At 31.5% G+C, this 144,179-nt stretch overlaps 13 protein-coding genes and 5 long non-coding RNA genes across 28 annotated transcripts in view; 7 read left to right on the top strand and 11 right to left on the bottom strand.

The window, feature by feature from the left end:
* LOC109335147 (caffeoylshikimate esterase-like) overlaps positions 1–159 on the bottom strand; it is a 3,352-nt gene extending 3,193 nt beyond the window's left edge. The window contains exon 1 of the mRNA XM_019571234.1: positions 1–159. This exon is cut by the window's left edge and continues 295 nt beyond it. The gene's annotated coding sequence lies outside the window, so the exon portion shown is untranslated.
* LOC109335368 (adenylate isopentenyltransferase-like) lies at positions 8,986–11,072 on the top strand. Its single transcript, XM_019571509.1, has one exon. The coding sequence runs from the start codon at positions 9,315–9,317 to the stop codon at positions 10,548–10,550; it is 1,236 nt and encodes a 411-aa protein (XP_019427054.1). The 5' UTR covers positions 8,986–9,314; the 3' UTR covers positions 10,551–11,072.
* Positions 25,917–36,040, bottom strand: LOC109336041 (glutamine--tRNA ligase). 2 transcript variants are annotated; one of them, XM_019572388.1, is made up of 23 exons: positions 36,022–36,040; positions 33,866–33,916; positions 33,382–33,453; positions 33,113–33,212; positions 32,781–32,876; positions 32,436–32,497; positions 32,232–32,330; positions 32,048–32,140; positions 31,572–31,724; positions 31,413–31,468; positions 30,246–30,336; positions 30,075–30,161; positions 29,614–29,811; positions 29,388–29,486; positions 28,442–28,573; positions 28,206–28,342; positions 27,477–27,576; positions 27,293–27,388; positions 27,015–27,115; positions 26,835–26,940; positions 26,651–26,740; positions 26,426–26,555; positions 25,917–26,289 (listed from the first exon to the last, which is right to left on the bottom strand). In XM_019572388.1, the coding sequence occupies exons 10-23, from the start codon at positions 31,463–31,465 to the stop codon at positions 26,195–26,197; spliced, it is 1,515 nt and encodes a 504-aa protein (XP_019427933.1). In that variant the 5' UTR covers positions 31,466–31,468; positions 31,572–31,724; positions 32,048–32,140; positions 32,232–32,330; positions 32,436–32,497; positions 32,781–32,876; positions 33,113–33,212; positions 33,382–33,453; positions 33,866–33,916; positions 36,022–36,040; the 3' UTR covers positions 25,917–26,194. The 2 variants fall into 2 exon arrangements, with proteins under 2 accessions (XP_019427933.1, XP_019427932.1); XM_019572387.1 differs by lacking the exon at positions 36,022–36,040 and adding an exon at positions 34,050–34,384.
* On the bottom strand, positions 37,254–58,795 carry LOC109336042. Its single transcript, XR_002106293.1, has 3 exons — positions 56,897–58,795; positions 54,888–56,786; positions 37,254–37,471 (listed from the first exon to the last, which is right to left on the bottom strand). It is a non-coding gene; the product is annotated as an uncharacterized LOC109336042 (long non-coding RNA).
* Positions 37,578–41,003, bottom strand: LOC109336044. Its single transcript, XR_002106295.1, has 3 exons — positions 40,809–41,003; positions 39,348–40,076; positions 37,578–37,588 (listed from the first exon to the last, which is right to left on the bottom strand). It is a non-coding gene; the product is annotated as an uncharacterized LOC109336044 (long non-coding RNA).
* Positions 41,020–55,043, top strand: LOC109336045. Its single transcript, XR_002106296.1, has 2 exons — positions 41,020–41,049; positions 54,768–55,043. It is a non-coding gene; the product is annotated as an uncharacterized LOC109336045 (long non-coding RNA).
* Positions 44,734–46,041, bottom strand: LOC109336043. The gene is made up of 3 exons (XR_002106294.1): positions 45,840–46,041; positions 45,009–45,135; positions 44,734–44,923 (listed from the first exon to the last, which is right to left on the bottom strand). It is a non-coding gene; the product is annotated as an uncharacterized LOC109336043 (long non-coding RNA).
* On the top strand, positions 61,456–63,349 carry LOC109335698 (BI1-like protein). Its single transcript, XM_019571853.1, has 4 exons — positions 61,456–61,874; positions 62,008–62,121; positions 62,647–62,804; positions 62,929–63,349. The coding sequence occupies exons 1-4, from the start codon at positions 61,616–61,618 to the stop codon at positions 63,130–63,132; spliced, it is 735 nt and encodes a 244-aa protein (XP_019427398.1). The 5' UTR covers positions 61,456–61,615; the 3' UTR covers positions 63,133–63,349.
* On the bottom strand, positions 66,711–68,513 carry LOC109335132. 2 transcript variants are annotated; one of them, XM_019571213.1, is made up of 4 exons: positions 67,709–68,513; positions 67,549–67,678; positions 67,336–67,413; positions 66,711–67,076 (listed from the first exon to the last, which is right to left on the bottom strand). In XM_019571213.1, the coding sequence occupies exons 1-4, from the start codon at positions 68,269–68,271 to the stop codon at positions 67,071–67,073; spliced, it is 777 nt and encodes a 258-aa protein (XP_019426758.1). In that variant the 5' UTR covers positions 68,272–68,513; the 3' UTR covers positions 66,711–67,070. The 2 variants fall into 2 exon arrangements, with proteins under 2 accessions (XP_019426758.1, XP_019426757.1); XM_019571212.1 differs by having other exon boundaries at positions 67,549–68,513.
* Positions 74,268–81,031, top strand: LOC109336444 (cysteine--tRNA ligase 2, cytoplasmic-like). Its single transcript, XM_019573047.1, has 10 exons — positions 74,268–74,556; positions 75,631–75,694; positions 77,503–77,664; positions 78,508–78,678; positions 78,757–79,038; positions 79,136–79,261; positions 79,662–79,883; positions 79,993–80,109; positions 80,213–80,296; positions 80,402–81,031. The coding sequence occupies exons 1-10, from the start codon at positions 74,384–74,386 to the stop codon at positions 80,726–80,728; spliced, it is 1,728 nt and encodes a 575-aa protein (XP_019428592.1). The 5' UTR covers positions 74,268–74,383; the 3' UTR covers positions 80,729–81,031.
* Positions 85,564–97,717, top strand: LOC109336587. Its single transcript, XR_002106366.1, has 3 exons — positions 85,564–85,575; positions 91,899–91,904; positions 97,631–97,717. It is a non-coding gene; the product is annotated as an uncharacterized LOC109336587 (long non-coding RNA).
* On the bottom strand, positions 85,574–86,545 carry LOC109336586 (zinc finger protein 6-like). Its single transcript, XM_019573273.1, has one exon. The coding sequence runs from the start codon at positions 86,394–86,396 to the stop codon at positions 85,623–85,625; it is 774 nt and encodes a 257-aa protein (XP_019428818.1). The 5' UTR covers positions 86,397–86,545; the 3' UTR covers positions 85,574–85,622.
* On the bottom strand, positions 93,499–99,118 carry LOC109336585 (chaperone protein dnaJ 15-like). 2 transcript variants are annotated; one of them, XM_019573272.1, is made up of 12 exons: positions 99,076–99,118; positions 98,685–98,848; positions 97,725–97,848; positions 97,052–97,134; positions 96,863–96,974; positions 96,672–96,776; positions 96,506–96,556; positions 95,726–95,815; positions 95,532–95,640; positions 95,277–95,425; positions 95,145–95,198; positions 93,499–94,003 (listed from the first exon to the last, which is right to left on the bottom strand). In XM_019573272.1, exons 2-12 carry the CDS (start codon positions 98,807–98,809, stop codon positions 93,782–93,784), a joined length of 1,224 nt encoding a protein of 407 aa, XP_019428817.1. In that variant the 5' UTR covers positions 98,810–98,848; positions 99,076–99,118; the 3' UTR covers positions 93,499–93,781. The 2 variants fall into 2 exon arrangements, with proteins under 2 accessions (XP_019428817.1, XP_019428816.1); XM_019573271.1 differs by lacking the exon at positions 99,076–99,118 and having other exon boundaries at positions 98,685–99,049.
* On the top strand, positions 108,614–111,154 carry LOC109335374. Its single transcript, XM_019571514.1, has 2 exons — positions 108,614–109,227; positions 110,485–111,154. The coding sequence occupies exons 1-2, from the start codon at positions 108,718–108,720 to the stop codon at positions 111,118–111,120; spliced, it is 1,146 nt and encodes a 381-aa protein (XP_019427059.1). The 5' UTR covers positions 108,614–108,717; the 3' UTR covers positions 111,121–111,154.
* Positions 117,620–120,586, bottom strand: LOC109334980 (probable leucine-rich repeat receptor-like protein kinase At1g68400). The gene is made up of 2 exons (XM_019570993.1): positions 119,161–120,586; positions 117,620–118,344 (listed from the first exon to the last, which is right to left on the bottom strand). Exons 1-2 carry the CDS (start codon positions 120,527–120,529, stop codon positions 117,689–117,691), a joined length of 2,025 nt encoding a protein of 674 aa, XP_019426538.1. The 5' UTR covers positions 120,530–120,586; the 3' UTR covers positions 117,620–117,688.
* LOC109335403 lies at positions 125,716–126,105 on the bottom strand. Its single transcript, XM_019571538.1, has one exon. The coding sequence runs from the start codon at positions 126,103–126,105 to the stop codon at positions 125,716–125,718; it is 390 nt and encodes a 129-aa protein (XP_019427083.1).
* LOC109334979 (LEAF RUST 10 DISEASE-RESISTANCE LOCUS RECEPTOR-LIKE PROTEIN KINASE-like 1.1) lies at positions 127,160–130,480 on the bottom strand. 3 transcript variants are annotated; one of them, XM_019570990.1, is made up of 4 exons: positions 129,503–130,480; positions 129,126–129,158; positions 128,679–128,939; positions 127,160–128,596 (listed from the first exon to the last, which is right to left on the bottom strand). In XM_019570990.1, the coding sequence occupies exons 1-4, from the start codon at positions 130,269–130,271 to the stop codon at positions 127,620–127,622; spliced, it is 2,040 nt and encodes a 679-aa protein (XP_019426535.1). In that variant the 5' UTR covers positions 130,272–130,480; the 3' UTR covers positions 127,160–127,619. The 3 variants fall into 3 exon arrangements, with proteins under 3 accessions (XP_019426535.1, XP_019426537.1, XP_019426536.1); XM_019570992.1 differs by having other exon boundaries at positions 128,679–128,933; positions 129,530–130,479; XM_019570991.1 differs by having other exon boundaries at positions 127,161–128,596; positions 129,530–130,479.
* The window catches only part of LOC109336596, a 3,852-nt gene continuing 2,898 nt past the window's right edge, over positions 143,226–144,179 (top strand). For 4 of the 6 annotated variants that reach the window (XM_019573293.1, XM_019573289.1, XM_019573292.1 and 1 more), the window contains exon 1: positions 143,226–143,698. In XM_019573293.1, the coding sequence (XP_019428838.1) occupies positions 143,381–143,698 (318 nt within the window). In that variant the 5' untranslated portion in view covers positions 143,226–143,380. The remainder of the gene's footprint in view (positions 143,699–144,179) is intronic. The other 2 variants (XM_019573291.1, XM_019573294.1) reach the window with 2 other exon arrangements.

Raw genomic sequence — 144,179 nt, 5'->3', positions numbered from 1 at the left:
GGGTCGGTGTCATTGCTAATGAGTCGTTTTCAGTATTTTAGCACTCATCTTCGTGCATTGGTCATAGACATAGTCAATGTTGTCATAACCCACTTTTACTTCACTTCACCAATCGTTCCTCTTGAAACTTGGTCATGGTTCAAAGTTCTAACCAACTTAACTAAAAACTTAGAACAAATCATGTGGTGCATCAATGATAATTAAAAAGAAGGATTTTGTTAATTAATATAATATATTTTTATCAGTAAGAAACAGATATATTTAGGACATCATATATCTATTTAGAAACTTGTAGCGTCATGGTGCATTATCCAAGTACTTGTATTATGCCGTCCTCCAAATGTCCCCTAATCAATTGCACGTGTTTAAATTAGGAGTGATCACAATGTTTCACATTTATTTTATTTTTTGTTTGAGTATAAAAGGGAATTATGACTAAAATGTTATAATTTAATTTTGTATTATTTATTTTTCCAGAACCTGTTCAAGATCATCCACAGGATATATGTCATAGTTATTTCAATTTTTCTTCACATTAGCTAAATAATTTTCTTCTTATTCATAAACACTTGAATCGATTCGAACTAGAGTTTAGTTTAATAAGAATTTGTTTAGCTTGAATCTGAATTCGAGATATTCTTTTAGCTTTAGTTTTGTTCGGTTAAAGTTCACAGACTATTCGACTCAACTTGAATTGGTTCATTTGTACAAATTAAATAATTAATTCATTTAAAAAAGTATTTGCATAAAGTTATATATAATTATAACAACAATAAACATAAAAATAATGCAGAGTCATGATATAATAACAATAAATATAAAAGATTAGTAAATATAAATGTTATATATAATATAAATGTTATATATATATATATATATATATATATATATATTATATTTATTGAGTTAGTTTATAAATATAACGAGTTGAACTGTATCTAATACAAGTTTGATTCATTTATATAACGAGCTCAATTTTTAGTTCAAGTTCGATTTATTATGATCAAAGTTTATCGAACTAAAAAATGAATGAAGATTTGAACGAATATTGAGTTAGTTCGATCAACCCTGCTCAAAATATAACTCCTTATTTGGGCCGGAAGCCATATGGACTACTAATGGTAAGGCGATTGCATCCATGACCATAAATTAGCGCCCATATTCCTTCAAATGTTGCTGGATATTAAAGTCTTTGACTCTCTTCCTAAAAAGTACGCTTGTGTTATGCTTAGTAACAATGGCTATGTATTCATGTTACAACTGAAAAGGATTGCATAGGCCATTCTACATTATGTGAAAATCACGATGATTCAATTTTAGTGAGTCAAATAATAATTTACTGAATACTAGAGAATGGCTAGTTTTCGGGGGATGCATTTATTGATGTTGAGTAATTTTGATTTATAGCCCCTTAAACTCTTTTTTAACCTAAAATATGTAATGGTATATGCAATGTTAGTGATACAGAAAATTTTCCCCTGCTTCATTTTTCATAGTTGTAGAACAATTCCTGTCATCGTGTTTTTATCTCATATTATTGGCATATGTATACTTGATGGTCATGAACCATAGGAGAAACCACAATCATAACTTTTGTTGATAGTTGAGATATGAAATTTTGTTTTGCCTAGGATTCTGGCCTACTCAGTCCCATATCATTTTGGCACAACCATAATTAAACTTTTACATCATTACCTTCAATCATAATAATTTAGATTGATATAATATTTTTTATCTAGTAATTAGTTAATTTTATTTTATTCGAATTTATCATAAACTATTATTTTAGTTTATTATCAAATTGTTTATAACAATTTATACCTATATAATAAATTATTTGGGGTAATTTATATTTGAATTTTACCATTTTTATCATCTCACACTTCTATGTGGTATTAGAGTAGTGGTTACTGTTTCGTTAGTGGTTTGCTGAAAATTTGAAACTTCATTTAGTCATTTTCTTTTATCATGTCATATTCTCATTAGTATTCATTCATTTTTTAAATTTCAACCTCAAAATTTCATATTATATACAACAATTATCCAAATAAACAAACATTAATCAATTACACTCACTAACAAATTATTATAATAGTGACTTCTTTCTCATAACGATCACTCTAACAATAATTATATATGTATTATACTTTTATTATTTATAATATTTTTTGTCTTTATAATAAATTACTTATGTTTGCTTATATTTGAGTTTGACCTTATGTATATATTTTAGTTGAACTATAATATAATAAGAGGCATATTAAAATTATTAAAATATGAGTTAATCCAAATATCTAAAATATAAAAGGATTAGTGCATATATTTTATTTAATAATATTTTTTTACATAAACCCAAAATCAAACGAGTTTGGCTCTTCTCCATTACTAGAGAGGCCTGTGAGACCTAGGATAATGACATGTGTCATAAAAAATGGATGGTTTAGATTTAAAATTAGAATTATTTAATATTTTAAAAAATAAGAAAATAAAGGGTCTCACTCCAGAAGAAACAATAACATTCATCTATCTTCATCTTCATTTGCACTACCCATAAGAGAGAGAAAACGAAATCACAACCCAAAAATGAAGACAACTTCATCAATCTTCATCTTCACTGCCTTCATCTATCTCCAGAAACAATAAACTTTATCTATCTCCAGAAACAATAAACTCAATCTATCTCCAGAAACATAGACTTCATCTATCTTCATCTCCATAAACAAAAAGAGTGCTATTATCTTCCTCCATACACACCTTAACTCCCTCCATTCATGGGTATGATTCACATATTCCTCTTGTTTCTAGAGAGAGATGAAGTTTATTATTTCTGGAAATAGATGAAGTTTATTGTTTTTAGAGATAGATAAAAATAGATGAATATTAATGTTTCTAGAGTAAGACCCTTTATTTTCTTATGTTTTTATTTTTTTAAATATTAAGTAATTCTAATTTTAAATATAATCTATCCATTATTTATGACATGTATCATCATCCTAAGCATTATTGACCTCTCCAATAATAAGGAGGAGTCAAACTCAAATCAGACTAGGGAACTCACAATTATATGACTCCAATTTCTATAATCAAATATGTTGATGCATTGATTCCATTATTTAAATACATAGAATTCCCATTGAAGTTATATTTCCTCCTTAATATGGATAGCATTATACTGTCCATATTTATTGTCTCACTTGTTTGTGTTACTCCATGTGCTAGGAGACATGATTGATCAAAAAATTATTTAATAATTACATTTTTAACTTAAATAATTTTGTCAACCATTTAGAGATAATGATATATAGAGTGACATAAAAAATAAACCAACAGATGTGTTCCCGCTCGCTATGATTCTTATTAAGCATTTTTAATTGGACTGCACATTTCAATATGAAAATAGTTAATTTTCTTAAAAAGATATTTCAAGATTACAATTTATCATTTTAAGTCTTATTGGAAAGTTCACAAATTTATTATTCATCACCAATGAATAAAGAAACAATAAGAGAAAAATCAATAAATATACGGGGAAAAAATAAATTAAATTGCATTATAAAAAACTATAAAAAATGGAAAATGTTGACCTATAGTGAGGAAAGGAAAGTATATTTATTTTATCTCAAAACGAAAATACTTGCATACTTATCTACACACTCACATTACATATATAGGAATCTAAATCGATAAAGAAATAAGATAGAAAAACATTATGATGAAATTAATTATATTCATCAGAAATACACGAGCATGAGTAATATAGTAAAAACAATTGAAGTAATTCATGTTCAGAATTGAGACAACAGTGCAATGGATAGGTTTTCAAACTTCTATTATCGGTCTTAGATGGATACCCCAAAAGCAAAATGAAGTGAAGAAATTAATCGGTATTCCCACTATTTTCATTCCCCTTCCGCAAAGTCTTCAATCAATAGAGGATGAAATCATTACAGTTGATGATTTGTTCAAAACTATCACATCTTAATACTATCAAAAGTCTCATTGTACACAGCTTTCTGACTTGACCACAATTGATTTAATTGTTGTTTTCTATTGCTGAACTACATCACACGCCTTTTTGGACTTGGAAGATCACAGAAGTGATTATGAAATGAATTAAGCAATACAATGTATCTCATTTTTTTAACCAGTGTCCTTAACGGAGGCAACCTGGCTCAAAAGTGGATAGGAATGTGTGCATCAGCAAAGTTTTTGTTTTTATCAGATATTTAAATATTTGTTTTATTAATTAAGGATTATTTTCTTTTATTACATGTGTTAAAATTTTATCTTTTTTGAAATGTGCGATTATCCTCTCAACAAATATTCCTTTAAGAATTTGTTTGAGAGTTAGATTTTAGAGGAAAATGAAGAGAAAATAAAAACTTGAGAGTTATGAAGTATACTTATACCTCATTTCCCTTATTCTCATCTAAACCTTATATCTTTTGAAATTGGAAGATCAGGGAAGTGAATATGAAATGAATAAATAAAAATGAGATAGAAGACTCATGATCTATTAATTCATCTATTTTTATTGTTACTCCTATTTATGTGTGTGCGTGATGACGATATGACTATGTCATTGCACTGCTAAGATATTCTAAACCTGAAAAAACTGGCTGATATAAAAATGGGCTAAGACGGGGTTACATATCATGTTTCATAAACAATATTTTCATTTTTATTTGAGTCATACATATTATTTTATAGTTTATTATAAACTTTTTATGAAATAATAACATGTACTTTTTTTCATAATAACAAACATTATTCTTGTTCTTAATTGAGTCTCACGACCTACTACATTTTTTACCAAACATCTACCTTTTTTGTTATTTGTCATTGTTCTTATTTCTCTCTTCTCGTTCTTATTTAAGAATAAAATTCATAAAATAAGAATGATACAATAGAGAACAAAGTAAAATTATTCTTATTCTCTTAAGAACACCTTTAAAATAACCATTGTAATTGCTCTAAAACATCAATAAGTATCGTTTATAAGAATTGTATATTCTTATTTCACACAATCCAGAAACTTCCATAAATAAGCGAATAAATCTGTAGGAAGCTATCCGAAGATAAGACATTTTTTCCTCTAAGGCAACGCCTTTAGCTACTCAACTACTTGAGCTCATTCGATATCAGACAAGCGCTCATTGGCTACTAGGGCGCTACCAAAATTACTCAAATCAGATCTTGACTTCCTAACTCCTTTAATAGGAGTGCGTATGAGAGAATCATGTTAAAGAGAACTATAAGGAAGCATAACCTAGTAAGGGCTCTCGCTCAACGGATCAAAGGTACACCGAGGATAACAGGCTGATGACTCTCAAGAGCTCTTATCGACAGAATCGTTTGGCACCTCGATGTCGGCTCATCACATCCTGGGGTTGAAGAAGGTCCCAAGGGTTCGATTGCTTGCCGATTCAAGTGGTACGTGAGTTGGGTTTAGAACGTCGTGAGACAGTTCGGTTCCTATCTACCACTACTTTATTTGTTTGCCATATCTTCGTTAGATGTTTATGGAATTATTAAGGTTGGTCTAGTAATTAGGGGGCGGCCGTTCGGTCGCCTATGATACTAGGACCAATAGGTCAAAAATTGGTTTGTGCCACAGATGTTGAACAATCTACTCTACACAGGTGTGGGCTTACAGGGCTATGGCTCATAAACCATTTCTTTCATTCAAAAAGAGGGCCCTGGTCGATCACTTTTCCGGGTCGGGATTGATAGATAAGTGGAAGTCATAAAAAATAGATCTTTCTCTTCGCACCTAAGATCAAGAAGCGGTTATTCCCCCTATGTCACCAATTAGGGAGTCGCCATTGACTCTATTTATTATTATGGTAAATTTATGTATCAAGATGTCAATCTGAGATCTTATTTCGATTCGATACGTCCACCTGCGAGACTCACCTTTGGCTGCACTACATATTTTAGGCTTTATTTTGCTTTTATGTAATAATCCCATTTTTTGGAGCTTTGGTCTTTTTTTTACTTTTGGTTTCGCTTTTATAATTTGGAATGGTGGTGGGGGAGGGGGGGGGGTCTTTTTCCTTGAGGCAGGACCTCGTGCTATGGAGCCAGGTTTGATCCTAGACTTATGCCCAGTTTTGGGACCTATTTTCATGATCGGGCATGTGGGAACTGGTTGGACGTATTATATATAGAAAGAGAAGGCACCACTTCCGAACCAGGGGAAGGCCTTCAGGCACTTACTTTCAAGTCACCTCGAGCTGGCGTTAATGACTGACCGAAGGCAACGTTTATATTAACAAACATAAGTAATATTTCTATTTATATTATGTATGAGCTGGTGAGTATACGGTTGATGCTCTAGTAATGATTTTTGTGTACATGCTAATGGTTCATAAATCTCAAATATAATTAAGGATTCTATGGAAAGTAAGAGGCTCTATAAAGAAGTATCAAACATTATTATTTGAACTTTTGGAAGACATTTATTCAATTTTCGCTAATGCTTTTTCTTAGATGCAAAACTCAATATAACTTCATTGACAAGGGCCATTTACGAACGAATTTGGATCCTCTCCATTACTGGAGAGTCCATTACCATGCTAAGATCATGACACGTGGCAAAAATAAAAATCCAACAGTCCTAATTTTAACTCATTTTTTAATAAAATAAATTATATTTATTGTTTCCCCTTAAATCCAGTACTGGAGAGGAGTTGGACTCTTTACGAACACGGGAAAAGTATATGTTCATTTTTTTTCAAATCACTTGTAAGACTTGCTGCATAATAGTGGCCCATAAGGATTTCCACACAAAAAACGTGGCCCTTTTCGCGAGTGTACAACTCCCTTGGTCGATCCAATTATGTCAAAGGTTCGAGTGTAGCATATAACCGCTTTCTACCAACAATGAATTAATCTAATAATATATTTTTAAAATGATAAAAAATCAATGATTCAATTCCTTATGATGACACTTGTTAAAATGACAATTATACATCCCGGAGGAAATTAACTATTTACTCAAATGGTGATGTGATGCTATTAATAATACCAAAAAAATAGCAGCTCCAACATAGATCCCATGATATTCGGATATAAATAGACATTCATGTAAAATCAAATCTTCATACTTTTGTATGATTATTAAAAATGAAAAAAGTTTTAGAATTATAGGGGAGAGTTACTTACTCCAAAAGTATGTCTTTAAAACTTACTCCTCATCCTGGTCATTAATTCTAGTGAAGTTTAATGATTTGAATTAGTGAGTATATTTAAACAATTAGATGTCCATGAAATTGATGGTTATGAGGTGGAATAAGTTTAAAACTTACTCTTAGGCCTTGTTTGGGAGTGTGCTTTTGGAGGGGAAGGGAAGGGAAGAGGTGACTTTGGAAAGTCTTCCTCTTGTTTGGGAGTTGGATCAAGAAGATGAAAAGGTTTTGGAGGGTTTCTCCCTCTACAACCATCCATGTGTCTATTTTTAAAGTTATCTCAATTTGAGATTTTTTGGAGATAAAATGTCAAAGTAACTAAATATATTTAATAATAATATATAATTACATATTATTATCATTTTCTCATTGTTAATTACATTTTTAAGAGAAAATAAAAAAATATTTTTCCATTATCATTAATTTATCATTTTCATCTAAATTTCATACTCCCAAACAAGGAAAATCATTCATTTTCCTTTCTCTTCCTCCCTTTCCTAATTCTTATATCTATCTCATTTCATTTCCCTAATAATTCTTACGGTAAGTGATCTTTCAGTCGAAGTATAGTACTATTTATCATTAAATAAAGTCAGCCACTTGTCATAAAATAACCCTATTTGAAACTTACCGAAGCCTTTTTAAATATGTTAAATATATTATTTTTAAATGTAAAAGTCGCATTCTTTTATGGGGACTATTTGTCATACCATTTTTAATAACAACATATTAGCTCTCTTCCATTTCTACAAAACTAAAGAGGAATTTGTGTGTTTTACAAAAGGGCTTAATTTATTTATCCATATATGATGAGAAGATGTGTTGATTAAAAAAAAGATTAAAATGATTCAGTGACAAACTAATTAATATGTCTCTAACCAATCAATACAGAGAAATTAATTACTAGTTTAATATATGTATTTTATCTTATCAAATTATCAATTATATATAATATTTAAGTCTTAATTAAATTAAAGAGATAAAATACAAAATTGATAAATGAATTAATAAATCTATCCTCCGGAAAGTTTATTTTGCTACTTTAATATATAATTAATCCTCAAATATATCAACATCCACTGCACGTTTTTTATTTTGAGTTTTTTTAAATATCAGTCCAAAGATTAGGATAAACAAATGAAATTATTTCATTGGAACAAAAGAAATTTATGATATCAAAATACAAAAGAATGCAATTAAAGTTTATTTAACTATTAAGAGACTTGGGTTAAGAAAATCTTTGTTAGGATAGCACCTCAAAGTTGTATGTTACATCCTTGCAATTGAACCCTGACTTTAGGTGTAATGGATTATTTGACCGTTAAGGTGTTAATTAAATTTCACATGAAAAGAAAAAGTGTTTATATTTGAAGTGTAATATGTAATAATTTATATACAATTAAATTAATGTATCATTCACCATTTACTTATATTATTTTTTTGAACAATCAATAATAATAATAAATAAATAAATAATGATGATACTGATATAAAACTTTTATATTATGAATGTTATTATTATTAAATTTGTTAATACTCAATGCGTCACTTTTCCATAAATTCCCTTCATTATTGTAACTCATTTATTTTAGTTTTTTACCCAATTTGCTGATCTATCTTTCAACTAAGTAAGCACTTTTGTAAAAAATGCAATTAATAAAATCTCGTAAAAGCATACATTAATGGAATTCCGCTTCGCATGTCCCATTTTTATTGCTCGTAAACGTTGAAGAGTGCTTCGTGAACAATTTTAATATTTTAGAATGAGTAAAAGGAAATAGATTAAAAAAGTTGGTATTTCCATGGTGGTGGTGTTTTAAATAGGACCTGGATTGTTCTCCCTCCACTCTCAATTTGATTGCACCGAAAGAGAAAGAAAACAGAGTGAGAGCAAAGCAGAGAAGAGCAATAGTTGAGAGCTAAAAGAAAGCCCTATTCATTCACTCACTCATTCAAACCAGCAAAGCAAACAAACAAACTCAACAGAAAACCTTGCCAAAGTTGAATGCAACCCCTTTCCTTTCATCTCACATTACAGCTAGCACCTATAACCTCCACCTCCTCTCTCCAACTCCAACAATGCATTAGTTGTTTATTTGTTACAATATTATTTGACAATAATGAATGAAATTCAAATTAGAAAAACATTTGCTATTCAACCCAAACCCAAATATTTGTGATTCCTTAAACCCACTCCTCCCACTGAAGCCTTTTTTCACAACCACGTTTCTCTCTGTTACCCCTTACATTACAGCTATCACTCCCATACACATTTTTTTTTCTTCCAATTTTTTTCCTATGAGACTTTCTATTTTCTCTCCCCACACTCACCATTGTCACCAAAACCCTATCAAACTAAACCATTCTCCCTTCACACTTTTCACTCATTCTTCTTCTTCTTCTTCCCCTCCAACCAGATTACGGTTGCCAAGAATGCACGCCGCCGCTGCCACCACATTCTACCACCACCGCCGGAAAGACAAGGTGGTGGTCATAATGGGCGCCACGGGCTCAGGAAAATCGCGACTTTCCGTCGACCTCGCCACCCTCTTCTTCCCTTTCTCCGAAATCCTCAACTCTGATAAAATGCAAGTTTATTCCGGTCTCGACATCACCACCAACAAGATCCCCCTCCACCAGCGCCGCGGGGTCACCCACCACCTCCTCGGCGATGTCGACCCCGACGCCGGTGAGTTTTCACCCTCCGACTTTCGCCACCGCGCCGGCGACATCATCTCCGATATCAACAATAGAAGAAAACTCCCCATAATAGTTGGTGGTTCCAACTCCTTCATCCATGCTCTTCTAGTAGAACGATTCGACCCTGAGTTGAACGTGTTTGGCACTGAGTTATCGTCATCACCTGTTATTTCTTCAGAGTTGAGATATAACTGTTGCTTCCTATGGGTAGATGTGTCATTTCCTGTGTTATCAGAATATTTGATAAAACGAGTCGATGACATGCTTGACTCGGGAATGGTAGACGAGTTGGCTCAGTTTTTTGACCCAGACGCGACAGAAGAAATGAACCGAACCGGGTTGAGAAAAGCGATAGGGGTGCCAGAGTTGGACCAGTATTTTAAAGGGTACCCACCCGGTTCAGGGGAGGAAGGGGATCGGGTACGGAAGGGTGCATACAAGGAAGCGGTGAGGGCGATTAAGGATAACACGTGTCAGCTAGCGAAGAGACAGATAGAGAAGATTTTAAGGCTGAAAAGGGCGGGGTGGGACCTACAGAGGATTGACGCCACCGACGCGTTTAGGGCGGCGCTGACGTCAGACGATAGGTGGTCCGATATATGGGAGAGGCAGGTGTTGGAACCAAGCGTCAAGATTGTGAACCGTTTTTTGATGGATTAGGTCTTTCAGCTATTCTTCCAGCTCTTTTTTTATTTATTAATTTTTGTGTGCTCTTTCACTGTTTATTTTAGAACAACCTAACAAAATGGAAAATTGGGGTACGTGAAAAGTGTACAAATATGAAAATGAAAGGACAATTTGGATTGGGTCATTGCTCTGGAGGGGAGAAAGAATGTGTATTCAGGAATGAATGGCAGGGTGTCCAAATTTTGGGGGTTTTGGAGTTGCAATGACAATTCGGCTCGTGAGACCTCACATTTTTTTCTAAAGGCTGGTTTGGTTTGATTTGGAAAATGTAAAAAAGAAAAGGGAAGTAGTGTAGAAATGGTGATAAATTTTTGGTAGCAATAAATTTTATTTTTGTTAATTATTGAAGTTTTGTCATTCTTTTAATTTCTAAAATTTTGCTACCTGAAATTGTGAATGTTGTTGTCGTCCTCAACTTCGTGTCTCTCTCACTCTCTTTCTCTCAGTCACATATTGGGCGTGGACGTTGAAATGATGGGCAATAACATAGGAAATTTAACAGCAACCAATACACGTTTATTATATTTAATTTTATTATATATGGGGGGTACAAATGGGAGAATCTGAGTCTGGATCATATGCAACACCCAATTCACTACTATTTCATACGTATTTGATTAATTGAAAAAGCATTTCTTTGAAAAATATAATATCGACAACCTTACACTTTTCCCTCTGTCATCATTTGCTGTACGTTTTTAACTAATCTGTACAAAGAGGAAGAGGAGGTGGATCGGGAATGTTAATTTGTCTTTGTTGTGAAAGAACAAAAAGTATATCTGTATATGTTTTTTTATAAATTATCTGTATACTTTTATTGGGGACAGTTATGGTTTTTTATTTTTATGGAATAAGAAAATATAAATAAACCTGGCTTTTGTGTAGGATATGAAGTTGGATTGTAAGCTAATTCATTCATTCTCTTTTCAATGTGAGGTCAATTATATTACCTGAAATACCTTCCATGTTCCGTCAAGGGAGAGAGAGAAAAAAGGTTGGCCAAATTAAGATGAAAGGGATTCTGAATTCTGCTGGACTGTGGACATTAGTACATGACCCCGATTCTTTGAATGATTTATTTGAAGTTTTTTTTAATTAAGGTCATTTATATTAATGAAGGCACCAATAACTCTAAATAAAAAAGGAATGCTCTAGACTCTAGTAAGTATAAGACTTATAAGAAGATTTATAATTATTCAATAAAGTAAACATAATTCTAATTCTCCTATAATTTCCTTCATATATCCGATAGGACAGGGATTTTATAATTAAAACGGGAGCATTTTTAAGCATTAATTTTTTTCCACATTCCTGAAAATATGATACATAGGAATATGACGTTGGGATAAGTTACATTCTCATAATCCTATTAGGTATAGAGTGTAATACATATGCACTGATAATATAAAGATTTATACACAATTGGTGTATTATCTACCATTTATTTTTTATTACTTTCATTTTAGAATCAATGATAATAAAATATAAATGATACATAATGCAATGACAATATAAAAATCTCTTCTATTTCAATATATATATCTTTTTTCATACGTATATTTATGAATTAAGTTTTGGAGATGAAACACTTTATAATCATCTCATAAGTAAATAACTCACAAATCTTTCATTTTCATTCTTTCCATTCCAAAACTCAAGTGAAAGCCAAACCTAAGAACCCATTAGATTGATATAGTTACAAGATATTGAATATGAATTCAAAGTCTAACAAGTTACATTCTCATATTTTGCATATGTTTGTTTGATATAGAGTATTCCCACATATTATTAACTAAAAAAATAAAAGATGAGAAGGAAAATATTTTACACTTCAAATTACATCATATGGAATCCAACATTCACATCCTTTTTAGGAATATTAATTTTTGAAGGATTTTTTCTTATAATTATTCTCCAACAAAACAGGATGATGGTAGAAACATATTAAAAATCTTTTCAATTATATTTGGTATTCAAACATACACTTAGTATGTTTTTTAATATTACTAAGAAAAAGTACAAAATGAATGATATTTCGTATTCAAACATACACTGCATTATATATCATTCAAAATCTAATGATTACTGACTCTATAAAAAGTACAAAATGAATGGTAGATAATGTTTAACTATGTATAAGTTTTTATATTGGCATAACATAAACATTACACTTATATGAATACCTTAAATTTATTATCTACATTAGCTGTGGCCGTTTAGCCAATCAATTGTTAGTACAGTTGGTTGGTTATTTATAACATTCAATAAATATTGGCTATAGTCTTATAGACAAGGGTTTGCAACATTCCCATAAAACAACATGTGTTTTCATTCATTCCATCTTTATATTTTACATGCGATAAAAACTTTTTTAAACAAAAACTTTTACTTTTGCACTCTTAATTATCCTCTGGTGCTAAAAAACAAAACAAAAAAATAAATATGAAAATATGCAAAGCTGGGATTGTGTAAAATGTTCAACCTCTCACAAAGGAATAATTGTAAGTGCGAAATGGAGAATAAGTATAAGTGTCACACACTATACATTCATGACAATTAATCAATATTAGGTCTCATTATTCGATGTCTCGTTCTGCAGTTCAAACTCCATGTGTCAACCTTCTCTTCACGCTGTGGTTGTTGATGTTAACGGCTTCAGAGGGGAGAGTAGTAGTAGTATTTGATAGTAGTGGTAGCTACGAAGGAATAGGCTAGACATATAGGTAGTCTTCTCGGTGCAATGTAGTTTTCATAATGTTAATTCTACGATTCTTGGGCTCGGGGTTCAGAATTTTCCTCACTCACACTTCAAAACATTTTCTTCCCCTAGACTAGATTGAAGTTTTTTTTAATAATATTTAGCTACTGCTAAATGACTAATATCTAAATATAAGTTTTTTATAATATTTAGTTACTACTAAGTAACTCATATCGATTATACCCCAAATAATTATCCTCTATATTTAGTGTTTTACCATATTTTAATGAACTTTTACTTTAAAATGTTTTCATCCCCTAAATATAAGTTATTTTTTTATATATTTATTCAGCATTGAATAACTTTCATTGAATATGTCTCTAATAATTATCATATACATTTATTACTTTATCATATGAAAAAATCACTTTAATAAATAATTTACATCTACTGTACATATAATAATAATTGTCTATATTTATTACTTTCTCGTATTTCAATTATCTTTCATTTTAGAAGATAATTATGGAATTTTGAACCTCACTCTTTCATTAACTGTAATATATATAAATTGTTGGTGTAATAATTTATGCACAAATAATATAGCAATCATCATTTTATTTATATTATTTAGTTAAAATCATAATAATTAAGTATGAATGATTTAATAATATTATTAAAAAAAGTGGGTAATTTTTGATACATAACCCACAAATTCCAGATGAGACAATTACTGTTATATCATCTTCTACTCCACCCACCCCAGGAACTCCCAAGTAGATGCAGTTCAGCAGACTGGGGACCATTGTCTATGCTTTCTTGGTTTTCCTACCTGATTGAACTGTGCTATCATATGTAATGATTAATGAATATTCAAGTGTCTTTTTTTCTTCATTTTAAAATTTTATATATTCTTAACAACTTAGATCCTAAGAATCCATGTAACCTTTACATGACATAGGTTAAATTCATATGAATAAGCGTCATTGATTAATAGAATTTTTAGATTATTTTATTTAGTAACATTTTGAAAAGGAAAAAATTGAACATTACACAAACCTAGCTCTTGAGTGAAGTTTTGCTTGCATGAAATTAAATGAACATATAAAATAAGAGAAATAAGCAAAGTTGTAAGACAATGTATAGCCTTTGGATGTACAAATAATGCTATTTTTCATTTATCACGCGGTCATGTTAAGTAAAAAAACAAGAAGCATAAATGTTTTATTTTTCAAGTATCATTTAGGAAAACAAATTTGTATTTTTTAGAAAATTTAACAATGCTAATTAATAATTTAAAAACTCTTGTACCAGAAAATATTAAAAAATCTATTCTTATTTAGTTAATATATGTCCTTTGTCTCTATATATATATATAAATTACTCATGATTAATTCATATATTAAGAAAAGTGAATAAAATTTTTGTGTAACTTTCAATATAAAATACTAATATTATAAAATCAATCATCCATTTTTTATCAGCAATAAAACTCATTAATAAAAATAAAGAGAAACTAGGAGAACACGTGATACACCTATCCACTTCCACAAAAATATTAACAATCAAAGATATAATTCTAAAGATGCATAAAGAGTAATTGAAACTAGGAAAGTATGCAATATGAATCATCCATTTATATATGGGGATTTTTGAAGGTTTATTCAAATATAAATGAAATAATAAATATATAATTTAATTACTATGTGTATATTTGACAGGATTTTATTTAATATTATATATGTATTATAAAGTGATTTATTGTTAGGCAGTTAGTTAGGCTCAAATAAACATTCTAATTTAAATATGTATAGATGAAATAAGAGATAGCAAATATATAATCCATTTATTCTATTTATAATATACTTATAAATAATTATAAGGCATTTAAAACCAATTCACTATATTAAGAAAAATAAGTATTAGTAGTTATAATTCTTAAGTTTATCAAAAACTATATTAATATTATAGTTATTCATCCATGAAAGATTATGAAAGATTTATTAAAATATTTAGGGTACAATAAAGATAGAGTGTAATTATGAAGGAACTTCTTTTTTTTTGTTCCCTCAATTTTTTTTGTTGCAAGAGATTAATTCACTTTGTAGTCTGTAGTTATTCCTTCCACCAAATGTTACTCTCAGAAATCAAACTTTTGACCTTTTAATCATCATGCGAATATAGTTAAGTTTTACACTACTATATTAACACATTGTTGGTACAAAAGGAACATATTTATTTTATATATATATTATAAAGAGACTTTAATACAATTTATAAATTGAAACCGATGGAATAATACTTTTTTAAATCGTGTACTACAATCTTAAAAAAATACTTATATAGAAAAAGAGATAGGAAATAAATTTTACGAAAGAGGATAGTATTTATTGATAAGTTTTGTGTCTGAATGTACATGTAACGGGTCCCCTGCATGTTAATAGGGAAGTGTTATTTACTCGTAGGTTTTCACTTTTCAGTTCCTATTTTTGATAACTAAGGTCAATTGATCTCTTTTGGGAAGAATAGCAAGATTAACCGCACATAGAACGGCCCTCACCTATATTCGTTCATCTTTCTCTTTCTCATTCACTCACTCATAAATTTCTCTTACCAAACATCAATATGCATTAACAAAAATAATTAAATCTTCAATTTTCTCGGACCATGATAACAACGCAATTAACAACAGAGACAACCCATTAACAATATTTAAATAACATTTAGGAGAAGATGCTCTTGCTTCATGGTTGTGTTATTAGTTTAATGATTTCTCTTATAATAAATTGAACTATTTGTATATGTATTTTTTGTCACTTATCTATATACACATCTCAAAAAATTAATCTGAATATCAAGTAACAAATTAAAATTATCACAATTTGATTGTCAAAATGTTTTTAAATTAGTTAAGTGCACGTCTTGTTAAGGTAATTGGAACACAAAATTGTTCTAATAATGATAGAAAATTATGGCATGCACTTTAAAAAAACGCAATTTAGAAACCACGAATTCTAAGTGCAACAAGCACGTTCATTTTCAAGACTAGTGGTCATTTGTACTAAACACGAAGTTTCCTTGAGCATGCATGTTTCTCTCGTTCTTTGTTCCAAGTAGCCAGTTTCATAGTTGTATTTCATTATTACACGTTCTTCAGTTTTAACAATAGCTCCTAGGCTGCATTATTATTCATATTTCATAGCGTCTAGAATAGCCCAAATTGGCTTACTTGGATCCTAGATGGAACCACACACATAAAGTAGCTTATTTAGCTGTATGAAGGTGCATTTTATTAAGTCATTAGTTTATTATTATAGTTAACGTAAATGGGTGATGACAAAGCAACAGAGGAACTTTATTGATACATTTTAATAGTTTAATTTTTGCCAAATGGATGATTTATTAGCTAAACTATGGGTTGTACTCTTCGATCGAACACAATGATAAAAATGTCCAAATTGATTGATGCATGTGCAATGCGTACATGAAGAAGCATCCAAATTTAGGACACCACTTCCCTTGGGTACCAAGATGAAGGGAAATTTCATATTGGCATGTAATAGAGGTATCAATGTAACAAAAAAGACTAATTGTGCAGTAACAACTTAGGGAATAGACACATTACAAATTTATAGAGAAGTGGGTAAATTACACGTGTTTCTTTTATTTCCAATGTATCAATCAACTCTCTACTTATAAATTTGTTTTCTTAATCTTAGAAATGGAGAAATTTGATCTAGTCCTTCAAGGGCTTAATCAACACAATATTTGTAATTCAAAAATGAATTTTGATATCATGTTAATTTGGGAGTCAAATTTAGTCTTAGTAAATAGCATTGGGAATTAAAGAATATGCTATTATTGCATTCCATATGCTAAAGTGTTAATATACTTTCTATGGACAAATAGTTTAAAAAGGAATTTAATGAACATGCGTCATTTGTGTAAAGTTTTTATATATTATTTGTACGTCATTTATTGTGTTGTTTTTATTTAAAACTCAATAAGCATTAATATATTAATATGATGGATTGGCGGTATATATATAAAAAAACCTTCTCACCATTAATACCTACAATTTTATCTTAGAAAAATATATATGCTTTGGGAGCATGTGGAAAGAGTTAAAACATAAGAATATTGAGTTCTTGCCTATGATTGTCAATAATGATAGAGATTTTTATGTGAGAATGACTATACTCCTTATAAATTTGTGAAATGATTAATAGAAAATCGATTTCGCCCAGGTTAGTTAATTATAGAATATAAGACATCAATTGTTAATATGTGCATTCAAACACCAATATCATCTTTGGCCTTTTTTCTCATTTTATCTTTCCACTCCTTAGTAGATCTCCACCTTTGGTTGAAAAAAATGGTTAACAAAATGCTGTTTTTATTTATTTATTATTATTTCCAACCTTATATGGCACACAACATAGAATAAGATTTGTCCTTAATAATCACTCTGAATTTAGTGTGCAACTTATATATCGTTTTGGTTGTAATTTAGTGGAAGCATTGAAGAAGCATAGAACAACTTCAACTATTTTATATTTACACACTCAATTGAACCCGGAATATTGAACATGTAGCAGTTTAATCTTGATGAATGGCTGGCAACATATTGGGATGAGCTACTACTTAGCTGGTTCTCTATAACACATCATTTAACTTTTAGTGAACACTTTGTAGAAGATAAAAGAACATTCCCAATGGGAATTAAAAATTATTAATCCTAATTATGCAAATCACTCTATTAACCTTAATTTTAAATTATGCCATGAAGGGTTTAAATTACAACTGATGGATTGACATTAGTCTAATAATAAAGTTAGTCTATATCAAAATTTAAATACTGTTGATTCTGATTCTTTAATTGATAATCTTTATATGTTTGATGTTTCTAGTTCCAATAAAGAAATACTGCAAACAAATTTATATCGTACAAAACAAAAATTAAAGGAGAATTCAGTTACCTTATGGTACAAGCGTTTAGGTCGTATATCTAAATCAAGAATACAAAGACTTGTGTCGGATGAAATTCTGGACCATTTAGATTTATCAGACTTTGAAATCTGTGTTGAGTGCATAAAGGGAAAACAAACAAACAAAAGGAAATTAGGTGTTGAAGGAACTAAAGATATCTTAGAACTAATACATACAAATATATGTGATCATTTCCCTATGACTTCTTAGAATGGATAACATTGTTTTATTACATTCATAGACGATTACTCTAGGTACAACTACCTATATCTTATACATGAGAAGTCCTAATCCTTGGATATTTTCAAGTCTTTCAACACTGAAGTTGAACTTCAACTTGGAAAGAAAATTAAGGCTGTCAAGTTGAACAATAGAACAGTTAGCTGCTATTTTGTTGGCTATGTTGAATGTTCTCGAGGCTATAAATTTTATGATCTCACTTCAGGACTCTTTTTTGAGACGAGAAATGCAAGATTTCTTAAGGAAGTTGATTTTGAGAAGGAAGAGAACATAAAGAATGTTGTCTTTGAGGAAGAACCTGCCACTAATGGTGAACAAGTTCTTGTGCCTATTACCATTCAAGGAATAAATTTAGTAATAGAAGATAATATTCAGAATATTGTCCCAAACTATATTCCAGAGCAAGACACCAATGAGGTTCTCCCTTAATTACCTATAGAACAAATTCAACAACCTCAAGAAGTAGAAGTGCCATTAAGGAGATCCACTAGATAAAGGAGAAGTGCAATTCCTGATGATTATATTGTATTTATTCAAGAACATGAGGATGACATCGGGTTAACAGAAGATGATCCATTGAACTTCTGTCAAGCCATGAAAATTTCTAACTCTCAAAAGTGGATTAATGTCATGAAGGATGAGATGAAATCTATGCATGATAATGATGTTTGAGATCTTGTCGAATTACCTGAAGGTGTGAAACCTATTGGTTGCACATGAATATTTAAAACCAAGAGGGATTCGAAGGGTAATATTGACATATATAAAACTCGTCTAGTTGTTAAATGTTTCACTCGGAAAGAAGACATTGATTATAAAGAAACCTTCTCTCCAATATCTTCGAAGGATTCTTTTAGAATAATATTGACACTAGTAGCTTATTTTGATTTAGAGTTATATGAGATGGATGTTAAGACTTTGTTTCCAAATGATGACATTAAGGAAACAATATATAGGTGCAACCAGAAAACTTTGCGTCCATTGGCTCAAAGTCAATGGTATGCAAATTAAAGAAATCCATCTATGGGCTTAAACAAGTTTCTCGTCAATAGAATCACAAGTTTCATCAAGTTATTATCTCGTATAGTTTTGAGGCAAATAAAGTTGATGATTGTGTATACCATAAGTTTAGTGGGAGTAAATTTATATTCCTGGTATTATATGTTGATGATATACTGCTTGCTAACAGTGATATGAGACTATTGCATGAGACCAAGAGATTTCTAACGAAGAATTTCGAAATGAAAGATCTTGAGGAAACTTCTTTTGTATTAGGTACTCACATATTGAGAGATCATTCTCATGTTATCCTAAGGTTGTCACAAGAAAACTATATAGATAAAGTCCTCGATAGATTTGACATGAAAGACAATAAACCAGAGGATACCCCTATAGCTAAGGGAGACAAATTTAGTCTCAAACAGTGCCCTAAAAATGACCCTGAAAGATACGAGATGCAAAAGATTCCTTATGCATATGTAGTAGAAAGTCTAATGTATGCTCAAGTTTGCACACATCCTGACATAACATTTGTTGTGAGAGTTTTGGGAAGATATTTGAGTAATCATGAAATGCATTATTGGAAGACAGTCAAACGTGTTATGCGTTACTTGAAGAGAACAAAGGACTACATGCTCACTTATCGGAGGTCTGAGAATTTAGAGATCATTGGGTACTCTGACTCTGATTTTGCTGGATGTCTGGATAGTAGACACTCCACATATGGATATGTGTTTATATTGGTTGAAGGTGCTATCTCTTGGAAGTCTACAAAACAGACGCTTATAGCTCCTTCAACCATGGCTGCGGGATTCATGGCTTGTTTTGAAACATTAGACCATGACATATGGTTGCCGAATTTTGTCATTGGTTTACGTGTGGTCAATGGTATTGAAACCATTGAGAATTTATTGTGACAACAACTCTGCATTTCTCTACTCCAACAACAATAGGAGTTCTACAAAGTTAAATTTATTGACATCAAGTTTCTGGTTGTTAAAGAAAGTGTTCAAAATGAACAAATTTCCATAGAACATATATGGACTAATTTTATGTTAGTTGATCCACTGACTAAGAGTTTGGTAGCTAAAGTCTTTCATGACCTTGTTGCTCATATGAGTGTTGTTCCTTAGGATACGTTAGTTCAGTGGGAGTCTATATATTTTATGATTTACTTTAGATGTTATATATAGTTTTTATGCATAACAAAGTTGACGATTTATTATTCTATTTTGAACTTGTATATTGTAACATTGTGTTACAATTAAAGACTTTGAATTGATCTCACTAAAAAATAAAGAAGGATCAGTTGAAAATAGACATGTTTGAGATCACATTGCATGAAATTTCCATATCACTCATCCATATTTGATCTATATCATTTCGTATATTAATATGGTGATCATTATGGTCGAGTCGCGCTTGAATGTGATGAAAGTCATGGTGGTTCCATAGTTGATATATGAGATGAAACAATTGTATTACGGAGAAGTTTAAATATAAATAGCACACAGATGCGCGCCCAAAGAATGTGTGATATAATTGCTACATGAAAATATGAATCCCAAGTGAGAGGTTGTTAGAAGTTAATAATTTCTAATTAAGGTGAGCATCATATATTTAATACAATTATATCGGTTACTTATTTCTAGGGTTACATTATAAGTGATCTAATTATTGACAACCTATAGACTTGTAAAAGCTGAGAATGAATATGATCTTAATGAGTAAATATCCAACAGGTTAACCCATAGGATATAATGAGAACCCTATTAGTTAACACATGAGGAGTGATTATGGTCCCAACACACCAAATCACAAGTAGTTTTCACTTCTCCCCATAGGTAGAACAAAATGAATATATCAGAGAACATGAATTCATGTATGACACTGCATCCTTGTTTTATATTATTGTGAGAATCATAGAATTCAAGATCATAGGATTGATATTTCACCTATCATAAGAAATTTTCAACACTTACTCCTCTTGAGCATCTTCATTTCCTACTCCCTGAGGAGTTTCTTTCCCGTCTCCATTTATCATGTCCCCAAGGATACGTGCGTGCAAGGGGTTCCAATGAGTTTTTATTAAAATCTAAATAAAAGAGAAAAAATATTATTAAAGATATAAGTTATGTTAAATAATCTCTAATAAGTTCAAACCAAGTGAAGTTTTTTTCGATGACAAAAATAATTTTGATATTTTAGGAATATGTATTGATGAAATAACATAGAGTACATAACAGATAAATAAAACACCACATCTTGAACCAAACCAAAACATTAAGATCGAAGTGAAATTAATAAGTTGAAATGATAATCAAGAAACTAAAAAAACACATATTCAAATAACGCAAAACATTTATATGGCGATATTAAAGGCATTTAATAATATAATATAATGAAATAAAAAGTAAATGTAATACAAATATATAGATACACATATATATTATATATATATATAAAGGTAGAGATATACTCACTCCATGAGTAAGTTTTTAAAACTTACTTATCCTGACTATCAATTATAGGGAAATCCAATGATTTGAATTAGTGAGTAGATCTAAACCATTAGATCCATAAAATTGATGACTAGGATGAAGAATAAGTTTAAAAAACAAGTTTAAAAAACTTCCTCTTAGAGTACTTAGAGTACATGTCCACTCATATATAAAATGTTCTATGTGTCAGTCATGCTGAGAAGGTGAACATGCTGGTCCTAATGAAGCTGCTGTTAGCTCAAGAATTAAGTATTAATAAAGAAACAATAAATCAATGACAGAAAGGGAATGATAAAAAGTGGAGATGGGAGATCCAAGTAATATGATGAAAAGAGTGAAAGACAAAAACACCGGGAAGAGAGAATCACCCACTGTTCTCTCACCCATTAAACAATGTGTTGTTTAAGCTTACTGGGCCAAGTACATTGAGAGCATATAAAAACAAATATTGCAATTTGCACATTCATATTATATGGATTGTGAAGCATGTGGTGGGGGGAAACATAATGGTATTGTAGCAGAATCCAAATTTTGAAGAGGAACAACACCATTGTGGTGTGGGAACTCGAGAGTGCGCGTGCGGGTTGTTTGTGCGCATGATCCTATAACTCAGGCTAAGCACACTATTTTATGGGGCATGGGTCTTAAATGCATTACTGGGTCGAGTGAAGGTTCATAGAATGGCGTGTGTATGAACATTGGGTTTACATTAGAAATGTGGGGTTTGTAGTTTTGCATGCTTATTATTGTTTATATTATACATCTCTCTGTTCCTACCTAGAGCTCTTCCAATGTCAGGCACTATAATTAATTAAATGGAAATTATGACACTCACCTTGCAAGTGAATCTATTCATTCTATAATTTGCTCATAAAACAAAAAAATTAGCCCCTTTTGTTAAATGATGTCAAAACAACCGACATGTGTTACTTCAAGTGGTACATGCTTCATTTCTCTTAATCAAAAGTTTTGGGTTCGAGTTTTATGGATGAAAAAATATCCACTGAAAAAGTTAGTCTCACGTACCTCTGGATATTTCTGACTCGGACATGATTGTTTCTAGTGCAATGATACTTATCTGAAACAAAAAAATGATATCAAAACAAAGTTTGCCTTGAATGGAACTAGTTTGACAGTCTTTATAACACAATATATACTTTTTTCTGATTCAATTATATTACTTATTAGATATATGAGTCTAATATATTTTTATAGATATTTTTGTTGATGAACATTAAATAGTCTCATATTTTTCTTACTCTAATTTAGACTCTAATTATACATCAACTATATAATAATATAAAACAAAAGTCATTATCATTAACCTAATATTGAATGACAAATTTATGAATAGAGTAATAAGTAATAGCATGATAAAATTTGAAAAGAATAAAAACAATAACATACTTGTGATATAAAGATAAAAATAGTTGTATAAGTAAAAAAATTGAAACCCCCATTAATTATGGGCCATGTGGGACGCACTTGTCGTACACCTGTAATTACAAGGGAGCAAGACCCGACTCTACTCGCTCACCCAGTACGGCTCGGTCATAATTATACCTGAATAGGGTCGGGTCTCATCGGTCTAGGGTCAGATTCGGGTTTAAACATTAGACCTGGTCAATATTTATAGTGAGGTAGGGACCAAACATGACTAAATGTGTTTCATGACCATTCACTTATCATATTTGTATGCGTCTTTATTCAAATATGCACAAAGTAATAACATTTTTTTGGTCGAAAATTTATTAATTCTTTAATTTTTGTATTATATATACATATATCATTTTATATATCAAATTACATATTCATAATAATAAATAATTTTGAGTAAACTTTATCTAAAATGAGTATGCATCGTATTTAGTTGGGTCTATAGTCAGGTTTAAAGACTAACCCAATTGATATTTAAAAATCAGGTTAACTTCGAATTTAGGGCCGAATACGATAAATGACCCATGCAACATTTAGTGCCAAGTAAGAACAAACATTAACTCGTTCCAACCTGACTCATGCTCACCTCTACCCCTAATGCTCGTTCCCCTTGATGCATCATCCTATATCCTTCAATGAATTTTACTCTCAATAAATTATTGTCCATTTATATTTTAATAATTAAAGACTTAAAAAAGTAATATATATAAATGCATATACTTGATATGTGATTACAATATATACAACTCTACACATATATTAAGATTTAATATCTATTGTTGGTGTAAAAGTTTTCACAAAGTCAGTACACCAACTAATGTTTATTTATATTACTTTGAGTCAATGATAATGAACATATGAATGATAAAAATGTAGCGACAATATAAATAATAATTATGTTGTTGGTTTATAAACATTAAATGCATATATATGCCTCACTGTAGAAGTCTTAACAAAAAGATTTCGGCAAAAAAGTTATAAAAAAAATGGGACTTGGAGCCTGCCACAACCTGTTGCTAGAAGTTTGTGACGTGCCAACCCAATGATTTTCTAAGATGGGTTGGAAGTATAGCCCAACTACTCAATGGCATTTTTTGCATGTTTTTGTTGAATGGAAAGGATAAGAAGTGTCCTGCGTCAAAACAAAATTGAGGAAATTTGTATCGGTTTTCTTGAGATTTGCCACTATAACACCTACAGTTTTAATTTTGAAATTGGCGTGTGATTATTGACATTCTAAATTATCTATTCACATTTTCAATTACCAAATCAAACATTTCAATTAGACATAATTAACGTATTTATTGTTCACTAACAATCACATCATTTTATGCTTTCATATCCATAATTTTACAAGTTTTTCAAGCTTTATGTAAACAGTAGCAATAATGATTACGATTCGCACGAATTTACCATAGCAATCTTATTCTAGTACGGCCTATGTCAGGGTTGGATTGATGACAATACTTTGATGAATGATGACCTATAATAGAGTGGAAATAGCGGTGCTTGTTGGTCTAAAAAAGTAATAAGTAAAATTTGAATTTAGATAGTGCCTCCACTTTCATATTACACGCTCACACTTACCACCACATAAGTTTTCATAATTGCCGCTAAAAATTAACCTAGGGTTCGTATCACCTTATCTATTGAATGATAACACGACAATGATTTATCTATTTTGACATGGAATGTAACAACTTGGGTATTAACGAAAGAAAACACACAATGATCAACTGATCATACAGTACCCTAAAAATGACAATCTAGTTCACTGCATAATTTCAATTTAAAGCTTCATTCCCTATCTTAACTATTGAGGAAACCTATCTATTCAACACGGTAAGTTATTTGCACCATTTAAGTCTAGAGTCCCATTTCACTGCATATTCGGATGAAAGAAAATAAAGTTGTACACACAACGGAAGGAAACGGCACATACATCTTATATTGAAAAATGATTAATCACACAAAGAACTATCTGTGAAATAACCGTCGCTTCAATTGATGTTATAAAAGTGCTATCTCGTTTCTACACAACTTTCCTTCGGTTTTTCTATTGCACCCCCAATGGTTCATAGCGCTCATAGGAAACATGTTTTGTGAATGAATTTCACAAATATTGATGTAATTAATCAAACTATTGGTAATATACCTAATAGAATATCATGACAGATGTGAGAACGATACATAAACCATTCAAAATACTAATAACTAATAGGGTACAAAATCAACTGGAATATGATTGGTAGTTCTGATGTTATATCAATATTCACTTATACAGGCAAAATAAGCTGAATCTTACATTTGAAGTCTATTTGATATTCGCAACTGTTAATCACAGAATCACATCTATCCTGTAGTGAGCACAGTTCAAAACCTGGCTTAATTTTATTTAAATGTATAAATATATGCTTAGGAAAGGGAATGATTCTTTTTTACACTCTTAAACCATTCTCCTTGTTATGTAGTAGGAAAACAACAGTGATGTTAGTAGTCCTTCACTGAGTAAACAAAATTAGTTTTCAAACTACAAAACCACAAAAGAGGCAATTAAATAACTGGGAAACTTTTGATTGGACATTTGGACCCTTTAAACAATGTATGTGACTGAAGGGACAATAAAGATCTAGTGTGTTTGTGCAAATCCAACAAAAAAATATTTTATATCAAAAGTGATTATCTGAAATCTGAGGAAGTATTATTACCTACCGACAGTGCCTTGATTTTACTTCTAATATCATTCATGAACCCTACTTTCCGCCCTTACCATAGCTGTCTTTAAGGGTGACAGTCCGATTAAATACAAGTTTTTCTGGGGTAGAGTCCTGGTCGACTGCAAAATATCCTGGAATTGCATATATAGGGATTATTTATTGAGAAAACCATAACAAAAAAATTACATCAACTACCATCCCATGCATTCTGAAGTAATATGCACACATGAAGACCAAATCAGGATCAATAATTTGCAAAAGAAGTACCTAATCTTTCAAACTGGAACCTGTCCCCGAGTTTTGCATCCTTGAGCAAGGACACACCATATGCATTCGAAATTTCCACTTTGGAATGAGGGTTTAGGTCCCCGAGCCAGTTGTCAAGTTCAGCAGGATTCTATTGCAGTGATTTAAATAAACAGGACAGGGAAATGTCATTAGCAAAAAAAGATAAAAATGTGGAAGAAAACCCAGAGATAAAAGATAGCCAACCTCTGATAGGAATAGCCTCTCAAACAACCTCACTTCCACCTTTAATGGATCAACTCCCGGAGAAGGTTGAGAAACCCAATGAAGCACACCCTATAAACAATTTTTTTGCATAGGTTACCAACCTGATCTAACAAATTCCAGCCATCATTAACCTTAAACAGCAAGCTTATCATAATTAGTAAACCTTAGGCTTTGTCTTCTTTGAAGGATCATACTCAGCCCAAATTTCAAGAATAGTCTCATTATCATCAGCTAGAATAACTTCAGTGCACTTTATAGGAAATGCATATCTGCACAAAATAAAAAATATTGAATGTTGCACCTACAACTTTTCATACACTATTAATTTGTACCTTTTACTAACCTGAGTATCACAGATTTGCCAGGAGCAAGGCCATAATAATCTTTTGAATCTTGCATCCGGAAATCCGAACGTTCAATATATACAACATTGGAAAATGGAATCTAAGAACAAATGCATGACAACAACAAAACCAGAGTCATTTATAAGGGCACCACATCATATGAAGATAGTATGAAGCATAAATATTAAAGCTAAAAGTTTAGTAGAACTAGAATGGTTTAATTTCCTAAAACCTTACTACTCCCTAAAGATATCAATTTTCACAAGTAAAATTTCACCTTGTAGAAAGCAGAAGCATCATCAGCTTGAGCATCAGGCCATTTCTTAGCATCAACCTCAATTGCTGAGTTGGCTTCAAGATTAGTAATGACAACCTTATAAGAAAGAACCAATCAGTCTTAAGCTGGTTAGAGTCAAACAATATCATGTAGTATCATTTACAAATGCCAACAGATAATGTACCTTGAGTGGATGCAGGACAACCATTGCACGAGAAGCTGTTTTATTCAATTCTTCCCTAACATGATACTCAAGACGTTCCACAGATATCAAAGTGCCATCACTACAGCAAAAGGAAGACCGGTTAATGAAACCAAGCACTACCGCTCTGATAGGAACTTTTTATTAATTCGAAGTCAGAGTGCATGTTCCGGGCCAGGGAACAACAATAAATGGTCAAACATGTCAACTGTCATAACATAACAAGCAAAACAATCAAATAATAAAAAATGAAAACAAAGAACCAGGCAAACAGAACATCGTGAACATAAGAAGCTCCGTTGGTTTAGTTATAGCATCCCTAGCTACTAAAAATACTTTGATTTCATTACCTAATTTATTCATTAACTTATATTATCAGAAGTATTATTATTTTTTAGCTTAAACTTAACTTGCAAAAGCAATAGCACTGCAATCACAAATAATTTGTATTTTAATGACTAGTAACTATTCCACTCATGTATCTCTTTATTAAGAGTTGATTGAAACTTCAGTTCGGTGAATCTCAGTTGGCAAAAGCAAGAGTTATGTTTTTTATGGGAATGGGATGAGATGAACAGGGAATACTTGAGAGAATATTAATTCTGGTTTAGAATGCACTCTTTCTACATTACTAGCTTCGAAGTAGTATTATTCTTCAACCAATTGTAAATTCTCATGACTAGTGTATTGAAATATTAACTCATATACTACCTTCTAGTGATTCCTATTCCTCGGACAAAGGCATTGATTGCAGTAGGAGTCATGCCTCTACGCCGCAAACCAGCTAGTGTCATCAGACGAGGATCATCCCACCCATCAACCCACTTCTCTGTCACCAAGCGATTTAGCTTCAACAAAGAATATCCAAAGTTAGAGAATGGATAGTTATAAGCATTACAACAGTATATCTTTACAAATGTTTATAGTGTTGAAAAGCATTGTCTCACCTTACGCTTTGACATAACTGTGTTTGAGACATTCAACCTTGAATATTCCCATACATATGGTTGGTAGATGCCCAACGCATGTAACAACCAATAGTACGATGCACGACGTGTCTCAAACTCAAGAGTACACAGCTTCAAGTAATATTCATAGGTCAGCAAACAAAATGAAACCCTTGATTACATATATATCACAAGCACACAGTTATTAATCATACCATGCACTAATGAAAGTGGTCAATTATCAAAATCTGAATGCATTTTGACAGGAGTGAAGCTTATTAGACAACAAAAGATGTTTGAGCATACAATAAGTCATGCAAATAGAAGCATGTTATCAGACTCTTTATGGCTAGATGCAGAAAATAAATTTATTGCAATAAGCATTAGCTAAGAGATACAGAAAACTAGCAGGTAAGGCTCACATCATTGCATTAACCATAGGTATTAATAGTGCATAGCACACTTGTAGCAACAAAGGCTCTAACTGCTATAGCAAATAGCATCTCATGTAATACATACTGTTTGAATAAACACAGTATATTTGGCATGATTGATATACTTCAAAAAGTAAAATTATTTGAATATCTATGAAACTACTAATTTATAAGCAGAACTACACACTGTCCAAATCAATAATCTTCCAAAGTACTTTGGAAGGGAAGCCCAATGCATGAGGCTCACACCTGGTGGGGCTTCGAAGGGTATGGACACAGCCTTACCACCATAAGCAGAGAGACTTTTTCAGGGTTTGAGCGCGTGACCTCCAGGTTACCCCAAGGCTCACCCTAATACTACCAAAAACTATAACATAATATGGACATTGAAAGAGAGTTTGGGAGAGCTCTGGCATCTAATGTTAACTTAATCAATTTGGAAGCTAGCATAGCAAGTGGGTAACTAGAAATTGCATTAACACCTGGAGGGAATTTATAGGAAGAAAACTTACTGAATGTGTAACATTCTCAATAGAATCTACAATGCAGTGAGCATAGTCATAGCTTGGATAGATACACCATTTGTCTCCAGCATGAGGGTGTGGAGTAAACTGGAAGCAGAAAGAATACATGAGGCATCATTGTCTCCTTGGAAATTTGAGTAATCAAACTAATACAACTAACCAGAAAAGATTGCAATGCCTTGTTATCTCACACAAATATATGTTATGTGTTTACCTTAATACGGTATGCAATAAGGTCATACATATTGTAGTTATCGCTCTGCATGTCTTGCTTCATTCTAAGTGTCGCTTTTCCTTCTTCTATAAGGCCACATTTCATATCCTCAAATAGTTTCAATGATTCTGAAATTGGTCGGTCCCTCCAAGGACTGTTTAATTTCTTCTCCCTATACTCCTTTATCTCATCAGGTGTCTACAACCAAATAATTCAAGAAAATAATGTTTTTGTTTGTTGTGAATACAAATTGAATAACAATTTGATGTAATTATCTCATCCTTCATCAGTCATTACAAATTAACTATTTTATCGAGGGTGATTTAAGTTCATACAATCAAGATTCTCACAGCCCAAAAGGATAAGTATTGGTGCTCTGAATGAGTCAGTATGCATGTATTACATCCACCCACAGAGAAGAACCGATGGATCATTAATAACACATGAAAGTTGATACCAACCTGATGATCAACATAAGCATGACCCCTTCTTATAAGTTCCACAGCAAATTCATACAATTCTTGGAAGTAATTACTGGTGTAAGTAATCTGCAAAAGGTGCAAAGCTGTTAAAAACACACAAAAAATAGGTTGGAACAATGCAAGAGGTGCTACCACAAAAAACTGAAATACCTTGAATGGTTCCCAGCCCATCCACTGGACAATTTCTTCAATGTGATCAATATACTCTTTCTTTTCTGCTTCAGGATTTGTATCATCAAACCTGGAAGAGCCACAACCTAAATAAGGATTATACTGAATGTTCAACCACAAAGGTTGAATATGGAGGATACTTATGCAATTTATAGGATCCAAAGCCAAAAATGAAAAAACTGGTCGAAAGACGTACTAAAAAATGCTAAACATTCCAAGTCCTGTATGAACAGCTTTGATTTTATCATAAATTTGTTTAAGGAGACAAATTATTTTTTTAGCCTTCTAATACAAAAAAACAGATTTTAATATGCCACATGTTCATTGGCATGACGTGCCTTTTAGGTTTACCGCCATTTGACAGATTAAAATTGTACATGGGGATAGGGTATTGTGACCAATCTCTAACATGTAAATTGATGCTTCATTTTTTAATAGACAAAATGTCAAATCCGGTCTATCATAATAAGTAGTCTTCAAAGTGTTATTAATTCCAATGTGCTTACAAGAATAGTCTCATGAGAGAGGACAGTTTGGTGCCTGTGATGTTAAGAGGGCCAACAAGTCAGTAATCCACCCATGACAATAATGAGATGGAGTATGTGTACTACCAGGTTGTCTATTCTCAATAAATAATAAGGCTCTCTGTAAACTGAACTCCTTCCTTCCAACCTAATTCCTAAAATGAGCAAAATCCACAGAACTAAGTATAAGTCTGCCCAAGGTTTCCCCCAACACACCAACATCAGTCAATTGACCAGTCACAGTTCCTAAGAACATCTAATCAGTAAACCTCAGCAAGTATGAAGTTCTAAGATTCTGTTCCTAAACATACAGAAGACGAAGTTTGCAACCTATAAAAATTCATACAACACAGATTTGCCTTGTACAGGACTAAAAGCGTAGATATGAAGCACGAAAGGAAGATTGCATTACACAAAAATGCATGATGAAGAGATTCAGAGGGGACTTTTTTAAGGAAATCTAGAGGAATTTTTACAAGTTCATAATGTATCACTAAGTCATCAAGCATTTTAAAGCTCAAACTTTAACTTGGTAGGTCCAAAATGCTACCTGTAGCATGAAATATATGAAAGGACACTGGTAAGACTAAAAATATATGAAGGGAAATATCAAATAACAAACCTCAAATAACAGCCTCCATTTCTATCTTTCGCCAACCCAAAATCAACAAACATTGCCTGAGCAAAAAATTAAGTTAATTAATTGATAAAAATAATAAACAACATAAGTTAGTAAACAATTAATTACTGTAGCGATCACAACGTGAAACATATTATATACCTTGGCATGACCAATATGCAAATATCCATTTGGTTCAGGAGGAAAGCGGGTCAAAACTTTGCCACCTGTTGCTTTCAGGTGTTTTTCAAGGAGTGCCTTTGTATTGGAACATCTCAGAATATTACCATCACTAAAGGGCACTTCAGTATGCACCTGAAATCAACACAATACACATAACATGATGCATATGCGAGTTAATGATAACAGAAAATTTCAAACAGGACCGGGAATCCTGGCATTGGGAGAAATTCATAATGTTAAAAGCCTTGCTAGACATCAAAATCCCAGAGCATAAAGGTTCATTAATTTTACTAAGCAGACAACTGAGTGGAAACACTGCTATAAATATAATGAAAAATAGGAGACTGGAAATTACCCAATATGGCATGAGCTGAGCACACTAACAGGGTAAAAGCATTGGGCTCAATGGAATAGAACAGGATGCAATTAATAATCAAAATAAGGAAATTAAATACCTTAAAGTTGTCCTCCGGGTTAGGGAATATCAAATATGGATTCAGATCTTCTTCAAGTGGCTTTTCGGAAGTAGCAACAGGAGCTGCCTTGTCCTAGATAAACAATATTGGAAAGAGAGAGAAAAGTGTAAGACATTTCATAAATCCTAGTCTAGAAGGAAAGATTAAATGTTAACAAACTCGCCTCTACTTTAGCAGGTTTCTCTTTCTTCTTTTTAGGCTTTTCATTATCTGCTGCTGTCCTATCACCAAGTATCTCATATAATTTTGCATCAACCAGTTGCTGTTACATGGAAGAAGGCAACACAACTAAAAAGTATTAACAAATCCGGAAATAAATAAACCAACTATATCACATTCGTTTCATTTCATACATAGGCATCATCACCTTGACAACTTTTGCATCAGCCCATGGGAGCCTCTTCCGGACATGCCCAAGTAACTCACCCACTAGCAAGATAATAAAATCATCAAAGGTCATAAGTGCTTAACAGATTAATAGTTCAATAAAAAAGGGAGAGTTACTACATGAATCTAAAAAAAGAGGGGATAAAAGGACAGTAGGAAAAAGAATGATTGACCAAATAGACAAATGAGTCCTTCATATGAATGTATGATAAACTTGCCCATATGAATTTAAAATATGTATTATAGAATTTTTAATTTCAAATTAATAAAATCTGTGAGAAAAATTATTAAATTCTTAGAACCCAAAATTGGATAGAACACCTACCGTTCACTCGATAACGTAGCTCCAAAATTGTAGCCTTATTCTCTTCAACAACTTCATCAACAGCATGTTTGATATCTTCTGTTGAAACCTCGACACCTGCTCACACATCTAACGGGTTTAAGATACATTTGTCAACCTCAAAAAGGGAAGTTCTGACACTACAGAGCTCCAGAACTAAAAACTGAAACCCAATCAAAGTGAAATAAAATAATACTACTGGAAGCAGGTACAAATTGAAGTTCATCAGGTGAACTTCAGCACATGAACTGCCATAAAATTAAGGATTGAACATTAAGGGCAGATTTATTAGACTAAAGTTGTTTATACTATACCAACACCACAAGCTTCTTCAAACTTGTTCAAATCAAGATTCTCCGAACCCGTGGCACCGAGAAAAGATAGTGCTGCGTCTAACTGTGCTGTTGTTTTCACCTGTAATAACAATCTCAGTGGGAATAGTTTAGGTGAATAAGTTCACTAAACAGATCATCGGCAGCAAATTTCATGACAGAATTTGACAACTTAACAAGTAAAAAGATAACAGTGAATCTTATGATATAACAATAACATCAAATAAACAGCTAATATTGTGAGTCCTAACCTTTGAAGAAACAATATATTGCAGCAATGTTGGGCGATGTGGCAAGGCATTTGCAGGGTACTTCGTTGCAACCTTCCACACAAATCAATACCAGGCACCATGTCAACAATTAACCAAAAAAATCAAAATAGACATGACAGATAAGCTAAGTTGGGTTCACAAAAAAATCAAAATAGACGTTTGCAGGGACGTTTGGAAGAGCTTAGTTGGGCTCGCAATAACAACTTATAAAATTAGTTTAGGAACTTCTTATAAGCTGTTTTTAACTTATTTCAATAAACATGATATAGAAGCAAATTAAATTTATTTAAAGAATAATTATGGAATAAACGCTTAATTAAGATGTTTAAACAAACAAGGCATTTATGCATTTCACCAAGTTTTGCTGCATGCAGAAATCAAGACATTAAAAAAATAAAAATAAAACAATTACGAAATAATGGAAGGAGTGTGGCACAGAATAAAGTGCATGCAGTTATGTTACCGTGTAAAGAAGATTTCCAACAGTGCGGCTGCATCCATCGGTAACACCAGCCTGTCGGAGAAAATCACACAAAAATAATTAATATATTCAGTGAAGGAAATTAAAATTGAAGAATCTGATAAGAGAAAACAAACATATGAATCATAAATTGATTCACGAAATATAGTGGAAGGATGAAAAATACCTCGTTGATAACGGAAGTGAGATTTGTGGTGACTTTGTTGTTAGCGACGGTGTTTTTGGCAGTGCGCTCGTCTAATCCGATCTTAAGAAACAGTTCCAAACACTTCTCCTTATCGGAGGAGGTGTCATCCTTCGCCGGCATTTTCTCAGTGAAAAAGGGAAATGGATTGAGATTGAAGTGAAAGGGAATTTAGGGTTTTGGTGTGTGTGAAAGAGTCGGCTTTGCAGCTGATTTTGTAACGTTTTACTTTATGTTAAGACAAGAGAATAAGCGGGCCTTATTGTGTTCGCGTTTAAGGGATCAGACACGGATTCCGAGTCCTACCTTGCTAGTGCTGCAGGTTAAGAGAATTAACTCTCTTATTTTACCTTTTTTACAACGACATTTTTTTCCTTCTAAAAATTAAAAAAAATAAGACACGAATTATAATTTTAGAGTTGTAGTAGATAATATATCTCCTACGTTATTCTTTAATGTCTTAATGGTCTGGAAATGTATTAATGAAAAATTAAAATCAAATAGAATTAGCTAGGTTGTGTTGGGTTGGATTTGGTGAATTTGATTTAAAGAATCTTTTTTGGTTGAAAGAATTTAGATATTTCTATGATTTTAAAGTATAAATATATAAATAAATAGAAGATGAGAATTTATTCATATTATTCTAAAAATAATCCACTCAAATTTGTTTTTTCAAATTAAAATTATACCCAGTTAAGACTCTAACATTATAAATAAGAATATTATCCTATTATAATTTAAATATGATAAAAATGTTGATCTTTAAACCGATGTATTATTGTGTTTTTTGTTTTTTTTTTTATAAATGAAATGTAATAAGTTAGTAAATTAATGTGGACACAAACATCTAAAATTTGATAAGCTCACTTATTAAGTTGGAAAGTGATCAATATTCCACTCACTTTTTTTTCTTTAATCTTGTTTCATTCCAATTGATCTTCACAAAATTTCATCTGATTTTTTTAGATGATGCTGAAATAATATGCTCATTAAAATAATTTGTAGTGATCGTTGGGGAAATAGCCAATTTTGCAGCTTATGCATTTGCTCCTTTGAGAGCTTTAAGCATCATTTTCAGGTAAACAAACACATTGTTATGACACCTGTAGCTACTTTACTTCAACACAAATGTTGGCATCTAAATTTTTACATGAGAATACTTTTGATTCGTGAAAAATTGTAATTCCCCACTTGATCTTTAAAAATTTTAAATGATAGTTGAATTACTCATTCATAGAGACTAAAGTATCCATAAAATTTGTTCTTAAAATGACTAATTTGTTAATCATTTGAATTTTTTAGGATTAAGTTGAGTTTTTTTTCCTTGAAAAAATAGTTACAACTCATACACATATATACATACCATGATGCAGTGCTGTGCTAGCTCACTTTATCTTGGGGTGCTTGGATGTGCTCTATGTGTAGTGGGATCTACAACTATTGTTTTGCATGCACCACATGAGAGAAATATTTATACTTATGCATTTTATTATACTTATACATTATTTCAAGGAGATTTGGTACTTGAATTTGACTTCATCAGTCGCTTTGGTCCATAACATCTAGAAGACAATAACAAATTTAGTCCCAGTTTTCACCACCCTCAATAAATTTAGTTATAGACAATAGTAAATAGTTAATTTAGTATTTAATACTTAATCCATTTGGACAATTTTATCCCTGGAATAACTTAATCAATTTCGAATTTATTTATTTTTCACCAAAAGTTAAAGCACCATTATCAATAAAGTTTGCTTTGTTAAAATTTTGAATTTGTAGATACCTGTCGTCATCATACAAATCAAATTGAAACTTTAGTCCTTCCATTAATTAATCTGTTATTTATTTTTCCATGAACAAGTTTTATAGTCTACTTTTGCGCGTGATACTGGTTTCATTCCTTATTTTTTCTTCTAAATTGATTCATGAAATATAGTGGAAGGATGAAAAATACCTCGTTGATAACAGAAGTGAGATTCTAAAGAAAAGGATCTCTAGTCTAATCCAACCTCAATGCCATTCTTCCTCACCCAGCACAATTGTTCCTCCATTATGGGAACTTGCTCCTAGCAAACACAACACAACCAAAAAGCAAAAGCAGCAATTTCTGCCTTCTCAAGCCCATCTTTCCACACCTCTCAACCCTTTCTCTTTGTGTCTCTTTAACTTCATTTCACTCCAAACCCATCACCATTTCAACCAACATTGTCATTCCACCTCATAAAATTTGAAGCTTTTCAAGGCAAGATCAACCCAACACTTTCACACTCTCTCTCTCTGTTTTCTAAAAACAGAGTTCCCCTGTTCTTTAAAATGCAATGACAATAGAAGTACATTCTGAAGACAAATAAACAAGGAATCCTCCCTTTGATGCATATGACTATGTTTAGGATCAAGAAGACAAAAATAATTCATGCATATGACTATGTTTAGGATCAAGAAGACAAATAAACAAGGAATCCTCCTTTCATGCTCTCTCCCATCATGTTTCTCCCTTCTACCATTTTAACAAATTTTTGTTGATAATTACATGTGACAAGCTTTTGTTCATTTCAACACTACTTGTTTTAGAGGTTCTATTTTCCTCATTGGATGCTCACACATATTTATAAGTCAACTGTTCAATGGATCCCTTAGTTTTGTTTCTTTTGTTTTAATTGTGCCATCAAGACAAACAAGTTCAGTCAAAAGATATAGGTTAGAAAAAGAAACCACTGATAACGATACCCAAACCAAGTCCATCTGCTGGTGCAGCAAGTTGGAGCTTTGTTACTTGTATTCATTAATGATCCCAAAGCCACCATTAATTGACCCATTTTAATAAGGGTTCATACTTTTTTTACTGGTATTCATTAACTTACATTTAGCGTTCATTATGGGATAATGACTTTTCTAAGCATATAATTACATGGATTTCAAACAAACAAAATCAAATGACTTCACTACATTAGACAAAAGAAAACCTCGGGAAAAAAATTAACGTCCACCCACAGTTAATTTTGATACGATTTCCATCTGGATTGACCGTTTGGTCTGGAACCTTAATTTTGGGAAACTTTGCTTCCCCTATACGCACAAGATGGAAACAACAGAATTGTTCAGATTTCAGAACAACTGGTAGGAATTACTTGCCTTAGAACACTACTTCATTTCGGATTTTCCATATTGCCCAACAGCCACAAACTACTTTGAAGCATAGACAATCTATCATCCATTCTGTCAACCAAGAAGTGAATGACATATTGTATGCAACTCAACCACAAAGAGGGGGTGAGAACAACCAAAACAACTTTGTGAACGGCTATCATGCTTGAAGGGGTTCAATCATTTCTTCAGTTGCACCACATAGTGGACATTAAAGGTATCATCAACCTTTTTGAGCGGGAAGCATATTTGAGAGCAACCTCCAAAGAAAAATGTTCGCCTTTGTTTGCATATCCGACTTCCACAAACGACTCCAAATTAGACTTGGAGTAGCATTTGAAGTGGTGCCTGCAAAACAACTAGATTCAGATACATCACTAACAAGTATGTAGATTTCAAAGAAAATTTACCCGACTTTGTCCAATGCCAATCCATCTGATCCTAAGGCAATCGCAAATTCTAGGCATAATCTAGTGATTTCAGCTTCATGATTCCATGAATGTTTCATCAATCAAAACAGAATTCCATTGCCTCTGGACAACATCAAAAAAATTTTGCTACTTTCTCAACATCATTCCCCTGAATCCTCAGACTGAAAACTAAAATCCTTTTGTTGAGCAACAACACCCCAAATATTAACTTGTTCACCATTGCCAATAACTAATAACCCACCTAGAACCCTTCCACAATCCATCGTGGGCTCACGAAACTTGTCCAAGCATAACTAAGTTGGGAGCCCATCGTTGATGTCATAAACTCCCCATATGGGAAGTATCTAACTTTGAATAATTTAAAGAAGACTCCTCAACAATAACAATTCTAAAAAAGCTTTTTGCTACTGATAACACAATTCTTAAATTACACTGTAAAAAAAGATTCCTTAATAATGAATTTGGTATTCAAAATTAGGATAATCAAGACATGCATGCAAACTATCCATTTTTACAATATGAACAAAGAACTCATATTAAGTTGCATTTTGGACCATATAGGTTAAAGTATACCATCCGACTTTGCATTATACAACTGAATTTAAGGTCTCCAAAGCTCAGTTACCCATCTACAAATTTTATAATAAATAAAGAAATCATATAAATTTGCATTTAGGGTAGCAAGATGCATACTAATATGTTTCTATATCAGGAATAATGAATTAGTACAATTGTATTTTGGAACATTACCAAAGCTCAACTAAACCATCCCAAATTTAAGATTCCAAATTAAAAATCATTATGTGATTGCCTAAGTTCATAGAAAACTACAGATGCATCCATTAACCTCACTTAAAAAAGTGACTGCTCATGCATCCTCTTTGACCAACTATTATGGATATCCAACAGCTCCAATATATTAAGTTCATAGAGATACTACTCGAGTTCAAGATTAAATGAGTGAAAGTAAAAAAATATAACCTTTCCAATGGATCATGCTTGAGGGAAGATAACTTTATCCATGACAAGGGTTGTGGTTGATGCAATACTGATAGTGTCTCACTTGTTACGGGGAAAAAATATACCACCTTGCCTCTGTGCTTTATAGAAGACAGTATCAGAGACACCATTTGCTTTCAGCCAATAAAATTCAACTTGAAGCCACTGTTCATTTATCACATCTCTTAAATTTATGGTTCTCTAGGCTCAAAAAGCAAACCAACTCGAATTGAAATTACAAATAAAGCATTTGTATTGTTGCAGTAACATTCAGGCCATATAGGGTCCATAAAGACTAAAAACATATCATTCCAATCATTTACTTTGCCTTTGCATTTAATCCAAGCTCAAACATCCCATCCAAATTTACATTCTGAATAAAAAGCTCATACTATAGTTGCATTTAAGGTCATATAGGCTCAAACATACCATGCTAATTTTGGTTTGCACATAAAGAATTCATATTACAATTGCATTTGTGATCGAGGCTCAGACAGACCATTCTAAATTTACATTGGACATAAAATAACTCATAATGCGCTTGGAGTTTGAAATTTGTAATTAGCGTTATCAAGGCAGAAAAAAGCAAATTGCCCTCCTTCAAATTATGAAATAAAACTCATATTACAGTGGTATTTAGGGCCAACAGGTTCAACTATACCAACTCAAATTTGCATTATGTCATACAATATTTAGGGTTGTATACAGTAGCATGAAGCACCCATAATAAAGAATTCATAATTCAAAATGCAAGTATCTTTAGGAACATCATGGGCCCAAGCATACAATACCATTTAGGAGCATCCTAGTCCCAAGCATAGCATATCATCCCAATTTTAGAAACCCACCTAGAACCCCATTCAACAATCCAGGGCAGATATCCATCTAAAAAATTTGTGATAAATAAAGAAATCATGTAAGTTTGCATTCAGGGCAGAAAGATGCATAGTACCATATGTTTCTATATCATGAATGAAGAATTAGTACAATTGTATTTCAGAACATCAGCAAAGCTCAAGAAACCATCCCAAATTTAAGATTCCAGATTAAGAATCCTTATGTGTTTGCCCAAGTTTATAGAAAAACTACACATGCATCCCTTAACCTGACTTAAAGAATTGACTGCTCCTTCATCCTATTTAACCAACTATTATGTTATCCAACAACTCCAATATACAAAGTTCATAGAAAAACTATTCGAGCTTGAGGGAAGATAACTTTACCCATGACATGGGTTGTGGTTGATGCAGTATTGATAACGTCTCACTTGTTGCGTAAAAATATATACCACCTTGCCTTTGTGCTTTATAGAAGACAACATCGAAGACACCATCTGCTTTCAGATAATGAATAAAGAATTCAACTTGCAGGCATTGTTCATTTATCACACCTCTGTAAGCTTTTTTATGGTCCTCCAGGCTTAAAAGCAAACCACCTTGAATTTAAAATACAAATAAAACATTGAATTGTTGCAGTAACATATAGGGTTATCTAAGCCACACAATGTTACAAGCATAGCATAACATTGTGGTACAAGCATAGCATAACATCATGGTACAAGCATAGCATAACATCACAAATTATATTATGAATACTTACAAAAAAAATACGCATTTGAATTAGGGTCACCAAGACCTCAAGGATATCATCCCTATTCGTCATTTAGAATTATGAGTTCATATGTTATTGCATCTAGAGCCATCCTCAGAATTTTAAATTGTAGAATAGAAATCTTATTCAGGGAATCAGGGTCAGACACAAACTTCATCCAATTTCACATAATGAACAGAGAATTAAGTAAACCTCTTTGGTTTGCAAAGTCGACTAAATTTTAAATCTTATTCGTCATTTGAATTAGAATGTTATAGCCCACACAATGTATCCGATAAGATCAGCATATATATATATATATATATCAATTATTGTCAAAAAGAAGATGCCTCAAACCATCTTCAGTATTTCGTATTTTGCTCCAAGAAAATACCCAGAGAGATGTTGGAAAATAACACTCGTTTTCTCTCTATTCCACCAAGATCGGTTACCCACTATTTCAATCTTGCAAGAAAGAGCGTTCTTGCATTATTGAGAACGTTATTCTATCACAGGCACAAGCCACAACCGAAATAATATTGAAAATCAAGAGAATTAAGAAATATGTGGCACTTACAAATGGTCGGAATATACCACAAGTTCATCGAATTCTCTGTCATTTCATGTTTCAAACATTGTCCAAGAACCAAGAAATTAAAAAGTGACGCAAATTTTGGGCCTCTTAATCTCATTACCGACAAAAAGAAGAAGTTGCCTCAAGAATTTAGGGTTTTTGAATTGCTTGACGAAGACGCCAGTTTCGTGAAAACAATTCAAAGATTAAAACTGAAAACTGAGAAATAGAAATAAGAGAGACAGTAACAGAGATTGAAGATGGAGAAAGAGGAAAGAGAAAATTGATCGGAAAAAGCCACAAACTCTTTCTCTCTTACTCTCTCTTACTCTCTCTCTCTTACTCTCTCTTACTCTCTCTCTCTTACTCTCTACCTCCGGTTATGCATTTCTCATCCTACCTTCTAATAATATTACGCGACCACAAGCAATATATATAGTTTGAAGATTGAAGCTTCAACGTAAATATGACGCGTAATTCGACGTAAAAGATACGCGCAACATGGGCCGTGGCCCAATATTTTAAATGCTTTAATTTTATTGCAATTTTAAATGTTTCTATGGACTATTAATTTAATTATATACTTCCTTTAATATTAATTATTAACATTTTATTTAGAGTAAATTACACTGACACCACTAAGTTTTAGTAAAATTATACAAACTACCCTTCACTTTTCTACACTTACACAAACCTCCCTCATTTTTATACTTTCAATACATTGATCATCCAAATAATATATGAGTCGATACCTCTTTATTATTTTTGGTTCGTTACCATATAGTATAAGAGCGATTTAAACAATATCTTTTTAGAATTGTTGATGCGTTTTGTAACCAAAAATAATAAAGATACATTAATTTGTATATTATTTGGATTTTTCCTCACAATATACCATGTTTTGTTTTATCACATTTTTTATTTAAAAGATTACACTTATTTCTCATGCAATGGTGGTTAGTGTAATGAATGTATAAAAACTATGGGAGGTTTGTGTAAGTGTAGAAAAGTGAGAAGTGATTTATGTAATTTCACTAAAACTCAAGAGGTGTCAATGTAATTAACTCTTTTATTTATACAAAATTTATAGTAGTACAAAAAAATTTAAAATTATAAGACAAATTAATTTTTTGTAGTATTTATTATCCTAATATTGTGATATTATAATAATTTTAATAATCAATAAAAATATACACAAACTATCTGAAATTGTTCCAACTAGATACACAAGGTCTATAGTTTGATTCTTATGAACAACACTTGTTGAGACGGACAAACTATCAGATTTTCTTAAAATTGATTGTTAACATGTGGTTTAAATTTTTTAAACTTACTCCTGAAATAAGTGGAACTTTTTTCTTAAATAATTACATTCAAATATGGGAGAAGTTTGTTTTCCATAGTAATCATAATTAGGTATCACAATTTGCATCTTTGAAGAAGTCCTAGTTCATAGAATGAAAAAACTAACTGAAAATACTTCACTTCTCACCAGCACGTTCTTCCCAAAAGAGAAAGCACACAGTTGTTCATCATTGTGTTTCTCAATAAGTATTCCTATAGTTTATTTATTGAGACTGTTCATGTAAGACAACCAGTTTGTTTCACCTCTGCCCTACTTCATGAATTTGTTGTCTATTAACGAGAAAGCAATTTATAGGTTGAAATAGACATTGATGCTTGTTCAATGATTTACTAGTTAAATTATCACTAATCCATTGCCATTGGTTTTATAAATTAGACAGAAAAAGTGTTATCGCATCCATGTTGATGATTTTCTTGTCAGTTTTTATTATATATTCTAGTTTGATCTGACTAACCAAAACTATTCCTTTGTTTTAAGATAATATTTTTTAATGGGTACAAATATACCATCTAGCATGCAGTCTCTTTTATACCATTCAACTCATTTCTATATGTAATGTTTCACTTGAATTTATTGAGGATACATCCTGACCCAAACTTTAGTTAGCATCTCACAGTATCTATCACATCACATGTCTCTATCAGTCATGAAAAAGACTTCAACCTTTCTAGACAAACTTGTAGATTTCCTAACTAGAAGTGTCACATCTAGTATTAGCAATTACAACCGCCTGTCCATGTCTACACAATGCCCACCAAAATTAGAGCGGGCACGTGCATATCCATTTTTAAATAGGGCACAAAATATCATGTCATGCCCACCTTAAATATGGGCAGGATAGACTTGCGAGTCACCCTAAATTAAGAAAAACTAAAAAATATGGAACATTACAAGATATTATATATTGTCTTTTATTTTTTATTTTAATGCAAAAACATTGTAATATTTATGTTATCATACTTGAGAATACATGGATGCACAGTGTAATAGTGAGATCCAAAATACAAAACATAACACCTTTTTTTGCATAAACCAGACATGCAGTTAATTGTCAATATTATATTTTGGAAATTGTTACATTGTACTGAAGTGATGATAACATGAAGTACTCTTGTCATACTTGATCCATCAAGTTTCTTATTGTAGTATTCAATTATGCTCGTGGGCTTCCCTATCGGCCCATTTGAAATGTTTGTGGGTGAAAAAAGCATGTTAGGCAATCATTTTAGGGCGGATATGCACATTTTTCATACCCTGTCAGCCAAAAACATGCGGGCAGACGGACCCCATGGACATGACCAAAATTGTCAATGATAATCATATGCTATAAGTAGTTAAAACCAATAAGGATATGACATACTTTCTCTCTTTAACATATATTTTTCCTCCTATAAATATTGATTTTAGCGTCAAAATCCTTTAAAGGCATTCACTAATGGCGTTCCATGGCCAACCACAACCTGATTCAACATGCATATTGAATTCTGACAACCCTCTTCCAACAAGGAAGAAGTATGTTGATCTACATATTTATAATTAGATATCGATGTTTTATCCTTCTGTCAACCAGTCATATACCATATATCACATAATAAGAATAAAGCTTTCTTGTTCTTGTCCAACGTTCCACTATTGTGTTTCAATATTTGAAGTTGTAAGTACCGTAACACATAAAATGAGATTATAGAAGTAAAATTTAGGTTCGTATTTCTGTGATGCCAAAATTATCAGGGCAAACATTTGAAATTAATGTTATTTCTCGACAACTTCCACCCCTTGTCCATTATCATTTTCTCACAACATTATTATTTAACTACATCTGTAGATATTTTGACAAATTAAATATCATATTTCTAAAGCATAATAATTGTTTTAGTCAGCCATTCTTGGAGGATACGATAATAATCTAAATATCATGAGTCATAGATGCTTGTACTAAAAGGTTACATCACTTTAATTTATCATTTTGTTATTCTTTACTTCACTTGCTTCTCCTTTTAAAGTCATTTTCTTGTTGTTAAGTTAACTATAAATACTTTAATTTCAGTAGAGTCTAAACTCTAAACATGTACAAAATTTCTTTCCAACTTAGATGTTATGGGTTCCAATCCTCAAAACAATATTCTTTTCCCTTACAAATATACTCATAAACACATGTAAATACTTCTCTTTCTAGAATAAATTTTGTGTAGCATGTAATCTCTCTCTCTTAACCCTATCTAGGTTGAATTGGATTTCTTTCCCGTATTGGAGTCTCCAATATTGAAATATAAGGAGAAATATGATTTTATAATTTCTTAAATTATTTAATTCAATTTTATATAAAAATCTAGATCTTTAATTTTTTTTATCATTTGTTATCATCTCTATTTTGTGATTGGTTTCAACAGCTTTACCTGTCTTTGCTCTGTTTTCTCTTTACTCTTTCATAATCCAACCCCAATGCCATTCTTCCTCACGCTGCACAATTGTTCGTCCATTATGGGAAGTTGCTCCTAGCTCACACAATACAACCAAAAAGCAAAAGCTGCAATTTCATTGAAAAATGACAAATTAATGTTTTATATATTATTGATATTGTGACATTATTAATAACCAAACCAATTCTACACTATTACTAGGAATTTTAAAAGCTAACCAAACAATTTTCAAAAACTACAGAGGATATAACTCAGAAGTCTCCAAACAAACTCCTCCTTAGATACTGTGATTCTTCCACATCTCGCCGATATCGAGTTCCATGCTAAAATGACTGCTAAAGGAGTAAAACATGTCAATAATCAAAAGACAAGATCCAACTTTGTGAATAAGAAATGAGGCTCAGAAATTTAGTTCACCTGTTCTTTACAGGGCCATGCTGTAAAACTATCTTGTCGTCGTCTACGACATTTCGCATACAATATATGGCTCTGCCGACAATGTCTGTCAGTTAGCTGGGCCAAATGATCTGCTATCATTTGCTTCCTGCCATTGGTGTTCAAGCATTAAACAATGAACTAGTCTTAAGCATACCGAAAATATCATAGCTAAGCCTACTAGTCAAAGCTTTAAGACGCTACAAAATTTCAAAGCTTATAGATATTACTATTAGTGTAGGGGAACTTGGCGCATCTGTTAACATTGTTGTCATTTGACAAGAAGGTCTATATAGGTTCGACTGTTCGAGTCATGGAATCAGCTTCTTGCGATTGCAAGGTAAGGCTGCATATTGTAGGCCAACCTTTCCGTGGGCCATGAGCATTGCGGGAGCTTTAAGTACGAAGTTACCCTTTTATATAGACATTACAATAAGAAACTCCTAAATTCTTGCATATCAATGATAACTCATTGCTCGATTGCATGACGGTTTTCTCTATAAAATGTCGATTTCAACATTAATATAGTTATAGTATCATAGTGATAGAGGGAACTGTAAAAAATTTAAATGGATATAGGGAGAGTATACGCATGCAGTCTTACTCCGTCAAGCAAAAAGGCTACTTCCTGATAAAAGAACGACCTAGTGCACCAGACTCACATCTGGTGGGGGTCTCATATGGTAAATCCATGTAGTCTTGCCTATGTAAGTGCAGAGACTATTTCCACAATTTGAACTCATGGCTTCTAGGTCACGAGGCATCAACCTAAATATAATGATTGTGTAACCAGAAAAGTAGTGAAGCTTATACCTTGGCTTTCAAATTTTCATTGTCAGCTACTATCCAGCATTGATCCTTCTCGAGAACAAAGGGTTCATCCTTTTCATCGGTTGAAAACATTTCGTAACCTTCAATAGCGGTTAATCTTCGGACTAGATAATTATCTGGCTTCTTAGTGTCCTTCAAGACCACTAAATCTCCCACAAAAACATGCATGTCAAACAAACATGTATATCACTACCAAGTAGTTCCGAAACAAAAACAAAGTTCACTAAACAAAGTGTAGATCTGTTGTCCCACAAATTGTAGTTACACCTTACAACCTTGTGCCGTGTTTTATGATGGGCCGAGAAACATCATATCTCATTATTAATAATTAGATGTTCAAATCTATTGACCAATCATAATCCATGATACAGAGTTGTGACATACTTTGTGAGACAACAACAGCAAATCCACAATATTCTTTGGGTTTGAGGGCGATAATGATTCATCATTCGATCCAATGGCCGTTAGCAGAAAGCAGATAATGAATCAAATAATTATTATTCAACCAAAAAAATCAACCGCAATTCACCACTAGAGGCTATGATACATGACAAAATACATTTTCCAAGACCAAACATGACACTAAAATGGAACTTTCGCAAGGGGAAGATATGATTTATCACAACTAAGAACTACCAAAAATACACTTTTCGATGATGCATCAAGCCTCTCCTCAGAAGGTTTCCTTTTCATGTTATTAAAGTCATTCGTTACCACATAATGTATGATTAATTGTGGTCTAAAAGTGAGCACCAGAAATCAAACAACCGATGGTTGATTAGCGCCACTACGAAACTGGTACTAAATATTCAATTGAAATCGAATCCCAGTAGGTGGGATCAGCAACATGGATCGAATGATGCTATAATGCTCTATCATAAATCACGTTCATTGGCAAAACATTGATCTGTAAATCTTTCCTAATCGTTTCACCTATGGTTTTTCTTGACCGCCTCTCACTTTAATTAAAAATGGAATCATGTTTCCCCCGATTTGAGAGTTCTAAATATGCTCTCAGTAGAAGCTTCAACAAGGTTCCAAACTCTTACAGTAACAACGTTCAAACTTTAAACAAATAGTTTTCTTTCATCAGCCTGAACTATATCTTCTATTCTCCATAGACCGTATTGATGTCGGCCATGGGGGTGGAAGTTACGAAACTGATTATTGAAATCAAGATCCGAAACATGTGCCGTTTTTCTGATTTGTCATATGACAACATTATTAAAGGTAATAACAACAAATATATATGTGATATAAGTAGTTCACAAATTTGCAAAACTGAAAATTCATGTTGAACATGATTACCTTGGATCTGGAGTTGGTAATTTTCGAACAAGAAAAGTTTCTCCTATTCCGGAAATAGTAGGGACCGAAAATTTGTTCCAGTGCACATGTCAACTTTCCACGAAAGAAATTCTTCCAAATAAGATGATGTACCTCTCTATCCGTGATTTCACCTCCCTTTTGGTTCTGTTTCATGTCATTAAATCAGAAAATAAATTATAAGTCGGTGTCTCGGCGATTTTAGGAGCTAATGTCAAGATACTTAGCAACTAATATTTTTTGCACAACTGTAGGAACTTAAACTACCAAGTACAACAAATCTATTACATTGAAGTTTAAAATTTAAATGGCAATACTTAGTTGATAACTTCAAAATTCTTCCGATTGTCTCGGTTTTTTCAAGTAGTAAATGTTCAAAGGCCATTATAAAGCATCTCAACTTTACAATAATGTAATAGTATAGAAAAGATAAATCCCAGAATCAAAACAAAACATGAAATGATTAGGGCCTGTTTTTTTGTTAAGGCTTTTAAAAATTGATTTTTTCAGAAGCTGAAAATTTTAGCTTATACCAAAACTCGAATTCCAGCTTTTTGCAGCTTCTGCTATTTAGAGAGCCCTAGGCCCGTTTGTTAATGCATAAAAAGGCGATTCTACAAAAGTGATTTTGACACATGAAAACTAGACAATAACAACAATAATCAAGTCTTTATTTCAATAGCTGAGATCAGCTACATAGATTGAATCGTATTGCTCTATCATAAGTCAATGTCTAATTTTTTCAGTTTATGCTATTTTGTGAAATCCCAGCTACCCAATCAAACAAATATAACTTGGCATGAGTTTTCTAATCAAAATAATCACTTCTTTTTGTGAAAAAAAACTTAAACAAAAAGAAAAGAGCATTTATTTCAATATGAGAGCATAATGATAGAAGCTAGAATAGAATTCTAACACACCCTTTAAAAAAGTTAAGTTTTTTAAGATCCAGGATCACATAAATTGCACTAAACCCCTTTTTTAAAGGTGAATTTGAAACCCCAAATCAAGAATTAGAGATAAAAACACATAGAAATTGAAGGTGAGAGAAACAAAATATAGAAGTTTGTGTGCAACGGCGTAGCGAAACCATTTTCCTACCAAAGAACCCATTTCATCTCAAAGTTTCTTCATTTTATTAATGGTTGTTGCTCCATTAATTTTATGCTTAGGTTAGTTCTAAAATTATTATTTTCTAATTTTCTGTTTTCAAATATCTTTATTTACTCAAATAATTTATAATATGTAAGATGATATGGAATGTTAAAGATTTATACAAAGTCAATGGTGAATGGTGAATGATAATTAAAGGATTTATATATATTTAATATATTATTTATTATTTATTATTTATTTGTATTATCTTTTTGGATTCAATATGAATCAGATAATGTTGACAAATATTTAGATTGATAGAAAATTATTTTATCTATAATTTAGTTAGTCTTACTTTATTTAACTTTATTTATAGTTTATCTTTATCTGATAGTTATTATTTGAGTTTATCATCTTATCATTTTTAACGACTTCTGTTTATATAATAAATTGCATGATAAAATTTATATTAAATTTGATCGATCTTTACCATCATAAATGTCCATGGATAATAGAATTACAATATATAAAATTCTTCCACTTTTATTTTAATGGTGGATATATTCTTCTCTCTTTTTGTTTGATATTTTGTTGAATTATTTAAATGATGTTTTCATATTCTTTAATCCACGTGGAATTGTCCAAAGTAATTTTATAAAAAAAGGATTACAAAAGTATTTTTGAATGTTATAATTTGAAAATAATTCATAAATATTTTATTTTAAAGTTAACGACATAAAAATTAGGAATTTTAGTGTGAAATTTAAAAATTAGTGCTAACTTTTATTAACAAAAAAATTCCACTCTAATCAAACCTAAAAACATTATTTTGGACTTGTGAGATCGATGTCATTCATTAATATCTTGATATAATTTGATTTGTCTATCATTATTAAAATTATGTTTTCACTCATTGTATTTTTTAAACCTTCCTCAATACTCATTAAGGAAATGTTTAATTTTTTATAACAAATTTGTTATCTTTTTATATTTAATGTTCATCTCAATCATTAACGCTTGAATTCTTTTTCTATTCTCAACAATAATAATGGTTATAATATAATGACAAATAAGAAATTAATATCTTTAAAATATTGAAAATAACAATTAAGTAAGAACAATTTTGCTTTAACAAACATAACTTATAAAAAGATAAATGGAGTACCTAAAGGAATCCTTTCAAACTATAATAGCATGGATAAATCAAATAAATATACAAGCGTAATATCTATACATTGCGTATAAAAAATTATATATAATTTGTGTATTATTTATTATTCATTATATTACTTTTATCTAAAAGTCAATAATAATTAAAAAATGAATTATAGATAATATAGTAACAATATAAAATTTTGATACATTGTTAATATATATATATTTTTATCTGCTATATTATCCTATGGATTTTAAAATACTAAACTTAAGCATTGCACTTAAAGATAATTTTCCTCTGGGGTTACTTTAAAAAAATTTACTTTTTAAAAATAAAATAGAAAACTGAACCCAAGCTTTTCAAAATAAAATAAAGATAACTAAATCAAGTAAGAAGTGATTAGGATGTTAAGAAAAAACACGTGACTAAGCAAATTATCCAATCTATGATAGACTCAAACAAAATCTATCATATTCAATTTAAGGATTAAGGAATCAATAAAAGTATAATTTTTCTTCCTTAATCACTAACAACAATGCAACCTTAGTTTAGGTAAATAATTTGTATATAATTAAGTAGTGCCCAAAAAGGTTGGTTAAATTAGAAAGGATATGCATTAATCCTTCTTAGCCCCAAGACCCAACTTGATATCAATTTTATTTTTCATTTTAAATATTAGATATATATTGTAGACAATTTGAAGTTTTATATATATTTTAGTGTATTCCTTATTTTATGGTAAAAGATCAATTCATTTGATATGTTTGTTTATCTCTTAGGATAAAATCAAGACATGATATTTATCAAAGCCATACAAATTAAATTTAAATGTAGACTTAATACAAATGGATAATTAATAAAATGATATCAAATATATGCAATATATATTGGTAAATAGATGTAACAAAAGGAGGTATTAATACTTATCCCGTAAATAATTAACAAAAAATTGTACATGTCTCCTTTCACTTTATTTCCCCTTAATAGTTATAAGGTTAATTAGTAACTTTCTTTATCTTCAAAGTCTACCATGATATATAAAAGTGATAATTCATGTTCTTTGACTTTATTTCCAACTATTAATGTATCTATCTAAACACATCTATATCTTTTAAAGTGAATATCTAAAATATTAAGATTAAATATTATCAATTATCATTAGAGAAAATATCACTATTTATATTTGGCATCAACTTTTCCCTATATATTAATTTGAGTATAGTGTTTCTGGTGAAGCTACCAAAGATCTCATTGGTCAAGTTGCCATAATGAAGTCTACTTTCTCAAAAGCAAGTAGTAGTACTAATTACTATAAAAATAAAGATGTTTGTGACGATGATAGCAACAACAATGGTGATAATGGCAAGAAACGCACTTGTTATCTTTGCAAGAAGAATTTTTCTTCAAGTCATTCGTTGTTCGGGCACATGAGAATTCATTCTGATAGGCCTTGGAGGGGTGTTCGTCCTCCTATTCATTCTCATCATCATAATGATAAACACATTTCTTCTGGTTTTGAAGAAGATCATGATGATGAATATGATGAAGTTGTTGCATCTGATATTGATATATCAAAATCTTCTTCTCTACTAAGATGGCAAAAGACAGGTAAGAGAGGCAGAAAGAGCTCTAATGTTTATCAAGCTGCTGAGATTCTTATGTATATGTCTTCGAGGAGTAATGACTTTCTTGATATTAAGTCTATGATGGGTGAACCAAAGAATCATCAACCTTCAACAATTTCATGTAAGAGAAAGAATATTGCGGAAGCATCAATTAGTGAGATAAAGAAGAATTTTGAAAGCATGAATGTAGAAGATGCAATTCATGATCATATTCATAATTTAGTGAAGAAACTAAAGGTTCCACCTCATAATAAAGAGAAGAATAATATTGTGGACATGGTTGAATCAAAGTTTTCATATTATGCCATTACTCAAGATGCCATCGTGAGAGGATCAACGATGGAAGCAATCAACAATAATGAGGTCCAAACTGAAAAAGATACATCATCAAGTCAATTTTTAGGTCCAAAAATTTTGGACTTTGATTTGAATATGTCACCTCCTCATGATGATCTAGATGATGGAGAAAATTGTTAGGCATCAATAACTAATGTAATCTATTTTAATTATATAATTTCGTTAAATATTTTAGGTTTAGATTCGAGTTAATGTTCAAACTTTGTTTCAATCTTATATTGAATGTCTTCCCACTTTATAGTGTACCGACTACAAATTTATATGATATCTATGTGACAAGGAAAATCAGTGTTCAATTAATGGCAATATACAGAAGGGTTAAGGTGCCACAAAACTTTGTGCTAGTTAAACAAAGCAGAAAGTTAAGAATTATACATAGCTTTCAATACAAATCATAGAGCTATGATAAACACACTAATAGGGCACACTTCAAAAATACGTGCATTACCAACAAAAAAGGCATAGAGATCTCTTATCACAAACCATATAATGCATCTTATTGAGCTCAATTTTTCTATGATATCTATATATATATAGGACATGTATAGTGTCTTAATCCTTTGTATCTTCAATGCTCAATCGATTAATTATGAAATACCATTGACTTTATGTGTGTCATTAACATCTCTACATACGATTCGTTGAGGCAGAACCCTTTCGATGCTATTGTTGTGCTCCTTTCTTTATAGGAAGGGGTAGAATAAATTCCATAGATTCATTTTCGTTATTATTATTATTATTCACAATTAGTATCAAAGAAGTCTATAGCACACAAAAATAAATGGAGACTATCATACAAGTAGTTATGTATTGTATTCAATTAGTTTGTGGATTATATAGTGCATCTTATTATAGCGAGTTAATCATTTGTATGTTTCTGAATATTAGTCTTTGATGAAGGTGTAGTTGATTATTAATTACTCAACTCACTATTTAATTACATAAACTTGAGTTTTGAACTAAAACAAGTTGAAGTTTAAGTTAAGAATTAAACTCGTTAAATAAATAATCCGAATATAAGTCCAATACAGTTTGGCTCGTTAGATTTATGAGATGACTCAATTATATATATATAATGGAGTGATTGAAGTGAGAATAATTCTCACATAAAAATTGTTAGAATAATAAATCATCAAAAAAAACCATATATGAATAGTTATAATTAATTAAAACTTAATTCTTAAAATATTCATTTTTAATCGTAACAATTCAAATAAAATTCAAGATAAGAATTAAATGTTCTCGGTTCTTACGTTCACAAATGTCTAACTTGATACAATTTCTATTCATAAACATTCATGTAACAATTTTTACAACAACATGAACTTTAATTGCTAGATGTATTTATTATTAAAATTCACAAACTTTATCTATATATATATATATATATATCCTCAATGCCATTCTTCCTCACCCTGCACAATTGTTCCTCCATTATGGGAAGTTGCTCCCAGCTCACACAATACAACCAAAAAGCAAAAGCTGCAATTTCTGACTTCTCAAAACCCATCATTCCACATCTCTCATCCCTTTCTCTTTGTGTCTCATTAACTTCCTTTGACTCCAAACCCATCACCATTTCAACCCACACTGGATATTTCACACTCTATTTTCTAAAAACAGAGTTCATGTTTTCTAAAAACAGATTTCCCCTGTTTTTTAAAAAGCAATGGCAATAGAAGTACTTTATGAAAATTCAAGCACAGGAATAAGCCCTCTAATCTCATTCTCACATGATTTGAAACATGGACAATGATTTAGTCCCAGTTGAAGATCGATTTATCCCTCTTGGACTCGAGTTCGGACTTTGTGTTCTGCATCACCCATGGCTTATCACAAAAACTCTCTTCAGCTGATTTTCTCAGACGGAAAGATTGTTCCCATGAAAATTAAACATGATCTCTAATGCTCCAGATTCACCCTATCAACCTCAAGAATCATATATTCCTCACACCCAACCTGCGACAACAAAATCTGTGGAAAAGAAGACTCTGAAGGAGTTCTTACACATAAAGAATTCATTGCAACTGCACTTACGATCAAGGCTGAGACAAACCATTCTGAATTACATTGGATATAAAGAATTCATATTGTGTTTGGAATTTGCAATTAGTGTCACCAAGTGTGCACATTTCCTTCCTTCACATTATGAAATAAAACTCATTATAGTAGTATTTAGGGCCAACAGGTTCAATTATACCATCTCAACTTTGTATTATGTAATACAATATTTAGGATAATCAAATCTGAAATATCCATCCATGATTATTATGAGAATTAAAAAAACTCATCAATTTGCATATACAAAACATCATAGAGATTAAAGAATTCATAATCCAAAATACAGATATACCTTTAGGAACACCATGGGCCCAAGCATACAATACCAATTAGGAGCATCATGATTCAAGCATAACATACCATTTGGGATGGATATGTTATGCTTCGACCATGAAAGCATTATGCAAATTGTACCATTTAGGAATTACACTTGAATAGGGTCACAGAAAGATCATGGATACCATCCCAATTTCTCATTCAGAATTATAAATCCATATGCAATTACATTTAGAGTCATCTGCACAATTAGGGTTTCATCAGTACTTTAAATTGTAGAATAGAAATCTAATCCGAGGAATCAGGGTCCAACACAAACTCCATCAAATTTTAGATAATGAACAAAGAATTAAATAAACCTCTTAGAACGTTACAGCCCGTAAATATAGATATACCAACAACCCTATTGGAATACAACTTTTCAATTACTGTCACAAAGAAGATGCCTCAAACCATCTTTAGTATTTTGGATTTTGCTCCAAGAAGATACCCAAAGAGATGTGGTCATGTGGCACTAATAAAGTGTCGGAAAATGCCACAAGGAAAACACACTCTTTCTCTCTCTATTCTACCAAGATCATTCACCCATACTTTCAATCCAGCAAGAAAGAACATTCTTGCATAACTGAGAATGTTATTTTCCATCACAGGCACAACCCACAACAGAAGAAATTGCCTCATACCATTTTTAGGGTTTTGGAACAGAGTGAGTTAGCTCTGTCAAAGAAGAATGAAAATGGAGAGAAAGAGAACTAAGAAATATGTGGCACTTACAAAGAGTTGGAATATACCACAAATTCATCGAGTTCTCTATCAATTCAAGTTTCAATCAATGTCAAAAGGACCAGAAATTGAAAAGAGGCGCAAATTTTGGTCCTATTAATCTTATTACCGACACAACCAAAGAAATTGTCTCAATAATTCAGGGTTTTGAATTGCTTGACGAAGACACCACTTTCGTCAAATCAATTTGTAAACAGAATTCAAAGACTAAAACTGAAAACTGAGAAATAGAAGACATTAACAAAAAGAATTGAATATCTCTCTTCAAACATGTTTACCGACCACCTTAACAGAAGGACACAGAGAAATTGAATTTCCCCAATTGCTGAAGGAAGTATATATGAGAGCAACTACCAAAGACAAATTTTCATCTTTGCAGGCAACCAAGCATATCCAATTTTGAAATACTGACTCCAAATTAGACCTGGAGTAACATTTGAAGCACCTGGAAAACAGCTAGATTCAGATACATTACTAACCAGTATGCAGATTTCAAAGAAAACTTACCTGACTTTGTCAAATGCCAAAATATCTGATCTTTAAGGTGATCACAAATTGATAGGGATACTCTTCGATGATATCAACTTTACATAAAGATTTGCCTCTGGACAGCATAAAGATTTGCTACTTTCTCAACATTATTCCCCTGAACCCTCAGACTCCAAACTAAAACTTTTTGTCCAGGGCAACCATTAATCTTCCAAAATATAAACACGTTCACCATTTGCTAATAAGTGATAACCCACCTAGAATCCATTTCCACAATCCATCGTGAGCCCACCAAACTCCTCCAAGCATAACTAGGTAAACCCATTGTTGAAGTCATAAACTCCCCATATGGGAGTATCTAGCTTTGAATAATTTAAAAAACAAAGACTCTTAAGCTTTAGCAATTCTCAAACAGCTTTTTCTATAGGATAGCACCATTCTAAAATTACATTGTGAATAAAGAATTCATAACAATGAATTTGGAACTCAGGGAGACAGGGAGTCACAGTTAGGACAATCAAGACATGATGCAAACTATCAACTTTTACATTAAAGAACTCTTATTACAGTTGAATTGTGGACCACATAGGTATACCATCTGACTTTGCATTATACAACTGAATGGTCTCCAAAAGCTCAGATATCCATCTAATTTTTTTTATATATATAAAGAAATCATATAAATTTGCATTTAGGACAGCAAGATGCATACTACCATATGTTTCTATATCATGAATAAAAAATTGGTACATTTGTATATCAGAACATCACCAAAGCTCAACGAAACCATACCAAATCAAAGATTCCTAATTAAGAAACCTTATGTGATTGCCTAAGTTTATAGATAAACTACACATGAATCCATTAACCTGACTTAATTAAAAATTGACGACTCATTCATCATATTTGACCAACTACTATTAATATACAACAACTTCAATGAACAGATTAAATGAACAGAAGTACATTCATCATAGTTCTAGATTAAATGAAATGAAGTGCATAAATATCATTTTCTATGGATCACACTTGAGGGAAGTTAACTTTATCCATTACCAGGGTTGTGGTTGATGCAATATTGATACTCCATCACTTGTTGCGAAAAACGATATACCACCTTGCCTCTCTGCTTTATTGAAGACACTATCAAAGACATCATCTGGCTTTAAGATGATTAATAATTCCACTTGCAGACACTGTTTATTTATCACACTTCTTAAATTTATGGTGCTTCCAGGCTCAAAAAGCAATCCAACATTCCAACTCGAATTTAAATTACAAATAAAGCAATTGTGTTATTGTAGTAACATTTAGGGTCATCAAAGCCACACAATGCTAATTCATTTTGAAATTTCATTTAGGGTCAGAAAGACTAAAAACATATCATTCCAATCACTTGCATAATACTCTTTTCCTTCATGAATATACTCTGCCATCGTTTCTCACAACACTTATTTAACTACATATGCAGATCCTTTGACAAATTAAATATCATACTTCTAAAGCATAATAATTGTTTTAGTTTCCCATTCTTGGAGGATAAGATAGTAATCCAAATATCATGAGCCATAGATGCTTGTACTAAAAGGTTACATCACTTTAATTTACTCAGTGAAACATTTTTGTAATATTCTTTTCCTTCATGAATACACTGAAACATTTTGTAATAAACAGCACGTAAATCCTTCTCTTTCTAGGATAAATTTTGTGTAGCATGTAATGTCTTTCTCAACCTTCTCCGGCTTGAATTGTATTTTTTTCCTGGAATATAAAGGGAAATACGATTTTATAATTTCTTAACTTATTTCATTCATATTTATATAAATATCCAGATCTTTTAAAATAAAGTATTACCGTTTCAACACCTTTACCTGTCTTTACTCTGCTTTCTCTTTACTCTTTCATATCAGATTCTAAAGAAAAGGATCTATAGTCAAATCCAACCCCAATGCAATTCTTCCTCACCCTACACAATTGTTCCTCCATTGTGGGAAGTTGCCTAGCTCACACAACACAACTAAAAAGCAAAAGCTACAATTTCTGACTTCTCAAACCCATCATTCATATTATCTTACTCAACCCTTTCTCTTTGTGTCTCTTTAACTTCCCTTTGACTCAAAACCCATCACCATTTCAACCAACACTGTCACTCCACCTCATAAAATTTGAAACTTTTTAAGGCCACAAAGATCAACCCAACACTTTCACACACACAGACAAACACTGTTTTCTAAAAACAGAGTTCCCCTGTTCTTTAAAAGCAATGGAAATAGAAGTAGGTTCTGAGATTTCAAGCACAGGAATAAGCCCTCGAATCTCATTGTCACATGATCCAACATGGACAATGATTTAGTCCCAGCTGAAGATCGATCAACCTTATCCTTCTTGGACTCAAGTTCGGACTTCATGTTCTGCATCACCAATGGCTTATCACAAAATCTCTTTTCAGCTGATGAACTTTTCTGGAACATCACCAAAGCTCAACTAAACCATCCCAAATTTAAGATTCCAGATTAAGAATCGTTATGTGGTTGCCTAAGTTCGTAGAAAAGCTACACATGCATCTATTAACCTCACTTAAAAAAGAGACTGCTCATGCATCCTCTTTGATCAATTATTATGGATATCCAACAGCTCCCATATTGTTTCTAGAGAAACTACTCCAGTTCTAGATTAAATGAATGAAAGTACAAAAATATCCTTTTCTATGGTTCATGCTTGAGGGAAGATAACTTTATCCATGACAAGGGTTGTGGTTGATGCAATACTGATAGTGTCTTACTTGTTACGGGAAAAAAATATACCACCTTGCCTCTGTGCTTTATAGAAGACAGTATCAGAGACACCATTTGCTTTCAGACAATAAAATTCAACTTGAACCCATTCTTCATTTATCACATCTCTTAAATTTATGGTTCTCTAGGCTCAAAAAGAAAACCAACTCGAATTGAAATTACAAATAAAGCATTTGTATTGTTGCAGTAACATTCAGGCCATATAGGGTCCATAAAGACTAAAAACATATCATTCCAATCATTTACTTTGCCTTTGCATTTAATCCAAGCTCAAACATCCCATCCAAATTTACATTCTGAATAAAAAGCTCATACTATAGTTACATTTAAGGTCATATAGGCTCAAATATACCATGCTAATTTTGGATTGCACATAAATCATTCATATTACAATTGCATTTGCCAACCAGGCTCAGACATACCATTCTAAATTTACATTGGATATATAATAACTCATAATGTGTTTGGAGTTCGGAGATAAAAGAACTCATAATGCGTTAGAGTTTGAAATTTGTAATGAGTGTCATCAAGGCAGAAAAAACATATTTCCCTCCTTCAAATTATGATTTATGACATAAAACTCATATTACAATGGTATTTTGGGCCAAACAGGTATACCATCTCAAATTTGCATCATGTATTACAATATCTAGGGTTATCAAAGCTCAAATATCCATCCAGAATTTTTATAGTAAATAAAAAACTCATAGATTTGCATATACACCAGCATGAAACTAAAGAATTCATAATTCAAAATACAAGTATCTATAGGAACATCATGGGCCCAAACATACAATACCCTTTGGGAACATCCTGGTCACAAGCATAGTATCTCATCCCAATTTTAGTATGAATAAAGAATTACAGAAAACATACACATTTGAATTAGGGTCATCAGAATCTCATGGATACCATCTCAATTTCTCAATTAGAATTATGAATCCATATGCAATTACAATTATAGGCAACCATGCAATTAAGGTTTCATCAGAAACTTAAATTGTAGAATAGAAATCCAATACGGGAAACCAGGGTCAGACAAAAACTCAGTCCAATTTCACATAATGAACAAAGAATTGAATAAACCTCTTTGGTTTGTAAAGCCGACTAAATTTCAAATCAACAAAGATTGAAAATAGAACGTTGTAGACACAAAGTACTCGATAAGATCAACATATATATATATGCCAACAACTTTGTTTGAATACAACTTTTCAATTACCGTCACACAGAAACTGCCTCAAACCATTTTTAGTATTTTGATTTTGCTCCAAAAAGATACCCATAGAGGTGTGGCGTTAATAAAGGGTCGGAAAACGCCACAAGGAAATCACACTCTCTTTCTCTCTCTATTCCACCAAGATGTTTTTTTACCCACAATCTCAATCAACCAAGAATTGACATTCTTGAATAATTGATAACATTATTCCATTATAGCCACAACCCACAATCGACGAAATTGCCTTGTAACATTTTTAGGGTTTTGGAACAGAGTGTGTTAGCTCTGTCAAACAAGATTGAAAATCAAGAGAGAAAGAGAACTAAGAATAAGTGGCATTTACAAATGGTCGGAATATGCCACAAAATCATCAAATTCTCTATCAATTCAAGTTTCAATCATTGTTGAAAAAACAAGAAATTAAAAAGTGACGTAGATTTTGGGCCTCTTAATCTCATTACCGACAGAACCGAAAAAATTGCCTCAAAAACTTAGGGTTTTGAACTGCTTGACGAAGACACCACTTTCGTCAATTCAGAGATTAAAAATGGAAACTGAGAAATAGAAAGAAAAAAAGAGAGAAAATAATTGAATTAGCTCTCCTAAGACATGTTTCACCGATCGCATCAAAACACCGAATTGGTGAAGGAAGAGATTGAAGATGAAGAAAGAGGAAAGAGAAAGTTGAGAGATAAGGCAATGATATTAATAAAAGGTCGGAAATGCCACTCTCCCTCTCCCTCTCCCTCTCCCTCTCTTACTCTCTACCTTTTCATACGCATTTCTCATCTCTTTCTTATATATATAGTTGGAAAATTGAAGGTTGAGCGTAAATATGACGCGTCGTAAAGGTTACGCGTACCATGGGCTGTGGCCCAATATTGCATATGTTTTAATTATATAATTCTATGGACTATTATTTAATTATACAGTTCCTTAATATTTGTTATAAGATATTGTTTTTAAAACTTATAAGACAATTTAATTTTTTGTGGTATTTATTATATTTATTATTTTTTCATTTTTTTTTAATTTTTTTTATTATATCTCATCTTTGTTATTGTCATTAAACCTATGAATTAAGAAACAATATTAATTATGTTAATATTTTCATCTTATAATAATTTTAAAATCAATAAAAGCATACACAAATTAGTTGAAAGTGTCTTATAATATGAGAAAGGGAAGAAAGCAATACATGTAACTATATGACATCTAAGTTTTGGAGTGTTTTGTTCAAATTCTAACTAGATCTAAATAAGAAAATAATCAGATAATAAGGATTATTAAAAATGTCAAAACAATATAACTCAGTGACAAAATACATGATGGAACGATGACAAACTATAAGATGAAACATCATTGAATTTAGCTCATTTCTTTTCTCAAATGTAAGTTCTCTATCTCTTTTTTTATTGTATTCATATATATATATATATATATACCAAAATGAGGCATCTACCTTTTAAGATTAAAAAGCAAAAAAGATATACATAATTTTTCTTCAATGTTCTATTTCTCCATCAAGAAAAGATGTCCCTCTTTGTAAACATTATTGTTACTAAAATGCTGGGTAAAGAAATGGTTATGAATCCAAACTAATCTAATGGACTTAGTTTTCCTTGACTACTAGTAAACATTTAAAACAATGTTTTGAAAAGTATACTAAAAATGATTTTTTATATTTAAAATTTATCAAGTTAAAGTTTCACGTTGACTCGATTATACAATCTAATAATTGAATAGATAGAAAATTGATTTGTTCAAGTTGAACCAAATTAATATAAGGGTTTAAAATATGTATATTGACAGTATATTGTTAGTCCATCATTTACTCTTGATTTATATTTTTTTGTTTGAAAATCAATGGTGTAATAAATAAATGATGAATGATTTGATGACAATGTAAAAAACATTTACACTATCAGTTCATATATATTAAATCATTAATACAAATATCCATCCTGCCTCGAATTTTATTAATTTTAATTATTAAGTCATTGAGACAAACTGGACTATAATTATAACGATGCCACTAATATTACCAGTGTTTCAATCTCCATAGTTTCAATGGTTAATGCTTTCTGGCGCGTAGGTAGAACAACCCATTAAGATATCCCTCAGTTATAAGTTATAGGACATTTGCTTACAAGTTACTAGAAAAATATTTCAACATATCCCTCACGAAATATTGTAGTGACCCATAAGGCCATAAACAATTGGGAATGCTGTTTGTTTTTCAGTGCAGAAGGGAAATGCTTATTTATAATAGCAAAATGATCATAATAGTATGTATATAGTTAGGAAGAGCTATATATATGCACTACAGAATATATATGACACTTCCCAAATTAAACCAAATCATATTTCTATATATATGCATCCATAACAACCTCCACTCCGGTGTAAACAAAAACATATTTGCAAACAAACAAACAAACAAGAAAATAAACCGAATGATATTATATTTATCATTTTCGTCTTCTTGTTGGAGTATTTCTCTCTAAAAACATTTATTATAGATATATGTTTGTCTTGTGATTCAAGTTGTGTGTATCTTTCTTATCACCAAAACCATGGGGAAAGGTGATATTGAATCAGGGTTCTCCCATGGACAGGGCAATAATGGTGAAAACCTATATCCATATATGATAGAATCACCTGAACTAAGATGGGGATTCATTCGCAAGGTTTATATCATTATTTCTATACAACTGCTTTTCACTGCTGCTTTTGCCTCTGTCTTCATATTCTTTCAACCTGCAACGGATTTTGCAAAGTACAACCCTTACCGTTTCTATGTCTTATTTGGCTCCCTCATTGTTACAATCATACGTAAGTAAACCTTGTAAATAATCCAAACCCTTTATTTGTTTTTGATTATGTTTTCACCTCTTATTGATACTAACATGGGTTTTAGTTTAATGTTATTATATTTGGAAGTTAATATTTTGTATTGGACATGTAGTTTTGTTTGTCTTGAGCAAATTTTACAATAAACACCCGGTGAATCTCGTTCTTCTAGCCTTCTATACTCTGGGAATGTCTGTTACAGTTGGATACGCTTGTGCTTTTGCCAAAGGTACACATCAATTTTCTCCTTTGGGTACATAGAACATAGTTAATTAATGATATTTATATTTGAAATACATATAGTGAGAGGTGTGTTATTCTATAGTTCAATCATCAATACGCTCTTTTTGCTTCTGGTAATAAAAACAGGGAGCAACGCTACACGATTAGACAAAATAAGAACTTCCACAAAATACCAAAAGGTTATAGTGCAAATGTGCAATACAATAAAAACATAAGGTCGCTCTTCCATGAGGAGTCAAAATAAACATGATATATCATCCCCATGGATTTTTTCTCCCTTTAATATTCCAATACAATAAAATTAAAACTTAAGAATGAATCATTTGTGGATGCATTAATTTTAGACCTTGTTTAAGGGGCATGGGGCAGCAGTATATGGATTTAAATATAACATAAAAAAGAAAAGATTATGTACATGTCAAAAAGTTGGATTACCTTAGTTTTACTTTTATAATAGATGCCATCAGAATTTAGATGTATACACAATAACTTGTGTGGGAATGTCCAACAGGAATAATTGTTGCAGAGGCAGCATTTCTGACGGGTGTGGTGGTATTTAGCCTCACGTTCTATACATTTTGGGCTGTTAAAAGAGGTGCTGATTTCAGTTTCCTGGGTCCTTTTCTCTTTGCTTCCCTTATGGTCATGTTATTATTCGCAATGATTCAAGTAAGCATTAATTTTATCACTATTATTACTCTTACCTCCTCTTCTATTTTCATGTAATTAATTTTTTCATTGATTTAGATATAAGTTCAATATTAGTGCTTAATTTATCATTTAATTATTACAGCTCTTTTTCCCTCTTGGACCACTGGGGCGTATGATATTTGCTGCAGTAGGTGCACTATTAATGTGTGGTTTCATTGTATATGATACATCGTTTCTCATCAAAACATACAGCTATGATGATTACATTTGGGCTGCCATAGCTATCTATGGTGATATTATCAACCTCTTCATATATCTTCTTACACTCTTGAATGACCTAACTTAAGTTCAAAGGCTTCACCAAGGTTTTCTTTCCCACTACACCCTTTAAAGTTTTAACATTTTTTAGATGCATGGGCTGTTAAGTGGACTAATTGTAAAAACATAGGTCTTTATTACTTATCAAGTTAACTAAGTGTTTTACTTTTTTAAGGTGTTAACTTGTGGATTAAACTTGTATATTATAGATTGAATATATAGAATAATGATTAGTGTGATTGTCTCAATTGTTTTAATGGCTTCTAAAACAATTATCTTATGTCTTTGAGAAACAAATATAAGGGTGAAATTGAGTGATATGAAAAGGGGGACATATAGAAAAAAGAATGTGTGACAAAATTAATATTATACAATTAAAACGATTTATATGATAGTACAGCTTCCATCGTTTATCAAAATATTGAGTATTAGTTTAATAATAGCTGTTCTACTTCATCCATTTTTATAAGACTACAAAATTTATAGGGATTTGGATATAGCTTTAAATGTGTTTATATATATATATAAGTAGTTTTAGTGTAAAGTTTTTTTACATGGTTGTTACTTGATCATTCATATATATTATTTTTATTTAAAAGTTAATAATAATAATTAATTGAATTCTAATGTAAAATATATTTTCTTTTTCTTACTTTTTGTCGTTGTAAAAAATCACAGTCTTTATAGTTGTTGAACCAAATCCAAAACTCTAAATGTCATAGGACCAAATTCAAAATACTAACACATTATGGAGACTAAATTCAAAATAAAAAAAATGTGTAAAGCATAATATCAATTAATGGTAGGGACTAAAATAAAAATAATTTGTAGGAACTTCAACCAAATTCTTTTAATAAGGACCAAAATGAAATGACTCATATACTTTGTAAAGAGAGATCCAACTAATGAGATTAAGTAAATAATCAGCTAAGTGGATTTGACACTGTTTTAACACAAAATCTTAAAAAATAAGTTTATGTATCTTATCACCCAATATTATTTACCTTATCCAATATTCACCCATTTCAAACTTTTTATATACGCACTTGCCCAACGGTGAGTCTAAGTTAGTATTTGGCACAGGAATAATTGAAACAGGACATACATTTTGTGCCTTGCGTACAGTGCTTAATAAGAGAGGGTATGAGATATTTCTAAAATATCTGAAGGCTATATATATATATATACTTCCGTTTTATGGTTGTACCTATTGCTAATAAATTGGAGGTCGTGAGTTCGATCCTGCTTCAATGTCCATATTTTATTTATTATTAATGTAAATAAAAATGAAATAATGCAACCACAAAGATTCAAACCAGGGATCAGTTAAACAGTATGCCTGACCACTAAGCCACCTACAACACTTATTTAGATAAATTTCGTAGGAAACATAAATTTTGTAAACTATTATTGAAAGATACTTTTGGTGTGTTGGTGTAAAACACATCAAAGTTTTCCTAAGTATGAAGAGATTCGTTGTTCGTCCCGTTTGCATACAATATACTTAAGTTGGTGGGGGCGAATCGAACCTAAAGGTTAGTGTGACAACACACACTTTGAAGATTTCTACATGCATATTCTCAAATATTTCTTTGAAGTGATGCAACATCTTCCCAACAATTCAAGTTGTTCTCACAAAGAGTATGGATGGCAACGGATGTGGACGGACACGAGTAATATTTTTTCATTCTCAAACTCACAATATTTACGGGTAACAAACAGAAAACTATATCATCTTAATCTTTTTAATATTTTTTCATAATTTCTTGGAAATTTTAAAGTCAATAATTTAGAGATTTTATGTACTATCTTCATTAATTGAATATCTCAACTGATAATATAATCATCTCAAATAAGGGGCATTGCCTCACCTAGTGTTGACTTATAGCTATGGTTCCTTCATCCTACAACCATGTAAAAAACAATGGGTCCGTCCATTATTTGATATTAATAATATGTAATTTCTTTCGTTATGGCAATAACATGAAAATATAATCTTCAAGGTAAAACATGATAGCTGAAATCAAATCAAATATACAAACAATCCTTACTGGAATTCCACGAGCTTATCACAAATTCAATGTCATAATTAAATCTCATGTATTTGGTGTAATCAATCAATTGAATGCATGAAATGAACCGTCATAATGCTATATTTTAATTATTATAAAATATTTATCTCTAAATTTTTACTAATTATTTTATATATAATTTTCTCAGTATTAGACTTGATTATTTAATCTACCTTTTTTATCCGGGCTTCTAATAGTCTCATTAATACATACACAATTCTATAATATTTTTACAATATGAGTTATAATAATCTTTTCCTTAATATATTCATTCATTCTTAATCAACTATTATCATATTTGCTCATTTATTCAACATAACATCCTAATATCTACGCTATTAAGTTTTATCAATTGTTGATATTTTATAACCTAAAATTCAGTCTCATATAATATAATACGGAATGTCATAGTTGTTCTTACTTCTTAGGGAAACCTTTCTATCATGTTATGATGATGCTAAATTTTAGTAACTGATAATAATTTTCTTTATTGTCATAAACACCACCCCCAACATCCTTATTCCACCCCGTTAATCATGAGTAAGGCTCCTCTCCATTAATGGAGAAGCAAGTGACACACATTAACACACAAAATGCAACATGTAATAATAATTTTATCCTTTTGTGTATCACAAAATTACCATTTTGCCATTAAAAATGTGAGTAAAACAATCATTTGCCTCTCCATTAATGGAGAGGATCCTGGTTCGTTAATCATAATTGTCACCTTCGTTTTCATTATTGTCATCACAACCTTGATGACGAATGCAACCAATGTCACCCCTAGCTCGGTCATCATTACCAAGTAGCTTTTTAAGTTAATTTTATGTGTGTCAATCATATAACTTTTGATTATACTTTTGACTCCTTCCTTTGTATTTTGTAGCGTATCTTTTAAATAGCTTTTAAGCTCGAAAAAAGATGGGGGTATATAAGCTCACAAATGCTACCAGGTCTATGACCTTGAACACTTAAATTTACCCATTAATGAAACCACTGGAAAAGTGTCTTTATTTAAAATGACACATTTAAGGACAAGATAGCCATTTCCAACCGATTTCTTAAATTACAGTTGCATCTGAAACAATTGGACTTGTGGGGAGGATTAATTAACTTACATGTAGTAATTTTCAACAGTATTGAATTACAGAAGAGATAGAATATAAGTTTTTCAATTGATAAATAAAGAAAACTGTAATGTCAATGTTACAAATCAAAATGTACTTAGCTACAAGTTCGTCTAAGTAACATTCAATTACAGAGAACACACAAGTTTTGCGACATATGTGAGCAACAGAAAGAACTGAAATCATATTTACAGTTCAGCTAGTTCATGCTGTAGAGGGAAGTAGATTAGTTCGTGACTACATAAACTGTGTTTCTATTACATGATTTGACCCAATATTCTCTAATGCAATCTCATAAACACGATGTATAGGAATTAATAGAGTGGAATTTACAGTAAACTAACTTAAGAAGACTAAACACAGAGAAGAGATTAGTAGACTATTAATGAAGAACAATTGCCATAATGTAGTAATTGAAATGAAACTTCAAAGTTGACATATTATTACGGCTTCATCTTTAAAAGTTGAAACTACACAACTTTATAAGCAAAGTAGAATATAAATTTACATAGCTGCAGTATTCTCTTGAATCATATGATAAACACAAACATAACCCTCTTTAGAGAATTATCCTTATAAACAAAAGAATGAACTATATTAATCAAATCAAAATTAGCATTTCCGAGCAACTAAGGCATACATCAGCTGCAACTGGGAAAAACTAACATTTCCATCAAATCTCCACATCAGAATTCAGATGTATGCTACCCTCCAATTAACTATCAGCATTCAGCCAACAAGTGCCTTTGAAGTTGCTGATCTCAATGTTACCTCTGCAAAAAAAAAAACAGATTTAAAAAACTCAATAAAAACTAAATTGAAGCATACAGGATAAAACCAAAATGCATACAAGTTACAACTCAAACCTATAAGGTGGTGTTTGGTGTTTATATAGAACAGAGCAAAACTGTTCTATCTAGTTGAACCAAAGTTTTATACTTTTGAATATTTTGTCCTGATATGGAATTCACCAACTATTTCTATTAGTTCTAACATGTCTACCAAACAATGGCAAAGCAGGGAGACATATACCTTCCCAGTTTCAGGGGCTTCAGGAACCTTGTATGAATCAGCAGTAACCTCTGATAACCACAAACCAGGGAAAAGGGTCTGCACAAAAATCAATTAATCATTCAAAAATCCAATCTCCAACACTAACAACTAATAAGGAACAACAAATAAAAACTGAAACTTTAGAATGATGATACTAATAATCAAAGGAGTTTAGGTTAGGAATCAACTTACATCCAATTGCTTCTGCACAATTCTTGTCCTCTTCTTGGGCCTCCTAGGGGGACGGTGACCTAACAACTCCATGAAATCATCTTCAATCTCCTTCTTCGATAAGGGCACCGAAAACTTCACCTTTTCCATCTTCCCTTCAATCCCTTTCAATTTCGGCGACTTCATAACAACACCACCAACGTTGTTGTTATTGTTATTAGTCCTCAACGGCGAAGAGGTAGAAAAATTCGATTTCTTCTCTTCAATCTTCAACTCTTTCTCCGGACACGCAGAACGTCGTGTCCTCAGATTCCACGGTCTCACTCCAACACTCGCCACCAATTCCTCCGCCGCCGTCGCCGCCACGTTACCATCACCATTCTCCTCCGCAACCTCCTTCCCAAAAATCGCATCTTTCATCCTATGAGCCTCAGTCTTCAGATCAAGCATCAACTTCTCCCTCACCGCATCGATCCCTCCATCATCATCGACGTGAATTCGCGGCTTCACCGTCATCACCCTCGCATTATTCACCACCGTCTGCTCCAATCCCCTCTTCCGTGACGCCGGAGGTCGCTGATCTCCGGCATCGGTAGCGTTATCGGTGGGAACCTTCATGCACCTAAGGTGGCGCTGACTCCCCCACTTCAAACACGGTAACATGAAATTGTGAAGAGGCTTCGATCTCTCGGTTCCCATAGCCATAGTTTTCTTCTCTTCTTCTTTAGAATCCACAAACAACATTCACCACAAAACGAAACCAAAAACAACAATCAGAAACTGCGCCACGAAAAGAGAGCGAACAAAAAAGAGAACTTTCCCAAGCTGAGAATTTTCTCTGGAAAATGAGAGAAAATGAAAAAAAGAAAACTTTTCCGATTTTTTTTGTTTGCAAACTCGCCGGGAAACGCAAGTTTATATATGAGTGAGGGAAATGGAGAAGGAGGTCGGTTTTAACGTTCGGGTTGGTCTTCAACGCTTCATGCTAAAATGCGCACTATGTGTTTATTTTTTGATTGAGATTGGGATTGAGTTGGATTAATCACTGCCGTTGATGTGAGGAATTTCTAGATTGTATGACTCAATCTAAGCCATTGGTGTTGGATACTTTTTTATTCCTGTGTATAATGATTAAAAAATGGTGTCCCATGTATCACTAGGTGAAACAACTTGATAAAGATTATTTGTTTTCAACAATTTCCATTCTCTGTCAGAACTAATTATACATTGTCGTCATATGAATAATAGAAATTTTTAAATTAAAAAATAATATTCTAATTGATTTGAGATATAAAATATAAAATTGTTTAAATAATTAATCCTAATAAAACTATTGTTGTGTTGTTCTTGGTGGTCAAAAAAGATTAGAGAGATTATCCTAATTGACTTATTGTGAAATTAAGATAATTTTGTGTTGGATTAAGGTAAAGGAAGTTGCCAATTTGATTATTGGTTCAAATTTTTAAACGCTGATGATCTGAATTTTGGTTATCATATTTGGTTCATATATTTTACTTTAAATGCTTATGATTTGATTTGGGTAGTTAAATAAAACTACATACTTTCGCATGACAACTAAACCATTTGTTGAAGCATAATATTGTACATATTTACACATTGACATCTATCTTTATCTTTTTTTAAGGACACATACTTATTCTTAGAATCATATACAACTACCAACGAGTGTTAGTTCAAGTGGTATATATTTGATTCTTTAAACAAGATATCAGGTTTGAGTTGTGGATGGAAAAAATATTCGTTGGGAGAATTAACTCATATACTTATGATGTTTCCGGTTCGGACAAAATTATTTCTAGTGCAAAAATACATACGAGAAACAAAACAAACAATCCTATACAACCACATTAAGGACATGGTAATAATTGATGTGATTAACTATGATGTTATAACGATTAAAATTAAATTTTTGGAACACAACTAAAACAAAAAAATAAATATAATGTCAACGCTCACTAAATTTTCAAATCCAAAAAAATATACTTAAACATTTTCATGCGATGAGCTCTTAAGAATGGGGATAAGAAACCATAAATCTAACAACCTAACTTCTAAGTGAGACTAATTCCTCAAAACAAAGAAACTTATGTATGTTGGGTACTTGAGTTCTTCTAGCAGTAAATGTGTTTAATGTCAAAGTCCAAGGTTTGAATCACATAAGTAATCTAGGAAGATGAAAGCCAATTAAAATACTCAATTTTTTATAATGGTGAGTTCGAATCTTTATGAATATAATTGTATTAAATGGTTTGTAAGAAAAAATTGTTATATTAATGTAAGGTTTTAAAAACAATTATATTTTAGTTAGAAACAAGAACCATTTAATATACAGTAATATCAATGCAAAGTTATAATTATTGTTTTTTGACACCTTTTTATCTTTCTGCAACTAATCAGTGATGCTATCATAATCATCATTGAAGGGAAAAGGGTGAAAATCACTTAAACCCAAATACATAAGTTTATAATAAAGTAGTGTGGAATGAGAACCCATTTTGATTTTATTCTCTGTGTGTGTGCCAATTTAGTACCAAGTTGATATACATAAATTTTCGTAGAACAAAACTGGGTGCCTATGCATGATTCGAGTTTAATGAAGTTAGGAGAGCAATTTCGTGAAGAAACAGAGAAAGGATCTTTGCAATGCAATACATCGTAATATTAAAATTGAAAGTAACAGAATGAAAGGAATTGTGTGAAGGAAAAGAAAACAACCTCTTGCCAAATCCCACGTGATACGTTATAACCTCTTTTTGTTCGATTTTTTAACATTAAAACTTGTACATTATCAATTGATGATGCTATGACACACAACACAACACAGTTACAAAGGAAGGATTCAGATCAGGATTGAGTTTTGCTAACAAACAACAACCCTTCTGGCCTTACCCCACCGAATTGTGTCGGCCTCACGTAACCAAAGAGATCAAGAGCTTGTGACTGTGATTTTTTCAGTCTTCTCATAACTGAAAATAGTTTTTTTTCTAGGTAAATTAACCTTGCAAATACCACTTAATAGTTTAATTTCACCGTTGTTTACACACAATTGAGGGTAGGAAAACTACTAGTAGTATAGTGAAAGAGTTTAAAACATTTCAAATAGGGGATGAAGGAAGTGAATGAGTATGAGAGAGCAGAGAGGTTCATGCACAGGGACAAAGATCCTCTCTCCCACAATTTTTTGACTAATTGTATTAAATCAATCAAATTTTATAAAATAATATTAAAATATTAATTTATATTTTTATAAAAAGAAAATGAACTCATTAATTTGAGACAACAAATAGGACATAAATGAATATATGTGATATAGATTCTACCAATAGATGATAATGCAAAGGACGGAATCTATATAAGTATATAACTGTTCAGATTAGACTGGTCACTTTTGTTTATGCTTTTGGTTGTGTGTAAATTTGTTCTTTAATTGTTGTGGCCTCCACACCAATTTTCTGGACACCTTGGAGTTCAATTTGTAATTTTCATTTTTGTATCCCTGTCAATGATTGTTTCATTTGCTTGACCTAAATACATTGCTGTTTCCACGAAGTAATTCCAAGAGCTTTGCATAAATTCATCAGCTATTATACGAGAAATGGGATGATTATTTGAATAGGAAAAATTGTATGCACCACAGTAAAAGTTGCAGAGAAAATGACAATATAAAAGTAAATATATGTCATTTATTCTTAAAAAAAATTAATATAAATTAATGACTATTGTGGTTATATATAAATCTTTACACTACCAATATATAGATATTATACTCAAAGTTATAACAATATTATATTCATCATTCATAAATATTATACTTTTACTCAAATGGATTCTCCTTAGGCTTTGCTTAGGAGTTATAAGGGAAAGAGAAGGAGATGGATGAAGAGATTAGGAAGGGGAGGAAGGGAAAAGGGAGAAAACCATCCGTTTGTTTGGAATATAAAATTTAGATAAGAATAGTAAACTAATGATAATGTAATTTTTTCTTTAAAAATATAATTAACAATGTGAAATGAACAATAATGTATAATTATATAATATTATTAAAAATATTTAGCTATTTTGACATTTTATCTCCAAAAAAACCTCAAATTGAAAGAACTTTAAAAATAAACATATTGAGAGTTTTTGAGGGTTTAAGAAATGCTCAAAAATCTTAACTTCTCCTTTGTCCAACTCCCAAATAAGGGAAGGGCTTTTCAAAATCATCTCATCTCCTTCAAAATCTCACTCTCAAACAAAATCTTTGTGAACTGGTGGCTATATATAAATAATGGTATGTTATTATCATTATATTTTGGTGAAATAATAATTTGGGTTTGGTGAAATGATAATTAATGGTTTGAATTTTGTTCAGATACATACTCAAATTAAATAATAATATGGTGAACTTTTAGAATTTAGAACTTACTTAGCTATCATCATGGTTTGACCAATAGTGTCTGGATGTAATGTTGATTTAGATTTGTGTTCCCTCTGTGTAACTTGAGATAATATTAGTGCTTTAAAAATCTATATATTTTCAATTAGTAGTTTGATATATGTGCATTATTGTAAATTATTCGCTAATTCAAACCTTTAAATTGATGATTAGGGTCTGAAATAAAAGAGTAATTGAATCATCATCCTAATATTAAATCTAAAAATTTATATACAATTATTATATTATTCACCACTCATTTATATATATTTTTTGAAAAAGCTACAGTAATTAAAAATTAACTATAAACAATAAAATGAACTATAGACAATAAACTGGGTAGATGTGTGTTTTGGTCTGAGCAACAAAATGCAAACTATATATATGTTTTAAGTAGATTTGGAAGGATGGATACAATGAGTATGACCCGGGAGCACATACTTTATACCATAAAGTGTGTCACTTTATGTGCTACTATTTGTGATTGGTTGAAAAAATATATTTAAATTAAAATTTTAATAGTTAATTATTTTTCTAACCAATCACAAGTAGTGGTACATAGAGTGACACATTGTTTTGAGACAACAGATGTATACTCGTATCACCTATGAATCTTTTACATTAAGCAACCCGATTTGCCTATAAAATTTTTCATTGTGAATATTGGCATGTTTAATTCTAAGCGGGTAATATCACATTTATTAGATTTTTTGAGTATTTCCAATGATGGGTGGTTATTGGGGTGAATATTGATGGGAGTTACATGGAGAATCCTAATCCAACATAATATGGTAGTAGTTTTTTTGTAGAAACATAATATGGTAGTTTGATGTGTGAATTTAGTGAAATTTCATTCTAGTGAATATTTATGCCAAACTTATTGCTATCTTCTTTTGCTTGAGGCTTGTTCGGGAGAATAGGTTACATTTTGTTGAATGTAGATGTGATTGTTTGGAGGTGATTATTTGTATTTAGGGCACACATTTCATGTATCACAAAATATGCAACCATGATTGTTAACAACATCAAAGTTGTAGTTTTAAGGGAGTGGTATGTCACGTTTGTTCACACTCTTAGAGAAGAAATCTAATATAAGGATGAATGATATAAATCAATAAGAATATGAAAATGAACAACACATAAGGACCAAGGGCGATGTTTAATGGTAAGAAAATGAGTTTTAATTACTAGTTTTATTCCTTTGACTGCTTATTTACGTTAATATACACTACTAAATCATTAATTACTTTAATATCACATGAGTTTGAGTAAAAGTACTCAAACATATTTTCTTAATACACACAGAAATCATTTCTATTTATATTCCTATATTATACTACCTATCTATAGATGTGTGTAATTAGAAATAAATGTGATATATTTTAAACAAAAAAAACAACGATGAGTGTTATTAAGGTAACAAAAAATATAGTATATTATGGAAAGAAATATAAATAGTATAAGATTTAATATCTTCATTATTTTTGATTCGTTATTTTTAATATCTTATTGAATATTGGCTAAAATAAAAAAGAAGATGAAAAGATTTTCTTGAGTCAAACAAAAAAAAGAAGTGGCTAAAGATCATATTGAAGAAATGGATAATTTCTAATCAAGTAAAAAGAAGTGGCTATGGTGAAACCAACATTAATGTTCTTTCCCCTTTAACCACATAATCTTCAAGATCTTTGGCTATAAATAGGTGTGCTCCATGCCATTATAAAAGACACCAAATACTTATCTTAATGCATATTCTCTCTCCTTGTTCTAATTGTGTGAGAAATACTTGACTGAAATTGAAATTGAGTGTACTTAGATTTTGGGAAGTGAGTGAAACACTTGTAGTTATTTTTTATCATAGTGGAAAAATCCTTATTGCTCTTCAGCTGTAGACGTAGGCAAATTGCCGAACCATATTAAATTCGCGGTGTTATTTTCTCTATTATATTTTCTCCATAAGTCTTCCGCTCCAACAGTTCTAAGAATGTATTGTTTTAATCAGTCTTATATTATATTGTAATGAACTGTATATAATAAAGATGTATTGACTTTATTATAAAATATATTTTTGATGATGGATTTTAGACCTCAATGTTTTCTATTTTATAGCTTTGAAGCTCAATATATTTTTTCCTACCTTAAAAATCCAGTTTGAAACTCTTTTATGTTTGAAATACATCTAGTTACGATTTGACTTGAACTTTGCAGTTAACAAATCCTAATTTTCAATTGGAATTAATTCCTTTAAAGTCAAAAAACCTTAAATATTGTTTTAAATATAAATAAATAAACTTCTAAAATACTTTTTATTCCATAGACCGGGTTATAAAACAAGAACACGGTTTTGAGAATTGGTAATAACGCGTAAATCTGCGGCAGAGAACAGTGACAGAAGCAGAATCAGGTTTGCGTGTGGCAATGGCGGAAGAGCAAAGTGAGTTGAAGATTTACAACTCAATGACTAATGAGAAAGAGATCTTCAAACCCAAAGAACCAGGCAAAGTTTCCATGTATGTCTGTGGAGTCACCGCTTACGATTATAGCCATCTCGGTCACGCTCGTGCCGCTGTTTCTTTCGATATACTTTTCAGGTAAATGGGTCTAATTCCATTCTACTGTTATCAAATTTTGAATATTTTGGTGGAATCCCAATTGGGTTTTTCCTTTATTTTATTTTATTTATTGCTAAATTTGTCTTTGGCAGTTTTAGAGTGAGCATGATTGTTGTTCAATGTTCATGACTTTGTCAGTTTCTGATAGAAGATTTTTTCACTTGATTATGTTGAACTTTTTATACTTGTGCCACTGAAACCGTTAAAAGATGTTGTCCCTGTTACATTTCATTTTATGGGCAACTATTGTAGCTTTTGGTTGACATGACGTGGGTAGAATATGAGTGAAGAGAACATAGAACAGACTATTATATCCGCTCTCTAAAAACTACTCACTGTAAATCATAATTGTAAATCGTTACGGGGCACACTAAACACTGCTATGGTATGGTAAACCTTAATAGGGGAAATCACTGCCTCACATCAATGATACCTTTCAGAATTTTATTCACTTTCCTTAACTGGCTTTCTACAATGCTTTACATGTTTTGAAAAATGTCAATTGGACCTTTTTTGGTCAAAAAAATGATTAGGTCATTGTTTAAGTTTTTATTATCATTTTGACTAATTTTATATATTGCTTGGAAGATTTAGCTATACCGTCTAAATGTATTACATGTTGTGGTGATTTCAAGACAAATGACAAGGTAATCACCACATGTGGAAGTTCGTTGCTGAAAGTAAATTTTGTGCTGATGAAATTAGGAATGTCACAGCAGTTTTAATTGTCAATATAAGGTTATAAAGTTTCCCTTGTAATACTTTTTTCTCGCACTGCTGTCTATGTCAAGCTTAAGTTGAGTTTGTTGCCTCTCATTGGTAAGTACAACTATAAAAATTAATGCATGGATTGGGCTTAGTTCATTCCTTGCCAAACGTACTCTTATTTTGCAATTAATTTAAGAGAGAACAGGTCTGTTGAGAATGTCTTTGTTTTCTGATTTTTCCTTGATGCAGGTATTGTCCTGCTTATTTATATGTAATTTGCAACTCCAGATAAAGATTGAGACTTAACATTGAGTTTGTACCTGTGTTTAACATGAAAACTCGCAGGTACCTTAAACACTCCGGGTATGAGGTAACATATGTGCGGAATTTCACTGATGTTGATGACAAGGTGAGGAAAAAATTTGTCTTGCCTGCTGGCACAGTTGCTACTTGCTAGCATAGTATAGAACTTCATCTTTCTCAAATTTTGTTTCTACATCCTTATCCCTTCCACGTGATTATAGTTCCTCAATCCTTCTAATTTATGTTCCTCTCGACCAGTGATTGATATAAGATTGCAATATGAAGTTAAAAGGATATATGCTAACATGCTAACAAAGGGAAAAAAGAAGGTGATTGTTTGATAAGTGAAATTACAATCGTTTAATGGACCAGGTGTAGTATTGTCTCCAAGCTGAGTAAAATATATACGGCTATGCCGCTATAGCCATATTGGTTGAATGCTTCAAATATCTTTTGGATCATATTAAGGTATTTTATATTTATATAGTACTGTATTGCCAATGTTTATGAATATATTGTCAATTATGTGTGTATGCTCAAGTTTGGGTCAATATATGGCAGTTCTGTCTCTAATAAATGTTGTAACATTTTCTAATGATCCTTCCTACTTATGGTCAGTTTGAAATAAGAGTAAAAATGGGGGGTGAAAAGTTCATGGATCAGTTTTATTTGTAAAGCTGTATTAAAAGTTGTCCATCTTTTCACCCCATTTGAGCCCCCATATGGCCATATCAAACTGTCCTCAATGTGTAAGAAATGCATATCATGTGTTGGATAACATAAAACCATTGGTGTGCCTTCACCCAATAGCTTAAGCTTTTGGAACGATTGTTTCTTGACATGGTGTCAGAGCCTCTATGACCACGTGGTTAGGAGTTTGATCCTTGTCATCTCCATTCTTCTAAATAATAAAAAAGAAGTTAAATTTCAACATAAGGAATAGGTGGGCCTGTGCATAGGCGACAGTTCAAGTCCAAGGGCTATTGTGTGAGGGGGTGTTAGATAATATAAAATCATTCCCATGCCATCACCCAACATCTTAAGATTTTGGGACAGTTTGTTCTTAACAATATGATAAGAGTACTCTTAGTGTTTCGAAATTGTCAGGACTTGATGTTCTAGAAAGCCAATGCAGCACTTACTGGGATAAAAAAGATAGATAGCTAGTAAAGAGTTGTTATGTGTAAAATCTTTATTCTAATGAACCCGATCTGGTGTTCTATGACATTAGGATTGGTTGGTAAAAGAGATTGAATGTCTGATAGAGGATGTGTTTTGCAAGATTTCTAATTGTTATGTACCCTTTTCCTTTGTTTTGTATTATCTTCTATCGGAACGTTTTAGGTTGTATTCAGAAATATATTTATATCCAGTCTCTTATTAACTTCTATTTGAGGGCAAGCCTCGGCTCAATAGTATGATTGATTGCCTTGTGACCCGAAGGTCATGAGTTCAAATCTTTGAAACAACCTCTTCTTTTGCGAGGGTAAGGTTACGTACATCTACCCTCCCCAGACTCTACTAGGTGGGAGCCCTTGCACTGAGCTGCCTAGTCTTTTTATTAACTAGAACTCTGCCTTATGTGGTTTTAAAGTAGGTCATTCACCATTTGATGTACATCCTCTGCCTGCTATACGAATTTAGTGTTTGGGGGCATCACCCTTTGAGATAAGTGATAATAGTTCAGAGACCTGTCTTTATGTTGGTTTTTCTTTAATGTTGGTCTGTCTTTGTTGTTGCTATTATTTCTTCTTAATACATGACATAATTGAACCTCAATGTTGTAAATTTCACCACTTTCATTTTTCCTACAAAACATACCCCTTGATTCCTTTAGCCCGTGTCATTTTGCAAGAGTTCATTATCTGGCTATTCAATGCTGATTAGAGGCTGCTAAAACTTGAATTGTTGCAGATAATTAAGCGGGCAAATGAGACTGGTGAAGATCCTTTTAAGTTAAGCAACCGTTTTTGTGATGAATATGACCTTGATATGGCTTATCTCCAATGTGAGAGACCTTCTCGGGAGCCTCGTGTTTCTGCGCACATTGATGAGATAAAGGACATGATAATTCAGGTTTACCTTTGCTATTAATATTGCTGTCTTTTACTCTAGTTTAAAATGTATAAGGGGATTTGCTGCAATAAAAGCATTTCTTTTTGCATTACTTTTGTTTCAATGGCATTCAAATGTCTGGACAGTTTTACATTTTTTAGGTATCAACATGTGTTTTTATGTAAGTGCATGTGGAAATTATGTATTGACTTGACAGTTAAGTTGAAATATCAACATATTTTCTTGTTTCTTTTGTAAGGTGATCTGGATACTCTAGCTATGTTGTGTACTTCATTTAAAAAAGATTAGAAAGTACTCACTCTTGCTCATGGTTCTAACCTCTAATGAGGAATAAATTTGAATATTCTGTCCTTCTACACAGGGTCACCTATCCCCAATTATTTTTTGAACTTTTTTGTCTTCCATCAAGTAAGTGATTCCTTCTTCAATCATCAAGCAGTTTATATGCTATTATGATATTTTTAGCTCTTTAACGTGGGAATAAAGAGACTGATTGAGCTGGTATTAAAAAATCAAAGCAAAAAGGAAAAATATCAAGTGTTTCAAAATTATAGTAGTATAGAGGTATAACGATGCAATATCCAAGTGAAACAGCAAAGAAGTTGCAAAATGTGATAAACATAGCTGTCTGATGTATCATATTTGATAGGAAACACACATTTAGGTTGCATGTTGTTTTCTTTAATTGATATGGCCTTGAGGCATGAAAGCATAAATAAAATTTGATTTGGTTGTGGTAAGTTTGCCGTTAGTTGTAAGGATTTGGTTGTGGTAAGTTTGCCGTTAGTTGTAAGGATTTGGTTGATGATCTAAAAGAAATTTAATCATTAATTTACCATGCAGATAATCAACAATGGCTATGCATACGAAGTTGATGGTGATGTTTTCTATGCTGTTGAAAAATTCCCAAATTATGGCATGCTGTCTGGACAAAGGCTAGAACATAACAGAGCAGGGGAGCGAGTTGCTGTTGACTCAAGAAAGCGCCACCCTGCTGATTTTGCGTTGTGGAAGGTGTTAAAATCCATACCAGTTATTTTAAAACATCTTTAGTAACATTTTGGAATCTCTCTTATTCCTTAATTATTGCAGGCGGCTAAACCTGGTGAGCCCTACTGGGACAGTCCTTGGGGTCCTGGAAGACCCGGGTGGCACATTGAGTGCAGTGCAATGAGTGCTTGTTATTTAACTCATAAGTTTGATATTCATGGTGGTGGAATTGATTTAATCTTTCCTCATCATGAAAATGAGATTGCTCAGAGCTGGGCTGTGGACAAAGAGAGCAATATCAGTTATTGGTTGCATAATGGGCACGTCACTAATAATAATGAGAAGATGTCAAAGTCCTTAGGCAATTTTTTCACTATTCGCCAGGTTATTAGTTTTAAATATTGAAGTTTTTACATCGTAGAAGTCTCTTACAGGATGAGCTGTGCACATCTTTCATGAGATTTTGTTTCCCTTTTTACAGATCCTTGTGCGTTACCATCCGCTTGCATTGAGACACTTTTTGATTAGTGCCCATTATAGATCTCCATTAAATTACTCAGTCTCACAGCTGGAGAGTTCTTCTGATGCTATTTATTATATATTTCAGGTAAACAATCCATAAATAGTCTGTATCTGAAATTATGAATTGTTGCTTAGAGTTGATGGATGAGCTCATCTCGAGGTTGAACAGCTTTTTCAACATGTAATTTGAAATTGTGTACATTTGGGATTGCGTTCCTAGAGATGTCACATGTTTTTGTGAATCCTTTAAATCATTGTCTCTGTTTTGGTGGCAATCTTGTTTAATATGATTCTGACATCCTGTTGTTGGCGGTTTATGCAATTCTGCTATGATGGGAATCTATTGACATTAAGTATTAAAGCTCCAGATACCTATGTCCAACTTAATAGATTTCATTACCCAAGTCAAATTGCTCAAAAACTGGTTATATTTACTTTTGTTATGTCCTTAATTATGAGAAGGATTTTGTTCTTTTGGTTGTTAGACTCTTCAAGATTGTAAAGATACTTTATCATCACTTCAACAAGAGAGCACTGAGGAAAATAAAAAGGTGCCTCAAGTGGAAGAGGCTGCCAAGGAATGCATTAAGAAGATGCGTATTGAGTTTCAAACCAAAATGTCAGATGACTTACAAACACCTGTAATAATAACTGGTTCACTCCAAGAGGCCTTGAAATATATCAACAATTCTTTGAAGAAGCTGAAGGTATGTATTTGAAACCAGTTTCCTGTATTGTATGGCTCGATTCCGTATCCCTTTCCCTGTATCTGAGATTTGCCAGTAATTTATGGAATCTATTTTGGCTGCCTTCCAGAAAAAGATGCAGAAAAGGGCACAGTTGCAATTGATTCAATCACTAATTGAAGTTGAGAAAGAAATTGGAAAAGTTCTGGATGTACTAGGATTTTTGTCCTCTAAATCCTATGTCAAGGTGAACATTTTTTTAGAATGCACTTGCTTGTCTGCTAAGTATAACCTATTTATAGCTATTCATTTGAAAGCTGAAGTGAGAATAAATGTTATTTGTTCATCAGATTCAATCACGAATTGACACTGAGAAAGATATTGGAAAAGTTCTGGATTTAGTTGGATCATTGCCCTCTAACTCCTACGCGGAGGTGAAGCATTTTATTCGAATGCACTTGCCTGTCTGCTATGTATAATCTATAGATAGCTATTAATTTCGAACCCTGACGTCAAAAAAATTGTTATTTGTTCACCAGATTCTGCAGGAGTTGAAAGACATGGCATTGAAGAGAGCAGGTTTGGCCGAGGATGAAGTACTAAGTCTGATAGAAGAAAGAACTCAAGCAAGGAATAATAAGGATTTTCCCAAGAGTGATAAGATTAGGACTGATTTAACTGCTAAAGGCATAGCACTTATGGATGTGGGCACTGAAACAATTTGGAGACCATGCATCCCAAGTGAACCAATTGTAGTAGAAGTTGTACAGAAGGCACCTATAGTAGTTGAAGAAAAACAGTCAACACCTCCAGTGAATCAAAAAGTGGAGGGAGAAGGGAATGGGCCAAATACTGCATCATCATGAAGGTGGATCAATATCCCTCCATGTAGCTACGGTTGATACAGAACTATTAGTAATTTATGAATACTGTGACATTAGAAGGCTTCATTTGTATAACAGTTACAGGCTATAAGACTAAGTTCTTTGGTGTGTAGGACGTGCAACATTTCGCATTTTCCCTCTTTTGGACCCTTAGATTATATGAACAGAGCCTCATACATATATGGTTTTTTTAGAGTGGAGTTATTTAAACATCAAGTTCTGAATATCACATTTAACAGTGTATACATTTATTTCTATCTCTAATGTACTTTTATCTTATCTGGATACATGGATCTTGGAATACATTAAAGAGTGGTTTCTGTTTTGATGTTGAAGCAATTTTACTCTTTTTTTAAACTCTTGCTATATATTATACAAGAGCTCAGGCAATGTTCTCAAGTCTAGATTATTATCTCATTTGGGTTGCTACTGTTGAATGCTAGGATGATCTCTAGCTGCCTTAGTAGTAGAACCAAATGTAGGTAGGGTGAGAGATAAGGAAAGAGAAATTGGGATTTAGGTGATATTATCTCATAAGAGTTGTCTATTTTTTTATTCTTCACCAACTTTAGGTGATTTGGTATTATTAGTTGGGAATGAAAAGATCAACAAGTTCTAGGACATATTCCATTAACAGAGTTTCCTCATCTCACTTTTCTGTTGCATCGAATCTCTACTGTATATTATGATAATATTTAGTTGGAGTATGCCATTAATGTCTTACATCTAATGTTTACATCTTTTTTCAACCGTGCATTTCAGACTTTAGGACCATCCTAATTCATAAAACCCACGAGGTACGATGTTAGTGGTGGTGTGAGTTACATATTTCTGGTTCGTTATTTGTCCTACAACTAGTAACCCTTGCATATTAAAATGATGTTAACGTAGTACTAATCAATCAAGCTACCTCTCTTTTCAGAGAACAATTTTGGGCCCCATGTTTATCTATTCATGGAAAATAAAAACCACTAGAGAATGCAAATAAACGAGGGACCTAGATCAGAAACCTAAAAACAACTTTTTCAGAAAATCACTTTGATATGCACCACAAGCGTTTGTCTCCAACATGACTATAGGACCTTTTGGAACCATAGAAAATAGAAAAGATCAAAGTGCAAAAAGTTCTGTTGCTTACTTCCTCAGAAGTATGCATACCAAGTCTTAAGAATATCTCCACTTTTAGCAACACTTATCTATCCTTTATTCTTCATTTCTCTTCGAAAATAGTAGAAAAAAATTAATCAGATAGAAAATCCAAGTTATGCAGCATGATACTTTAAAATAACTGTCAAATCAAATCCGAATTATTATCGTGTATATCATGTTATATCGGAATCTTTTAATTCGTGGCTTTAAGCCATGCTTTCCCATAAGTCATTATCCATAATTCATACATAAAAGTGTGATCTCTGATATTAAGGAAGTTCTTTATACCTTGCATCTTCCTTGCCGTTTCCTAACCCACAATCTTAAAATAGTAACATTGGTGGATGTTGCATGATGCATTGATTGCAGATAAAAATAATATAAATGAATACTGAATGACATATTAATTATGTATAAAAAGATGTATATTCGAAGAAGATCTTTCTTCCTGACTTTAACAAGGTTTTGATGAAGACACCAACATCACCAAAAAGAAAAAGAAGAAAATGAAGATTACTTATGAAGACTAAGAAGATTAAAGCTTCAAGACAATTAATCTAAGTCTAAATAGATATTTCTATCATATACTCTTTAATATACCAAAGTAGTAATGCTCAAAATATTTTAAGACTGAGATTGCAACTAAGAGGGAGTGAATTAGTTGACTCGAAATTATGAGCACTTTTTCTGCAAAATGAAGAGTTAAAGTGCACCAGATAATATTGCAGTATGTTGCTGACCATGTAATAGATTTATACATATTCAATATATTTTGTACATCATTCATTCTAAAATAAAAATAATATAATGTGTATGAAACTACATAAAACCTACCAATGTATTAATTGTAGGAACAAAGCAAATTGAGTCTTGTTAGGAAGAAGAAATGAAATTTAGAGTTTTCTCTTTCAGAATAATATCCTTTTCGGTGGTGAAGGAGTAAAAGTTATAACTAATACACGCTAGGAAACATAGCAATCTAACTTTATTTAAAGTACAAGACAAGGTGAGAACAGGAATTGGGTTTTTCTGTGTTTATTTAAAGTACAAGACAAGGTGTGATGCGTCCCTTAAAAAGAAACAAAGACTTCACTTTTCTATCCAACTGTAGTTGTTAACAACTTGAAAATTCTATATGTAATTGGCTTGTTAAACATGTCAAAACTTAATCATGTCTCTAATTGGATTATGGTGATTTAATTTAGAAGCGAAAGGATGGTTCAACTTGCTTCCTGCTGGATGAACTACAAGTTTGAACCAGTCCAGATAAAGTCATAGAATTATATCTATTATTCTAGCAAGTTTTCAAATATATCATCATGTTTCTTCCCTAAATCAAATCAAAACTACCAATAAGTTTCATGCAATCAAAATAAGAGAAAGGTAAAACTGAAAGTTTGAAATATTCATATTCAACAATAACCTTCCTTGTGGAAACCAACTCCATCTGTTTCCAACTACTATATATAAAACCCACGTATGGGTTAAGGTAGGAAGATAATATCTAGCCTTTAATTGAAGAGGCAAATCTTTCTTTGGGTTGGACATGTCTGTATCAAGGATTTTACTATGATGGGTGCAAAAGCACCAACCATGTTTAAAATAATCCCATTAAATATATTTAACTTTTGAGCTTAAATTCATCATGTCATTGCCGGATTAATCCGATTCTTTTGTTAAGAAAATATCTTATATATTTATTTTTTTCACTTTGAATTATTACTTCGGAGTATTATATTTATATATAGTCAAGAAAATATACAACAAATAAAAAAAGAAAGAAAACAAACACAATGAAGCTATGGTACCTCGTCAAACTTTGACTAATCTACCCAGAAAGCTCCCTTAATTATCAAGAGTACAACTGTGTAACAAGTATTACCATTTTCTTCAAAAACTTAAGCTTTTAATTTGTGGGCATTTATCCTCAATCCTATGGTGAGATTAGTAAATTCGTTTGAAAAAATACATTCATAATCGTGTCATTGCTGAATTGTAGTCATTACAGTGTGACTGACACTAATGTACTTTTGCAAACATCGTTTAATCATAGATTGAAAGACTAACAATGAATGTAGGTACAAGAAAATTGCGAAGGATGCAGATATATATCATGAGTAGTTACGTTTTTTAATGAATAAGGGAAGTTGAGTTTTGGATGTTGATCAGAATAGGATAGGTTTCAACCGTTTCATGACAAGCGCTTATAAAGTATTTAAATATTATGTACAAAATTGGAACTTCATGCTTTTATGAAATATAAGTTGAATTTTTATCAATGTAAGGTAACCTTTTCTCAATTGTGCTTGGGATGTGTATCCCTTGTACTCACTATTTTTAATACATTTGCTGATAACAAAAACTGACCCAACCTTCAATTAAATGTTATCGAATAAATGGTAAATAATATACTCACTATATATAAATCTTTATGGTGTCAATGTATCGATATCATTATAGGATACTAATATATAACAAGCAATAAGCAATTATTATGTTCAACCGTTGGAATGCTTCATGTTCAAATTTCACCCCAACTAAATATGCTACTTCCAAAGAGTCTTGTGACCTTGTCATGTGAAAACAAATTTTGTACTATTAAGTAGATAAAATTCGAGCAGAAAATCTGAAGCAAACACCATAATATATTCACATTGATTGTACTTTCTGCATGTGTCCTACATGTCTAAACATTGTTGGTTTTGATATAGTGAGCCGTGTCTTCCCCGTCTGAGAGCATCTTTATTACACAGTTGCACTAGATGAATAATAAATATATTTAAAATATTAATATCTTTTTATATCGTTGTACTTGTACATGAGATGAAACATTAATTGAATCAAAATGTTCACGCCGTGATACATTTCCATCTAAAACATAAAATGGAAGTTTTAATTTTGTGGTTGTTTGCCCACCAAAGTTAATGCCTAATTTCGACTTAATATGAACAAATTGAAAAACCTCTCCCTTTTAGATAAGGTTTTATGCATTTATTCTCTCGTTCCTCACATAATAAGAACCCGTTTAACATATAAATAAATTGCAAAGTCAAATATGTGTTTTTAGTAGGGTATTATGAATTTAAAGTTTACAAACTTTTATGTATCATTAATTAATCGGACTTATAAAATTTTCATGCAACAATTGCATAGCCAAGCAACCTTTTGTACGCCTAAAAAAATGTCGCCCTCTTAAATAAAAAATTTCGTGCAACAATGGTGTAGTTTGTATTTGCCAAGCTATGCATTGCTGAAAAAAGTAAAAATATCCTTCCAATATGTATACGGTTAAATGGACCACAAGTTACTTAATGAAATAAATGTACGCACCTACTGAAAACTATATAACAATAACTTAGAACGATGTCATGTACAAATTTTGGAAGATGGTGAGGAAAGGTACTAGCAAATTAGTACTTGTGGAGTTGTGGTCAATAAGCAAATTTTGCAACGTGTAATAGTGAAATCATCATTTCCTTAATAAAAATAATAAAAGAAATAAGTGTGAAAATGTACAAGATGTGAAACTTCACATGGCTTAATCTCAAGCCAAAGCCAACCATCATATCATCACGAGCGACAAAAATCATATTTGATAAACGGTGTCTCATTCCCTATTCCGAACTAATTAAAATGTTATATTTTGCTTTCAAATATTTTTTTTACTCATGTGACAATATGTGATTAGTCATAGACAAAAAATGAGACACCTTTGAAAATAAGTGATTTATATTCCATTAGGCCCAGCAGGGGCAAGGCTAAGGTGCAAGTCCAAGCCCAATGCATCATCAAAATTGGGCCCACTATCTCCGTTTGAGAACCTACTCAAAGAGGACCCTTCATTTCCACCACGGTGGGCCCTAGCCTGCACCTGCGACCCCATCGTTGACAATGCGGATGACGAATCACCTACAGCGCCACCATAGGGGAAAACCCCTATACCCGCAGATTTTGCACTATTACAACAACCACTATAATTACCGTAACTATTATTGTTACTCCTGCTACTAATGGTTTTGCTGTGCGCCGACGGGAACACACAACCGTGTGATACTGACACGTGGAAGGGAGGAGGAGCGGCACGTGGCGGCATGTAAACCCAAGAGGGCGTACCCGGCGGGATCATTACGGATCCTGGCGACGGAGCGAGGAGGTGTGGCGGAGGGGCGAAGGCGGAGATGATGGGGTTCCGGATGAAGGCGTTTCTTGAGGCTTGTAACTGAGCACGCTTGAGTTGTTGACGCTCTTTCTTGTGAGCGTTTTGGTGACCACCAAGTGCTTGTGAATTTGAGAACTCTCTACAACAGTACTGACACTCGTATTTCCGTTCACTGGAGGAGGAGGAAGGAGGAGAGGTTGAAGTTGAAGTGGTTTTTGGAGTTGTTGCATCTTCATGGAGCACCTCGTCTTCGAGGGTTTCTTCTTGGACGTTGAATCCGAAGAGCTTGAGGCGCGTTTGGGAAGTGGGGAATGTGGTTTTAGAATGGCATGGGTTCTCCATCGGAGTTTGGTTATTTAAGGAGACTACAAGTGTTTTATACTAATAAGGAGATGTGTAGGTTTTGCATGTCTTTGTCTCTATTTATACAAATTAGGATTCACTGGGTTTTCACATGAGAATTATTACTATTATTATTGTATAAAAATGAGTAATAGTGAAAAGAGAAGATTTGCACATATGCTATTGAGAATAAAGTGTGTGAAAATAAGGATGAGGAACACATATTCCATTTATGTGTAGAGGCAATTAAAAAATATTTTTCAAAAAAAAGAAATTAATATTTTAAAATTGTTTTGTGAAATTGGATTGGTTAGAGATATAAATATAGGAAAATTCTGGGTAGAATATTCATCAATAAAAGTATGTGAAGACAACCTTAGAAGACTCATAAAGGACGGAAGAGAGGGGATGATGATCTGTTGTCTCGAACCTTATCCCAATCATGTCCCTAACTCATCACAATGAAATAAAATTGATAAATTAATGAATATTTAATTTTTTTTAACTGACGTGACATAATATAATTAGTTTGAGACAGAGTTTAGAACAGCAAATTCTTGTCCTGGACAAATATTGTTGGACATTGTCTCTTCACAATTTTGAGGGTTTTGCTAACTAGTGTTATGCTTATGAGTAATATTTTAATTAACTTAAAATGCTTGAGAGCCACAACTATATATCATTAATTCTCTTGTCAACTTCACACATTTCTGACTGGTGTACATGCGATGCACTAGACATAGCATTATGCATCAAGTATACACAACCAGAAGAAAAGGTAGCTAGTTTGGAGGACAGCCTATATATCTCATGTCCAACCAATAGATGTGTGTTGATTGGGTGAATATTATGTATCAGCATCATAGCCATTAAATAGGCAAAGCAAGTACTCGTTCAAAATTTAATAACCAGTTGGATCCATTCATTTTCTCATCCCAACCCATCAAAATTGATTTATTTGAATGTCCAACTTAGGAGTAGAGGGAAAGGTCATTGGAATCTCTATCCGATCAGGTGGTAGAAACTTAAATTACATACTATTTAATCTTACATTACCTATATTATTGTACATTACCTATATTATTGAACTTATAATGATTTAAATACTTGTTAAATTATTTTTATTATTGTCAATTGATTTTGAAGAGAACTATTAAAACACTCCTCATAGTAGGCCATACTTCATTCATACTATATATATGTGCCAAAGTTTAAGAATAAGATGTAATTTTGAATTGAGTAATTATATATTTAATTTAATATATGAAGAAGTAGTAGTAGATTTCATTTTCTAACACACACTGACATCTTTTTAACGCCACATGTAGTTATTGGAAGTTACATTATAAATACAATTATGTAAAAATAATAATAATATACATGCACATAAGTTTAGTGTTGAATTGAGCGTCTAGTCAAAACAAAAAATATTGAATTGAGTGTTCTGATAAATAATGTGAAATAATTTTCCATTAGGATGGAGAAATACGTGACGTTTATGTAGTCATTGCTTTCACTCTTTTCATGCATTTGAACTTGGCGTAAGATGGCCAATCATAAGTTTAGCAGATTGTTTTATCAACTGATAAACATTTTCTGAAGCATGATTTAACTCCACTTAAACCTCATCTCATTCCAGAACATGTACAACTAACCTCTCATTAATGCTAATGGTACCCAATAATTTTGACTTCAATGCATTTTTTGTCTTTTAATTTTTGACTTGGTAAACTTCTTTCTGAACGAATCTGGTTCCAATTTTTTTATTCTGCAATGTTAGACTGTTATTCCTTTTATCAAGTTTTTGTCTAAAAACTTATGAAAAGAATATATGTGTGGCTAACAGCAGTACAGTTGTATCATCACTTTCGGTAGTTTTTGGAAGAGACTAACATTGCATGGTTAAGAGTTTGAAGATCAAAACTACTGCTAAAAAAAAGCTAGAGAACGAGCTTAAAATATGAGTAAAATTTAAGGGAAATAAGCCTTTAATTTTTCTGACATTAGATTATAAGGATAACATTAACTCACGAAACAAATGCTCCATTTGAAATCAAAAGTTCTTTCCCTTGGTTACTAGGACTTTTGCAATATCGTATTATTTCATTTAAATTTTTTATTACAAATAATTCAAATTTTTATCAGATAATCTGCATAATAATAAATTGAATATATATATATACATTTTAAGATATATTTAATTCCTTATTTATACCTTTTATGTATTTAAAAAGAATATTAAGATAGTTACACACATTAGATGTAAATATGAACAAAATAACATTTATAAGAATTATGCACTCTTCATTTCTCATTCTTTGAACATAAAGGTTTAATTAACGTCCTTAGCTCTTTGAACTAATTTTGGGTTTAATTAAGTATAACGTGCACCATTCTTAAAAAAAATATTTTTTAGAAACTGTAACAAAATTATATTTTCTTATTTTAGCCTTACTGGACTCCCAAGTACTATATTAGATGAATGTCAAATACTCCATATTTAAGAGCAATACAAGTTGTGGAAGGGAAAATCACATACCAGAATATAGGCTTGTTTCTACAAACAAAAACAAAAAAACTCAATGAAGCACGTGAAGCTCATGTCCCTGTACCCCCACCCTGGCAACTGCTGATTCCAACTACTTTGCATCTGATACAAAGATGGCAAATTCCATCTTGCATGCCCCAAAATTACATAATTCAACTTTTACGGCATCTCATTCTTTATATTATTAAAAGTTATATTTCTCTATTTTTTCTAAAGTATTTGTGAATTTTAACTCTTTTATTTGAGCTAGACTCCATTAATGGAGAGGTCTACTCCTTTTATTTACATCAATTTTGCATGGGCTTGATAAAAAAACACAATAAAAAGGACCCCTCACAAACCAAAACAGACATCTCTATGGTCAAGGATTTGCTATCCCAAATCCTGTCTATCAATAATATTATGACACATTAGTTAAAAAAAAATTAAATATTCATAACTTTATTAATTTTGTTTCATTGTGATTAGTCAAGGGACATGGTTAAGGACAACAAATAAAATGAGTTTATTTAGCAGGTAAAAACAACAGTACTTCAATTAACAAATAAAATTAAAAACTTATAAACATGCAGAAAAAGTTTAACACGACTTCTTATAAATATAGTATATTTTCTCATCCATCATCCAGTATTTCATAGTACGATAGCATCTAAGATCTTAAGCTACAAAATACATATGACATTCAGATTTAACACCGTCCCACTAGTCACATCTGCATGGCCCACATTTCAACATCATATTCACTCTCATATCTAATCTTAGATACGCATGTTTCACATTATTCTAACTTCTTCATGCCACCACTTACCATGATGGCAATTTCGTGAATAAAGTCTTTATTTTTCCTCAACTATTTTCAGAATAATAGACACCTTAAGTCATTATAGCCTTCAGAGTTGGATGGTCTAGAAGGGAATTTTAATGTCAGGTTAACTTATGACATGGAGGGTTTGGATCCCCACCATTTACTGATTTACGTGTTGTTGATGATGATGAATTATTGTTTATGATGTTTGCGTGATTGACGTTGAAATCTATATGTCTATATTGGTTTTCTACCTTTAACAGAGATCTTAGCGAATCTTACTAACTACTAGGGTTAGAGCATTTTGGAGGCTTGAAATCTCCCACTTAAAAAGCATAATCAATCATAATCATAATTGCTTGTACAAATATTTATCAAACAAACATGAAAGTGAAAAAAGTAAAGCATTCTTTAATTCTAAAGTCTTCCTCACAACTCCTAATATGACCCACTATGTCCCCTCTTTCTCGTGAGTGTTGTATTCAAACTACCTCTCCTAATTAGTCAAAATTCTCATCTACTCACTTATATAGCATTTTATTTGAAATTGTAAGTAGTTTATGTTGTGACTTATTATTTTGGTATTGCTATTTTATTCTTTGAATTTTTTTTGCCTATATAATAATTTATTTTGAGTTACTCATATTTAAGTTGGGTCAGTTTTTCCATTAATAAAAATTTCACTCATTAATGGAGTGATTTATTCTTCTAAAAAATTAAACATTACCTAGTTTGAAAATGGTTAGAATATGAACTCAAGGTTTTGTTCCTATGGTGGTGTAGGGTGATAACACAAGTGAAACTGCTGTACATATATCTGATTGATTCCACAATGTTTTAAGAAACTTAGGTAGGTGTCAACCACATTGGGAACACATATGCACTGCTTGTTGCTCACTTGAACACTTATAACTATAGCCTAATTGTTTAGCCATGGTGAGATAATCATTTTTTGTGTCTCATTTATGTCTCAACTCAATTAAAAAGTATCACATAATTAAAAAGAAAAATCATAAAAATAAAATATATATTTTTTATATTACTTGGTGAAATGTAGTTAATTTAATTTATTTGATGGAACTTGTTGTAATTTGTACCATCAATTTGTGATAAACAACTTCTGGAGGGCATTAGACATGCTTTCTTTTGTTGTTGTAATTGAAGTGACATCGCTGATTATCATTTAAGATCACCCGAATCGTGATTATGGCCCACCAATTTTGCTTAGATTAAGTAAAAACCAATGAATGATAAATCACAATATTTAATGAGAGATTATTAAGTGACAAGATCCTATTATATTAGAACCCCAATTAACTTTCTAATCATCTTTGTTTCTTTTTGCAACCATTACTTTGTAAGCATCCAAAAAGGATAAAAAGATAACCCCAACGTGACTTAGTTTTCAAGTTGAAATCCTTTCTAATAGATATGTTCAAAGAACATTTAAAGCACTCACCAAACGACGTGGGTATGACTCAATTAGCCCTACATGTATTCTAAGTGACATTACCTACTATGTTTTAAAATTAATTTATATTTACAATATTTAAATAAATAGATTCTTAGATGTTATGTGGGGTGGAGTTTGTATATTAAGTCATGTACTATGCCCCAATCTATATTTCTCTCTCATGATAATGCAACTAACTAAACAATTACTACATATAATATAATCCAAAGCTAAGCCTAGAATGAAAAGTAGAGAATGTCCATGTTTATTTTGTGACAGAAGAAAAACATCTTGAAAATCAGATCCCTTATGCGTCATTTATATGTTATTACTAAAAATTGATAAGTCGTTGGTCTGATATTGTAAGATTCTATTAGATTTTCAGAAGTAAACAATATTTGTTAAAAAATATAGTTACATAATTGAAAAATAATTAATTCTTTACCTATAAAATGAAGAAGTATCATTAGTTGTAACAAAAAAAATTGTCAGGAAAAAATTATTTTTATTTAATACTCGTTTTACAATTTAAGACAACATTAATTATACTTTTACACATTATACATTAATATGAAAGATGAACAATTTTTTAAATAGTTTGATTAATAAACTAGGACAACACTTAGAAAAGAGACAAACTCAGCTAGAGAATATTTGGAAGTTCTTATGAATTTAGTTAACAACACTCAGAATTAGTTTTTTGTTAACAATGCTCATTCTTAAACCTAGATTCCCATTTTGTACATTAGCAAGATGATCTTGCTTTCCCTTTGTTTTTTATGACAACAAAGTCGATTTCCCCCGTGTTTTAGTATTATTTATTGGAAACATATGTGACAACATTCATTTTTATGGAAGTTCTGTCTTTTTAGTGAAGACAAATTTTGGTTTAGATTATTATTAAAATAGAAGACTTGATCAATGAAGTCAATAAAATAATAATAACTTAGACGAGGGAGACTTCAAACGGTGTTCCAATCTTGCCCATCTTCAAATTATTTTCACTTATATGATGCAAAATCTTGTTATACACAATCCAGCTTTATAAAGCTATTATTGGCCTAACAAAAATAAACAAATTATAATTATTTGACACAAACGTAAGAGTCTATCAATGCTAGCTGATCAAACCACTAAGTGAGCAATTCTATCAGGTGAGAAAGAAATGGTGCACACAATCTAAGATATAAGATGATAGAATAATAAGCACTTGATCAATTTAGAAATTATAATAAGCTGAAGTATATCGATAGAGCAGTAATTTTATAAAATATTTATGCAATAAAACATATTTAATTTTTAAAACTAACGTTATGTACTGGCATTATAGACAACAAGTAGAGAAAAACGTATAAATAATTTGTTTAGATTGTCTCTTGGGAAAGTTCAAATATACGAAAGTAATGGCCTAACTGATTAAATAAGGCTGATTAGATTCACCACAAGTCAAGATAAGCATGTTTATCTTTTGTACAAATATAACGCAAAAAATTGAATAATTTTTTTAAAATGTTTGTCCAATAAATAAGTAATGATAATTTTAATTTAATAATAATTTTAGTTTTTTATTCCCTGATAAAGATATTTTGTTAGCAAAAGTGCAAAGCCCTTTTCTCAACACTGAAATAGAATTCCAATTTATTTATGTTATAACTTTTCTACACTCAAGTTCTCAACACATGCCTTGTGTTGAAAGTTCAAATCAATATGTAGAAACATATGGCTAATTATTGAGGCCATATGTTGGGTAGGAATTGTAGGAGAAAAATATGGTTAAACCAATGCACGAGAGTAAGTAATAAAGCAATCTTAATCAGTGGACTGGGATTGAAATTTATTACTAGCATTCTAGCAAGTTACTGTATTTGTTGCTGGATAGCGACTTTGAACAAGTCTCGAGCTTTCTTAAGAGCCTAATATTAAGACCAATAGCCATTTTTTAAGGAAACCAATTGCCAATTTAGGGTTTCTATGGCGGGTAAAGATAAAATATAGTTTGTGACATTTTGGTGTGGTAACAATATCTTGTTGCCATATCCTATATCATGTTCACATAATATATTTTCTAATTCATGGAGAAATTGGGTTAGAAATTAGCAGAATAAGATTTGCAATAAAAGCACAACTTTATGCTCCCATGTGTAATCCACTGAAGATATTGTCATGTAACAGTTGCACAAAGCTGTATGCACCCCATTGAAAATTCTATAAGCCACTCTCACAAACAACTAATTCTATTATCTTATATTTCACTTTGTTGGATGAAGTTGGCATCATAGATGATAAATAGCAATGATGAACAGAACTGTTACAACAAAGAATATTACAATTACAGTTATCAAAACTATATATGTCCACAGTTTTACATGGGAATTGGATGACAAAAAATTGAAAACAGGTAGACATATGCCTTTGACTTTGAGTGTAATACTAATGAATAGACTAACAAACCAGTTTACAACCTTGGTGGTGTAACCAAGCAAAGAAGGAAAATATTCCAGACATACAATGCCTAAGGGAGGATGCTAAGTTTGATGCCATGACTTTAATTGATAGAGACCAGCAAAATCAAGTGAAATTTAAGTCAACTTCTTATCAGAACCCTTAAGATTGAGGTTAAACCATTTCTTTTTGCCTGATTTATCCTTTTCATCTGACCCTCCATCCTCAGGGCTCTCTTCACCAGAAATTTTGCTAGAACTTCCATTGCTTAAATTACTAGCACTCCCACTAATACTGGTTGACTTGACAATGGTGAAGGAAGAATGGATACCATCCCTTTGTTTCAGAAGCTCATCTACCTGGGTAGCAAATAAAAGATTCAACATAGTCACAAACATAAATTACATCTTGGGCCAAACAATAGTGTATGACCAAAAAAACAATCACAAACATAAAGTGTTTGATCTCAAACAATAAAACAATTGCAATCTCTAGAGGACATAAGTTTGAGTTTGTAGCATAACATGGAGAAAGCAAACAGAAAGAAAAGATTACTTAGAGTTTGTAGCATAACACGAAGAAAGCAAACAGAAGTTTGAGTTTGTAGCATAAGACGAAGAAAGGAAACAGAAAGAAAAGTTTATCTCCTAACTCCTAAGGTGTTAATAATTTCTCACTGCATTTATGAGTATCTATTAGTCAACCGGGTGAGTGACTCACTGTCAGAGAGTGATGGACAATTTAATTCTGACTACAGATATAAACAATTACTGGCCTGCATGCACAGCTGCACCCAAAGATCTTCATAAGCATTTAGGTCTTTAGGAATCTTGGTTCTTTAAGATGGCATTGCCGCCTCTATGACTAAGATGCCGAGTGTCCGACCCCATTCTTCTAATAAAGATTATATTTCCAGCCCAAGTTTTGAGTTGCATGTACTTCATGTACTTTATTCAAGCTTTAAGGCAACGACATCTTGTATGAAGGGAAGGGATGGAGATTTAAACCATTCTTGGGTCTACACCTAATATATTATTGATAAGAACCACAGGAGGTCAAAGGTCTTATAAACCCCACATTTGAATCCCATACTTCCAAAGACTCAAGTCCTATACCTTGCAAATTGATCCTAACAGCTATCTTTTAGGATAGTTGTTTCTATGACATTTCGTACATCATATTCACATAATAATCTACAATGAAGGCCAACCTAAGATGAGCAACTTATGACACAAGAACTAACTTATTTCCTTTTCCCCTTTTAAACCTATACATTTGTGATTGGCACAAATTATGGGCTCTGGTGATCTACTTTGGCCCGGCAAAGCAAGCAGGGATATGATGGTCCCAATTGATCAAGCCGCAACTGAGTGGAACGAATATGTTATTTTGTGAACTAGTTTTTAACTAAACTGTGGGCAGAATTAGTAGTAAACATAATGCAAATGTGTGGATTTCCAGATATGCACTTGTCCTGTAGCACATGTTGAAAGAACTTACAGACTGTTTTTCTTTTGTGTATCTGTCTGTCACTTCTTGATAGCGTGCCAATGCCTGAAAGTATTTGAAAAAATACACTGTAAGTGCCCCTGAGCAAGCTTTAAGCCACGATCAACAAAAGCCAACACAAACCTTTCTATATTCTGCTTCAAATTGGCGTAGCTCATTCCTCTTTCTTAAAATTTGAGCCTCAATGTCCATGAGCTTTTTGGTGGTATCTTCATGTGATTTTGCACATACTGCCTCAATTGTATAGCTAGCAGTCTTAAAGAAGTTATCCCCTAAACAATATCAACTTAAATCAGGTGTAAATGTAACTTAAGTAGTTTAGTTGAAAAAATAGCATACGCAAGCAAAAGGACAATACACTAAAATAAATTGCCAGACCATAAACAGCAAAGATATGAGTGCCAGGCTTCAGTTCAGCAACTTCACAAGGTTGAAGACCTTCCAACCTTTTAAAGAAAGACCCTTCAGGATCCTTGGCCATTGCTAACTGCACCACAGTACTAGAAATATACACCATTTTCCCAACATCCCACGACAAAGGAAAATAAACCTAATGAACATAATTTCCGTACCGCATTCACGGTTGAATCCATTCTGTACACTTGAAAATGTAAGAAATACATTCCTGCAGATGTCACCTTGCCAGTCTTCTCACTATCTTCCTGTATGAAAGACAGTTACATACAACATTAACTAAATACAAACCTATTTGTAATTTTCACAACTACTAATTCAATAAGTGACTAGTTGCAGTTTATGCAATGTACAAACCAATAAAAAATAGCATAAGAACAACTCAAATTGTGTAACTTAACATAATCCATACAAATGACTGGCTACAGGTTGAAGACCAAACAAAGCGAACTCTCCTAATGTTTGTGTTATGTGTTTACCTGACTTTTGAGCATAGCAGCCACTAACTGTACATAATCCAAATGCAAGACACCTTGCAAGCTTTATAACTATGGGGCCTTGATTTTTTCCGAATGAGAGACACGGGTACACAAGACCAAAGGCTTAATAGCCGCAACCATAGTAATGAAATTCCTTCTTTCATGCCACTACTTCTTTTCTAAATTCACACCCAGGGATTTTTTTTATGCTCAGTGACTAATTGCTATCACTATTATGCTACCAGGGAAAGGGGAAGAAAGATAGAGAAATTGAGCTATATTTCAATGGATAATACTTCCAATATCCAACATTCTAGAGACATAATCACAGTTGATGAAAGCACTAATATTTAATAATACCAAGTTCATAGTCATTTCAAATTGTTATCCATTTGTTTGGTAAAGCAACAAGTCAGTGGGGGGAAGTAAATGTAGAAGCACTAGAAGAACGAACATTACCTGTAATGCCAAACCATAGCCACCATTTGCATCGTGTTCAAAGTAGAGCAACTGAAAAAAAAGTCTTCAATGTTACAATCCAAATCCAATACATATAAACTGGAAGCACATTTGCAATAGGTGGACAAAGACACCAGAATTGTTATAATGAAGAAATCAGCAATACCTTGAATTTGCTTTGTGCAGTTGAAGTAGCTCTTATTACAATCCCTGACTCAGCTTGCAGCTCATTTATTGTCACACCAAAAAAATGAGCACACTGCTTCTCTACCTGAAAAAATTTGTGACTTAAGTAGAACAAATACACCACCATGAAGACTACTTTGTTGCTTCATTCATCATGAAGGAAGTAATAACCTTTCCAGTAACTGATGTTCCAATTGGAAGGGGTCTGACTGTAACAGTGCCATTCAGAGCTTCTTCGAGTACATTAGCTGAAATGGTAGTCTTGATAGGGACGCCCAGCTTGCTAAAACCAAGTGGGATAAGAAACAAAGCAAACATAAATAACTTCGAAAATAAAATGGTCGTGTACCACATTCACACCTGAATAAAGCTGCAAACATTGTGTTGACAGTCCCAAGATTAGATAAGTCAATTTCCATGTCCATGCTATCAGCATCAAGTGCCTGATATGTATTTGCACAATAGCTTAAAGATTACACATTGAAGGAGAACCATTCAATAAGAATAACACATTGACACTTAAGGAGTACAATACTGCTGAAACTTAAACTTTAAAGAATTGGCATGCCATAATAAAAAAGATAAACAAAACACTATATATGATTTCTTATAATAAGAGAAATATTATCAGATTATAGAAAAAATATACAATAGGATAAGACATCCTCACAGAAACAAGAAACAACTACAAACTAGGTGACAAAGGCATGCAACAAAGCATGTCTATCTTTCTAGTTTCTACATGTCTACCCAAGAAACACGACTAAGTAACCCATGTGTGAGCGCCAATGAGAAACCCAAAAGAGGAACCCTATCCCAAATGAAGTCAATAGATGAAAAAGTGACAGAAAATTATATATGAATTGATGGCAAAAATAATAATCTACCCAAAGAAATCAATACAGGAAAACAAAAAAAAATGTACATGAGTCCCACTAGCCTTTTCATTTTTATAATGTAGGAAGAATTGGAAAAGAACAGCAGAAAAAAGGAGAGAAAATAGAGGTTTGGATTCACATAGGAAGAAAGAGACCTCAAATCCTGCACTGTCATACTGCCTTCTCTTCTCTGGATCAGACAAGATAGTATAAGAGTATGCAACCTCCTTAAATAGTTCTGAAGCTTCAGGATTGTTAGCATTCTTGTCAGGGTGATACCTGTCAATCATATAAAGATATGTAAATAGGTCCAACATATGTCCATAATCATCATTTTCTAATGTCATTGCAAACCAGTTAAAAACTACACAAACTCATTGATTCTACATGACAAGAACATCTGTATATTGCTTAAACTAATTTGACCTCATTGGTACACCGATTCCCTTCATGGAGTTCTAACCTACGAAACATAGAGTCATAGACACTTAAAAATAGTTGCTTACGAACACATATCCCGATCGGATGCTGTCAGTCACTTTTACTGTATTTTACAGCTTTGTCCATTTACATTTTGAACTTCATATCATTATAGATGAAATTAAAATTAGACAAATGTTGACATGTTATCATGAACACACTATATTAACTCTATATTAAAACACAATTCCTCTGTTCTAACCTAAAACCGAGCTTTTATATTAACTCTATATTAATTTCATATTCCTAATCATAACGTTTTGTGTTCTACAATTTCTAAATTTGGCATATCCCTATTTCCATGTCATGCCATATCTGTATCATATATTCATATCTGCATTGTATCTGTGCTTTTCCTATTTTTTATCAACTAACAATGCTCACTACCTTCAAAGGTTCTTCAATTATTCTACCTCACTTAAGAATACTATGCCAATGTTTTACATATGATAAGAAATTCAGAGAAGCTCTCTACTGCATAAAAATAAACAAATAAAAAACTTCAAGAATCCAAACAAGATAGAGAAATAAGCATTTAATTGTAATTCCAAATGTAAATAATTAAAAAACAAAAAGACCTAGCCACAAGAAAGATTGAGAAAAAAATAGAATTGTGTGCAAAAGAAAAAAAGTACTTGAGAGCTAGCTTTCTGTAAGCGGTTTTGATTTCTTGATCGGTAGAGTCCCTTGTAACGGACAAAACCTCATAAGGATCACGTCGATTTGTTGGGGTAGATGGTCCTTCTATCTTCGAACCCATCCCCACAAACCACCCCCTCTTTCTCTTTCTCTCTATTTCAAAACACACTAGCTCAAATAAACCCAAAAAAATCAGCTTTTCGGTATCAGATATTATTTTGACATGTTATCCATCGCAATAAGAGATCAACACGCGAATCAAAGCTTCATTGGATCGGTCGTGGTTTCGCTTTCCTCTCGGGATGAGAAAAAGTGAGGTTGGGAAGATCTAATTCTAACGGGTGTGATTAGGTTTTGAATTTAGATGAATGAAGAGAAAGAAACTCCTTTGCCCCTTCGGACTCAGGTGAAGGTCGCGCTTCTGTAATAATGTTAAGATGTTTGTATGCGACCAATAAGAGACACTGTCCTTTTTCAATTATTATTAGTTCATTCAAAATATAGAATTAAAAAACTCGACGAAATTAATTAAGATATCTAATTATCCATGTCCATAAGAAATAAGCACTTAAGAAGGATAGATTGAAATAGTAAATAGTTAAACGATAAATGAAGCATTCATTTGAGCGTGAACAATACTGAGTGTTAGTAAAATTGTCCAATAATAAAATAAGAGAAAGATACATCACTATTCATTATTCATATTTAAACTTAATAAATAAATTGTGTTGGATTACTGATCATATAGAAATCTTTAAATAGTAAGTGCATAAAGATTATGCTAATAAAATAATATTGTAACACTCATTAAGTCATTGCACACATGAAGAGTATATATATACTAACAAAGTAGTAGTCCAGTTGTAAAAGGTTCCACCGGAACGTTAGAAAAACAAAAAATTTAATGATTCGATTAATAAGAATAACACTTATTAGAAGAGGTAGTCACGTATTAGGAAATATAAAACTTCTTACCTATAGCATGAGCTGATACCCTTAATAATACCAAAATACATATCAAGAGTATAAAAATAAAAATATTAGACTCGTGTACACGCAAAATATGTTATTATTTATGTAACAATAATTTATATATATATATATATTAATTATTAAAATATATATAAATTTTAAAACTTGTTGTTTGTAAATATATTTTGTGTGAATTAAGTGTAGTTTTGACAATACGAGAAAAATGAATGCATATTATTTACTTGATTAAGTTATTCGTCTTATCTTAACTATTATGTTCTAGTTATTACAAAAAAGATCATTTTCAACAACAAATAAAATTTGGTAGTGAGATAGAAGATGAATTTCTTATAAACAACATGATGATTATATTGAAAAGAAAATAGCTTAAAATTTTACTAATATTTCAATCATCGATGAGTTTGAGTCTTTTAAAAAATAGATAACATCACTTTAAATTGATGTACATTTTTCTGTAACATCTTTAATTATTTATTACTTATTGTTATTTGAAATTAATATGTGTATTTTGAAGTTTTAAAACAATTATGTATTTTTCTTTATATTTTTGTTACTAAATTAATCTTAATTAGAGATTGTAATTAAATATTATTATTCATCTTAAATTTTACATCAAAAACTACTACTGACCATAAGAAAAATAATATATATAATAAAATTGTTTTTATTTATTAATAATTGATTTACAAGTTAATAAAAAATTGAAGAAGATTGATTACTCTTGTTTTAATGCAATCCTTATAATACGAGATATATTATATTTTTCTTCCATCCCTAATAAGAAACATAGGCAAGTCTTTTTCTCCCTGTCAGTGATTCCATTTCGCATGGGAGTCACCCAAAACGTCCCGCGATCTTTTTTTCATTTTTCAATTTTATAACAGTTTAATATGTAAATAAATTTTTACATGATATGTGCATAATTACTCACCAGTTGTTCATGTATTATACACCTGTTGTGTTGATAATATAAAAAAATTGCATTATGAATTTATGATACATAACTATTTTATTATAAATTATCTTTATAGTATAAAAATGATATGTTATATTTTAATACTACAAACTCATCAAAATTCCTAAGTACGTCACTTTTAGCTCTTAGAATAATTATCTTATGATGAGTGGGTTGATGATAGTGTAATATATACCTGACACTACATCTTTAATATAAAAGTGTAGTATGTAACTTTTATAATATATGTAACTTTTTTGTTGGGTAAGTATATTCTGATGTTGACCACCTTCCTTGGATGGCGGCTTCATCAAATGTGAGGCTGCATGTGGTTCATGGTTCATCTAGCTCAACAATGGTTCACTGTCGTTTGGTCCATTTGAATTATGAGGAATGAATTGATCTTTTCCAACAAGGCTATGAGTTATGTGTATATTTTGGATTTAATCCAAGCTAAGTCTTGGTCATGGTTTCTCTCTAGAGTTGCTCCAACTTCTTTTGTGTTTGTTAATTGGTGTAACGATCCAAAAACTTGTATTATATTAACTTCTAAAAAGATCAATATTTGATCTTTGTCTTGTATTGGGTTAGCACCCTTCTGCTCCTTTTAATACAATTTGTTTAACCAAAAAAAAAGTTACAAAGGTAATAACTAGTAAGCTATAGATAACCTATTAGATGAAATTTATTCACATAAGGAAACAACTAAGTCATCATGTCTGGGCTTGGCCATCACAGACAAAGATTATGCAACTGATCCACACATGAAGCATATGCTAAAGGACAAGGCTGAAGAAGAACATGACTTAAGGCTGCACAAGGACAAGGATGATCTAGGACATGACTCAAGGTTACATAAAAGGAAAGCTGATGAAGATCATGCTGATGCTGAAGAAGATAGTGAAGCAAGGCTGCATTTGCATCAATGTCATATACATAACAAGCAGAGCCATCAAAACAATGTTCACGATAGACAGAGCCTAAGACTTAGGCAATAGAGCAGACTTTACTTAAGAAGCAAAACAATCTTTCTTTTAGTTGTTCTAGCTATTTAAGCACACGTGTTTTATCATTCTCAAAGTTAGCTAAGTTAGTTTAGGATTTCATCATTGTGTATAAATAGGATCAGACTCTACATGATTAATTAACCAATTCAATTCACTTCACATATTTATTTATTGTTAATAGAAAAGAGTTATCTTTTTTCATTCTTTCATCTTTAGTTTCATTCAAAGAAGTGTTATTCACTTCAATCACCTTCATATCAAGAAGTATCTTGAGATTCTTTTACTTTATACCTTAAATTAAACACTCTCTACGTATCTTTTTAGAGATAAATTGGTGAAAAATCAACCTTTTTCTGTACCAAATTTTCATGATACATGATTGGGACTTTGGCACTGGCAGATGAACTAGTTAACAAAAGACAAATATGGATATAATTGTTTGTGCAATTTGCATGAAGAGAGTACTAATGGTGGGTCTTGCATGAGACTGTGCTTGTTGTAGTTCTTTCTACACTGACCAATACTTAAAACATGTGCTGGACAGTGATTTCAGTGGCTGCTCGTTAGCTTCTAAATTGATACATTATTTCAGAAGATAAATAACTTTTCTATCTCATTCCCAAAGAAATATTAAAAAGTGGTACACAAACCGTATAAATTTTAGTCTTGAGTCATGGAGTAAGAGCCTGAAAATTGATTATTTTTTTTACGTTTGCTCCTGCAATTGAAATAATTAAATATGAACTAACTAATTTTTATTTTTGTGTATGAATATTTCATTCAATTGAGAATTAGTCCTCAAATTTCAGGATTGTATTACTTTAACTTGTGTCTTAGGCAGCTTCAACGGTGGCATCTATTCTAGAATTTTAGATGCATTACTCGATAATACTCAAATCAAGAAGCATATAAAGTCTAACGAATTTGAAAATTATATAATAGTTTTGCTATAACTGAAGCTGCTGAAGGTAAAGTTTTATGCAGAGAGATGTAGGTGGCGTGGGAAGATGAGTGTTAAGGGTTTTTTACCGTGGGAATCCTAAACGAGTATCTTCTCTACCCAAAACTAAATTTTATGTCACATGTCCAAAGTCAGACATATCTCATCAAATAATATATAAATATTATTTTATGTATTTTTTTTCTAAATATATGATAACTTTTCATTAAACTGATATACAATAAGATATAAAATATGAGACACCTAATCCCGATCCTATTCGTGAATACTAGTGTCAGTGCGTTTTTGGCGTGGGAAAGTTGTATGAGGGATGGATAATGTGTTTAATTAAATGATTGAAACTTGAAAGAGATATATGATTTTCCACAAAACTAGTGGTATCATCTAATTAAGGAATGTGTAATGTGATTTTATAATTTTTAATTGAAAACTAAGTAAAAATCTTCATCCTTGAATATTTGATTTGCCATAAGACATTATCTCTATCCAGCTAAAGAGTATTTGAATTCCTAATTAAAATTTTGTAATTGGGAAAATAATTATAAAATTTTAACTATGAAAATAACTAAAAACTTATAATTGTGTAAATAGTGTATTAAAGTTGAGTTGTTCTATAAAATTATTTGTACAACTGCCTGAAATTTATTAAATAACTTAAAATATACTACTTATTTAGTTATTAATTAATTAAAAAAATTAAATATGTAAATAAAAATAAATAAACATTAGTAATTTGGTAAAATTATTAGCAATTTTATAATGAAATATTAGTAATTAGTAAAACTATTAGTAACTTCATTTCACTGTATTCCAACTCTCATTCCTTTTAGTTGGAATAGCCAATACTCAATGAAAAGAGATTCATAAAGTTGGAGGAAGATGCTTTCTTCTTGTTTTATAAATAACAAATAAAAGGGAAACTCTCCCCAAAAAAAATAACAATTAAGCATGTTGTGCGTTGTGTTGTAGAGTTTTAAAGTTGTGCAAATTAATAAATTAAAACCTTCTTACAAAATAAAAAGACCATGAATTAAGATCTCTCTTTATTCGAGAGCTCATTATTGAAATAGAAGAAAATGATGGTTTTAATCATTATAAAATTATTACATTTAAATATTATTAAAATTATAAATCATTAAAGATTTATTTATGTCTCGTGTAATTATTTCTATAAGGATACGGTCAATTCAAAGACCATATATGGAACAATTTTGACCACTAATAAAAAATAGGAAAATATAATTGTGAATGTAGGTTATGGGCAGACTATCATAGGTGACATGAGAATTTGTTGTCCTGCATTCCAAAATGAGAAACAATCACTTCTATTAGTAAAAAGACAAATATTATAAAAATAAATAAAAAATATAATTTATTAAAATATTTTTATTTTTTTATATAATGAAATAATATTTTTGTTATTAAAAATACAAATAAAATTGAGGTTGAAGACATCTCAATACATAATCACAATCTCAGCCCTTTCATATTCAGGGAACCTTTTGGAAAATCCCCTTCGTTTTTAGTTATTTATTTTCCTCTTTCCTTATCTTTTTCCTCTCATGGTTTCTCAAAATTTTCTTATTGACAAAACAAAATATAAAGTCGATATCCAATTGTAGGACCAAAACATAAAGTTGTACTTACATGTCGGCTTCATGAAAAGTTTCTATATCGTCGAAAAAAGTTTAGAGTAAAAGAAAAATATATTAAACTTTCAAGGACCAGATGTGATGCCAACTCATGTCACCTTAGAGAGGAGGCATGGCTAATCACGTTTTGTTAATACATTATCAATTTACGAAAGTTCCTAACGCCTGTGACCAAATTAAAACTTTTCAACATTTGAAGAATAGTAGTCAAAAAAATTATATGGCCCACAACCAAAACGCATTACTTTTTGGGACCAAAACTTAAATAAATAAAGAATATTAATGATTTACTTATTTAATCCTAAGCTATATTTAAGTATTCAACCTTATTAGAGAAATAGTAAATGATTAATTACCTTTGAATAACATAGGCTATTAACAATATATCATTGTAGTAAAGTCTCATACAAATTCAGATATTCATAAGAAGGTAATATATGTCATTTAGAAATCAATCATTAATAAATGAAATATCATGTTGTGACATATGTCACTTTCTTATGTGTATGATGATTAGTAGAAAGTAGTATTATTACTATCATATTATCATCAAAGCGGTTCGGGTGCTGATATAACGGTATAGCAGTTTAGTCAATTGTTTACTAATTAGATGACATATGGGCGAATTTAGATATACATATATAATATGTTAACATTAATATTGAAAAATTAATAAAAAACTAATAATTTTTTATTTTCATTAAAAATAATTTTTAAATAAAAACCGGTCGGATAGCTGGTTCAATTGAAAACTTTAGTATGACCGGTTTATTCTAGTTTTGATCGGCAAGATTATATGACCAATATAATTATTATACCGTACTGGTATTAGGACTAATTCACCAGTTTACTAGTTAAACCGCCGAGATGAACTGATTTTTACAAACTAGTAAAAATATTTAGTAGAAAAATATTTTTTTTATATAGAACAGAAGTGAAGTAACTTCTATTTCAACACAACATAAAAACTAGGGTGAAGATATATGCTATTAAATTATTACAGCGTATTAAAATTTTAATTTTAATTATAAATAATAACACAAAAACATAAATATATTTATCTTTAAATATAACACATTAATACGTTTCCACACAAAAAAATCTCTCAATAAAATGGTTCTAACGGGTAGAAAGTCATATTTATCGAAAAAGTCTTCAATAAGCTCGTATCTGCATGTTGGCTTATTTGTGGAATCTTGTTTCCCTTTTATTTGGTAACAAAAACATGTACTCCTCGACAGGAACAGGATCTATGAAATTTTTGGATAGTTGATTAAACACCATAAATGGAGTTATTAATATCATATAGATCTTTAAATCAGTTAGAATACTAGTATAGTCATATAACGGTTTTGTTCATTAATATAAACATATAATGAAGAATTAGATATACATATATAATATATTAATACTAATGTTGAAAAATAAATAAAAACTAATAAAAAGTTATTTCCTTAAAAAATTAATTTTAAGTAAAGACTGGTTCATATCAATTGAATTAAAAACTGTCTAATATTACTGATTTTGATCAGTTTTGACTGATATATTTATGATACCATGATTGAGATCGTGGTTCAACGGTTGAACGGGCTGGTACAAATTGATTTTTACAACATTGTCAATAACCAAACACGTACTAAACAATTCGATGGACCAATAAGGTTTTGGTCTAGGACCTTAATAGATCTCCAAGGCTCAGTGTTTAATTTCTATGAATGATATTTAGTAGGAGAGACAACTACAAATCTTAAAAATAATTAATTTCTTACAAAAAAAAATATAAATAGATATATTGATAATACAAAAATAAGGACAAGTTGGTGAACTAGTTAGGCGGTTACGCAACTTAGCCTTAGTCGTAACATACTTTTCAACGTCAATAACTCCACACATAAGTTAAAACGTCCCAATTCTATGTCGTATTATTAAATTTTCATCATAGTCCATGCTAAATATGCTCTGGTTAAAGGAATTTCTTTAATTCATAAAGGGAAACAAATTAAAAAAATTGGAAAAATATGTATCGAAAAAAAGATTCTAAATATATGTATAATAAAAAGTAAAATATAAATTGAATTTCTAAAATAAAAAGATTTCTTTAATGTGTTAAAGTAATTTCTTTATTCCATATTGGAAGCTAAATTGAAATTTTGAAAAAATAATAATAAAAAGGAGAAGTAATAAATAATTACATAGTTGAATAGTAAATATAAATTGAATTTTTAAAACATAAAAGATTTGGAATTACATAGAAAAAGTTAATATATGAGAAAATCAAATGGAGTAACATTTACTTTAATAATAAAAACGTAATATTTATGTATTATTAATACTAGTGTATACAGGCTCTCCGTGTCTGCAATGAATATTGCATGATATTACATATTCAATTTTTATATATTTCATTTTTTAGAATTATAATATATTTGTTGTGTTCGGTATACTTTATATTATATTTTTTGTGTGTTTATGATAATGTTTAATTTAAGGTAAGATATGTGGTTAATTAATGTGTTGATGGTGGTTGCTTAGGATTATATGATTTTTTTGTAAAAATTAAATAATATTAAGGGCAAAACAGGAAGTGAAAATTATACCATGAGGGAAGTTATTTCAAATTTTGACTTTATATATAACTAGCATATTGACATGCATTGTCGTGCCTGTCAACCCGCTTTTCTATCATTTGTAATGTATAGTTTGTATTTTATAAATTCAAATATAATTTTTTGCGCTAAATTTACGGTTGAATTTAGTCAATTGGTCTAATATTCAATTTTTGAAATACACTTTTAAAATAAGAAGATAACAATGATAAAATAAAAGAAAATAATATTATATGGTTATTTTTGTAGAAATAAAAAGATATTGATGGCAAAATAGACAAACACAAATTACACCATAATGGGTGATTATTTTGTGTTTTCCCTTTATTAATAATATAAATATAGATTAATAGTATAGAAGTATATATAGAATATAGATAAAGATTTATACATAATTTATATATCATTCAATATTTATTTGAATAGTAAATATACTGAAAAGGAGAAGTAATAAATAATTACATAGTTGAATAATAAATATAAATTGAATTTTTAAAACATAAAAGATTTGGAATCACATCAAAAAGTTAATATATGAGAACATTTACTTTAATAATAAAAGTGTAATATTTATGTATTGTTAATCTAAAGATTTATACATAATTAATATATTATTCAATATTTATTTGTATTTTTTAAAAGGTTAATAAAAAATTAAATATAAATAGTGGATATTACAATCAATGTTGTGAAACCTGAATTGTACGTCAAACTGGAAAAAGTCTCGTATAAGGTTTAACCAGTTTAAACAGTTAAACTGTCTGTTCGTACTGGATGATTTCATATATAATTAATATTTTTGTCAATATATATACATAAAATTTTATATAATTAATAATTATGTATAATTATATTTATATAATTATATTGATATAACATTTCTCAATATTTTATTTGATAGAAGTAAAACAAAATAAGTAGAATTGTGTTCTATTTTTAATTTTAAGTAAAACATCTGGTTTACTTCCCGGGTTATTATGGTTTAATTGATTTAATACAGTTTGACAAAAAATTTCTAGGTTCAAAACTATTCAACTCTTCTTCAATCAAGACTATAAACATCTTGTTAATGATCAAATTGGTAGGACCACCTACTAAGTTCCGGTTCTCACAACTCATTACAACTAATATAAAAAAGTTTAAGCTCTTATTTGCACAATAATAATTTGATGCTTCAGTGGTAGTTGTCCAATTTATATATTGGTTTCTTTTAAGGAAAGTTAATAATCTTCTTCAGCAGGTTTCCAAAACCAGCTACAACCGTTTTCCCTTTTGTTGGCAAGTTCAGCTTTTTTTTTTTATAAAGAAGTTCTTACAATTCTGTTTCTAGATGAGAATTGATGGTGATGATAGGAAGTGAGTTTAAAAACTTACTCTTGAAATAAATAACTCTGTTCTTTGAGAAAAAAAAAAGAAGAAAAAAGTTGGAGACTCATAGTCAGTGGTTTTCAAAGCCAAAGCCATCATTACCATGAAGATGGGTCTCTCTTTGGCAACACCTTCTACATAAAATTGAGTCTCTCACTTTCTCTATCACCCCTTGCTGTGTCTATATTTTGGAATTTGGATCAGTTTCACTTCTCTTTTTTTTATCCTCATTTTATTGTGTATTTTCATTTTCACTTGGCTTTGTTTTTTATGACTTTTATCTATGAACATATTTTCATTAGAAGACAATTTTGTTGCTGATATTATTTATATGCCTTACATTTTAAGTATTCATCAATATAAAGAGCCATATCTTATAAGTCTCATGTTTCTCAGTATTCTTTACAAATATTGACTTAGGTGCCCAATCTTATACCTAGATATATAGCATAATTATTAATCAGTTTTCTTGTTTGAGGACCCAAAAATGAAAACCTCAAATAAACAATACCCTTTCAATGCTCAATTCCACTGTCTTCATTGCCTTACCTATGTCATTGTTTTAGCATTTGGTGTAACCCTTGGAACTATCATAAGCTTCTATCTTCAAAACTGCATCTTTAGTCTACAACTCACTAGGTTATCACTCTCCTCCATGCCAAGAACCCCACAAATGATAAAAGAAGAAATATTGAATCACACTCATATGGTATTTAAGGAGTTTCTTAAGCCTCCTAATGTTATGCATGATATGGGTGAAGAAGAATTGTTATGGAGAGCTTCAATGAATCCAAAGGTTCCTGAATACCCCTTTGATCGGGTTCCTAAGGTTGCCTTTATGTTCTTGACAAGGGGTCCTATTTTTTTGGCACCCTTGTGGGAAAAATTCTTCAAAGGGCATGAAGGGTACTACTCAATTTATGTGCATTCTGATCCATCATACAATGGATCACACCCTGAGAGTCCAGTGTTTCATGGAAGGAGAATTCCTAGTAAGGTTAGTTTGTTTCCTCTTTAATTACTTGTTACATTTGCTTGTCTTAATCTAATTGAAATGTCTTGTTACATTTGTAGTCATGTAAGTAGCTTAATAGAAATAGAGATAACAAACAATTTTGAAGAAAATAAGAAAACCAATTAAGAGGGTGAAGGAGAGAAGAAATTAGATCACAGAATAAATCAATAAAACATAACAGAGAGAGGCATATAACTGTTTCATATTGCTAAGGTAATAAAGGTGATTTAAAAGTGAAGTAGATTAGTTGATTTTGGTACAAAATGTGACTAGTCAAGGTTCTAAAAAGTCAAATGAGAGAGTCCTCTCTTTGTGAACCTGAATCAGTACGTTGGCACTAATGACCACGTTAACATGTATGATCAGGTCCTGACGTATAAGTCAAATTTACCTTTTTTCAACTAACAAATGGTTTTGATATAGTAAACAAAATTGATCCCTACCTAAACAAAAAAGTGAAGAAAAAAAACGTATGTATTAACGATATATAAGTTATATATGATTATTCATGGTTCCACTACATGTACTCGTGAGAATCCAATTTACTTAATTCCATTCAACATATCCTTAATAAGTCTTAAATGTCTTTTCCTAACATTAGATTACATAATGTCCATTAACAGTTAGTTTCTACCGTTTTTGGGTCAAACATTCCTATATTCACTAAACCCCAATTAATAAAGGGACGATCATATATGGTTACAGTTATTAAAACAGTGCCGTCCCTATTGGTTCGACCTAAAAACTGGTCTCCAAATCAATATATTATAACTATTATGCACATGCAATTAAACTAGTTAAAATTGGTCAACCATATCAACCAAAACAGTTTGTAAATTAAAAAATTAATATTGTTCAAAGTGACACAATATGTTGCAAATAATAAATATTTATATTCATACATGTATTATTTCTATTATAATATATATAACTTAATTAATATACAGTTTAATTAGTAAATCATTAATTGAATCATTGATGCTATGACCGATTTGACAACCAGAGCCATGTTAATAACATTTGATATTATAGAGGAATATTACATCTATCCATTAAGTCTAAAACTTAGATGTTGTTATTGTTATGTGAATTGGACAGTCTCGATAATTATTTCTTCTAAGGCTTGATAGGGTAGTAATAGTTTTGGTCTCATTTTCATTTGTGCTTGGTCTCAAATTTAAAATTGGTAAAAATAGGTGATAGTAATGGTAACTCACCATGTGGTATAACATGATGCAGGGTGTTAAATGGGGCAATGTGAACATGATTGAAGCCGAGCGTCGCTTATTAGCCAATGCACTTCTTGATATCTCAAACCAAAGATTTGTTCTCTTATCAGAATCCTGCATACCACTCTTTAACTTCTCAACTATATACTCTTATTTAATAAACTCTACTCAAAACTATGTCATGGCTTATGATGATCCGAGTGCGGTCAGCCGCAGCCGCTACAAAATCCAAATGTTGCCTGAGATGACAATCAAGCAATGGAGAAAAGGGTCTCAATGGTTTGAAATGGATAGAGACCTTGCATTAGAAATAGTATCAGACAGAACATACTTCACAGTTTTTCAAAGGTACTGCAAAGGTTCATGCTATGCTGATGAACATTACTTGCCAACATATGTGAGCATCAAGTTTTGGGAGGGAAACTCAAATAGGAGTTTGACTTGGGTTGACTGGTCAAAGGGTGGTCCACATCCTACTAAATTTTGGAGATCAATGGTCACTGTTGAGTTTTTGGAGAAATTGAGGAGTGAGAAATGCTTGTATAATGAAAACACCACAAATGTTTGTTTTCTGTTTGCTAGGAAGTTTTTGCCTAATACTCTGTCAAGGCTCCTGAAGTTTGCACCTAAGACCATGCACTTCTAATACTAGTATAGTACTACAGATACAGAAACAAAAGTTATCAAACTAGTAATAATAAATTTAATTTATTCTTTTGATGTTGTAATTTATTTTCGTAAAATGGGATAGACTTTTTTAAATCAACATAGTCCATTTGCTTCATGGATCTGCTAGTAATTAGTTTTTCTATTGGGTCTCCCATGTCTCAAAAGTCAAAACATCACAAACCCAGAATTCGAGAATACAGCTTAACTTAACTTGGGAAGTGCTTTATTGAAGAGACTAAACAAGAACAATAAAACAATATTTATTTGAAGGACCAAAAAATATTTATTGACTGGTGAGACAAGTTTAAAGAAGTTCTAAGAGCATTATCCGTAGTTGAAAACTTGTCCCCAAAATGTAAGATCCATCAGTAGCTGAGTTGCACCGCCGGAGTCATCTTCATTTTGTCCCTTATTTGTGTGAATGGTTGCATAAAAGAAATTTGTCCACTACTGTCTAATTGAGTGGCATGGAGAGAGAAATTGTAAAGAAAATCATAAATTTGTAAATATGAGTATTTTTTTGGTTTCCCACAAGTATCCTCGCACTGGAGGCAATTTTGTCCGAACCGGGAACATCCACAGGTATATGGGGCTAACTCTCATAGCGGATATTTTTCCATCCATAAGACTTGAACCCGAAACTTTGCTTAAGGAGAATCAAGCATGTATCACTTGAACTAACAACTGGTAAATATGAATATGTTGTAAGGTTCATTTTTAGAACAAATGTTAAGTTGCATTATTGAAATGAAAATAGAGAGAAATGTTTAACTTATTGGAAATTATAAACAATTATAAAATAAGTCCTATGACCCATTTAAGAATAGTGACTGAATTGCAGGTCTAAGTGACTAAAATCCCTTAGCCCCTTACGCGGTTTTCTATATTAGATTCCATTTTTTTCTCAAGACATGCTGCATTAGGAATAAGAAAATCTGACACGGTCTTTGAATTTTTATGCTATGTTGTCTGAGTTAATTTGGAATTGAAATACAACGTGATTTTTGGAACACGTCAAAGAGGTACAACAAATAAATTAGTGTCCAGTACACAGACACAAAGAATGAGCTATACTGTTCATGGCCATGAGACTATTGTTAGTGATAGACTAAAAGATGATGGGGGAAGAGGAGTTAATCTCTAATGGTGAAAACTTTTCATCTTTTGTGAAGTTAAAAATATTCTCTTAAATCCATGTTAGAAAAAACATTTATGGACGGGGATCACCTGTCCCCATTCCCGTCTCACTCGGTGTCCCCGTCCAATTAAAAAATTTAACTCCAACATTTATAGTTTAGAATTATTCTCCTTTGAAAAAATGGCAAGCATTTGGAAATAGTTCCTGACTGGCTATTACCTTTACCAGTCAAATATGGGGTATATCCATGCACTCCTAATTAGGTGCAATGAAGATAAAGCCAACCCAAATCAGTTTAAATTTTGCGAATCAAACAAGACATGCTTCTAGAAAGGGGGACAAAGCTAACCTTTATTGAACTGGCCCAATGAATGAAAGCCTTTACCAACCAATGCCAAAGCATTTTAGTCAATAGTTGAGAAAGAAATGGGCAAAGGATCAAATAAAGATGAGAAAGACCAAAAATCAAAAGGAGCAAAATATCTACTATCTATATTAATGCAAAGGGCTGGTGGTATTACAAAAATGCCTATTACCTATGGTTGACACTTGGCTTTTTTAGGGATAAAATTGTCATTCACTAACTATTTTTGTTTAAAAAATAAATCAATCATTTCTAGCTTGCAAAATTACTTGTGTAGACATATATGCATAACGTAGTATTTTAATTCAGTTTGGGACAGATTTGTACTTGCACACTATTTCTTACAATAAAATAATCATCCACTTTATGATTATTTATTATGGCTGGTGATTTTAATTTAACAATGCAAAATAGTAAATTAGAGGAGGGAAGTGAAAACGTCTAAATTCCACTAAAATCTCTTCTCTCATCTCTCCATTTCCTTCAAAATGCTCTTATCTCTCACACTTTTCTCTCAATCTTCAAAATCTTCATATTCCTCCTTCATTTCTATAATAATCTTCCTTCCCATCATCTTTCTTAAAAAAATTCAAAGAGCAGATGAAGGTTGTTGAATGTTGGTTCTCATTATTCAAAAAAATGTCTTCTATGAATGCATGTTCCTAGTGTTCTTCCTTTCTTCTATTTTTTATCTTATTTTTATGCTAAAAAATGTGACCTTTTAATTTTACATGTTAATGGTGTCTGAGATTGTTTCAGTCTGTCTCATTTTCATGGTTAAAAATGAGACCTTTTATCTTTACATGTTAATGGTATTTGGGTTTCTTCTGATTCATTTTTATGGTTTAAAAATGAGACCTTTTATCTTTACATGTTCATCGTGTCTTCTATCTTTTGTCATTTCTAAGCATGAAGGTAAAAGTCCTTTGAAGTTTGCATGTTCAACTTTCTTTGTTACCAAACATTTTTTCATTTTTAGTTGTAAAAATGAGTCCTTTTGTATTGTCTATCTTCAACCTCTATGAGTTTGTTCATTTATTCTTTGCTTGGATTCTTAAAAATCAATCATTTACTTTTTTTTTCCTTAAAAATCAATCTTTGTGTCCTGTTTTTTTTTGTTCATTTTTTTATCATAACTATGGTTTATGTGTATTTTCCATATTTTGTCTCATTTCTATGCTTAAAAATGAAACCTTTGTGTATACATTGTGATGTTTGGAATTATCTAGATTTAAAAATGTGACCTTTTAATTTTACATGTTAATGGTATTTGGGATTGTTCCATTCTATCTCATTTTTAATTAAAAATGAGACCTTTTATCTTCACATGTTAATGGTGTTTGGGTTTCTTCCATTCTAACTCATTTTTATTGTTAAAACGAGACATTTTATCTTTACATGTTCATCATGTCTTTCATCTTTTGTCATTTGTAAGCAAGATAAGTCCTTTGAAGTTTGCGTGTTCAGATGTCTTTGTTACCAAACATTTTTTTCATTTTTAGTTGTAAAAATGAGTCCTTTTGTACTATCTATCTTTAATCATTTACTCTTTTTTTAGTTGTAAAAATGATTTTTTTTTTCTTAAAAATCAGTCATTTTGTACTGTTTTTGTATCTCCAACTTTAGTCTTTCTAAACAAATTGTATAAAATATTTTCTTTATCATTTTGATAAAGAAAATATAGTCTTTATTTGATCACCTCTACAAAACATTGGAAAATAAACTATTGGATGGAAAAAACCAACCATATTTCATTCTCTATTTTAATTAAAGCATTCGATTAAAGTAGTGATTTACTTAATAAATTACCTCTACAAAAAATGACATTGACATTGTGTTTTGAAATAAAACATTTATTTGACTTTTTATATTAAACATTTTCTGCATTACTTATATCTATTTACTCACTCTTGAGAAAGGAATTGAAAATAATATCATTGAAACTTGAAGTGTGTAGTTTTTGGGGAAGAGTGATGGAAGATGAGGGTGAGCATTGATGTATGGGGAAATGATATTTGATTTTCAAAAAGGTGAAGAGGTAGGGTTCAATCGGCACGAAAACCCAAATATCTATCAGATCTATGATTATCAAAATGGACACTTCAGATTTGAAAGAGTGTAATTTTCTACATTTTTTCCATTCATCTTTTATATCAGTCTCTCTCTTTCTCCATTTTAATATTAATATTTTATTTTGTGTAAGTGAAATGTCTAATCCATAAACAAATAGGAATGTTAAAAGATTTGTATCACACTTCCAAAAATTTAAATATAGTTATTATATTTCATGTGTCATTTTTCATCATTTTGGTATTCATTCATGATGATGCACTTATTTAAACATCCTAAAATTTTAACAATCCTTAAAAGATGAACTTTTTTATCAACAAAAATTAAGCCTTCCTACATCCAAAAAATTTAAAATTATAAAAAATAATATACAACTTAAACTCTATAAACTGCATTTCATGACTGAGATAAATAACAAAAATGAATTTAGAAGCTGCAACAAGAAAATATTATTCACAAAAAGGGTAAAGTACCAATTATAGATTTTAAGTAAGGAAAATATTTTTCTTGCACTTATAAAAACGCTTATAATAATAATAGCCAGTTTTTAAAATAAAGTAATGATCAAATCATTCTATATGGAAAAAACTCAAAACCAAAATGAATTTCCTTTTGGCTAATGTAATTTATGATTGTGTGGGAAATAATTTGAAGTATAAAAATATTAAAGTTTTCAATATATTGAAAAATACGACTGTTTATTTTGAATCATTGTGACAACATTCATCAATTATATTATATTTATTATATATTATTTGAATCACTGTTTTGTAATCAATGTTTGCTAGGGGAATAATTTGAAAAGTAATTTGAAGTTTACATAAACTATTAGCATTATAAGATATATTTTATTTATGTTTGTTTGAATTATTTTGGATTCCTTAATTTTAGGAATTCTAATTATGAATATATATTTATAACCCTTTAATATTTGATTCTAAGATAGCTCCTAACAAATAAAATTCAAATCGAATGGAATTATTATTATTTATTATTAAAATAATTTATACGTGTAAACATTCATCATATAAAACAACATCAATATAAAATAAAACACAATGATTCTTGATTTAAGTTAATATTGTTTATGTAAACATTCAAATATTTAAATATAATGAGCATGAATATTTTTTTATCCCGTCACAATTTTGGACAAGGAACTAATGTCTTCGATGTGATTGTCTCTCCCAACAAGTGTCGCTTTTAGGAATCGAACCTTTAACATTTTGGTCATTATGTGCATCAATCTTTTTTTAATAGAATAAAACATAATGAATATGATAGAAAAAGACCTTATAAATTTATATGGTACTTATAAACAATATCCCAGGAAATATGGTGCAAATATAGAGAATTTAGAGGGAAAATATTATCTCATACAAATTGAAATTTATTTGTTACGAGTTATTTTAGAATCATATATCATAATTTTAATAATCGATGTTGCTAATAATTCATATAATCAAACTTTTAGCAATTAATGTTGCTAATAATTCATACAATCATACTTTTATGATTTTTTGGTATACAAATTTAAACTGGATATATAGTAAGATAATAATATAACCGCAATGATAATATTAGATACAATCATAAAAACAATAGTAAAGATAATATTATATATTAAATTAACGAGGAAGTGAAATTCACTTATTATTTCACCTCATCATCCAACACACTGAGATAAAAAATGCATGTGTTATACAATTGCTAAAATTATACATATATCCTAAAAAACAAGTATTAATATTGCATATGTAGATATTCAAAATATCACCAATCTAAAATAAAACATAATCATTCTAAAGATATTCTAAAAAATACCTCATAAATTTGACTTCATTAAAAAACCCAATATTGCAACTCAGACAAAAAAAACATTAATCGTTAAACACAAACATCAACGGATAGCAGGTAACCAAGGGTTTTAAATTTTAATTATATCTTAGTGGATGCTTTTACCATTTTCTTTCTCCATTTGTTCTTTCATAGGTTCCCTATCCAAGTAAGTTTTTTCCTTCATATCCCTAAATGCGTGCTATATGTGGAAGGCACATAGGCACATAACTTATGATGTCCTTTTTGTTTTAATCAGTTCTCTTCTCTACTTTAATAAGTAATAAAACTAAACACTATGACAAAAAGAGGGATAGACTAATGAAAAATATTAAAAGTTCTTTGAAGTTTTAATGCTTTATTGTTGACAAGTATTAGTTATAACATTAAAGTTATAACTTTTACATGTTTATTGTTATTGTTATTTTGGTCAATATAAAATTTAAAAGTTATACTATTGTTGGAATGTATATGCGCGTAGAACTATAAAACCTAGAAAGTTTTAATGGATAAATCTTTTATTATTATTTTAAATTATTAAAAATTAAAATTTGTATATTCTGCAGAAGGCACGTAGCTCCATGGTCATTAGACTTTATAGCTTCTAATTGTTTTGTGTTTGAAGAGGTGAAAAGTGAACACCATGTACAGGTGATAAAATCATATTTTGGATCAAGAACATTTGAATCTATTTTTCTACATAATTTATTTGTTTCATGCTAGGAGCCTTATCATTTGTTTAAGTGTATTATAGAATTTTTAGGATTTGGTGAAAGAAGGAGAGTGGTTTTTTATATGGTGTTGTTATTGCTTTCAACAATTTCGTGATTGATATTGTTGAATATCAGTTTCTGATTTCCATCTAAATATATGAAGCGACCCGTGCATTACTTAAAGTTTAATAATTCACAGTTTTAGACTAACATGGAAAACTTAGAGTTTAATATTTCTCATGAGGAAATTATCAATAACTTTTAGATTAATAATTTATTCTTTTATTGTTTATATACATTCATGCAAAATAAATTATCGCACGTGCGAATACACGGATCTCCTACTAGTTGTAAAGTGAAATTAAAAACTATCGGAAGACTCCAATTTACAACACTACCTTGTACCTAATCAATCAAAGTTTAATTACTGACTAGCTCCACATGCATCTTCAGACAAGGAAGGTGACTCAGAGACTGAGTCCAACGTGTCATGACATGGCGACACCTCGACCCCACGCAACTCCTCTATCATCTTGGCCACATGGGACATCCTCGGGCGTTGATCAGGTGCAGCTGCAGTACAAGCCATAGCAATCTGCAACAAACCCACCATCTCCTCCTCAATATCCTTATACCTCATCAGCTCAATATCAAACACCTCAGCCGTCCATTCTTCCCTCACCACTGACTGGACCCATCTAGGAAGATCAATAGTCCCACTCCCACTGTTACTATCCACCGCAGAAGAGGGGCACTTCCCGGTCAAAAGCTCTAAAAGAACAACACCAAAAGAATACACGTCGGATTTCTGAGATTGTTTTCTACCGTCTAATGCAATTGCCTCCGGGGCATGGTAACCATTTGATCTGCAGCCAGGGACTGCAAAGATGGAGAGTCCGAAATCTGATACACATGCATTACCCTGCTTGTCAAGGAGAATGTTGGTGGACTTGATGTTACCATGGGTTAGCCTAAGTGACTTGCATGAGTTGTGAATAAAAGCCACACCTCGTGCTGCTCCTGCTGCTATCTTGAGCCTTGTGGTCCAGTCCAGTGGGGTTCGACCGGGTCCCCGGTTCCCTGTTTGAAGACACCAATTAACCCATAAGGTTCCATATAATTGCTAATTTGACACTGTAACAAAATATTCCAAGTTCCCTAGAGGGAGAGCCTTTTGGTCATTCATATTAATCATTAGTCAATTCGTAAAAGATAAAGAGTATAGATAGAGCCAAATGTTGTTCTGCAAAAGAACATAAAGCAAAAGAAGGCAAAAAAAGATACTGGCTTTATTCTCTATTTTTGTAATGAAAATGGGGGACCAACACAACTGCTAAGTCTGCATTGTAACAATACAATAGTCCCGATTCCCAATTGATTGTGATTGTGCAGCATTGAACTGTTATGATTGCTTTAAAAAAATTGTAGAGTTGGAAGGAAGGAAAAGATATACTGATACAGTGTTATAAATAAACTAGGCAAAATCACATGGTTGATAGTCCTCAACTTCAAATTTTGAAGGAGCCTCAAATATGGTACCCTACTAAACTGAACATGCCACTATATTGATGGCAAAGGTATCTCATGTACATTGATTCACAAGAGATTTTGGGTTTTATTTTGTTTATAGCTGCTGCTAGTGCTATGAAAATGTAGGTCAAATAAATAGAAGGAAAACAAATAATATATAGAGGAATTCAAAGGAAATAAGCAAGTGAGTTCAGCAGGTCTTCTTCAATTGGCTCTTTACTAAGAACAGCAAAAGAGCAGTAGTAGAAAACTTTAACATACTCCTAGTTTATTTTATACGGTGGCTACATTTCTAAGTTTCTCAATAGCCAAATAGAAAATTCTAAAATCTTAGTGTAAAATGTAAATGCAAGTTAAATGACATACCATGAAGGAGCCAGAACAGTGTAGCATTTGGCATGAAATCATAAATCAACAACTTTTCCTCTCTAGCAAAATAATAAGCCCTCAAACTAACAATATTAGGATGCCTCAACCTTCCAATCACTTCCATATGCTGTTCAAACTCTCTCTTCCCTCCAATCTGAGCATCCTTCAACCTCTTCACAGCAACCACATTCTCATCATCAAGAACAGCTTTATACGCAGTCCCAAACCCACCTTTCCCAAGCATCTCAGCCGAGGCCCGAAGCAAGTCCTCAAGTTCAAACCTCTTCTCCCCTTCAAAGAACACCATTCTACCCCTCTCAAACCCCGCTTGTGCAGGGTAAGGACTCGATGAATAAACAATCTTTTCGCTCTCGAATAGCTTAGACCCTTTCCCTTCTTTCAATTTTTTAGAGTAGCTCCTCCAGAAGTAGCAATAGAGGAGTAAACACGCAATGCCGAGGACTAAAACGTCACCAACTATAATTGCTATTAAACCCACCGGGCTTATTTTGGAACCCCCATTACCGTTTTTATGAGTTTTTTTGCTACTTGGTCCTTCTTCGTTGGATGGGAGAGAAGAAGACACTGTTGTTGTTGGGGTTTTATCACGTGGCATTGGCATAACCGGTGAAGCAGCAATGACACCTTCTGATTTGGGTTTACTCGGGTCAGCTATGACGTCATTGCATTTCTGAACCGGGGCTCCGCAGAGAGACGGGTTTTTCCGGAAAGAAGATTCAGGGAAACCGGAAAAGGACTCCGGTATCTCGCCGGAGAGATGATTACCGGAGACGTTGAAGTCTTGTAAGCTGGGAATGCTAACACCGGGAATGTGACCGGAGAACTGGTTGTTTTCGAGACGGAGAGTGAGAAGCTTTGTCAAACGTTCAACCGTCACCGGAATATCGCCGGCGAAGTGATTGTAAGACAGATCAAGACGGTACAAACGGAAAAGCGAGGTAACCGTAGAAGGGAAGTTACCATCGAAGGTGTTATGAGAGAGAAAGAGAAGCTTGAGAGCAGTGAAGTTAGAGAGAGAAGGAACGGGGCCAGTGAAACGGTTATGTTTGAGGCTTAGAACTCGAAGGTGAGTGAGAGAAGTTAAGGGGAGGACGGAACCTTGGAGGTCGAGATTTTCGAGAACGAGTCGTGAGACACGGTTGTTGATGCAGGAAACGCCGTACCAGGTGCATGGGTTGGTGGTAGTGTTCCATGTTGTGAGTTTTTTGGAAGTATCTGAAGCGGTTTTAAAGGAAATGAGAGCGTCCAAATCTGGGGTTGGTGAAGTTTGAACAATGAGAAGGAGATGAGAGAGGAATGTGATGTAGAGAATGGTAGCAATGAGGTGAGAGGGTATCGCCGCCATTGTTGCTCTGCAAAATGCAGAGAGAGAAATGAAATGGAAGTGAAAGTGTGGAGTATGACCAAGAGTGTTTGCCTAAAAAAAGTGTTACTTAATGAGGAGGTGGAAGGGTTTATTTGCAACACCTCAGTTTTAACATTCACACGAACCATTGTTATCTTTAAGATGAATAAAATATTGTAAGTATATTTAAGCTTAATATATGATACATTCAAAAAATTCATCCACTCGATAGATCGCATGTCAATGATAAGGTATTAGATTAATGGTAATGTGGGTCAGAAAAGAGAGCTTCCATTTCTAACTAATTTAACAAGTGTTCAAAAAAACTTCAATAAAACAAGTGATCATCACAAACCTTTTTAAAACTTGGAATGATTTACTACATTGAGATCAAACACAATACACAATAATTAATTTTGCGCCACCGGTAGGACCACGGCATCCATCAATAAATTATATTATAAGATAATGTCACTAACCAACAAAGCTGATAAGATATATTTGTTCCTTAAGACCCTTGTTGAATGTATGAAATAGAATATTTACTCTGATGTAAGTAAAATTTACTTTGGTATTCTTTAGGTCTCAGAAAAAATTAGTCTATTGCTGCCTGAGTAAACCTTCTTCTTACCAAAATAGATAGGAGTACTAAAATATGTGGATTCGTGATTTTTCATAAAGCACATTTATTATATTGACACTTTCTAGATTCCCGGATGAGATGAATAAAACAAAGGACTGAAAGGAGTATTTTTATATAATGAAACTCTAATGTGGCGAGCAACCATTCCTGCTGCTAAGCATGTCCTTTAAGAAATAATATAAGGAGTAAGTTCAGGGTAGTGTTTTCAAATGAAATATTTACACCATCATTCTATCCTAGTGAGGACATGAATGACTGGTAAGAGATCAACCAACAAATGATTCATACTACTGTGGTTCATGCTCTGCAAGACAAATTTTGGTTCTTCCTATTATCGATTATGGTAGGAAGGTCGGCCTTGCTAAAGAAAAAAACAATAATGATACGACTATGTTAGCACCTGTTATGCTAAAAAACCTTCATTCACACGAAAGGTAAGAATAGGCCTTTGGGCATTGGATCTGTTTACATTGCCCATGTAATAGATCTAATCCACATCCGCAACAATGTTGTCTAATAGGATAGTGAAAAGGCAAGATCATGTTGTCCGCAATGATGACATCTCCCTTGAAACGTAATCTACTTCACCAACATTATAATTAAGTGAAGTCCCATAACGGAAGGCAGTGTATTCACTAGCCCTGCACTCTAAATGTACTCCTATAAATATTGAGTTGAGCGTTGGAGTCTCTTTTCAAGTAAGCACCCAATACAATTTAACACCAGTAACTACAAGGTTCTATCAAGAGTTCAAGCTTCAATAACTCTCCTATGTTGGTAATTGCCTATTTCCAGACAACTCAGATTCCAATAACCTATCTTCAACACATAAGAATAAGTATTAAGTTTTCTATATGAAAATTAAACTTACTCAAATTAGTGTGAACACCCAATTTTGTCCGGAACAAAAGACATTTTCAAAAAATAACAAATAAACATAAAATTAATATTTTTGCCTACTTTCTAATAAAAATTGTATTCTTAAGTGTCCCAAAATAAATAGGTAAAAGTAAATTCGAATTTTAAATTTGAAATTTCAAAAATTGTGTCATAATCAGATTTTTAATGGTAAATTAAACATGATTTTATTTTTCCTTAACTCTATATACTCAATTAATTTCGAGATCATCTTCATTTTAACATATGCGTTAATTCAAATGCTATAAATAGGAGATTGGTCACATGGAAAAAAGAGGAATTCATCATCTATTCTCTTCATCCACAATAACCAAAACAATTCATCTTCTATTCCCGAGAATCATCAACAATCCTCTAAATCAAAACTTCATTATTCAATCATTTTCTTCATTCTCTAGACATTATCTTTCACATATAATTGTCAAACAAAAACCTAAGAGATTCACAATCTCAAAAATTTCTCATACACAACAAATTCATATCATCCACAACAACCTCAAAATCTCCTATACACAATAACCAAAAAAATCATTCAACAAAGATTCATTCAAACGCTCAACATCCAAAAGTACTCATACCATCCATGATAATCCAAAAATCTTCCACACAACGCACAAAAAAGGACACAAACAAAAAATCATAAAAATACATAATCTCCAACACTTTCAAAGCTTCTTTGTTTTCTCTCTCGCTCAAACGGTTTTGATTGCAAACCTGCTTTAGAATCTGGTTTCAACACAGCAGATATTAGGCCAATATAATTTGTTGAAATCCAATTTGGCACCGACTTCAGCCTTGAAGTCAATACATATACACAATTTCACCCCTTGAATTTCATTTTTATCTAGTTACGTCTTTCCATTGATAATTACCTTAACAATAATTTCAATACATTTACCATAAAAATAAATAAAGTATGCAACTGGATTATTTGTTAATTTATTTTGAAATCTCATTTTTCTTATAATTACATAAAAATAAAAATCGTTTAATACCAGATTATGTGAAATATGTTAATCCTAATTTTAAGGTATGTTGCGGTGTTGTACGTATGAGTCACACTTTACTTTCTTAAAATTAATAGGATTAATTATATTTCTATATCTAAAAAAATTAAAATAAAAAAACCAAAAATTAAAATTTCTTAACCAATTTCTAATTTGAGATGCAATAAAGGTTTAAAAAAAGGTTTGAAATAAAAAACAAAAAATTGGAATTTGTTAAGCAAATTTTAATATGAGATGCGGTATCGGACGTTAATGGTTATGCTTCGCTCATATCATTTTAAAAATAATAATTTAAACATTACTTTTTTTAAAAAATAAAATCAAACCAACAAACAAACATTTTTCTACCCCGAAGAACTCTTGATTTCCAAAAAAGACACGTAGAACCAAGATTACTCTTGTCAGATATAATAATAAAATAAAGTTTTTTTTGTAAAAACATAATAATAGTACAACTAATGATCATGCAATATAATAGGTTACTGTTCAAATGGGTCACTGAGGTGCTAATACTTCCCTAGTATAATCGACTCCCGAACCTGGACATCAAAGTCCAAGGCCTAATGTAATTGAGCCAAAAGATTTTTTTACATTTTTTACTGAAAAAATATAATGACAACTCTAATAAGGTTGTGCAACCGAAAATCGGGTACGAACAATTAGTAGTAGTGATATTAGCTCTATTCTCTTAGTCACCCAAAATCCAATGATTGATCTTGATTTGGAGGGTTCCCTGTAATGTTTCTTATAAGTCTGTGTTGTGTGTTATAACATAAAATCCAATGATTTATAAAAGATGTTACTACAGTAACAAAAACAAATAACAACATTAAATGATAGAGAACAAAATAAATACACTATGGTACAAGAGTTTTTTTAGATTGTTACTCTATCATTTCCTTTTTATATTTAATCGTCAACTCTCTAAAATATAAGTAATACATATAAATAACTAATGTTAGAAATATTAACAATGCAAATTAACAAGGTGAGAAACAGATAAGAAAGAAATGTTGAGCAAGACAGTGACGTAAATGGGTTATATTTCATATTTCCACTTAGAAGCATACTGCTTCAGGAACATGTACCTTGTTACCCACAAAAATCAACATACGATACAAGCAAATTGAAACTATACAAAAGAATCTACCTGGCTCTGATCTTAACCATCCAGCTCTAGCACTCAACCAGAGATGAAGAATCAGCAAACACCCAAAAACTCTGTCCAGGTTCTCTTCCAGCATTTGCCACTCAAATGCAACACCCATTTTAGACGTATTTACAGAAATCACCCCATGTTCCTGAAAATGCGTGTTTCTGTATATTTTTATGGCAATTTTAAACTTAAATCGATGATTGAGATTTTCCTGAAACATGCCTTATCGTTGATGAACTACAAGCATGCAAGGATTTCTAGTGATTGAGAGAAAAAGCTTCGGAATCATCCTCTGAAAAAGTTTCAAATTTTACTCATAAAAAATATGTATAGCATCATCTAGGGTAGCCAACATTTGCTCCCACTCACTCGCTGAAAATACTAATAAAACAACCAACAAAAAAGTTCTTAGTATAGCAACATTTACATTAGAATGCTTCTCCCGTTGAGGATTCTAACTCTAGGCGACAACGTTATTGTAATTAAACACATGAAAAACCAATCAGGACATGTAACAAAATTTGGGGCGAAGATTTTTATGACTATTTTATCCCAAAATAAAATAATAAAGATGGTTTGGTGAAGAATCCTCTCGTTTATGGAACAAAATTTTGTTTCCCACTATCACTGATATGATAAATATAAAAATTTGGAGGGACTAAAATATGTGTTTTTTTGAGTCCATAAGGAAAAGATGACATAAAATGACATTATTTTATGTCTTAATTTTATTTGCAAGAATATTGTGTTAAATGATAATCATATTAAACGAGTCCATAGCTGATTGAGAACAGTGTTCTAATTCCCACCTCAATTTATACCAAGAGTGTTATTTTTCAGATTGGAACATTTGAAGTTTTAGGTAATACTTTTTCTGAATGCTAAACATGACCAAAGCCATTATTAGTGGGTCTACATGCATGCTCATCTTTTATCTACTATTTCCTCCACTTTTTTTTATTACTCCATATTTTACAAAATATTCTCTCTCAACAAAGGGTCTCTTTAGTCTTTACCCAATTCCGATTTTACTTTGCGTTCCAATTTTCTTCCTAAAAAGAAGAATAAGAGACAATAAAGAACCGCATTTCCAAACACAGTAAAAAGTTCAACAAATTACATTGACTAGTAATTTAAATCTATAGAAATTTATCTTAAAGAGCTTGAAATATCTAGGTGACAATCATGGTTAATTTCTGATAGATGACAAAACAACATAACTAAAATCTAGGAAACCTTGCTAGAACTGACACCCAATTATATATATCGGATATAGCCATATTTAAGGACACTTAAATTCAGCAAATCAATAGGATGACTAAAAGGTTAAGATTGGGTTCATGTAAATAAGGGTAGTCATGCACTCCAGAAACGATTAATTCAATACCGCAAAGAATTGAACCAAATCTTAGAAATAAATATGAAGAAAAGAAAAGAGTGATTCTGTGGAGAGCTTAGTAGATTATTCATGAATAGTGAGAAGCAGAGGGCGCCAAGCTTTCCTTTTCAATAACGACCTATAACGGAAACCCATCCAACCCGGGTTCCCAACAGCAACAGAACCCAACACTGTAGTTGAAGAAGTAACATGCAACTTTTCCTCCACCTCCTCTCTGGGCGGCGAAGAAACAAAAAGCTCCTTCAGAGAGTTTCTCCCCTTCTTTTCCGATGAGTGCTCCTGCAGAAGCGGCGAGTCTCTCCGGCGAGATGATCTGTTCAGCCAAAGCAACGACTGAAGTGTGGTTTTGTGCCGCCGGAATTGAACGAGCGGGCTTGTCCTCGGGCTTTGAGTTGGGCTCTGGGCTACACCACATGGTGTTGCGAATAACTTGAATTTTTGTAGGGTGGCCATTTTCAGATTCTAGGTGCGTTCTTCTTCTCTACTCTCTGTTTGTGTTGAGTGTATTTAAAAAATGTGAGGGTTGTAGGATGAGTTAAAGTGAGTTTGAATTTGAATATTGGAGTGAGTGATGATAATTGTGAAGGGAGAAAGAGGGTTCATTGCTTCTAATAGCAGTGGGAAGCGTGATATCTGTTTTGGGAATTGTTGCATCTTTTCTTCCTAACATATTCATTACTTTGCTTTCCTTTTTGTTCTTTGACTCATGACCATGGAAATAGAACTCTATTTGCTACACCCTCCAATGTTCTTTATTCCAAAGTTAGAGTTTTAGCCAAGAGTAAATGCAAACATTTGTAGGAGACCGTCATTACATCATCAAATATGAATAGTGTACGATGCAATGATAGTATATAAAATGTTAGTCTATATATTCCCTCCTTCCTTTTCCAATTAAATACATATGCACTTAATATAAAGTTCTTAGCTTCAAACCTTTAATCGATATTCTTAAAGTGGCCTGTTAAGATGGATCAAAAAGTGAATTTGGTTCAAAGATATGTAATGGTTATCAAATAGTATTTGGAACAAAGTCATCAAATAAGTTTTGAAAGTGTAAATTGATCCTTTCGCTTTCCTTTAAGTGAACAGTTAAACAGTATTCACACATTATAACTACTTTAACCATCTATTCTCATCTCAACTAAACATAACAAATTATAAAGTTTAATATAATCATTGTGTTACAACGTATTCTTTTCAAGGGAAATAAATGAAAGGATGCTCGGAGAGGAATCTAAAAGGAAAGGGAAAAAGAGAGATTTTGATTAAGAAAAACACTTCATTTGGTTTATAATTTTGGAACTGATATGAGAAAAAGAATGAGAGCAAATCTCTCCTTTCTCATTTTGGAAGTGATAAGAGGAAGTAACTAGGTACCAAGTTCTGGCTGTTGGGTGAAATACGATTTAGTGAATTTTAATTCTAAAGTTTGTCTTCTAAAGACAAAAAAGGAAGGAAATGGGGAGATAATTTACCCCATACATTTCAGCTATAGTCAAATTAGATTTATTCTAAGGCTACAATATGATAGGGACCTAACCAAATATTTTCCTTCCTTCTTGAGAGATGCAAATACTTCGGAGGAATATTCTATAGACTGATATAAAATGATTCTATTTTTTAGGATTTATATGCACATGTCTGTAGAATGGTATAGCAATCAATATAAATGTGCTCATAATATAGTTCGAAAAATCTCCTTGTCCTGTTTCTGTACAGGTTTTTCTAATGTTCAATTCAAATGCTTATACCTTCAACTCTTTACACAACTACAGCATGCCATATAATATAGTCTTCCTATTAATAACTACACAGGTGGATGAGATGATGATAATGGAACAAGGATCACCTATCCCAAAGTCTGTCCCAATTCCATGATAATGATGCTGACTCATTCATTTATTAGTGCTGAAAGCTTATCTTGAAAAAAATGGATTATCAACAATAGAGTATAGGCAAAGTGATTAAGCACTGAAATTAGGTGTAGTACATTTACTTTCCCATATATCAGTGACAGTGTTTGGTGAAGAAGGCTGATTCATATTCTTCAATAATCCAACTTCGTCCCATTCAGGTGAGTTGCGTGTATGTACATTACTATGTGAAACTCCAGCAACATGAGTATCTGCTTCCTCAACAACCTCTGCTTCATCCTTTCCACTTTCAATTTTTCTCAGTTCATCCAATACTTCATCCATGGAAGGTCTCAATTCCTTGTCCATTTGCAAACATTGAAAAGCCAACTCTGCCACAGAAACTATACTCTTCTTGACCTCATTATCTGAATCAAAACCAAGACAGGGATCTACCAGCTCATTTATTGCACTATGTTGAATCTTCTTTATGGCTAGATTGGACAAGTTAATCTCTTCCTTATTCCTGTTTATATCAACAGCAGGCTTTGAAGATATTAGCTCAATGAGAACAACTCCAAAACTATATACATCACTCTTACTACTAAGCTTATAGCATTGGTGATATTCCGGGTCAACATAACCCGGGGTCCCCTGTGGAGCTGTGGAGACATGAGTTACATCCGTAGGGAATAGTCTTGAAAGGCCAAAATCAGCAACTTTAACACAGAAATTTTTGGTAAGGAGAATGTTGTTTGTTTTCACATCACGGTGAATGATATCAGAAGCATGCAGATATGTCAATGCAGTTGCAGTCTCTATTGCAATTTTCATTCTTATACACCATGGTAGTAAGCCAGGCTTGGCTAATTCACCATGGAGATGGGATGCAATGGTGCCATTTGAAATATATTCATACACAAGTAGTAGTTCGAGGCTGTGCTTTGAAGTGCAGCCATAGAGGGAGACTAGATTCGTGTGGCGCAAGCGTGCGAGGATCTTAACTTCATTCATGAACTGCTCTACTCGCCTATAATTGTGCTGATATAAGCGTTTGATAGCAACTTCCCTTCCATCTTGTAGTTTCCCTGGATTTTAAAGACCTGAGCATAAGTTCTGCCACAAGGTAGTAGAGATTAATTTAGGGAGTCTAGTGTTTGAGTAGCCTACCATGGTATACAGTCCCGAAGCCTCCATCTCCAAGTTCTTTAGTATGGTCGAAATTGTTTGTTGCTTCTTTAAGATCCTTGTAGGAGAAGATTGGAACTTCGAAGTATACACCACTGCTTTCTAGGTGTAGATTTGTGGAGGAACCAGCATAAGAATTTCTTGAATGGAAGCGTTTGTCTGAAGTAGCATGTTTCCGTTTGTAGAGGATAAGGATTAATGGCAACCCAGTTATGAAGATGCCTATGATTCCTGCACCTAAACCTGAGGAAAAGTGGCCAAAAGAAAATATCAACTGTAGATTACTTTGAAACATATCAGATAGCATGACTCTTGTTACTTTGCTGATAGCTATTATAGAATTATACAGATATTTGAGAAGAAAGATTTTTCATCCTTTTAGAACATGAATGTAAAAATGAATATCAAGTTATGTAAAATGTACATTACCTATAGCCAATTTTGAACTCCAACTCTTTTTAGCTGTAGAAGAAATTAAAAGAAACATATTAGGATAAACAATAAAAGAGTTGAAATTATGATGATAAAGTTGTGCAGAGAAAAATAAGGGGTTCCAATTCCAATTGTTTGCACAAACAATATTAGACAATCAATCAGTGGAACCCAACTTTTCCCATCCCAAAGTAACATGAAATCGCCTAACTGTACTAAATACTAACTCAGCTTTTAGGGAAAAGAAGACAATGTTTCACAAATTTTAGACGGAAACATGAAAGAAGATATCATTTGGAAAGGATATAAAAGCGACTAATATAAGTTAGTAGTGCTAGTGCAAATGAAACTTCAAATCATTCATGTGTGCTTACGTTTCCATGGTATTTGTTTCAGTATACCATTGATGCAAAAGAATTTCTGTCTGCTGTCAAAATGACACTGCCCTCTTTTGACATAGTAGCAATTTGCACATTCATCTGTTAATTTTACTTCTGTCATGATATTAGATGTTATGAATGTAAACGGGTCTTTAGCATCAGCCACATCTTTAATAGGAAGTTTGATCATTATACATGCTGCCAAAGAACTCAAAGACTTGTCAGAAGGAGTAAGTGATGGCTTGTAGTAGAGATCAAAATCAGAGCAATTTGTATAATTATGCACATCTAATGGCGGGTTAACACGGAGGGTGCGGTTGCACTTGAACAAGGTTTGCTTATATTGTATATGAATAGAACCAAAAGGAAAGGAAGGAGGGAGAGTATAATTATGGCTAAAGGATTCACAACTTCTTGATTCAAGCAGATCATAGAGATTTGTGTCTCTGATTTGAAGTGTGGTTGTAGCAGGAATACTAGGATTGTGAAGAAGTCTTATAATACAAAACCATTTCCCTTTATTCTCTAGTTGGATTTTTTTGGGCTTCATAGGATCAACAGTATCACAATTGTGTATGACAAATAAGCCACAGTGAGGGTGTTGTGTTACAGTGAAAGGGAATGTGATATTGCCAAGATGTCCACACTGAAATGAAGTTGGACACTTTCCTATGTTTCCATTTCCATTTTCAACTCCAGCAGCCAAGAGAGATAACATAAGATGTGAAAACAAAAGGAAATGGATTACATAAACATAAGTCATGTTTTTTTTAGGAGAGGGAGAATAAAGAATGTTTGATACTGTAAAGTACTTTACTTGTGTAGACACTTGACAATATAACACCAACTTGAAGTGCTTGAAACACTAATTGAATTGGGAAAAACTTTGGAATACAGATTGAAATAGGTTTCATGGATGCTAGGAACACGACAAGCCCTTAAGAAAATGAGATCAAGCTCTTGCTCAATTATAATTATTAAGGCTTATTGAAAGCACCACAAAGACTTGACTTCTTGACTCTTAATATTGATTAAGAATTCTCTATTACCAAATAGATAAATACTTTAAAAAACAAAAGAAAAAATTCAACGTATAATAACACACTTATTATTTTAAATATAATGAAATAACATTATTAAAAACAAAAAGAATTTGAATTTGTCTCTCTATATTAATAGATAGTATACATGAAGTTATTCCTTAATACCTCTTAAGAAAAACTAGTTTAGAATTGCAGTTCACAGTCTGAACGTTCTTGTAATTGTCTTGGAAGTTTGTGAAACGGTCAAGGTGACGTTAACCGCAATAAGAATATTTGTGTAGATGGTTAATCAAGATTTTAACAAAAAATCACAATGGAAAGGTCCAGAGTCCAGAGACTTTGAACGTGCCGTGTGCCTCTGAGGTTGAAATTAGTGGATACAAAGAAATGAAGATAGAAAAAAGAGTATCTAATGAAGATAAATACAAGTTGGGAATAAGATAACTTAGACAAAGAGAAAGGGAGAAAACGCGTATCTTATAATCACTCTTATCATTCATTTGGGAGGAAAATTGGAGTGACTTTCCATTCTCTTATTCTATCGTTTCTAAAACTCAACTTTAGATTAATTTTAAAAATCAAATTGATAGATATTTTCCTTTTCTTTTTTACCTATGGGTGTCCTTCAACTTATGAATTCCCGAGGTGTTAACTATATCAAACAAAGAAATATTTTTATCGCAAAACAATAATATTATTTTAACGAATCAAATTTCATAAAATAATATAAAATATTATTTTTTTGTTATTATAGTTTTTCTTTTTAATTAAGTAATATTTTTATTGGAAAGTGAGATAAAATAAATAATGAGGATATGATATCCATTCATCTCTATCCAACAAAAAGGCAACAAACTTAACCATGGAAACACGCTTAACAAACTATTTCTCTCACCTGTTCTTAAAAAAACTGCTTTGCTACTTTTATATAGCTTCGTTACAAAAAATAAAAATTTCATTTAATATTAAATTATTTTCTTATCTTACAGTAGTGAATAAAATTAATTTTTCTTTTGCAAAAACAATTTATAAAATAATCAAGTAGGAAAAATGGTGGAAACCGTAATGAAATACTTCCTCCCTTTTCAACTTCCACGTAAGAGAGGTTGTAAAAAGTGTAGCACATTTCATAATTTATCTCCATGCCTAAAAGAATTGGGAACAAATTAGTTGTATCATATATTGTGCTACTTAGTATTATAATTGACCAAGAATATATATTCAACAATGTTAAATCCAACCTATTTTTTAGGTGTAAGTGGTATAGGAAGAGAGATAAATGAGATTTGATTGATGAAATTCTTAATAATATAGAGGTTGTATGACTTTATATATTGAAACAATTGTTCAACTATGATATCACTTAACGTACTCAAAAAACTGATGATTGATTAATTAAACTATACAATGGTTGATGTGTTATTTTGTTAAATATGAATTTCTTCGTATAGGCCAATTGATTTTAATTGATATGATAGATTGGTTTAATTATATATCTGATATAATTTTCACATATTTTACCATTGGCCCATACATATATGTATTTATCTGATTGATTATATAATAAAGTATGAAGATAGTGATAGAAGGAAACAAATGTGTAAGGGAAATTTATAAGTTTTCAAATTGTTTAGAGTATTTGAACAAGTTTATATTAGCTAATGGTAAGTTAGCAACAAAACCTTCCATAGAAAACAGAAAAATGAGTAATCCGTCTAACTGATATGCATGTGAGCCTGCAAGTTGTTCTCAATTTAGTGGAATACTTTTTAGTTTATTTTTTCATAATTGAAAAGGTGTGCTCAGTAAAGAAATGAATTAGTTACTACATGGGGTGAAGATATATGGTAGTACCAAAAAAGGTAAACACAATAATAATAATAAGTGAGTTATGACTTCTGACAAGTGGAAATCCATAGTGATTTTTTTTGATGCCCCATATGGCAATATGTCATAGTCAACAGTGTCTTCGAATCTGGTTGCTTCTTTTCAATCTTTAGCATCATTGATATTACTAGGAGCACATCTTATATATCATAAAAAATATTTATTACTTATTATGATTGATTATAAAATTATTTGTTTATTACTTTAAATATATATTTTCAGTAAATTGAAGTTTATTCGTAATATAGAACGCTTCTTATAACCCACTACCGTGGTGAGAGCAGCTGAATTGATTAAATTGGGCCAACTTGGCAGGATCCACTTTTATTACAAACGCGGTGTATTCATACGAATGAGTTAGGTATACCAGTACTAGTTATGATGCATAAGATTTTTTTATGCACTATGATGCATAAGACTGTTGTAAATTTATAAATTATCAGTAAATTTAGAACCGTAAAAGTTTCTAGTTTATCAGATATCATAAACAATAAGCATTCAGGTCAACCATAACCTAACCAGTTTTGAAGCCCACAAGACAACCGGAAGCATACACTATTTTTCTTTATTATTAACACTTTATTCAAAAATTAATTTTCAATGCACATGCTTTCTATTTTTTTTACTCTTTTTTACGAGGATGAAATACTCTAATTAATATTATTAACTCTCAAATAGTAATCAATTTTTATCCAATCTAAATGAGATATTAATCTAATGATATATGCATTTACTATATCTACGTGTATTTTACAATGTTAAATATTTAATTATTAAGAGTAACACTTGTTAAGAATACCTTCCAACAAGGATTAGTGGGTTGCCTATGAATCAAAATCCCCTATGCTAAAAGTTTTGTATATCAACTCAATGACGTTTTGTTAAATACCTAAATGTGTTAGTATGATAATTAATGAGAAATTAAATAAGATGTGTTATTTATTATTATGCAAAATCCTATTAAGTTGGTATATAGATATAGAAAATTGTTAATATAAAGGATTTGGGTTAGATTATCTGGCTACTCTTAATCTATTACCTATATAATAAAAAAAACTCATTCATGACATGTGTCAATCTCTCAAGCCCTCATGACATGTGTCAACCTCTCATCAAAACTAAAGGTTTCTCATGACATGTGTCAATATCTCAATGACATGTGTCAATCTCTCAATAACTTCCTCGTGACATTGTCAATCTCTCAAGCTCTCATGACGTGTGATTTATTTAAAAATAAAAGGAATATGATTACCTATGCAATATTAAAATATAATGTTACTATAACAATATTGAAATAATAATAATAATATGAATCATAACATATTGTTTGTAGTTATTTTAGAGTTAAATAATATTTATTTTTATACTAATCTTATTTTAGAATCAAATAATAATGAAATTATAAATTTATTGATGATTTTTTTATTAATAGGATACTACTAACTATATCATGTTATGTATGTGTAAAAAACAATGTTGAGAAAGTCGAGCAAGATGTTAAACCAGTAGATGACCCATATTAAGTTTATCCAATTTAAACAGTTAAACCGTATGGTTTGACCGAATGATTTTATATATAATTAATAATTTTTAACAATATGAATGCACTGGTAACATATATGGTTTTAACCATGCGAATGCAGCAACGTACATATTCTTAATCATAAATGCACATGTAATATGTGTTCTTAATCATGCGGCAAAAAATATCGTCACGTGCAAATGCACGGGTCACTTTTTGATCATTCAATACAATAACATTGCTCTTCTATCACCTATATAATAAAAAAAACTTTCTCATGACATGTGTCAATCTCTCAAACCCTCATCACATGTGTCAACCTCTCATCAAAACTAAAGGTTTCTCATGACATGTGTCAATCTCTCAATGACATGTGTCAATCTCTCAAGAACTCCCTCGTGACATTGTCAATCTCTCAAGCTCTCATAACGTGTGATTTATTTAAAAATAAAAGGAATATGATTACCTATGCAATATTAAAATATAATGTTACTATAACAATATTGAAATAATAATAATAATATGAATCATAACATATTGTTTGTAGTTATTTTAGAGTTAAATAATATTTATTTTTATACTAATCTTATTTTAGAATCAAATAATAATGAAATTATAAATTTATTGATGATTTTTTTATTAATAGGATACTACTAACTATATCATGTTATGTATGTGTAAAAAATAATGTTGAGAAAGTCGAGCAAAATGTTACATCAGTAGATGACCCATATTAAGTTTATCCGATTTAAACAGTTAAACCGTATGGTCTCACCATATGATTTTATATATAATTAATAATTTTTAGCAATATGAATACACTGATAACATATATGGTTTTAATCATGCGAATGCACGAGCAACGTACATATTCTTAATCATAAATGCACATGTAATATGTGTTCTTAATCATGCGGCAAAAAATATCGTCACGTGCAAATGCACGGGTCACTTTTTGATCATTCAATACAATAACATTGCTCTTCTATCACCTATATAATAAAAAAAACTTTCTCATGACATGTGTCAATCTCTCAAACCCTCATCACATGTGTCAACCTCTCATCAAAACTAAAGGTTTCTCATGACATGTGTCAATCTCTCAATGACATGTGTCAATCTCTCAAGAACTCCCTCGTGACATTGTCAATCTCTCAAGCTCTCATAACGTGTGATTTATTTAAAAATAAAAGGAATATGATTACCTATGCAATATTAAAATATAATGTTACTATAACAATATTGAAATAATAATAATAATATGAATCATAACATATTGTTTGTAGTTATTTTAGAGTTAAATAATATTTATTTTTATACTAATCTTATTTTAGAATCAAATAATAATGAAATTATAAATTTATTGATAATTTTTTTATTAATAGGATACTACTAACTATATCATGTTATGTATGTGTAAAAAATAATGTTGAGAAAGTCGAGCAAAATGTTACATCAGTAGATGACCCATATTAAGTTTATCCGATTTAAACAGTTAAACCGTATGGTCTCACCATATGATTTTATATATAATTAATAATTTTTAGCAATATGAATACACTGATAACATATATGGTTTTAATCATGCGAATGCACGAGCAACGTACATATTCTTAATCATAAATGCACATGTAATATGTGTTCTTAATCATGCGGCAAAAAATATCGTCCCATGCAAATGCACGGGTAACTTGTTAGTTATATGAGAAAATAAAACACATACTTAGCACGATATAGGTACTATGCAACACAGATGTATATATGAAGAATTTTTGAAATGCAATGTACAATATGGTACACGTTTCACACATGTCGCATTTATAAATAAGAAACATTTGATATTAATTGAGAATATTTGGTAATAGACATTCACCATCTCTTTCATGTTTTCAAAGCATTTCCGTTTTCTAAGGAAAGAGTCGATTTAGATTGGTGCAAATTTTCTACTTCACTTAGCCCCTTAGCAGACATTGGTGCAACATAGAACATCGTTCAGTTTGTGGTTCACTTTCTCCCAACTCCCAAGTACATAGTGTTTATTTTGTGTGAACTGGAATTCTCTTTATTGTTATTGGATCATGCATGCAGTTTATCTCTTAAAAACATGCCTCAACGGAGTTGAATAGTCACAACTTTGACATTGAGTTATGTGAGTTAGTCATGAATTTTTTATAGTTGCAAACCGATGCCTTAACATGAGTCATCCTTCTTGAGATGCCAAATGACTAGTGTTGTCCACTTGGTACATTACACAAAATAAAAAAATACACTCCTTCTCAAATTACTAACATCAATCGTGTGGAACAATCAATGTTTGCAAACAAATGAAAAATAATTCTTCAGTTTAATTTCATTTTAAAAAAATAATTCATTAAACCTATATATTCAAATATAAGTGGTTTAGATAGAATTAGAGATATCAAGTTGAGACTTACAATCCTCGTACCAATCGTGTATGCCTCAACTACATGGGTTTAGAACAGAACCGCCTTATGAGGCAAGAGTCCCATCCTTTGGCATTTGGTGGGCTTTGCCCTTAGCTAACAAATTGGTCGATGCTAGCAGAAAAAAGAGATACGGGGAAAATGCGTCACAAAAGTGCTTTATAATTATCATTTTAAAATTACTACTAAAAAAATAACGATATAAATTTTTTGAAGGGTAAATATCACTATTTAAAAAGTCCCTTTCCAAACCTGCTTTTTTCTGATGACTGGCTAATATATATATTTGTATATATATAGCATATTATTAAATAGGTAATTGAGAGGAGGACTACATGTTCTGTTTTTTCAATCAAATAGACTACATAAATTGAATAATATATTATTCAACAAATAATAAAATATTAACATCTTTTTGTACTATCAATGGTACCTTCACCCTTTGAGCAATGAACTAATCCTTTTGGGTTGTGTGTTTATTTCTCCCAATAAATATCACTCATAAAAATCGAATTTTGAATTTTTTGGTCATCATGATAATTTAGTAGGATCTTCCACTACCATTTGATCAATAGCTTGTTGGTTAAAATATTAACACTCAAAGTGTGTATATATTATATTATGAAAGCAACGAGAGAACAATTATTATTCATCTGATTATTAAAAAAATTTAATCTTAATAATTAAGATATGGTTGTATGATTTAGATTAGTTGTTCTTGCAAATTTTATAGGATAAATGTTCTTACTTGAGTGTTGGTTATATATTTTGTCACTTATCTTTTATGTTTTATATTTATTTGTAAATATGTGTATGTGATTTTAAATTGTTTTCATTTGAAAATATAAAAATATTTTAATTATTAAAAACGTATATTTTTTATCTCAAATAATTCCATTCACTACACGTCTACACCTATTACAAAATAAGATATTCAGGTATTTATATTAAATTTCGTCCTAAGGAAAAATTTTGATAAGATAAAATGAGCGAGTCAAACAAAACAAAGTTAAGTGATTCCACAAATTGCGTTTCTGTTTCTCAGCGTCCCTCCAATTTGAAAATTTATAATGGGCGGGACCTATTGCTGGTGGTTGTGGAGTGTTATTAATAATATAATACAGTGACTGTTAAATTGGTTAGGCGGTATAATAGTTCATTAAATAAATCTTATCTATATCTATACTATATATAAAGTCAAAACATGGTATAACCACCACCATGACATAATTTATATATTCCTATTTTTCCCTTCAAATTTTTAATTTAAAAAAACTATATAATCATATATAACCACCTCAAATGTATTAACTATAAGTTGCATATCTATACTACTTAATAAAGGAAAAACCTAACTTAACTTTCATGAAGTTAGTTTGAGTTTTCCTATTTTATATTTTATAACTTCTAATTTTATTGTATAAGTTATACTTTCATCTTTATATATACTTATACTACTAAACATTTATTTCATATTTTATAACTTCTAATTTCATCTTTATAACTTTTAATTTCATCTTTATTGCAATAGTTTTTTCTCATTGCAATATATAGGAATGCATGAAATATATTGCATTGGTCACAATGTATGCCATTGTGTAAAGAGTATGTGAATATTTGACATTTAAAACATCTAGACTACCCATTACAAACAATATGAAAGCGGTTGACAGACACAGTAGTACCTATCAACACGCTAGAAAATAAAATTAAGTGAAGATATCAAGACTCTATTCTTGATGAACACAATTGTATATGCATCATTTCTCAAACGAATATATATTCAACTACAAATTACAATATATAATATAACTTAATATGTAGAATACACATTACAAACAATAGGAAAGCGGGTTGACAGGCACGGTAGTGCCTGTCAACACGCTAGTATTGATTAAGTTAGAAATTGATATATAATATATTAACATTAATGTTGAAAAATTAATAAAGAACCAATACATTCTTTTATTTGTATTAAAAAAATAATTTTTAAATAAAATCGTCAAGTATGATCGGTACAGTTCAATTGAAAATTAACCAATATGACCGATTTTGACATTTTTTGACCAATTTTGACTAATGTGATTATATGACCAGTATAATTATTATATTATACTAGTATTAGAACTGATTTATTGGTTGAAACAACTGACATGAACTAGTTTTTACAACACTGCTTTGTGATTAAGAGTATAGAAAGGAGAACTTTTTTATGTTTTCTTCAAGAATATCAAGAATATCTAGTATGACCACATATTTTTACTTTTTACTATCAACTATTATAATTTTTTGTATTGAATGTACTTTATATTGTAATTTTTATTAGGTGCGCTTTACATTATATTTCTTTATTTTAATTGTCAAATTAATGTGAAAGAATAGTAAATATGTTGATAATAATTAGGAAAACAAATTTTACATCCATGACGATCATAAGAGCAGAGAGAGACTTAAACAAATTAAAAACAAGTGATGTAACTCGGGTTAATTTTGGCTGTATGAGAGAAAATATGTTGAAAATGCAATCGTTGCATTAATTGTCCACAAGTTACAATGTAACAAGAAACTGAGAAAGCATGGAAAAGTTAAATCGTATTAAAACAACAGAATAATGTATTTCCTTTGACCAGTAAAAATGTGACATGTGTGTTATTTTGTTTATTTTTAAAAATATTTTTATAGAAAATGGTGAAACATGACACATGTCATGATTTCACTAGCAGAAGGGGATAACTTATCTCCTTATACAAGGAGATACTCCATTCCCTTAAAACAAATGGTCGGGTCCAAAACTTTAATGTATTAATTTTTATTTTATATCTCTTAATCTTTTATAAAATCAGGATAAATTATTTTATTTTTTCTTCTAAATATGTCTTTATTCATTTAATAGAGTTTAAAATATGAATTATGGATGATTTGCTAACAGTGAACAAAATATTTACACTGATAATATATATATATTAAATCATATTTAATAACATGCCTTCTAATTTGGTAATAGTTCTAAATTCCTCTTATTTATTTTTCAACTTTTAAATGTTGATATTCTTTATCTTACAAATTTTTGGATACATGTGTGGATGGATTTGTGATGAGATTACTCTCTTCATTTTACAATATAGTATCTGTGTCTTAGTAATTGTTCTCTTATAATTTTTTTCTCAAATAAATGATGATTAGAGAAAAACTTAGATGAAAAAATATATAACACCTTATATTTGAGAAAATTAATGGGGAGCAAATTTTTTGTCACATAGAGTGCAAGTCTTCATGTGTTATTAGTTTTAATTGGTTAATAAAAATTTTAATAATTAAATTTTTAATTGAAATATATTTTTTGAATTTAGTGTAAAAGATATGGTAAGAAATTTACTCACAAGTGATTAACCTTGTAGGAGTATCCTCCAATTTGATTAGTTCCAACTCCATTCTCATGTTTGTGATCCATTCTTAACAACACGGTAATAAAGAAATATAATAATGTTATTTTATACAACATATTTTCTATTTTCCTAATATTTTCTCCAAAATGAACAAATAAAATGATTCAATTAGTTAGTTTATATGAATGGGTATCTTTTATTATGGGGAGTAGAACCCAACCCTATTCACTCATTCGATATTGTCTGATTATGATCGGGTTTCATCAGGTATATAATCAAATTATGATTCAAAAATTAAAATTAATCAATATTTAGAGTCAATAATTTCAAGCATATAAGTTAACTGTTGTAGATTTGATATGTAACACTCAGCCTTGACATGCGATCGTATGGTCCATGAATTTACTGAGCGTGCCACCTATTAAGCTTAAATATCCATGCAATATTTTATTCTCCCTAAATGGAGCATCTGCGACTCGAACCCATGACCTCAGAGACTTATAGTCATTGATCCCATAGAGTCGTTACCACTAAGCTACTGCCTTTTTAATGTAACACCCCAGCCTTGACATGCGACCCTATGGTACATGAATTTACTGAGCGTGCCACCTATTAAGCTTAAATACCCCTGCAGTATTTTATTCTCCCTAAAGGGAGCCTCCGCGACTCGAACCTATGACCTCGGGGACTTATAGCTTAGTGGTAGCGACTAGCTTAGTGGTATCGACTCAATGGAATCAATGACTATAAGTCTCTGAGGTCATGAGTTCGAGTCGCGGAGGCTCCATTTAGGGGGAATAAAATACTGCATGGGGTATTTAAGCTTAATAGGTGGCACACTTAGTAAATTTATGGATCATAGGGTCGTATGTCAAGGCTGGGGTGTTATATTAAAAAGGCAGTATCTTAGTGGTAGCGACTCAATGACTATAAGTCTCTGAGGTCATGGGTTCGAGTCGCAGAGGCTCCCTTTAGGGGAAATAAAAATACTGTAGGGGTATTTAAGCTTAATAGGTGGCACGCTTAGTAATCGTCCTCTTCAATACTCGGTCAAACTGAACCTTTGAGCTTCATTGGAAAGCCTCAACCGCTACAACCATTGTCTTCTTCGACAATCCTAGTTCAAAAGAACTATCATACTCCACCATAAGGAGTATACCCACAGCATACACCTTGCGTCAATGCTAACTAATGTTTGTGTCACATCTTTGCATCCAAGTCAATGCCCACGTCACACCCTGCATCTCTACCAATGCTCGTGTTACAACTGACATCAAAGCCAATGCCCATGTTACACCTTACATCAAAATCAGTCAGCGCATCTATGCTTTTGTGGATATGCTAACAATTAACATCCTTCAATATGACGTCTCAGACACACCATTAAGATATTCCATATCTCATCTCAAATGAGAACATTCTCTCTACACTTGGAGAGACATTGTCAGCACGTGTCTCTGGGTCAAACTCAACACATGAGTCCATATCTTCACCTTGATCCTACTTCAGTACATGAATTTCTGGGATTCTGGATCAACATATATCGCCCCCACAACAATTTCGCCATGTTTTCTTCTCTTTCAACTCATCTACTATATCTTTGCCACTACCTTTGACACACCTTATCTAGACACCACGCCTTCATCAGCTTTAGCCATTATCTGACGTCTGGGTTAAAAGTCATCTACCAATTGGCTCTAATACCTTTTGTTGGTGCAACAAAAGCGAGCATTGTGAAGATCTCCCAACAGATACTCATAAGATAGAGTAAGTAAAGATATCACCACCAATATTGGAAATTATACCTAAGCCTATCTATAATGGGTGAGGATCCTCTTTTATATTGGATAGAGAAATACATAAAAACAAAAGGAAAAATAGAATAAAGTAACACTTTTACCCTTTACTATATTATATTGCACTTTTGGTCTTAAATTCAAAATAAAAAAATAATAACTTACCTATTACTAGAAATGATCTTTTTCAATCTCTATCCTTTCCAATTTGGGTCGGAGCACCATGCAACAATGCGATAGAGAAATGCCAATGGCACAACAACCACCCATTTTATTGAGGAAGAAAGATTTTACACTTATGTTTAGCATTTTGATTAAAATTAAGATCATATGTTCTACTTTATATATCCATTTATGTATCAATTTAATTAAAAAATATTAATTAATAATAAAATTATAAAATAAAAATAATATTTTTATATTACTCAACAAATTGATGGACTAAAAAGGTAGGAACATGATTACAAATTATCTTTGTTCCTAGAGAGGTGCAATCTAATTCCTATACCTTGCGTTTTCCGTGACTATGATTTGTCAATAATAGACTCCAACTGTTCATGGCCTTCATTTTCCTTTTGTAAAGGCCCACAAGTTGCCATCTTAATGTTGCTATTGAATATATTGCATGTTATGGCCAGGGAATAAAATGTTTTTTTTTTCCGGTTGGTGTATATTTTATACTTAAGTTTTTATGAAGTTTCTATCTTCTTATAAGAAATGAGATAACTCCAAAACCAATCACAACAAGATATACCACGTCATACTTAATTTGCCTACCAAAATATTGATAAGTTATAAATTTTTTTAAAAAGCAATAACAAATGAATTTAATATATGTTATCTATTTTTTTATTATTAGTACATCATTTATCATTCATATATTATTTGTAGGTACTCCCGTTTATTATTAAGCAAAAATAACAAATACAAATAAACAATAAATAATCATATAAAACCTATATTGATAGTACAAAAATATTAAACTCATTAATACCGCAGGATAAAAATATATTACTTTTAAGTTAAATATATGAACCTATATGACATATAATTTTTTTGGACCCATTTATTCTTACATATCCATTCATTAGATAAAATATATATATTAATATTGATAATGCAAAAGTTTTTATATGTATCATACATTTTTAATCATAATTTATTATTAGAAAATAATCTAAATAAAATATAGATAATACACTAATCATATATAAATCTTTATACTATTAATATATAAATATTACAATCATACAATAATAATATATAACCTCGTTAATATGGCACCAGATTTGGAGTACCGATGTTTTGGATTTTACTTCTTTTTTACAAAATAAAACACAATATAGTCTTTCGTCAGTTTTTTGTAAGAAAAGCAAAACTAGTTTTTAATTTGTAAAAGACATGAGAGCTTGTTAGATTATTACTTTTTCCTTCACTGGTCTTGCTTAGTTCCTTTCTCATTCCCTCATGCATCTTCATCTATCTCTTTGTCCCTTCCTCCCCTATCTCCAAATTACCTTTCTGTCCCTCGTCCCCACTAAGTTCTAACATTGTCCAAACAACCAGATCCATTTTCTGTCTCCCTCCACATTTACGCTTTCATTTATTCACTCTCACAAACAAACTAAACTCTCTTTTCTCTCTCTCTCTCCAAATTACACTATCAAACACTCTAAAATCTCTTCTCCCAAAGCCTTAGTTTAATTTCTCAATCGCTATTTCACTCTCCACCAAACTTATCCAAACACACCGTTGACCATAACTTCCTTCTGTTTTTGAATTTTGAGCTTAGAAATGTTTGGAACTGGTTTGAACTTTGGGCGTGGTCGTGGTGAAGGTCGGTTTAATAACACAGCGAATTCTAGACAGAATTTTAAGAGCGTTAACAACGATATGCTTCGTAGAGCTCACAGTGACGTCACGGAGAATCGGTCTTCGGTTACAGAGAAACCAACCGATTCGGTGAACCGTGTGGAACCAGAGAACCGAACCGGGTCTGAGGAGGAGGAGGAGGAGAAAACAGTTGCAGTGTCGACGTTGAAGCAATTGAGTAATCTGGAGCAGTTTTTGTTGGCGATCCAGCCACATGTTACTGTTCACTCTCACTCTAAGGTTGCCTTAAATTTTTTTTTTTTGGATTTTATTTTTACAACTGCTGTTAATTGTTACTTAAAGCTTCGCTTGTGAACTAATTGAGTTTCATTTGTGTGGTTAGTGATTGTAGTTAGTGTGGTTTGTTGCTATTGTGTGTAATTTGATCGCATGTTTGCATTATCCGAAGAAAGGCCACGGGCTCATTCTCGGTTTGGAGGAGTGGATAAATACCTCTGTGTGGATGTCGTGGGTTATAGGTGGACAGAAGTCACTGTGGTACCCTAGGCCTGGGTTTTCAAGTTGACCTGATAGCTTCAGTGGCTTGATTTGGTTGGACTAGAAGGGGTCAACCATAATGGGGGTCTTTCCTTGAATTTAACGATCGTGATTGGGAAGACAGGTTGCGGTTGGCCTTGGTACAACTATCTTGGCCATGGGAACAATTGGATCATTTGAAATTCGATTTATAATTTACGCCAGCGGTTGCAACCCATGAATT

Source organism: Lupinus angustifolius, chromosome LG20, assembly GCF_001865875.1.
Source record: "Lupinus angustifolius cultivar Tanjil chromosome LG20, LupAngTanjil_v1.0, whole genome shotgun sequence".
Taxonomy (NCBI): domain Eukaryota; kingdom Viridiplantae; phylum Streptophyta; class Magnoliopsida; order Fabales; family Fabaceae; genus Lupinus; species Lupinus angustifolius.
This window is presented reverse-complemented; position numbering and strand designations above follow the sequence as displayed.

Excerpts from the sequence above, each read along its gene's own strand:
- LOC109335368 (XM_019571509.1), top strand. The coding sequence starts at position 9,315 with ATGAAATTCAAATTAGAAAAACATTTGCTATTCAACCCAAACCCAAAT.
- LOC109336041 (XM_019572387.1), bottom strand. The coding sequence starts at position 34,190 with ATGCCGGCGAAGGATGACACCTCCTCCGATAAGGAGAAGTGTTTGGAA. Across the intron at positions 27,389-27,476 it reads TTGTCCTGCATCCACTCAAG|GTTGTCATTACTAATCTTGA; the intron begins GTACATTATCTG and ends CTTTCTTATAAG. Across the intron at positions 26,741-26,834 it reads CAAAGAAGACAAAGCCTAAG|GGTGTGCTTCATTGGGTTTC; the intron begins GTTTACTAATTA and ends AATTGTTTATAG.
- LOC109335698 (XM_019571853.1), top strand. The coding sequence starts at position 61,616 with ATGGGGAAAGGTGATATTGAATCAGGGTTCTCCCATGGACAGGGCAAT. Across the intron at positions 61,875-62,007 it reads CCTCATTGTTACAATCATAC|TTTTGTTTGTCTTGAGCAAA; the intron begins GTAAGTAAACCT and ends TTGGACATGTAG. Across the intron at positions 62,122-62,646 it reads CGCTTGTGCTTTTGCCAAAG|GAATAATTGTTGCAGAGGCA; the intron begins GTACACATCAAT and ends AATGTCCAACAG.
- LOC109335132 (XM_019571212.1), bottom strand. The coding sequence starts at position 68,271 with ATGTTGTTTGTGGATTCTAAAGAAGAAGAGAAGAAAACTATGGCTATG. Across the intron at positions 67,414-67,548 it reads TTGTGCAGAAGCAATTGGAT|ACCCTTTTCCCTGGTTTGTG; the intron begins GTAAGTTGATTC and ends ATTTTTGTGCAG.
- LOC109336444 (XM_019573047.1), top strand. The coding sequence starts at position 74,384 with ATGGCGGAAGAGCAAAGTGAGTTGAAGATTTACAACTCAATGACTAAT. Across the intron at positions 74,557-75,630 it reads TCTTTCGATATACTTTTCAG|GTACCTTAAACACTCCGGGT; the intron begins GTAAATGGGTCT and ends GAAAACTCGCAG. Across the intron at positions 75,695-77,502 it reads TCACTGATGTTGATGACAAG|ATAATTAAGCGGGCAAATGA; the intron begins GTGAGGAAAAAA and ends GAATTGTTGCAG.
- LOC109336586 (XM_019573273.1), bottom strand. The coding sequence starts at position 86,396 with ATGGAGAACCCATGCCATTCTAAAACCACATTCCCCACTTCCCAAACG.
- LOC109336585 (XM_019573272.1), bottom strand. The coding sequence starts at position 98,809 with ATGGGTTCGAAGATAGAAGGACCATCTACCCCAACAAATCGACGTGAT. Across the intron at positions 95,426-95,531 it reads TCATATCTTTGCTGTTTATG|GGGATAACTTCTTTAAGACT; the intron begins GTCTGGCAATTT and ends GATATTGTTTAG. Across the intron at positions 94,004-95,144 it reads ACACAAAAGAAAAACAGTCT|GTAGATGAGCTTCTGAAACA; the intron begins GTAAGTTCTTTC and ends TTTGCTACCCAG.
- LOC109335374 (XM_019571514.1), top strand. The coding sequence starts at position 108,718 with ATGAAAACCTCAAATAAACAATACCCTTTCAATGCTCAATTCCACTGT. Across the intron at positions 109,228-110,484 it reads GAAGGAGAATTCCTAGTAAG|GGTGTTAAATGGGGCAATGT; the intron begins GTTAGTTTGTTT and ends AACATGATGCAG.
- LOC109334980 (XM_019570993.1), bottom strand. The coding sequence starts at position 120,529 with ATGGCGGCGATACCCTCTCACCTCATTGCTACCATTCTCTACATCACA. Across the intron at positions 118,345-119,160 it reads ACTGTTCTGGCTCCTTCATG|GGAACCGGGGACCCGGTCGA; the intron begins GTATGTCATTTA and ends GTCTTCAAACAG.
- LOC109335403 (XM_019571538.1), bottom strand. The coding sequence starts at position 126,105 with ATGGCCACCCTACAAAAATTCAAGTTATTCGCAACACCATGTGGTGTA.
- LOC109334979 (XM_019570990.1), bottom strand. The coding sequence starts at position 130,271 with ATGACTTATGTTTATGTAATCCATTTCCTTTTGTTTTCACATCTTATG. Across the intron at positions 129,159-129,502 it reads GAAACAAATACCATGGAAAC|CTAAAAAGAGTTGGAGTTCA; the intron begins GTAAGCACACAT and ends TTTCTTCTACAG. Across the intron at positions 128,597-128,678 it reads CTTCGGGACTGTATACCATG|GGAAACTACAAGATGGAAGG; the intron begins GTAGGCTACTCA and ends TTTAAAATCCAG.